At 50.1% G+C, this 143,539-nt stretch overlaps 1 protein-coding gene and 1 pseudogene across 2 annotated transcripts; one reads left to right on the top strand and one right to left on the bottom strand.

The window, feature by feature from the left end:
* Positions 1 to 52,797: 52,797 nt before the first annotated feature.
* LOC117200606 (translation initiation factor IF-2-like) lies at positions 52,798 to 58,757 on the bottom strand (annotated as a pseudogene).
* A 130-nt stretch (positions 58,758 to 58,887) lies between these two features.
* On the top strand, positions 58,888 to 108,990 carry TWIST2 (twist family bHLH transcription factor 2). 2 transcript variants are annotated; one of them, XM_033424040.2, is made up of 2 exons: positions 58,888 to 59,574; positions 67,934 to 69,220. In XM_033424040.2, exon 1 carries the CDS (start codon positions 59,057 to 59,059, stop codon positions 59,537 to 59,539), a length of 483 nt encoding a protein of 160 aa, XP_033279931.1. In that variant the 5' UTR covers positions 58,888 to 59,056; the 3' UTR covers positions 59,540 to 59,574; positions 67,934 to 69,220. The 2 variants fall into 2 exon arrangements, with proteins under 2 accessions (XP_033279931.1, XP_004262587.1); XM_004262539.3 differs by lacking the exon at positions 67,934 to 69,220 and adding an exon at positions 108,287 to 108,990 and having other exon boundaries at positions 58,890 to 59,574.
* Positions 108,991 to 143,539: the final 34,549 nt, after the last annotated feature.

The raw sequence follows: 143,539 nt of genomic DNA on the forward strand, positions 1-143,539 counted from the left end.
ACATTTAACAACATCAAACCTTTTTAAAGACGTTAAAATCACAAGAAAAAAGACTATTGTGTATTTACCCACATAGTGCTATTTTTGACACTCCCCATTTCTTTTTGAATATTTTGATCTCGACTTGTTATAATTTTCCTTTTGCCTGAACATCCAGGACACTTATTTTAAAAATTTAGATATAAAACTTGCAGGAACAATAAATTGTAAATCAATATGTATTCCATGTTTATAAACATGCCACTTCTGGGGCAGCTGTTCTCCACATGAGCCCACCTGAGCAGCCCTGGGACTGGACCATCCTCCTTGTCAGCTGGGGAGACCATGAGAGAGCAGTTTTCTCTCAGACAATGGCCTCTTAGGGGGTGGGTTGGTGTCCTGGGGCTGCAATAACAAGGCACCATGCCCTGGGCAGCTTAAACAGCAGAGATATATGGTCTCCCAGTCTGGAGGCCAGAGCCCAAGTTCAAGGTGTCAGCAGGGCTGGATCCTTCTGGGCCGTGAGGGAGACTGTGTCCCAGGATCTCTCCCGTACTTCTGGCAGCTGCTGTAACCTCTGGCGTCCCTTGGCTTGTGTGTGTGTGTGACCCCAGGCCCTGTCTCCATCTTCACATGGTGTTCTCCCTGTGGGCATGTCTGCGTCCAAATTTCCCTTTACACCCGTCACATTAGATGGGGGCCCACCTAACACCGGTGTGACTTCATATTAACTAATTACATCTGCAATGACCCTACTTCCAAATGAGGTCACATTCTGACGTCCTGGCAGTTTGGGCTTCAACATGTGAATTTTGAGGGGATACAGTTCAATCCAGAACAAGTGTTTTTTGTGGCCCAGGAACAAGCTGCCCTGGGGTTTCCTTCTTTCCCATCCCCCCACCAGCTCCCCACGAAGCAGGCTGGGACAAAGGCTGCAGGTACCAGGCCAGGGGGCAGGTGTCAGGGCACCGGGACACACCCACTGAACCTACCTCAGTACCAGCTCCCTCTGGAAGACAAGCTCTGTCACGGGATATTACTGCCTGGAGAGCTCCTTCCATCACTTAAGCTCTTTAAAGAAAGGATGAAGGGACTGGAAGATTTTCCCATGCTTTAAAAATAGACCCCATTCACTCCATGATTTCCACAGGTCACCTACCTCTTCTGAGCAAATGAAGACAGTATGACTCACAGCCTCACACCTTTCTCGGGCGCTGGACCCCAAGGAGTTGGGGGTCACCTGTGGGCACACAGTACTTCTCACTCAGCCTCTTTCCACACAGCCCAGCGACCTCCCCCCACCAAGCCCGCTGCTCCGTCCTGTAACACAGAGCTCCCCCAACCCATCACTTCATTAGTGCTCATTAAGGAACAAGTGGAATTTGACCTCTGGCCCTCAACCCCGCCCACCCGGCTAATAGGCCAAATTCTATTTTCAGCCACGGAAACTGCTAAACACTGCCAAAAGGGATCCCTCACCCTGCCCCCCACACAATTATAAATACTTCAAAGGACCGTAAATGTTTTCAGAAGAAATCACAGCCAATCAAGAAGCCAGATGGAGAGCCTTTGGGTTAAAAACATCACATGCAAATGATCCCAACAGCCGAGTTTACCAGCGAGCTCCGGTCCTGGGACATTGCAGCCCGGTGGGGTGTGGCATGCTGCCACTTCCCTGCTTCCCTAGCTCTTGCCTTTGTGTCCTGCATATCCAAACCCCCCACCCAGGCCTCAGTGGGCACATGTTTTCAAGACTTGGATGGTGTTGGCATGACTCTGCCACCGCTCAGGACAGCAAGGTCCAGTCTGCTTCCTCAGCACAGTTCCATGACCCAGTGACTGAGGCAGTCACAGCCTCCAGGGTCCGGGAAATCCAGAGAGAGTCTTTTCCATGCAACAGGTGTCAGCAAAGAGCCAGCTTCTCAGCTGAAGGCAGCCCAGGCCCCAGACAGACGTGTCGCTGGATTCACCAACTCAGGTGCTGCATGTCCAGTGAGAACTCAAAAGGACAAGGATTCCCGTGTCCTGTGCTCAACTGAAGATCAGGGGAAGTGGCGTGAGCGAGCAATCAGCGACCAGAGGACACCCTGGAAGACTTCTGGCTGGGGGGGGTGATCTTGAAGAATTCCAATGGGCAGAGAATCATGGGAAGAGATTTGCATAAACATGACTAATTCACTTGATCAATAAGTCTTTGTTGTGTTGACTGCATGAGGGCAGATTGCCACAGCTGGGGAAGAGGAAGTAGACCAGCCCTGATCTTGTGGGGCTCATGGTCTTGTAAGAAGAGACCAAGCCCAATTATTACGGAAGTAACTAGAAGAAACAAATGGCCTTGTGACAAGGAAAAATTGGGGAGAGCTCCTCGTGAGATGGGAGGAGCAGAGACCTGGAGTTTGGGAGGTGTGGGTGTCCCAGGGAGCTGGAGAGGGAAGGGATGGGGGTCAGCTCCTGCCAGTGAGGAGATTTCGGGCTTCATTCTAAGTGTGCAGGGTGTCGCCGGGCCGTCTGAAACACACGAGCGATGGATGCCGTCTGTGTGTTTAAGTTGCCCTGGCCACCGTGGATGTGGCCCGAGACCAGCGGAAGCACAGTCGGAAACTGCTGTTGTCTGAGGCTCAGAGGCAGGGTGTGGAGAGAAGCAAAGAGATCCGGGAGCTACTGTGGTGAGGAACTGACAGGGTTGGTACTGACTGGACGTGGTGGGAGGGAGAAGGAGAAATCGAGGTCCCTTTGGTTCTGTGACAAGCGGCTGGATGGACAGAGGACCATTTAAAGCGACGGAGTCACGGGCACTTGACTTGAGATGCATCTGGTCTATGTGAGTGGAGAAGCCGAACCGACAGAGGGACGCGTGAGACTGGAGCTGGGGGCTGGGACCACCCCGGGGCAGTGGGTGCTCAGAGGAAGAGCCACCAGAGGTGGAGGGAAGCTGGGGAGTGGCCGGCGTGACCGGAAGGATTGTTGATGTCACAGCACCCCAATCTGGCTGCAGACTGGCCTGTTGTCTGGTGTGGGGTGAGCCCAGGGTCCACCAAGAGTGACACCCCCAAAGCCGGCTTTTCCTCCCCAGGAGCCAGGACCCAAGTCCAGCTTTGCTTCTGATGCTCGGATCCCTGGGCGGGGGTGGGTTCAGCCCCTCAGACGACAGAGGAGGAGAGTCTGGCAGAGATGTCATTTGACCCTGAAGCTGCATGTGAGCTGTGAAATGCATATCCACGTGTGCAGTCACGGTCATGATTCTCCTGCTCTGCTGATGTCCGAGAGGGCCGACTTCCCTTGGTCTCTGCAGCCTCCAGAGACAGCCCCGGACACTTGGAGCCTCTGAGCCTTGACCCTGACGCCTGCCTCGAGCTTTCCAGCCCCTGGCCATGCTAGGATCCGGGATCAATCCAAGCCTGAGGTGGTGTAAACATTCCAGAGGGTCTGGCACACTTGTCACCCTTTCTCTGGCCTCTCAGCCAGGAGAAGAGCTTTTGCTTTTCGCAGTTACATGTCAGCAGGTTGCTTTGTTTTTAGGAAATGTGTCCCTTTCACCAGCCAGTTTCACAGAAGAGAGGAGGGAGAGGGCAGCCCCCATGTGGGAGAGGACAGGGCTCTGGTTCCAGAGCCCACCTTGGGCGTCCGGCCGGCACCACCTGGTTAATGAGAAACACACCCGGTGTTTCCGGCTAACTTGGTTTCCTGCCAAGACAAATCAGCCCAAGTGGTTCCCACCTCCCTGGGGCCCGGGGCCGCCCTGGGGTCTCCTGTGAGCCTGAGGAGGAAGGGGCGTCCTTTAATAATTAACAAAGGGTTTTGCTGCATGGAGGGGAGCGGGCCCAGGCCTGGCTGCCCCCAACACACCGGAAGCGCTGGCCGAGGAGGGTCCAAGAGAGAAGAGCGCCGTTCGTTAGCACAACCCACCCGAGGGAGCCCCACAGAAGACACAGCGTGACACGGAACGGCTGTCCCCAGCTTCCCGCTTCACCTGAGACCCAATGTCCCTTGACCCCTCTTGTTCTCCTGTGCCTTAGACGGGCCTGAGCTGCACCCCTGCCACACTCGCGGTGGAGAGCAGGACCGGGGGTCTGCTCAGCCCGGCAAGTCCCACGTGTCTCCATGGGGCCGGGCCTCAAGCAGCAGCCAGGCCGGCCCTTTAGGAGTAACCCGCATGGCCGCTCGGGGGATGCTGAGGCTTGGCTCAGTCATGCTTCTCAAACCCAACCCCTGAAAGAGCCCAGGTGTGACTTCACGTCCAGTCCAGCCCGGCTCAGAGCCAGGGCCTCATTCGCTTGTGATCCGTCACCTGCCCCGGAGCCCTGGGCGGGAGGGCAAGGGAGCGGGTCTCAGAGTTATGGGGGCTGAAGATGGGTTCTGACCCTCCCACAGACACCCTTTTGGTGAAAGGACCCCTGGAGCTGAGGGTGAAAGGTCAGGCTTCAGACTTGGGCCGGCAGATGCCCCTGAGCCTGGGTGCAGCCGGACGGCCTGATCTAGGCATGTGTCAGATGAAGACCTGACCATGGGCTGAGAGGAGGGGGGACATTGCTGTGACTCAAGGCAGGCTCGCTGGGCCTTTGAACTCCAGGGACGAGTCAGGAGGCCGCTGTAGGCAGAAGAAATGGCCTGAACAAGACCGAGGAAGGGGAAGTACACCCATCCGCTGTGAACAATGAACCCAGAGGCGGGTGGTCCAGCCACAGGTCTTTGGTGGCCATAGGTTGAGCCGGAAGCAGACAGCACCATGGTCTGGTTGGGCAGAACAGCAGTGCAACTGGAGAAGAGAAAGCCGAGGTCAGAGTTCAAGGTTGGATGGAACAGGCAATGGGGTGGGCGCTGGCTGGGTCTGGGGAGGAGCCACAGGCAGGGGTAGCACTTGTCTGGTACCGACTTCTTCGTCCCTTGTTAATGGAGACTGTATTTTCCTGGGTTATGTTGAGCCTGCAGAGGACACTTCCTGACGTTAACTGATGCTTCCTAGAGTAAATTGTTTCCAGAAGCACGTTTTTGCTTCACATCTTGCTTTTTCCTCCTTCTGTTCTGCCGGCCGGTCTTTTCTGAACCCCCATGATTACGAAGCCCTGGTCGTTTTCCGTCAGTTGGTCCTCTGGAATCTGAAGTTCAGGGCTGGTGGATGTGCTGCAGCCCTTTCCAGAAATCCTGGGTCCCAGGAGGCCTTGACCTCGCAGAGTTTCTGAGTTGAGTGGGGACTTCCTGTTTCTGCAGCCTGTTTCTCTGACTTTGGGCAAAGGGTTTCATCTGTCCTTAATCCAGATTCGAGCTCACAGTATCTGTGGTTCCTTTTCCAGAAGTAGCAAATGAAAACTTCAAACTCCAGCTGCAGGCAAGCAGGGTCCTTCTCTACGGGCACAGAATTCATTTCTTCAGATATAGGGGTCTTTTTCCTTCAACACCAGCTGTGTTTATTGTTGGAAAAGAATTGAGTGAGCTTTGATAGCCTGTATCTTTCAAGCAATGGTCCATTTCATCAAAGACCATGAATTTGTTGGCATAAAGTTTCATAAAATCCTTTATTCTTTTAATATCTTTAATATCTAGGATATTTAAGTCCTCTTGATGAATTGATGGCTTTATCATTAGGAAATAACTTTATCTCTGGTAATGTTCTTTGCTTTGAAATCTCCTTTGTCAGATAGCAATATCGCCATCCTAACTTTATGGGAATTAGCATTAGCATAGCATGGTATATCTTTTTCCTATCCTTTTACCTTTAACCTATTTGTGTCTTTATATTTAAAGTGGATTTAAAAAAAATTTTTATTTATTTATTTATTTTATTTTTGGCTGTGTTGGGTCTTCGTTTCTGTGTGAGGGCTTTCTCTAGTTGTGGCGAGTGGGGGCCACTCTTCATCGCGGTGTGCAGGCCTCTCACTGTTGCGGCCTCTTCTGTTGCGGAGCACAGGCTCCAGACGCACAGGCTCAGTAGTTGTGGCTCACAGGCCTAGTTGCTCCGCGGCATGTGGGATCCTCCCAGACTAGGGCCTGAACCCGTGTCCCTGCATCGGCAGGCAGATTCTCAACCACTGCGCCACCAGGGAAGCCCGAAAGTGGATTTTTTTGTAAGCAGCATAGAGTTTGGGCCTTGCTTATCCAATATGGCAACACCTGCCTTTTCATTGAGGCATTTAGGCAATTTACATTTAACACGATGACTGACATGGTTCAATTGAAGGCTATTTTCTTAATATTCATTTTCTATTTGTCCCATCTGTTCTTTATTCTCCCATTTTGCCCTCTTTGGGGTTAACTGAGTAGTTTCTATGATTCCATTTTATCCCCTTATAAGGCTTCTTAGCCATAGTTCCTTGTTTTGTTATTTGAGTGGTTGCCTCAGGGTTTATACTGTACAACTTTAAGTCCTCGCAGTCTGTTTTCCAGGGGTGCTAAGCCATACCAGGCAGAGTAGATGAACCCTACAGCAGTGCACCTTCAAGTCTCCACTTCTTTTACCTTTTTCTTTCTTTCTTTTTTTTGTTTTTAATAAAAGGCTTTGTTCTACTTTCATTTTGGGGGTATATTATAGTATGAAATTACAGGCCGACAGCTTTTTTGTTTTTGTAATTTAAATACGTTGCTTTACCATCTTCCCACTCACATTGTTTCTGATGAGAAATCTGTTCTTGTCTTATCTTTGTTTCTCTATATAAAATGCCATCTATCTTTGGCCATTTTTTAGATCTTCCTCTCCTTTACTGACATTGAGCAATTTGATTAACCTGGTGTAACTTTCTTCATGTATTCCTCATGACTGAGGTTCACTGAGTTTCTTGGGTCTTTGAGTTTATAGTTTTCACATCAAATTTGGAAATTTTTGGATTATTATTTCCATCTTTCTTCAAATATATTTATATCTTTCATGTCTTTTCTTAACTTTTGGAACATATGGAATGCAGTTATGATCAATGTTTTAATTTCTTTGTCTGCTAATTCTAATATTTGTGTCAGGCCTGGGCCTATGTCAGTTTATTAATTTTTCTCCTCATTGTAGATCCTAGTTGGTTTTGGCCTGCCTGCTAATCCTCGATTGGATGTCAGATATTGTGAATTTCATCTTGGGTGCTGGGTGTTTTGTATTCCTGTAAATATTCTTGAACTTTTTTCTGGGATGCAATTGAATCTCTTGAAAACAGTTTGATCCCCTTGAGTCTTGGTGTTGGTGGGACCAGAGCTTCATTTAATCCAGGGTTTCCAGTACTCTCCATTCTCCATTACTAAGGCAAGTGCTGGTATCCAGAGCCCCTAGAGGTTTTCCAGTCTGGCTGGCTGGAACAAGAACTATTCCCAGACATATGTGCATCCTGGGCACTGTCCCTCTAACCCATTTTCTTCTGGCCTTGGATAGATTTTCTCACACACATCTGCTGATCAGAGATCAGCTTAACACTTCCGGGTGAGCTTCTGCAGACCTCCAGTGTTCTCCTCTGTGGTACTACGCCCTGCAAAACGTAGTTACATGGGTTTCCCCAAACTCTCAACCCTGTCTTCTCAGCTCAGGGAGTCTGCTGGGCCCTGGCTGGTGCCCCCTTCCTGTGCTGTGGCCTAAAAGCCCAAGGTTGTTTCCTATATTTTGTCTAGTTTTTGTTTATTTTTGTTTCAGGTGGAAGGAAATGGCAAGGTCTTCTACTGTATTTAGGCTCTCTCTATCCCCATGATTTCATCTTTAGCACCCCGGGGTCTGCATCAGTGCCCAGCACTCGGTGGGGACTGAATGCATGTTGAGTACATGAATACGTGAATATGTGAACTTAACCAGAGAGGAACAAAGCAAGTAGAAGGCATTTTTCACAAGTGTAAGGCGGGCAAACGCTACCATGTACACTTTTGTGTGTATGAGTCTTGTTTCTTCTTGATGCAAATCTTGAAGCCAAGGGCCCTGTTGAATTTATTCTTATCCTTAGAGCTGAACAACTTTGTCTTGTGTACCTTAGGCTTTGAATAAATATGTGGTCAATGAAAAAACAAACAGGAGACATTTACACATGTGTGTAAACAAATTTAGGTTGAGGTACAGGTACCACAAATTTGTACTTAAGCCTGACAGCACTGTGTCTTTCTTGTTTAAGATTTGTTTTGATGTGGACCATTTTAAAAGTCTTTACTGAATTTGTTACAATATTGCTTCTGTTTTATGTTTTGTTTTTTGGCTGTGAGGCATGCAGGAACTTAACTCCCTGACCAGGGATCGAACCTGCACCCCCTACATTGGAAGGTGAACTCTTAACCACTGGACCGCTAGGGAAGACCCAGCACTGTGTCTGTATTCTCGGCCTGGCACTGTGCCATCACAATACCAGTCTGTATCCATCCGTGACAAAAGGGTCACTTGAAAGGTGCAGCGGTCCACAGCAGCAGTAACTTTCATATGTGATGTCTTAGGCTTTTCAAGGTTCTCAGATTCTTTGGGGATGGAAAGAGCCAGGACTAGAGAAAGTGAAAGCAGAAATGCTAGCTGCCATTGGAAATCAGTCACAAATAAAATTATAATGCAAGTATATTGGAAAACAGAGGTGAGTCTCCACAAATGGGAAACCTAGGACAGTGCCTGGCCAGGTAGTCGCTGCTCATGAAATCACCCTGAATTGGGAGACTGGCATTGACATATACCCACTACTATATATAAAATAGATAACTAATAAGGACCTACTGTGTAGCACAGGGAGCTCTACTCAGTGCTCTGTATGACCTATATGGGAAAAGAATCTAAAGAAGAGTGGTTATATGTGTATGTGTAACTGATTCACTTTGCTGTACACCTGAAACTAACACAACATTGTAAATCAGCTATACTCCAATAAAAAAGAAAACAATTAATCAGTTACTACAGGCGCAGCCTTTTAGAAGGAACTCACTCATCTCAGGGACATTCTTTCATGCAGGGTGCACGACCAGGCTGAAAGCAGGGGCTTCAGAGTAGCTTGGGTCCAGGAGGAGGTGTCAGTCTCGAAGGGCGTGGTCATAATTTACCAGCAGGACACGGTATACATTCCCAGCCAGAGGGGCGGCTGCACCTTTCAGTCAGTGGATGGTAGCCTGGGACACAGGATGCAAATAATTGCTCTGGCTGGACCAACAAGGAAACCACAAAGACAGGAGAGTGGCCTGCTTGGGGAGGGAACTTTTCAATGTATCTCCTCTTACGGACTAGTTTTGCCCGTTCCCAGTCTGGTACCAGAATCAGTTCACTAGCACTGTGTCTCAGATGGTCCTTAGGTCACACTGGGACAAAGCCAAGCTCATGGCAGCATGGTGAGCAGGAAGCACCTGGCCACCCAGCCTGACCGCCTCCGAGGTTTGGAAACATCACCCCGGAGCCTGCAAGCCGGTGGGGTGGGGCGGGTGGATGACATTTGAGTTTTAAGCTCTGGACGCTTCCTAGATTACTTTGCAATGAAACCAATACCTGACGCTAAAATATTTTTTAGCTAGTTTAATTGTTGAATGAATTCTATTTGGTGATTATGAGATATTCTATTTTTAAATGGTCTCAGCTCTTTCGCTGCCTCCATATCTGTTCTCACTCCCTTGAAGAAGCTGTGGCAGGCACTGAGCCCCAGAGAGACGCTGAAAGGATCCAGGAGAGAACAAACAGCAACCCTGGCTCCCACATGTGCTGACAGAATCCACTGCCCTCATCGCCCTCTTGTGGTCACGCAGCAGATGAAAAACTTCAAAGGCAAGTTAGTGTATATATGTCCTTGCCTCTCTCTCACTTTGTCACAGCTTACCCTTCCCCCTCCCCATACCCTCAAGTCCATTCTCTAGTAGGTCTGTGTCTTTATTCCCGTCTTGCCCCTAGACCTTTTTTTTTTTCCCTTAGATTCCATATATATGTGTTAGCATATGGTATTTCTTTTTCTCTTTCTGACTTACTTCACTCTGTATGACAGACTCTAGGTCCATCCACCTCACTACAAATAACTCAATTTCGTTTCTTTTTATGGCTGAGTAATATTCCATTGTATATATGTGCCACACCTTCTTTATCCATTCATCTGTTGATGGACACTTAGGTTGCTTCCATGTCTGGGCTATTGTAAATAGAGCTGCAATGAACATTTTGGTACATGACTCTTTTTGAATTATGGATTTCTCAGGGTATATGCCCAGTAGTGGGATTGCTGGGTCATATGGTAGTTCTATTTTTAGTTTTTTAAGGAACCTCCATACTGTTTTCCATAGTGGCTGTATCAATTTACATGCCCACCAACAGTGCAAGAGTGTTCCCTTTTCTCCACACCCTCTCCAGCATTTATTGTTTCTAGATTTTTTGATGATGGCCATTCTGACTGGTGAGGTGATACCTCATTGTAGTTTTGATTTGCATTTCTCTAATAAATAGTGATGTTGAGCATTCTTTCATGTGTTTGTTGGCAGTCTGTATATCTCCTGTGGAGAAATGTCTATTTAGGTCTTCTGCCCATTTTTGGATTGGGTTGTTTGTCTTTTTTATATTGAACTGCATGAGCTGCTTGTAAATTTGGGAGATTAATCCTTTGTCAGTTGCTTCATTTGCAAATATTTTCTTCCATTCTGAGGGTTGTCTTTTGGTCTTGTTTATGGTTTCCTTTGCTGTGCAAAAGCTTTTAAGTTTCACATATATACACTACCAAACGTAAAATAGATAGCTAGTGGGAAGCAGCCGCATAGCACAGGGAGATCAGCTCAGTGCTTTGTGACCACCTAGAGGGGTGGGATAGGGAGGGTGGGAGGGAGGGAGACGCAAGAGGGAAGAGATATGGGAACATATGTATATGTATAACTGATTCACTTTGTTTTAAAGCAGAAACTAACACAGCTTTGTAAAGCAATTATACTCCACTAAAGATGTTAAAAAAATAAAAATAAAAGGCAAGTTAGGAGGAGGCTATGGTTTTGCACAACGGAAATATGTCCTCTGTTAGGGAAAGCATCACCGGGCACCCTTTTTTTTCATGTTGTTTACACACACACAAGTGTAAGCGAGAGAGATGTTACATCAGTATTACCTTTCTCTGTCAAAAAGAAATAGCATGAACATAAGAATTTTTAATTTCAGAGCTGTTGATCATCACTCTGGCTGTCCAAAATCCAGGTTAGGAGGAATTTCTGAGAAGATCTTGTTCAAATCCTTCCTTTGTAAAAATTAGGGAGTTTAAAGTCCAGAGATGTGAGTGTCTTGCCTACGATCACACAGTGAATTGCTGACGTTTTGGGGATAGGAGCCCGAGAGTGGTTCCAGCAACCAGACAGCCTGGTGCTTTCATTTGCCGCGGCAGGAGATGCAAGGGCAGTGAGGTCCAGAGATGAGGGCCAGGCAGAGGGCACTGAGGGCGGGGCTCTGATGCCGCCTCAGCTCTGACTGGTCCCGTGGGCAGGTGGGTCAATTCTCTCATCTGTGTCCAGCCCTTTCCTGAGCTGGGACCATCTCTTCCCCCAGCCTAACTCAGAGCCTGTGTGCCGGGACCAGACAGGAGAGGCTTGTGGGAGGCGTGCCCTGACAAAGGACGCCAGGACCCAGGACCCTGGTCTTGCTTATGATGTTTTCTCTTAGCTTCTCTGACCAATTCTCCCCAATCAGACGGGGCCAGTGGTGGCTACTCTGTGGCCTCATGAAGCAGCGGTTCATGAGTTTTGGTGGCTTTTTTTAGCTTGGTGTTTAAAAATATATTTTTTTAAGTTGTAGTAAAATATAAGTGCCGTAAAATATATCCTCAACCATCTTTAAGCGCATGGTCCGACGGCATCAAGCATGTTCACCTGCTGTACAACCGTCACCACCATCCTTCTCTAGAGCACCTTTCATTTCCCAAACTGAGACTCTGTCCCCATTGAACACCAACCGCCTACTCTCCCTCCTAACCCTCATTTTACTTCCGTCTCTGTGAATTTGACTGCTAACTGTAGGGAACTGCTCAGAATCATGCGGTGTTTGTCCTTTTGCAACTGTTTTATTTCGCCGAGCATAATGTCCTCAAGGTTCAAGGTTCTGAGTCATAGCCTGTGTCCAAATGCCCTTCCTTTTTAAGGCTGCATAGTATTCCACTGTATGGATGGACCACATTTTGCTTTTCCATTCATTTGCTGATGGACATGTGGGCTGTTTCCACAGTTCATGCGGTTTTATTGACGCCTGGCAGGAGAGCCACCATCACATGGACTCACAGTGACAGGACACATCTTCCTCCATGAAGGGGTGTGCGTCCCCTCCCAGCCGGGTGTCCAGGAGGCCCTCCCCCAAGGTTACAGGTGTCCCAGGCAGCCTGGATTCCTTCCTTCCTGCCAGGGAGCTCTCCCGACCCCTGGCCCGGCTCCGGCTGCAGCCCGGGATCACATGCTGTTTGAAATTTGGGATTGGATTCAGAACCTGAAAAGAAACGTCCTTTCATTTGATCTGAAAACACGGAAAACATGTTGGTTTGCTGAAAAGGTAGTTCTCCAGTGAGCAATTAATTAACCAGATGCATCAGAGGCCAGCAAAGGGAGTAGGTGCAGGGAGGGGGGGGGGCGGTGGCTCTGTTCCTGTCCAGCCCAGAAGCTCGCCAAGGCGTGTGACACATTCCGGGTGCTCTCACCACGGCCTTGTACCTCTCCTTCCAACGAAAACCCTCCTGAACGTGTGCTTTCTCTTACCTCTCACTGCCCATTCTTCCTGAACGTAAACGCAAAGCAGGGAAGGGACGGTCACAAATCTCTCACGTTAATCGTTTGCTTTCTGTGTGCATCTGTGGCCACCCTGCTTCTGCACCTCCACTGACACCCAAGGGCTGCTCTCCGCGGCAGGCTTCATGCCAAAGCCAGGCCGCCTCCCCAGATCAGAATTACTGCACGAGGCCAAATTAAATACGGTGTCGCCCTTGCTGCAATTCTTCCACACTTCCTGGCTCTTAGCAAACTTCTCTTTTAAAATCCTGCAACAGGCTCACCCTTTTCTATGAAAACAGACCTACTATTCCTTCCAGATCGTGAAAAGCTCAGGAGAGATAGGTCAAGGTCGGCTTTCCTTTGTTTCTAATGAACATCCTTGGTCCAGAAAAGGGTAGAGGCCCCAGCAGACCCGCACTGGCCGAGTGCTTGTGTCCAAGCTTGGGGACAGCCCAGGCAACCCTGACAGCAGCCCCCAGGCTCCCTCGGCCCCCTCCCCTCGGGCTGCAGGCACTGGTGATTTCAGGTCCCCAGAAACTAACAGGCAAAGCATTAGGGGGTGACCTAAAGCTCAGATGAGCTGCTCAAATAGCAAAAATGTGCAATGAGGTAAAGTTATGTAAAGTGAAGTAAAGTCCTCACAGGGAACCATAAAGCTGTTCTTCTCTTTATGAACTCCAGCAAATCGCTTCAGAAAATGAAAGTACCGTAAGAGACATATTTCCACGGAAAGCTAAGGATGTTCTATGTGAAATGGTCACTTAGAAACCTTCCGGAGGAAGAAGCTGTTTCTGTGACTTCAAGTTTTGAAGACGTTTGAAGCTACAGCCTCAGTTAATGATGACAGGATATTTTTTTAAAAAACAAACTTCCAGTTTTACTACCTACATGATATTCTGCTTAAGTCTTTTAAAACTAATTTTTAAAACCGGAAACGTGTTCTCATAGCAATTCATTAATTTGTAATAAACTCAATATAGACCCCTTTTGTAGTTAGTGGATTCTTTTGAATATTACCCTTTAATTTTCACTTATTTGAGCTCTTGGAAAACTGCAGATTGCTAAATTGAAGCTTAAATGAATTTCTTTTTATAACAGTTCAGAAGGTACCAAGACCTTAGCAAACAATGTCACATCTAATTAAAAATAAAAAGTAATTTTAAATTATGCAGGAAAAGATAGCATTTAAATCATACAGCTTTCTTTAAAAAAAAAAACCTCTGGTTTAATTGAAGGCTTTCTTTACACTTTATATTTTGGTAGAAATGTTGGTAATTCTGAGTGTATCTCCCTGAAGGGGTTTCCTCAAAGGAAAAAGGCTTTAAATTCTCTCTTCCTATTTTCACAGGAGTGTTTCTGACACAGCACGGTGATATTTTTTTTTTGATGAAAATGTCATACCAAACCTCTGGGTTTTCCTGAATTTGTCTAGATAAAAGAGAAGGACAAAAATATATTCCATCTGTAATATTTTGATGTTATAAAAGGCATTTTTAAAAACCTGCATTAAATTAGCAATGGAAATCACATTTCTGTCTCCAAACATTTCTAAAATTGAGAATTATTTCATTTCTGTAATTCTGGAACATATAATTCGTTTACAACATGTGTGCCCACATTTACACAAACGCAATCATTGCAGCGGAGAACATTTTTCTAAAGTTTGTGCCCACAGTGTTTAAAAATGAATGCTTTGGGCTCATTGACTTGTTATATAGTAAAGACTTTATTAAAAAAAACTGGGCTTTGGATTACTGGTTCTTTACTGAACCTTGCCGTAGAAAGTATATCTTATAATGAGAAAACAATATAACAGGAGTGGCAAGTTTACTGAAGCTAATTTGATGCCATATTCCAATGGGTATTCTCTGTTTAGGGTAAAATGCAGATCCAACCCCATCCAGCCTAGACTCTGCATTTAAGTGGTCCTAGATGTTTGGAGAAGAATTGATTTGCCCCTTTGTCCAAGCACAAGGAAGCCAGCCTGCCGGCTCAGATTCACATGCATTATTCTGTCTTTGCAATTTCCTGAGCTGTCTTCTTGAAGCAGGCGATCCACTCTCTTATTTTATCATGCAAGCGCTCCTAACAGATTTATGGCAGTGGACACACCTGCAGAGACTGCTCCCCACCCCCCACCCCCCCCCACCCCCCGCCTTACCAAGCACATCTGAAAACGCTGCCACATCACCTCTATCTTTGAGGGAAAACAAGTTGTGTACTTTTTTTCTGGATTCATTACAATAGTTGACTGCCTGAGTTCAGTCCCAGCACTGCTCCTGCTTGTAAAACTCTGCAGGTGTGTTGACTGTCATCTAGTCCGGCTAGAGAAACTGATTCCCAGGTCTCCATATGATTGGCAGGGCTTTCTTTTGCTGCTTTAATCAGTTGCTAACACCTTGCTGTTTAATATCACCGCAAGCACAATTGCAAACAAGGAAGGACACACTCCTGAAATAATAATTTTTAAAAACCCCGCTGCTTAGTAACAAACATAAAATCCATCATTAGTCACTACAGAGGAATTCTGTCTTATTGTAACAAAATAGCAATTCTATTCCTGATGCTTTATTTTTGATGGTGGAAATTCTCCGTTTTGACAAAGCAATTTCTCTGTACAAAGAAACATTGTATCTTTTGTTTATTTTCGTCCCTCTGATCTAACACAAAATAGGGACAATCTTTTAATCAAGAGCAATTAGTCCTGTTCCTATTTCAGAAAATGGTTGAACACATAGGCTTAGAGAAGAGAATACTCCTTCAGAAATTACTAACCATTAAGTCGTAAAGACAACTTGGAGTCTATTTTCCTCTAGCAAATAACCATAATTTCCTTGAAATCTAGTTCTTTATGTAATTAAAGTTATTTATTTAAGGATTTAAATTTGCTTTAACATTTTAAATGGCCTCAGTGTCTGTGTAAAATTCAGTATTTTGAGCCTGGTCGCTGTTGGGTTCGACGACACATATAATTTTACCACTGCTCTGTAATGCAGGCTATCGTTCATGTAACAATGGTTTAAAACGCTAGCCTGCTGAGGGACAGAATCGGAGGTAATTCGTGCTATACCCAGGCTGGGGCGTCTATTATCCTGGACTCCTCCAGAGTCTCCTAAATGAGTCTCCAAGTTTGATTTCTTACAGCAAGGCAGAGAGAGGGTCTCGAGCGTGTTTATTGATACAGAATGTTCGAGATCGACAGCCAGGGCTTTGCGTATGATCAAGCGACTTTCTGTGCAAATCTTATGGAATGTGGCATTCCAGACTTTAAAGGGAAGGGGAGATCGCCATGGCAACGGCACAGGGGGCTGAGGCTGGGGGTCCCCTTGGGAGCTTAAGGGCCAGCAGAATTTTAAGCATTTGCAACTTAAAAAAAAAGAATAGGGAAGCTCCATCACTCTGCCAGCTCTGTCTACAGAAATGGATACGGTTAGAGGGTTCCTCGGAAAGATCCAAATAAACACAGCCTGAGCCTACACGATGCGAGCTGGAAAGGACAGTTGCTAAAAAAAAAAGTGCAGATCCTGGCCTTTTCCATCGAAGACGGAGCCGCCGTGACTGCCTAACCTCCAAGAAGGAGCAGAGCTTGGGAAAGAGGCCAGTGACTAGTCAGGAAGTGTCCTCGGCTGGGGGCTGCCCCGCCTGTCCCCTCCTGCCCACCCAGGCTCCCACGTCTCCCAGCTGGACTGCGCAGCATCTCCGAAGGCCGCCTGGAGACCGGGGCTGAGGTCCCTGGCGTCCTGGCCCGTGCACGTCTCAGAGTCACGCAGAGCCCGGCCAAGGGCAGCCAGCGGTCGGTTCGTGGCTCCTGCCGCTGAATATGTAGAAACAGCTTCTATTAGCACAGAAATCTCCTAGGATCCAAATAATAAACAAGTGAGCGCAGCATAAAAATGACTGTAAAGGGCTTCCCTGGTGGTGCAGTGGTTGGGAGTCCGCCTGCCGATGCAGGGGACGCGGGTTCGTGCCCCGGTCTGGGAAGATCCCACATGCCGCAGAGCGGCTGGGCCCGTGAGCCGTGGCCGCTGAGCCTGCGTGTCCGGAGCCTGTGCTCCGCAACGGAGAGGCCACAACAGTGAGAGGCCCGCGTACCACACACACACAAAAAAAAGACTTTAAGCCAATGCGATTTGTGGTTGTAGGATCTAAGGGAGAAAAAGAAAAGATAACAGATTTATAAATGGGGCTAATTCAAACACAGTAGAAATTGAACTTTATAATAGCCACCCCCTCCCGAAGACCATTCTGAAAGTGAAAAGTAAGAGTCCAGTGGTAGCCAGTAGTCTGAATCAGCGGGTGCTGGCATCAGAGGGCCATGAGGACAGCCCGGGCCCCGCCCCGAGGTGGGAGCCCGATGCCCGGCCTGGGGCCTCTGCAGGGTCACAGGGGAAGGATGAGGGGCGGCCACAGTGGGGGAAAAGGCACCGAGGCCTCTGGGGAAAACCACAGAGGCCGGTCCCCCACCTCTGGTCCCAGCCAAGTCAACCCACGTGGGAAGCGAGGTGTCGGCTTCCAGTTCCCTGGATAACAAAGTCAGAGAGTGTCGCTGTTCTCGAAGCTTTCCCCTGCGGCGCCGGGCACGCACCCGGCCACAGCCCAGACCCAACTGCCACCGCCTTTATTTCACCAGGCCTCTGACAGGCACAGGCTCCAGCCTCTGAAAACAAACATATTCCCCGTAGAGATGATGACCGGGGCTTCAGGGACCAGCCTCTTGCAGGAAGGCAGACGGGGGTGTTCTTGTGTCCCCCGCAAGGCTGACTGGATTCCAGACTTCCCCACCTACCTGGTGACCTTGGTGACTCATGTTGCCTCTCAGAGTCTTCACTTTGTTGTCTGCAAAATGGGTCTAATTGTATGTTGCCACCTCCAGGGACGAGCCTTCCAGGAGCAGCACAAAGGCAGGTTCGGGTGGGGGGAGGGAGGGGGGGAGGGAAGTAGGGGATTTCAGTAAACGCCTTATGGCTGTCCTCAAAGTACTGTCAAAAGTATGGAAAAGTGTAAAGGAGAAAAGAAAGGTAACTCCTAAACTGAGCGAACACCAGAGATAGCATTTGCTAATCCCTCTCCTTCCTTACCTCTCCCTATATTCAGTGGCATTGAGTACGTTCACATTGTTGTGCAGCCGTCACCACCATCTGTCTCCAGAACTTTCTCATCTTCCCAAGCTGAAACTCTGCTCGCATTAAACCCTAACTCCCCACCCCTCCCCGTTTCCCTGGCCGCTGCCCACCACCATTCTACTTTCTGTCTCCGTGAGTTTGACTATTTCATGTACTCCGTAGAAGCGGAAGCAGACAGTATTAGTCCTTCTGTGACTGGCTTCTTCCACTCAGCATAATGTCCTCAAGGTTTATCCATGTTGCAGCCCGCATCAAAAGTTCCTTCCTGTTTAATGCTGAATGATATTCTATTGTGTGGATAGACCACATTTTATTTATGCATCCATTCATCTGTTAGTGGAGTTTGGATTGCTTCCACCTCTTGGCTAGAGTGAATAATGCTTCTACGAACATGGGGGCACACATATCTCTTTAAATCCCTGTTTTAAATACTTTTGGTTTATAAGTGGAATTGCTGGATCTCATGGTAATTCTCTATTTAATTTTATGAGGAACTGCCATATTGTTTTCCACAGGGGCTGCACCATTCCACATTCTCACCAGGAATGCACAAGGGTTCCACTTCCTGGCCAACGCGTGTGTGTGTGTTGATAACAGCCGTCCTAATTGAAAGATATGAAGATTTGCATTGCCCGAATGATCAGTGATTTTGAGCTTCTTTTCATGTGTTTCTGGCCATTTGTATATCTTCTTTGGAGAAACATCTGTTTGAGTCTTTTGCCCATTTTAAATTGAATTCTTTGTTTTTCGATGTACCTAGATTTATAGAGGGCTCTTCTCACCTTATATATGGGGAACATCTTTCCTTGTAGATAAATGAGCATCTATGTTCATAGTGTCCAACCTGTTCTTCTGCTTCCCCACTGTGCCCTCGCTCTGGAAACAGTGGGTTGTGTAGTGGTTAAAAACACAGACCCCACCCCACGCCTTACCAGCTGTGAATGAATTCCTGAGCAAATGGCCTTCTCTCTACAGCAGTTTCCTCATGTGTAGACTGGAGATTCTGTATGCTCACCACATACGTTGTGTGGATTAAATAAGTCAGTGTATGCGAACTACTCAGAGCCCTACTTGGAGCACAGGAAATGCCGTGGGAGAGTTACCTGTGCTGCTTGTCGTTTGTCTGTTGCTGTTTTTCCTCATTCTGCACAGCGGGTCTCAGTTTTAGTTGAAAGACAAACCAGAATCTCAGGCAGAAGGCAGACTCCTGGGTGTGCTGACAGATGAGAACCTCTGACTCCCACCTCCATCGTTGACAGGTGCTCACAGCGGCACATGCCCAGAGCTGCCTACACATTTCCCAGCAACTCGTCCCATCCTTACATGGCCCCCTGTTAGGCGGGCAATGCTGTCCTCTCCATCTGTAGCTGGGAAACCTTAGGAAGGTATAGTTACTTATCCAAAGTCACTCGGCTTCAGGGGGCCTGACCAGGATGTGAAACTAAGAGCCGCAGGATATCAGAGCCATATCCTTAGGCAGCCCTGCGGGGCTAATAGCTTGTCCTGACCTTGAATTGCACTCTGTGACAAACCAGAATTTATATCTCGATTGTGGTGGTGGTTACATTACTATATATTTGTCAAAATTAAAAAGGATGACTTTTACTGAATGCAAACTGTGCTTTAATAAAAAAATAGGAAAAATAGGTTACACAATTTCCCTGAATTTGCAGGAACTTTTTTGGGTTTGTTTTAGTTTGAAGGCATTTAATGACATTTAGTGTGCTGTTTGCTTGGTAAGAGACCTTCACCTTGGAGATGTGGAAATATCAGCATTACCCAACCAGCATCGCCGTTCCTGGGAAGGCGTGAGCCTGTTGAGGACTCCACGTGCTGGTGGCAGAGGTTCCAGGCTGGGCTTTCCTGGGTCCGAGGAGCTAACTCTGCAAGTCTGACTTGGGGCAAACACCTGCCAGAGAGCTGGGAGGCTGCATCCTCCCGCCGGCCTTAATTCCGAGCGCTGTCACTGAACTCAGAGGCTCATCTCTTCTACCTCTAAATACTACCTTTCTTTGAGATTAAAAAAGTATCATCTGACTCTGGCTCAGTTCAAACTAACTTAACCTGAGGGGTCTCTGGTGCTGCAGTTATGTTCTGGAAGCCTTTGTAATCGCACCTTTGCTTTACGGGAAGGACCTTTGCAGAGAAGAGCCACCTGTGTGATCACGCATGTGTGTTGGAGAGAGACAGAAACAAGTTGGCAAAGAGCTCTCCTGGTGGCCCTGTCTTCATCTCTGGAACGCTTTACTCAGACCCCCACGCTGGCCGGCTCTGCCCCGGCAGTGGGCGGATAGCTGCTCACTGCTCCCACCACATCCCAGGATCTGCTGGTGCCCTCAGCCCAGTCCCATGCCTGCTCAGCTCCGTGGCATCTTCTGCCCTCTCTCTGTGTCCCTGAACCGCTTCTGGTCTGCCCCAGCCCTGCCCTGTGCCCGCTTCTCACCAAGCCGCTCCTGCTCTTCTCCCATCTCTCTGTAACCTTTCTCCGGATGCTTAAGGCATTGGTGGTTCAGCAGTAGAATTCTCGCCTCCCGTCCTCCGGACGCCTTGTCTGTTTCCCTCTGAGCATAACTCCCACTCTGCTCTAATTTCTGGAAAGGGACTTGCAACTCAACCTGGGTGGGCATTTCAAGGACGTGGGGCTGTGAAATGCACGTTGGCAGGAGAGGGAATACTTGGGTGGCTTTTGAAGGCAATTTTGTTGAATTAGTATTGCTGGCATTAAACATATGCGCACATGCACACAAACACACACACACATTCATTCTACCAGCCCCAGATTTAAACAAGTTCAATATAAATGTGATGGAGGGTAACTGTGAATATATCTTTACATATTAAATATTTTAAAATGAAATCTCATTTTCTGATGCACCACTGGTTATATCTTCTTGATTCAAAAATAGGTTAGGAATTTTGGAAGGTGATGGAATTGTTTTATATCTTGATTGTGCTGGTGGTTACATTTGTCAAAATCAAAAGCGATTAATTTTACTGAGTAAACTATGCCTTAATAAAAAAAACAGAAAAAACAATAGGCTACAAAATGAAGAATTCAATGGATTTGACAGATATTTCAGCCACAGGACATCAACAATCTACTGGCAACATTTTTTCATTTCGTTAACTGACTCAGTGGTTATTCTGAAACCTTGGAAAGGACCTATGTCCAATTCTAAATACAGACCAGGCTGGGGGCGCACACTCTTTTTGTCTTCTCAGTTCTCCTTCCTCTTCTGGGGTCCATACTCCCTCCTTCTGGGGAGCTTATCCTTCCCTATGTGAACCAGTGGTTCTAGAGGGGCTGACCATCAGAGCAGCCTGCCCTCAGGCCATGGGGTTGGGCATAAGACCCTGCAGAGCCAGTCAAAATGTTTCCCCTGGAGAAGGGTGGTGGGGAGTTAGTTAGGGAGTTAGGGATTGACAAGTACACACTGCTATATTTAATATAAATAACCAACAAGGAAAAAAAAAATGTTTCCCCTGGAGGTGCGGGGGGCTGGTCTTCTGGGAGGGTGCAGCCACGGCTGTGAACCAGCAAAGTCTTGGTGGCCAAAGCCCTTGCCAGGTGACAGGAGACAAGATACAGGTGAGGGAGATGGAACTCATGCACCAGGAGAAATAAGGACCAGAGAAAGAGTCCCAGCAGGGCCCTGCCCAGTCCTGCCTGGGTCCTCAGATCTGGTCCAAAGCAATGGTGGTACGGGTGTGATGGACAGGGTATGTCGGAATAAGGTGGAACCTCTAACAACTATGGTGACAGGGAAGGTGGACTGAGAAACAAAAAGGATGATCAAAGCATGCTTTCTCTCAGAAGAGAGTAGGCGTGATGGAGTAAGAGGGTGGAAAGTCATCCGTCCACACAGTTGGCCCACTTATGCGTAGCTCTGGGTCTGCACCAATCATGTGGAAGTGGAGCCTCAGGGAGGAGGTGCTGGGGTGACAAGACAAGGACCAGCTGCCAAGCGCAGGGGGAGGAGAGGAGGCTGCACGAAAGCTGCAGTGGAGGCAGCGGAGACCGAGCTCACCTGCAGAAAGGTGGATTTGTAGTGAAGAACATAAGCTTTTGAAATATCATCTCAAAATGCAGATAAAAATAAGAAAATTATGAGAGAGAAAATGATAGACGAAGAAGAGAGAGAATGAAGATCCATGAAACCCATGTTAAAAAAAAGAGAAAATACAAGGCAAATCAAAGTTATAAGAGAAGAAAACTTTCCTAGGCTATTTGAAAATACCTGAATACGCAAATCAAGAAGATTCATCAACTCATTACCAAGAATGTTGCTTATACTCGAATGAACATCTTGAAGAAAAAAGAAAGTGTAATAGTAAACAACAAAATAATGAACATGAAACTTAGAATTGATTATACCATGTTTCTAAATAAGAAGACTAAATATCAGATAAATAAAAATTCCTCCTAAATTCATTCAAATTCCTACAGGATTTCTCTAACTTCACAAAAATAGGTGCCTCTGGAAAAAGTCACGTGAAAATGGACAAAGAAGGAAAAAGAAAGTTAAGAATGGGAAGGGAAGGGAAGAAAGAGGATCTGATAGCAATTTTCAATCTACGATAATTAAGTCGATTTCTGGTCATTACAAAGGACCCAGCAGTCATGAGATATGTTCATGCCTGTTCCAGACACTTAGAACTGCTGATTCAAACTTAAAATATTGAGCCAAGATAAAAGCAAGAAAGGCAAATCTCCAGTTCCCAGAAATAAAGAGGACAATCTCAGCTAGAGCAGGAGTTTTGGCTCCAAAGCGGTGTGGGCTGGAGTTTCTACAGCAACAGAGGCTACATGTGACCCTGAGACCCAAGAATCTGGAATTGCTCTTCTTATCTGAATCTAAGAGATGAGAAATTGGCAAGTTCTTCACCATGCATGAACAGAGAGCAGAAAAATCTCTGTGTTCTGGCCCCAGGTCATGGCCTGGAAGAAAACTTCCTTTAACAAGCTGTGAATTGAGAAGAAACTCAGCCTGTGCCGTGCACAGGTGTGAAACCCAAATTCACATGTCTTCTCTTGGGGTATGAAACGCCATGCTGAAAACCGAGTCACAGGTGAGAACTGACTACAGGTAAGTCCAGTGTCAACTGAGATGGATCACAGAATCCACTCCCCCAAATGGAAGAATTCACACCCAAAGATTAGACTTAACAGAATAATCTGAATGAAACTCTAAACTAAAAATATTTTAAATATTCAAAGAATCAAAGGAAGCTAAGAATGTTTAAAACAAGAGTAGGCATTATGAAACAAAAATAAGCAAATTTGAAATACAATTAAGTAGAAACCTTAGGTTAGTGCATATCTTTAAAAAGCTCCAGTAGCAGACATGATGTAGTTGAAGAGAGAAATAATGAACTGGAAAAATGTATGAAAACTCATGGGTACACAGCACAGAAAGATAAGTCGACATATAAATGAGAAATTGACAGATGTAGAGAATAAAATAAGATGCTTAAATGCATCCAATAAGACTTCTAGAAAGAGAGAATGTTGAAACGTGGGCACAGGTGATATCTGTAGAGATCATGCCTGAATTTTTCCAGAATAGAAGGAAGACAGGAGTGCTGCAATTTAAGAATATCCTCAAGTCCTAGACAGGATAAATAAAAGCAAATTCACATGAGGACAGAACATAGTAAACTCAAATATCAAGGAGAAGGAAAAAATCTGAAAAGCTACCAGGGATAAAAAGACAGACACTCAATGAAGGAATAACAGTGAGACAGTTGTACCTATCTCATTAGTAGACCAGATGTCAGAACACAGTGAAATAATACCCCTGATCGCTACATTGGTCAACTGATCCAGGACAGACAGACGAAGGAACAGAATAGATAACCCAGAAAGCGAGAAGAGACGTGAGTATTTGACAAAGAAGGCATCACAAAGCACTGAAGACTGGGAGGATTAGTGAATAATTGTTGTTCATATAACTAGTGAGCTATGTAGAAAAACACGCTGTATGTCTGCCTTACACGGTCACCATCATTAAGATTAAGGAGTTAATTTTAAAAATAGCAACAGTACAAAATGTGGTATGAATCAGTTAAAAATGTGTTTAACTTTGCTGATGGTCAAAGAAATGCAGATCAAAGCAATAAGTTATCATACTCAAAGATTTAAAAAAAATGTTAATGTCCAGTGCTGCGGGCAGGGTGGATGGAATGCCTAGGTATTTTCCTAGGTTTTGGCAGGGGTGGGGTTTCAAACTGATAGAACACTTTTGGAAAGGGATTTGGAAGTACCTCTTAACAATGATCAAATGTCCATTGTCTTTGACCCCATAATGCCATGCTGAGTCATTTACTTTAAAAAAATAATCAAAAATGGAGACAATGATTTATGCACGAAGATGTTCGTCACCACCTCATTTATAATAATGAAGTCTGAAAATAACCACAGTGTCCATCATCAGAGATATGCCTTCAAATAAATCATGGAAAATTAAGTGATGAAACATGACACAGTATAAACTGTTTCCTAAGAGTTTTTAATAACAGAAAATGTACATGGGGTAATACTAAGTGAAAAAAAGCAGGTTATGTTACTGCACATAAAAAACGATCACAGCATCTTTTAAAGAGCGTGCGGCTACACGATGTTTAGTTTTGGTGGTTATCTCTGAGCGGTAAATTGTTGAAGAATTCTTTTCTCCTTATTACACTTTTCTGCATTTTCCACATTTTCTACCATATGGCTGCTTTATAAGCACAGCAAAATAATGAATGTTTAAGAAAATTAAAGCCTCTGATAGAAAGAAAATCCCTTTGACCTGAAGAATGGCTAGGAATGTGGCCTAGGACCCCGGGTCGCTGGTGTCAGAAACCTTTCTCTGGGGAGAAAGGATGCCGTGTGACTTTGAGGACAATCCTCATTCTGGAACCCACCTTTTGGTGAGAAGGTTCTAGAATAGTTAAGCGCCGTTATCCGTTAGGTCTCTGCCCTTGACCTTTGCCTCCTGTCACCTTCCCTCTTTTCCCCACAAGACTCACGCTCCGCTCAAAGAATCGTGGCTATTGCGGGAGGCTGCCAGGCGGGAGACCAATTAGTGCAAAGTAAACATTCCTCCACTAGGAAAATGGATGGAGGCCACCAGAGCTCTCCTCCGAAGGCAGAAAACACACGGTTTTGTACGCCCTGGGCAGCCACAACCAGAGATGAAAGAGACAAGAGAACGTCCCACAGCCTCCTGGGCTGGGGCCGACTGGGCAATTAGACCTCAGCATTTATTTATGGAGCTAATTTTGCATGTATTGCTCCCATTTCCGTCTGCAGATAAAAAGCAGAGATAATCGGCTTGGCACTGGCTGCGGATGCTTCAGGAGCCCCGTGCCGGGACCGCTTTAAAGCAGAAGGATCCCAAAGAGTCTCGTTCTGAATTAGGTCAGAGAATTCACCCCACCACAGACTACACTGACTCCTCACCGCTGCGTCTCCTGCGACGGATCTGGGAAGGGGATGTTTACAGGATTTCCATCATTTATGGGAAGCACTTCTGAAAGGAAAAATAAGGCCGGAGTGATGTATTTTCCCTTAAAAGCTTACGGCCGCCATCATTTGCCCTAGCTATCCTCGTCCCCTCTGCTGCAGCACCAAAGCTCTCCTGAATCTCTACCCCACCACATCTGAGTCACCACCCACTTTCCCGAATGTGGCTGTCTCAGAGATCATGAAGAGTTCATAGTGAGAAACCCACCTCCCCGACGGTACTCGCACGCAACCTCGCCAACAAATGTGTGTCCCTTTAAGAGTGTTCTTAGAACTTTCCAACACACCCCTGCACGGAACAGATGGGCCACCCCATCACTTTGGGGGACAACTGGGAGTTTGAAAATGTACAATGATTTGGTCTCACAATATTTCCTCACCTGTCACTGGATCTGCCATTTTTAGCATTAAGGTAAATATTAAAAAAAAAAAACAAAAACAAACCCAAACTCATACCTTAAAAACCAGTGGGGTAGCAGCTGATGAAACAAGTAATTATAAAATAAAGTATTTCTGAGCTAATTGAAAAGAGAATGGTCTATTTTCCGCCCTCAGAAATAACGACTGCCTCCTCAATCCTGAAATTAAAGTACCAGAGAGAGAAATAGAGTACCTAACATGTTTTGAGATTTAAAGTTAACTTTGTTATTTTAAGAATTTATTTTTCCTGCTCAATCACATATCAGCTTCCCCTAGAAGTTTTCAGAAGTCCCCTCATACCAATGGTATTGCCTCTTCAATTAAAACGTATTTAGAGGAAGCATGAAATGATTAGTTAATTCAAACATACTCTATTAATCAGCTCCACAGCGAGGACTTTTTAATACTGATGCAAACATGCCTCATGGAACAGACTCGTTCTCCACTGTATCTCTCAGGGAATGGGATCAGAACCAATAACTTGAGAAAATAAATATGGCGAGTCCCCTACAAACCTTAAAAGCTGGTTTGTGTGACCTTTGTTGCATTAAAAAATAAAATAAAAGGGGCTTCAAACATAGAGTAGCCTTGTGATTTGAAACAGACTAGAAAAATCTAAAAGCCTGAAAGAATGAACAAGGATGGTAAGCCAGTAAATATTTAACCTCAGTTTTTAGGGAAACAAGTCCGTTAGCTTAGGTGATTGAAAAAGGATAATCTGCTCTTGTATTGGTGCATTTCACCCCCAAGCCAAATAAAGCCCATACGCAGGAGAGACCCTTCGTCTTTTACTTTTGCTCACCTGCCTTCCAAAATGCACATGCATGTCTAATTCATTTTCTGTATTAGCTATGTCTCTGAGCAGTTGCTAATCATTTTGTGGTGGTTATTATTATAAGCAGAATCTTATCTAAAAAATGAGGAAGGAATTAAAAGAAACAGCTGCTTGAAAACTTGGTTGTGAATATTTTGTAATGAAGAGTCACCTTGGCTGAAAGCAATCCCCCTTGGGTTCTCTATTCATTTAGGGGGGGAAGAATGACCTTTGAGCTACCTGTCCTGGGAGTGGCAGGTGCTCTGGGGGCGTGGCCCGTTGAAGCCCCGCCCACCCCGTGGCTGTGATTCTGCAGACCCGCGGAGCGTGGCGTGGACTCTTTGAACAGACCGTCGAGGTCCCTGAAGGTGGGCTTTCCTGGAGTGCGCAGGCAGGGTCAGGCGAGCTGTTCAGCGGCGGAGAGGGCCGTTGGCATCTGTGGGGCCTGACGTCTTAACCTGCCCGGGGCTGGAGCGTTCTGGAGCCCTGAGCTCTCTTCTGAGCCCTGGACAGAAAGGCAACCTGGGAGACTCCAACTTAAACAGATTTGTACATGACACACGTTCTGAGTTAATACTTTAGTAGCATATAAGACACCTCCATCCCACACCCCAGTAAACATTTTCCAAAAACCCAAGTCTGATGCACTTACACGGATGAAGGAGCAAGGGTCCACATTAGGGATGACACCAGCCTTTGCGGGTGGGACAGCCTCGTAAATCTCAAGGCCATGGCACAAAGTTGACCCCCGGTCAGGTCCAGGGAATAAGCGGAAGGGCAGCAGTGTTGCAGCTAAGCAGCCCGAGTTTGAGCCATTCCCCCAAGCTTTTAGATTCAAGTAATGCTCCAGAGTTCACTGATGCCGAGAGATCTCTGGGGGCCGACACAGCTGCTGCTGTGGGACGGCTCTGGCTCCTCCCTCCCTCCCACTCCCCCAGCCTCCAGCCAGTGACCCGGAGCAGGCAGGGCGGTGAAGCTCCCGGGGTGCTGCTCAGAGCCGGGCGGAGGCATGGCGGGACCCCACTCAGAGCAAAGGAAAGGCACTGGCACCCCCGGCCCTTCTTTGCTTCTTCCCTGGAGTGACTCAGCTGACGCTTCCACAGTCGCCTTTCCACACCGTGCCGGGGCTGGGGGTCGTACCTGACACCCAAAGGGCCACATAGGGCATTTGCTGAGTTAAAGCCAGCTACTCTGGGGAGTTATTGAGCAATTCATCTGGAGGTAGAAGTAGGCATTCACTGGTGGTTTTAAAGCAAGAAGATGATTTATCTGCACGTTTAAACCCCAGCTGTTGCCATAGTGCACCCCATAGAGTGACGATGTGACCTCTCATGTACCATTGACGTTACAGCCCCATTCACACTCTACGGATCGGGTGGCATTCCGTCTTAAAGAAGGCGAATCACTTCTTAGAAGGCAAATCTTCAGTCTGAGCAGAGCAACGAGATTCCCCAGAAAAACAGAATTCACTTATTTTTTTTATTATTGAAAGACCTTTCTTTGTCATTTAAAACTTTAATGAAACACAGTGTACATAGAGAAGAGTACACAGGTAAATATTTACAAGCTAAACACACCTAGGAAACCAGCCACCAGGATTACCAGCACCCAGAAGCCCCCCATGGTGCCCCGTTCCAGGCGTTACCCCCCGCCCCCAAAGTCCACGATCATAACGGTTAATCACATAGGTTAGTGTGGCCACAGTTTTGTTTTTGTTCTTTGTGTGAGTGAAATCACGGAGCATGTATGCTTTAGTGTCTGGCTTTATTCACCTAACATTGTGTTTGTGGGATTTGTCAACGTGTAGGGGTAGACTATCCTTTCTCATGGCTGTGTAGTACTCTCTTGTGTGACTATATCACAGTATAGACATTAATTTCATCATGGCTGTGTAGTGTTCTCAATATAGACATTAATGGGCATTTGAGTAGGTACCAGACTGGAGCAATGACAAGGGCGTTGATATAACTAAACTGTTTTGCTGTTAATATACATGTCATTGCAAATTCTAATTCCTTGTGGAAGAGCTGATAAATATAAGATTTCCACTGAGCTTATATCACTGAATATGTTGGCTTTTATAAAACTTTTGATATTCAAGTAAACCTTTTGTTTTTATTGATGAAAAATGATTACAGATACCTAATACCATTGACTTGAATCATCTCTCTCTTTTCAATAGCCTAGATATGCCTTTTGTGGTTTAAACCAGCACCCATTGGTTACCTCCCAGTTCCCGTGGGTCAGGAACCCAGGCACAGCTTAGCTGGGTTCTCAGTGGGGGTGCAGAGTCCTCTTCCCAGCTCCTCCAAGTTGCTGGTGGAATTCAGTTCCTTGCAGTGGTGGGACTGAGCGCTCAGCACCCAGCAGTTCACAAGGGCTTCTCCAAGGTCAGCAGGAACGTCCCTGACCTCTGGAACATCGTTTACAGGGACCACCTGATTAGGTCAGGCCATCCAGGAGAATGGCCTCGCCCGTTTGCAGGAGACGGGGACAACACAAGCACGGAGGCCATACCAGAGTTTCCCTACTTCAGCGTTCCATCTCCACGTGTCTCTCTGCACGGCAGTTTCAGAGTAGTCAGATTCTTACTTGCTGGCTCAGGGCTCCAAAACACCATGATCCGTATTTTTGCTTCTTCAGTTGTTCTCTCTCCCTTCCTGATGCTGCGGGAGTCCTTCAACTCTTTCTGTTTAGAGGACTTCCTTTAGCCTTTCTTTCAGAGCAGGGCTGCTGGCAGTAAATCCCTTTAGTGCTCCTTTGTCTGAGCATGTCTTTTTCCCCTTCATTCCTCAAGGGTAATTTTGCCAGATATGGAATTCGGGGTTGACAGTTCTTTTATTTCAGCACTTGAAAAACATTGTGCCATGTCACTCTGGCTTCCGTGAATTCTGTCCAGATACCCAATGGCATTCAAACTCTTTTTCCCTGGGTAAAGCATCATTTCTCTCTCACTGATTTCAAGATTTTTGCTTTGTCTTTAGTTTTCTAAAGTTTGGTTGTAATGAGTGTTGGCATGGGGTTCTTTGAATTTTCTCGTTTGGGGTTTTCTCAACTTCTTGAATCTGAAGGTTTATGTCTTTTGCCAAATTTCGGGAATTATTCAGCCATTATTTCTTTGAATACTTTTAGGGCTCTCCTCTCTCTTCTCTCTTCCTGGGAGTTCAGGGACATAAATTTTGATCTTTTGTTGTAATCTTGCAGGTCCTGAGGCACTTTTTTTTTTTGGTCTATTTTTTTCTCTGTTGTTCAGACTGGGGTAATTTCTATTGTTCTCTCTTCAAGTTCACTGACGCTTTCTTCTTCATCTCCATTCTGCTCTTGAGTCCATCCACAGAGTTTCTAATTTTACTCTTTCAGTTGCTGTATTTTTCAAGCATCCATTGTCTTGGATCATATCTTTATTTTAAATAGGTTACATATGACTTTTAAACCAGTGTATTTCTCTCCATGTCCTTCTAGCCCATATTGCAAACCTTACCTAAGGGAGAAATGCCTTTCAGTGAACACTGTGCACTTTTAAAGCTACAAAACCAGACCTCCAGAAATACCATAAATTCCAATGGGGTGGTCCACCCTGTAGAGGGGCCCCACCTCCAGAGCTCACTGCATCCGTGACTTCCATGCAGTGAGGCTTCGGGGGCTTCTGCTCAGGCACGAATCCTCCTGCTGCAGGGCTTGAGGTCTGCCTGGCGATCAGATCAGCCCTGAAGTCTTCCTCCCTATCACTAGGGTTGAGTCTAATTTAAGGATCCTAAAGGTAGAGCCTGGGGTCCTGGGAAAACCCATTTTAGGGTCTGGGTGCCTCCCTCCGGCAACAGACAAGACAAACTTCCTTCAGTTGCCAGTCTCCCTACTTCGGTTGAAGCCTGTGGGTCTTAACGTAAAAGTGGCTGATGCATCTTGACTTAAATGCAGGAGTTGAATTCAAGCTCAAATACCTAAATTTGAACTAGAGTGTGATTGATGTCGAGCTGGGAATCTTTAAAGGGTCTGTAGGTCATGTGTGCCTGGGGACAACCCAGGAGGCTCAGCCACACTGGCCAGGGGTCCAGACCCCGACTTCTGACATGCCTGGGGTCTGCTCTCTGGGGAGGCTGAGGCCCCTGGCCCGCCTGGTCTGGGCTGTGAACTAGGCCTCTGCGGAGCCCCACGGATGAACTTGCTGGTCCTCTCCGTCTGGACCAGCAGGCAGGCGGTCAGAAGAGTCCTCTCCACCTCTCTGCTGTATCAAAGCTCTGGCCACCTCCACCCACTCTATGCCCCAGCCCCTCCCCCTTCCCCTCCAGTGGGTCTAAGGGACTGGAAGGTGACCCCCATGGTTTCTTTGCCCAGCTCATCTGTGCTCTCTGTGTCAGGGCCTGTAATAAGTTTCCTAGGGCTGCCATAACTAAGTATCACAAACTTGGTAGTTTCAAATGCCAACTAAAAATTGGCACATGCCATCTGCCTCTACAAGAATGAAGCCACTCATTCTTGGCCACTGCAGTCGCGGACCTTCGACACACCCCAAAAGGACTTCAGGGTAGAGGTCAGGAATGGGTCGGTCCAAAAGAACTGTATTCACTCACGGTTCTAGAGGCCAATACCCCGAAGCCAATGTGTCAGCGGGGCCACGCTCCCTGTGAAGGCTCCAGGGGAGGCTCCTTCCCGCCTCTTCCAGCTTCCAGTGGCTCCAAGTCTTCCTGAGACTTTGGCTGAATCGCTCCAGCCTCTACCTCTGTCTTCACACGGCCTCTCCTCTCTCCGTGTCTCTCTTCTTCTGTTTCTTATAAGGACACTTGTCATTGGAGTTAGGGTCCACCTGAATAATCCAGGGTGGCCTCATCTCGAAATCTTTATCTTAATCTGCAAAGTAAGGTCACATTCACAGGTTCCAGGGGTTAGGACATGGGGACCACCATCCCCCCTACTCCAAGGCCCAATCATGCAGAAGAGCGGAATCTGCCTCAGCTCGACCTCTGGAACCGGAACGTCAGCTCTGAAGCAGCTCCTCCAGGACGGTCCTCTCTTCTCTGGAATTACATGTTCACGGTTTAGTTTGTTCCAGGCCCCCTCCAAGAACAACGGCAAGAGACCCACAGGCAGGCACGATGGCCTGTTTCATCCTGACAGTCCCCCTGTGTAGCAGGAAGTTTCCAGCATCTCCTAAGGCTGATATGATACACCCCAATGATAAAAACGTTGTGTTTTTTTTTTTTTAAAGTCATCTGGAAATCAGAACAAGAAAGTTCTCAACTTAACTCTGCCACATCTGGGTGCGAGTGATTCATGAAGAAGCAGCCTAGTTCTGGTTTTCATTTCAAGTGATGTTTACAAGCAGTTTAAACCGGCTGCCTCTCAAAGGGTTCTCTTTAATATACGGCCACTTGCTTCTCACAGAGCCCAGCTTCTCTGTGTAAAAGCAGAACAACATTTTCCACAACCATATCTTGGGAAACATTGAAAGGATTAACAGAACTCCTATTTGCAAATCAACTTCAGATACACTGGTCCGCCCTGGTGGAAGACGTTTGTTATTTCATTTGCTAATTAAAACCGGTTCCCTAAAATTTTGCTTTCCTCCCTAATTTGAATAACAAAGAACCATAGAGATAGAACCACATCTGTTGACTCTTCTCAAGTATTTCTGAACATGGGGTAGAAGGAAAACATGAGACAGCAGGAGTGTGACGCACAGACACAGAGGAAACCTAGACAAGCTGATGGCAGGCGGTCAAAGCCCAGGCAACGGACGTGTCCATTTCAGCTCTGCAGCCTCCAGTGCAGACCCGGGCCTTGTGCTCACTCTTCCTCCTTTTGTCAGGACTAAATCAGCGTTATCCTGGCCCACGTTCACTTTTAAATATACTTTTTCCTCCCCTCCATCCTCAACTTCAAAATTAACTCCAAAACAATGTTGATTACATTAGAATGTCTAAGGATCAAACAGAAAAGGAAACAGATGGACATGCAACAATTCAGATTAAGTTAATCCCAGGTTAAACCTAAATATGTAAATGGTCTTGCTGAATACAATTTTTGTGAGGTTTTTAATGGAAACAATGCAAGTGGTGATTCCATATGGCCAAAGAAGCCAACGAAGGTATTGTTTTCACTTCCCATTTCAGCTCTTTGGCGTCCTAGACGGCATTGCCCTTTCTGATGCCTTTCTTGTGTCTTGATCTCAGCCACGCCTGTCTGAGTACAGGTAGAAAGTACCGCAGACCTGAGAGTGCTTGCAGTTTCTCCGTTCCTCATTCTTGTACCAGGAACCACCTTTCCGGAGGCCAGGGGCTGCGAGTAAACAGCCCCAGACAGAGGGTTCTTGCTTGTAACGTGTTTCTTCATGTTTGAAAGGCTGAATAAGAAACCTCCAAAAGGAGACAGCTCTCAGGAGGGGCAGCCGTGGGTGTGTGGCGTGTGGACCAGCTCTCCAAGTTCTTTCCTTTAGAGGGATGTCAGAGCAGTTGGGGAGAACTGGACATCTGGGAGATGAAACGGGTGGGAGGGAGCTTACACCGGCGCTCAGCAGACTCTCTCCCCCTTCAGGCGGTGGCAGGAAGTCACACCTCCGGGGACTTACCTGGGTGAGTACAAACCACCCCTAGGTTTGTCCTTGGTCCCATCCTTGGCTCCTGTAAACATGGCATATATGCATCCATCGTGACCGCTTCTTTCAGCCTCACAGCCAACGAGTCACTGGTCACACCGCGGCCTCCTGGATACAGACACCAGTGGCCATCTCTGCCGTTTCATTCAGTGCCGTGTGCCAGCTATTGTGCTGGGCCCTTTACCTACAGCTTCTCATAAAGCCCTTGACACACACACTTCCGCAGGACAGAATGATGATGGGGAGAAGGGATGAGGGAGAGGATGAGAGGGAGGGCGAGGAGGAGGACGAGAGCCACATCTGAAAGATGAGGAGGCTCACAGCAGCTAGGCAGTTTGTGTTGGAAAGTTGATAATAACCAGGGTTGGGACCAAGCCTTCCTCTCTTTCCTCTCCCACTCATTCCTCCCTTTCTTTCCTCTGCCCCTGCATCCTGGTCTCATTCAGGCTCACACAACCTCCCTCTCCCCCAGGCTATCCTTGTACCTTTATGGCCAATACCCCAGTTTCCAGTTTTCCTAGTCTAAACCCTCCATCCATCGTCACCAGAAGCGATCCCTTCTCGAGATCTTTAAGCAATCAATCTCAAAGCCTTGACCCAGCCCCCCATCCCTCCTCAGTCTGACCCCTTCCCACATCCTGGCTTCTTCCCTTCAGCTCCCAGAACCAACCTTCTTTCCTAAAGAGACCAGTCTACTCTTTATCCCTCGGAGAACTCTCCTGCCCCTTCCATCACGCGTCCGGTCCGAAATGAGAAACCACTACCTGCCCCACTCCTGGAGGACTTTCCCGTGTGTCCTCCTCCCACTCCCATCCTGCCCGTCCCCGGAGAATCAGTGCGTGCCCACCTCTGGAGGTGTCTCCCCCAGCGCTCCGGGACACGAGGGGCTCCCGGCACCCACCGCCACGTCACTCCTGTGCCACGTCAGGGGTCCTGTGTGACGCTCTGTCTTTATCTCCACTTAGTCTGAGCCTTGCTGAGGTCAGGGTGTGTGCCCGCCTTCTCTGTCTCCCCACAGCCATTTCTCAGCGTGTTCTTTGAATACTTAGACCCTTCTCTTACCATTCTGCCCTCGGGGTCCTTAGCAACAGAGCTCAGCCTTGCTGCCCTCCGTTGGTGTCCTTCCTGATGTATGGGGACCACTTTCTAGGATGCTCACCCTTCCTTCTGCCTATCCTGGAGACTCTAAACTGTGCTTCCAGAACCTTCTATGTTCTCTGGGTTTCCCTGAGCTGGAGGGATAGGGCTCATATGAGGGGGTCTGCACCTCCACCCCCAGCACCCTATGTCCAACAGAGCAGGAAGTCTTTTCCACTCTATTTACTGAGCATTTACTAACCTCTCTGGGAAGATGCCTGGTTCAAACGCTGGCCCTGCCTCTTACTCTCTGCGTGGTCCTTGGGTAACCAATGCAGCTACACCATTGCTTCCCTTTCCTCGCCTGCAAACAGAGGGAATATCAGCCCTACCTTGAAGGCTGCAGTGAGAGTGGAACGAAGCAGAGCACAGCGAGCTGGAGCTTCATGGGAAGGACAAGCCCGTGGGGGCTGGCCTTGGTTCTTGCCTCCCTCCTATTCTCAGAGTTCACAGTCGCTTGGAGGTTACGGCACATCCTGGGCAAGAGTCCTGAGCGAGCTGCAGGCCAGGTCAGCATCCTTCCTTCCTCTGGGGGAAATAGAACCAGCCACTCTCGCTGGGGACACTTCACGGTGGTGCGACCTTGTGAGAGTAGAGCGAGTGACTGTTGGGTTCTTGCTCTGTGCCTCGTGCTGTCCAGCTGGCGCGGGCACCGCACATGAGCTCAGGCAGCCCCGGAGGCCACACGCTCATCTTTGATCATGCAGATCTGCTGACGCAGTGCTGGAATCGGAGTGCTTCCTCCTGACCCATCTCTCCAGCTCCTGCTAGGCCATCGTCTGGACCACCATTGTCCCCAGGTAGATGTAGATTTCTCTTCCAAAGAGGTGAACCAGAGAGATCCTGCATGCTCTTGGCACCAGGGTCAGCTGGGAATCTGATGACATGAAGTGAGATACAGTTAGAGATGGAAGTAAGGGGTGGGCTGAACGAGATTATGTGTGTAAACAGTGGATCGTTCTTGGCGTTTAAGGAAAAAGACTCAGACTTCAGATAAAACTCACTGGCAAAGTGAGCCAACCACCATGAAAAAAGATGACTGCCTCAGGTTGGGGTTTAACTGATACTTGTGGTGTTGAGCACTTATCCATCAGAGAAGTGTTCCCGAGAATGGGGCTGAGGTCGGCAAGGTCGGCTGAGGCTGGCGGAGCCCTCACTCAGGTGGAACTAGTCCAGGACAACCTGGAAGAATCTGGGCTCTCATCTACTTGTTTCTTTGTCATATTGTTCTATTTTTCTTTGAGATTTTCTTGACTTTTATCTTCCAAATATTCTGTTGAAATGTTTATTTCAGTAATCACGTGTTGTTACTAGTTTTTTAATTTAATCATTCATACATTTATTTTTTGCAGTATTCTTTAATTTTTATTTTCCATTATTTTATTTTTTAAAATCTAAAAAATAATTTTATTTTTATACAATTCCTAAAGCTTACTTTCCATTTACAGTTATTACAAAATACTGGCTATATTCCCCATGTTGTACAATACATTTTTAAAAAGAGTTTAAGGGCTCACTTTCACTCTCTGTTCCTTTTTCAAATCATCTTGTCTTGTTTCAAAGATAAAAACATCTCCTCATTCTGAAGACACAAGTTATTTTTTTAGGTTATGGCTGTGCCCTAGATTGTTTCCATTTCTTCTGGTTGTCTTGCGCTAGAGTTCATACTTGACTTGGCATTTTACACGCTTTCTCCTCTCTACCCCATCTCTTGATCTTCCATGTAAAAAGGCTACATTTAAAATCTGGGTCTTAGTTAGTTTTGTATTCTACACATAACGGTATCTGCTAAACAAATTTTACTGGTTTATACTGGAGATAATGGACTTATTTCCAGTCTATATGTAGCTGATCTAGGCTTAAGTGATAAACTGAATGGAGTTACAGTGGCTGGGAATTAATATGGCTAAGTTGGGATTAATTATACTGAGTACAATTAGTGCTGTGATGTGGTTCTATTCCTATTAACTAGAGTTTCATGCAAGAGCCACCACCAAAGTGTACCCGTGTCCCGACTTTCCCCAATTCACAGCAAACACATCTTCCTCACTCAGGTCAGACCAGCTGGGAGGCTTGGTGTTTCCCACGAGCTCCAGGCACCCTGTCCTGATGCCACGGTGAGGCCACCAGGTTCAAGGCATGAGAACTGTTCTAACCATGTGACATACCCTCCAAGGAGAAATGGTGACACAGGGAGAGAAGCTGAGGGCAGATGCTCTACTGAGGGGACAAGGGACAGGGTGATTTGTAACTCTCGGGTCCAAAGTTTTCTTATTCACAAGCTCCAGAGATTGATCCGGGCATATATATTTTTTAATTCAGAATTGCAGGAGAAGCTTGGTAGTTGGGAGCCCTCGGGACAAACTGATTCCAGCTCTTACTGGCTTTGTGAGCTTGGGAAAATAGCTGGATCTCTCGAGACCTTTCAATGAAAGCATCTAGACCAGCCCATCTGCTCTTAAATGTTATGATGCTGAGTGGTGACTTGGGGAAGGGATAGAGTGAGAGGGAATGCGGGCAGCGTGCCCACCCTGGCCTCTGACACTCTTTCATCTCCAGGGATCTAGTGTTTCTATCTACAAGGTGTCGTATTAATAACCAAGACTCCCACAAAAGAAGGCTCATGAGAACTTTGAAAAGGAAAACAGGAAGTCACAACTTACTTCTGATTCCCTCCTGCCCGGCTATCAAACTCTCTCACTGGCTCTTCAAAGCAGACTTTGAAGAGAACATTTTTTTGAACATCTTTATTTGCCCAAAATAGAAAAAAATGATCTCATTTAGGCCAGAGCTGTGATTTCACTTTAGGTTCAGGGGAGGATAAACTAGCTCCTTGGTAACAAAGCCCGTGAAACACACACATGTTCTCTAATAGCCAGTGGACGTTGGCAGAACCTCTGTCATTTAATTCTACAAAAACACTTTCGGTTCCGTATTGTTAGACTTTAGAAAAGAATGTACATCGGGGGTCATTTCAAGTCAAGGACAGTTTAGTGAGCATCTATGGAGGGCGAGCATTTGGTGCATTTTGTCGGGGGTGTGGAGCATGTGTGGTACCTGTGTAAAACGCTTTCCCTCTTTAGGGAGTGTCCACCTCGTTTCAGAGACAAGACTACCTCACATCTGAGTATCAGCAGTAATCGTGATGATCTTAATCATAACAGTAGCCTACACTGATTGGACACGAACTGCATCCCAGTTTCTGTCCGAGGCATTTTTCCAGGCTCACGCAATGCCTGGCACTCAGGACTCGATCAACAAATGTGAGTTACCATCCGAGAGACTTCACTTGCATGCAGGGCCCTTGGAAGGGGCCGATCCTGACCTGACAGTGACTGAAAAGACCTCGAACGTCATCCGGAGCCTGGAAGCAGCTCCAGCACTGGGCCTGAGGTTGCCTGACTCAGCGCTCTTGTCTCAGACTCTGCCTCGCGTGGCCCGCATCTGCCTTTGCAGCTTAAAGAGGGCTGACCGCCTGCTGGGAGGTCATACGGTGCTGCACGGTGACAGGAGTGCACCTGAGCCTCCTAGTGGCCCATGCAGCTTGAGAATCACTGGCCAGCAGCCACCGAGTCATGTCAGGTTTTGGCAAGACCCATCTCTCTTGCACCAATACCCCAAGTGAGACAGGTTTTCATACCCAGTTCACCTCTGTTATTATTCTAAATGAACTGTCAGCTCCTCCTAAAGTTAGCAAGGTTTATTTCGTCATATTCCTCCATTTTACACAGCAGACAGCAGCTCTGAATGACAAAGCTAGAGCAAGACAGAGTAATTTTTAAATGAACAATAAACCAGTTAGAGTTCTCTGTGGCAAGAAACGTCACAGCTTCCTTTACCCCAGGTCCTACAATGTCCTAGTAACTACTTCCTAAATTATTTCTTTAATGTGCCTGGAGGTTGGTATATTGAAGAAATGGCTCTAGGGCAAATACGTAAACAGCATCGGAAGGACGTGGAAAGGAGTTTCTCTGCACCCCTCGTGCCTTGTGGAACCACTGCTGATATAGATCCAGGGCATCAAGGACAAGCCCAACCAGATCTTTTTGGAGTAGATTTTGATAGTGAAAGAATAAGTATTGATCTTAATGAGGCTTTACGACCGTCCATCAAAACCATTGTCATATTTGGTCAGAGGCCTTCCATGGGGGCCTGGCTAGGGTGACTCTTAGAAGGAAAATGAAGCAAATACAGCGATTAAGAAAATCCAGTTGCCTGGTGGGACAGGGGCTCTCCAGGCCAGACTTCAACCAGAAAAGCAAACACCATTAATGAAGGTGCAAACACCAAGCCATTCAGCCCCAGAACTTTAGACTTATCCTAGGTGATTAATCCAGAAGGGAGCCGGAGTAGTTTCCCATGGCTGCTGTAACCGGTGACCACAAGTGTACAGGCTTTAAATAGCACCATTTTATTACCTTATAGCTCTAGAGGCAGGAAGTCTGAAATGGGTCTCATGTGGCTAAAGTCAAGGTGTCAGCAGGGCGCTCTTCCTTCTGGAGACTCCAGGGGAGAATCCATTTCTTTGTCTTTTCCAGCTTCTAGAGGCTGCCTGTGTTCCTTGGCTCATGGCCACATTGCATCACCCAGCCTCGGCTTCTGTTCTCCCATTTCCGTCTCTCTGACTCAGACCATCCTGCCTCGCTGTTATAAGGAGCTCTGTGATTATACTGGACCCATCAAAATAATCCAGGTTAACTTCCCCATCACAAGACCCTTGGCTTCATCACATCTGCAAAGTCCCTTTTGCCACGGAAGGTCAAGTGTTCACTGGTTCTGGGGATTACAACATGGATGTGTTAGGGGGCCATTGTTCTGCTTCCGTAGGAACCGTGTTCTAAGCCAGAGGATGGGGTGACATTCCTTCCGGGAGTGGAATCATGGGAAGTGAAGTTCTGTGTTAGTCACGGGGCCCATCTGGGATCACTTGTGGAGAGGGAACAAGGTCATTAATGGAACAGCCTGGAAATCTCAAGGTAGCACATGTGAGAATGAAAATGGAACAATATCTAACACCTACATCATGCTTCACTCTTTTGCATTATTCTTCTTAATCATTACAACAGCTTATTGGAGTATATACCATTATCATCCCAATTTACAGAAAAGGAAATTGAGGCTAAAAAATGTTAAGTTACTTGCCCAAGATCACAACTCTGTGTACATCTGTCATAACTGGTGGAGTCTGAATACAAATTGAGGCCTGAATGCTCATTTTCCTCTTTTATGGTGACTTTAAATATTTTGGAATCATGAAAGCAGAAGTCCTATCTAATGCAATAAGACAAGAAAATGAAATTAAATGTATATAGTATGGGAGGCAAGAGAGAAGTCTGTCTTTGTTTGCAAAAGACATGAATGTCAATGTAGAAAATCCAAAAGAATCTACAAAAAAAAAAAAAAAAGACCCTCTTGGAACCAGTCATTGATTAATTAAAATGAGGTTGTAGGATACAAGGAAGTCAATCACTTTCCTATACACCCACCATTGAACAAGTGGAATTTTAAAATGAAAACACAATACCATTTACATTAGCACCCCCCAAATATGAAATACTTAGGTATAAATCTAAAAAAATATGTACAAGATCTATATGAAGAAAACTTTGATAACAGAAATCTAAGAACTAAATAAATGGAGAGATAGTCCATGTTTATAAATAGGAAGACTCAATATGGTGATGATGTCAATTCTTCCCAAGTTGATCTATGGATTCAAAGCAATCCTAATGAAAATCTCAGCAATTTATTTGGTGGTTATTAATGACTGATTTTAAAGTTTATATGCAGAGACAAAAAACCCAGAATAGCCAGTACAATACTGAAGAAGGACAAAGTTGGAGGGCTGACATTACTCAGTTTCAAGACTTACTATAAGGCTATAGGAATCAAGACAGTGTCTTACTGGCAAAAGAATAGACAGATAGATCAATGGAATAGAAGGGGGAGCACAGAGAGGCTCCATAAATACAGTGAACTGACCTTTGATAAAGGGGTAAAGGCAATACCAATACGATGGAGCAAAGATAGTCCTTTCAGTAAACGGTGCTAGAACAATTGAACATCCACGTGCAAAAAAAGCTGGACCTATAGGCACAGGGCTTATACCCTTCACAAAAATTAACTCGAAGTAGACCATAGACCTAAATGTAAACTATAAAACTTTGAAACTCCTAGGAGGTAAAATAGGATAAAACCTAGATGACCTTATGTATGGTGATGACTTTTTAGGTACAACACCAAAAGCACCATCCATGAAAAAAAGAATTGACATGCTGGACTTAATTGAAATTAAAAACTTCTGTCCTGCAAAAGACAATGCTAAAAGAATGAGAAGACAAACCACAGACTTGGAGAAAATATTTGCAAAAGAAACATCTGATAAAGGACTATTATCCAAAATGTCCAAAGAACTCTTAAAATTCAACACTAAGAAAACAGTCAACTTGATTAAAAAATGGACCAAGATCTTAACAGACACCTCACTAAACATGTACTGGTGACAAATAAGTAGAGATGCTCCCTACATAGGTCACCTGGGAAATGCAAATTTAAACAACAATGAAGTACCACTACACACCTATGGCCAAAATCCGGAACTCTGACAACACCAAATGCTGGCGAGGATGTGGAGCAACAGGAACGCTCATTCGTTGCTGGTGGGAATGCAACACGGTACAGCCACTTGTGAAGACAGTTTAACAGTTTCTTTAAAAACTAAGCACACTCTCACCATAGGATCCAGCAAGCACACTCCTTGGCATTTACTCAAAGGGGCTGAAAACATGTTCACGCAAAAACCTGCACACAGATGTTTATAGCAGCTTTATTCATAATTGCCAAAAAGTCCTTCAGTACGTGAGTGGACAAATAAACTGTGGTGCATCCAGACAGGGAAATATTATTCAGTGCTAAACAGAAATGAGCTTTCAAGCAATGAAATGACATGGAGGAAACTTAAATGTTTATTACTAAACAAAAGAAGCAAATCTGAGAAGACTACATACTGTATGATTCCAGCTTACGTTATTCTGGAAAAAAAGCAAAACTATGGAGACAATGAAAGGATGAGTGGCTGCTGGGGGTGGGGGAGGGGTGAGTAGAAGGAACACAGATGATCGTTAGGGCAGTGAAAATACTCTGTATGATACTATAATGATGGATACATGTCATTAAACTCTTGTCCAAACCCGTGGAATGCACAGCACCGAAAGTGAACCTTATGTAGAGTGTGGACCTTTGGGAAATTATGATGTGCCCCTGTAGGTCCATCAGTTGTAGCACGTGTACCACTCTGGTGGGGAATGTGGATAATGGGGGAGGCTGTGCATGTGGTGGGCAGAAGGTATATGGTAATTCTCTTCCTCTCAATTTTGTTGTGAACCTAAAACTGCTCTAAAAAATAAACTTAAAAAATAAAAGAATTGTGGGGGCTTCCCTGGTGGCGCAGTGGTTGAGAGTCCACCTGCCGGTGCAGGGGACGCGGGCTCATGCCCTGGTCCGGGAGGATCCCACGTGCCGCGGAGTGGCTAGGCACGTGAGCCATGGCTGCTGGGCCTGCGCGTCTGGAGCCTGTGCTCCGCAACGGGAGAGGCCACAGCAGTGAGAGGCCCGCGTACCGCAAAAAAAAATAAAATAAAAAAACAAAAATAAAAGAATTGTGAAAGCATCCTTTCATTTTTCAGTATTGCTTTCCAATGGAAAGTCCTTACTGGAAGGAGTCTTCAGGTTCAGACCCTCAGATGCTGGAATGAAGCACTTCGCCTGTGATGCAAAGATCTTTCGCCCATGATTCATGATGCCAACAATTTCCTGCTGATTCCTCTAAGTTTAAATCAGTTTGACAACACGCATTTTCTGTTTCATGTGTTCTTCAGATCCAGTCTCTTCACAGGACCATGCTTCATGATGTAAGCCCCAGACAATGCAAGTCTGTAAAGTATGATTAATGTGCCATGTGTCAGAGAAAGGATCAAAGGTTGTGTGTGTGCGTGCTCTAATATGGTAGGATGTCCTTCCAAAAGTTCAGGGCTCTGGGGCTCCCTTCCCTACAGAGAAGAGGAGGGGGGAACACAACTCCACTGAACAAAAGAGTCGAAGGAAAATGTACATCGTATGAAACATTTTTACGATCCAAAAAGATAAGGAATGCCGGAACGAAGAGAAGGAACGAGCCAAAGGATAAGCGTGAGTTGTCACGTGACCAGCACTAAGCACCCCTCTCTGTTCATCTGGAAAGAAGTAAAGATGCTCCATGGCTCCTGGGTCTGTACAGAGCCCCAGCTCAGAGCCACCCTCGACATCCAACAAGTATGGATTTCAGGGTAAATCCTCAAATGTGTGGGCCAGCTGTCCCATTCAGTGCAGACTCTACATGTGAAAGCTCTGCTTCTCGGGGCTCTGGCTTCATCGTGGCAGTGCTGAGCTAGCCCATGCTCAGGTCCAGGAGAAGCCGGGCCACTTGAGCCAGCCCCCAGGAAGGTACCTTGAGACAGGGTGGACCAAGTAGGACCCCTCCTCAAGACTGCTTCCAAGAAAAGCGTCACAGCCAAAGAGGGTGAGGGTCAGTGCTGAGCAGTCATTGCTCAGGGTGAGGATGGGACCAAGCAAGCAGTGGGGGGTTTGGAGAACACAGGAGCAGTGCAGGGGGCAAGATGCATGGTACACCAAGAAGTTTTGGCTGAGCTGGGTCACCTGATCCCCTAGGAGAAAGGTGCCTGTTTAATTGACTGTCCAAAAAGTGACACTACTGAGAGTGAAAGGGAGTGCTCTAATAGGCACACTGGGATGTGCGATTCGTACCCCATGTGATGCGTGCTGTGGGTGGAAGGGGAGGTCAAGGTCAGCACTGGGGACCTCTCTGGATGTGCCTGTCTCACCTACCACACAGGCAGAGAGAGACACGACTTGTCCGTATGGGTCCTGGATAGGACGAAGGGCGCACAAATATGATGATGTTAGATTCCACATGGGAAAGAATTTTCACTTGGAAAACCCCAGGAGTCCTACCTTTGAGAATTTACAAATTAGTTTCCCCTAAGCCTTGGAAGACTATCAAAATTATTCTGACAAAGAGATTCATGAGATGCAAGTTGAGTAAAAGCTCTGGTCATAAGTGACGTAAAGGCCAAGCTAGACACTTCTCCTGACCACAGACAGCCATGAACCGGCAAGGCCACCACGCTGCCTGTCTTTATACGAGTAGAACAGTGACCAGCAGGGGAACAGCAGCAATGAGACATCACGGGGAAAGGCTTTGAGGGGAGTTCTGCTTCTGCTTAGGTTGCAAAACGCTGCCGGAGACCATTGCTCCTCTTCTGACCATGAGAAGGAGCTGGAAAATCTACAAGATCATAATGTTCCTTTAGTTCCTGAAGAACTGAAGTCACAAGGCCACAGAGAAACTAGATTCCAAGTGTGACAAGCCCTCTGAGGAGAGGGGGACCACATGAATTACTCCATGTTTGGTGGAGCATAAAAAGGGGTAGTTACCACACAAGCAGGCAAAAAGAAACAGCTGAAAGTTAATGATTTCTCAAATGCTGAATATGGGTGTATTCGATTGAATGGTGACCCTCAAAAGCTATGTCCAGGTCCCAATCCCAGGAACCTGTTACCTTACTCGGAAAAGGGGTTTCTGCAGAGGTAAGTTAAGTATCTGGACATGAAATCATCCCAGGTTATTCAAGTGAGTCCTAAATCTAATGACAGGTTTTCCTATAAGAGATACACAGAGAAGACAGACACGGAGGCAGAAGTGATGTGAGGCAGCCACAAGCCAAGGATGCCAGCAACTGCAGAAGCTGGAAGAGGCAAAGAAACAAAATCTCCCCTAGGGCCTCTCTACGGAGGACTTCTGTCCTCCAGAACTGTGAAAGAATACATTTCTGTTGTTCTAAACCACCAAGTGTGTGGTAGTTTGTTATGGCAGCCCTAATCAACTAATACCATGGGCTCACATGACAGCTCAGCATCCCTGGCAATTCTAGACACAAGGGGAGTCTGCACTCAATGTTTTCCCATGGGCCTTTACCAAGTACTTTCAAGAAAGACGGAGGGCAGGGAAGGAGACCTCAAGGGTCTGTCTCAGTGGCGCACAGGCATGAGACTCTGCCTGCTTCCTGCTTTATTATGGAACCAAAGCCAAGCTGGGGGAGGGCCAGCCCCCGGGGCCCAGAAAAGATGCTCTACCTCTGAGGAAAGAAAGAAGAAAAGGCTATCTCCCTTGTAGGAGGAGCTGATGCTGCACATCAGGCAGAAGTCTGCTTCTCAGTGCAGGAGGAGGATCAGGAAACTCTCTCCCACCTGAGACCCTCCCACACACTAAGAAAGCAGGGTTTGGTTGTCATGAGGGAAGGGCAGGAACGTTGAGAAAGCCTCATTGCTGAGACCTAGATGCACACCCAAGGCTGAGACTAGAGCAAGAGAACTGAGAAAATTCTCTGGACCCTGCCACGGTGTGTGCATCACAGACAACCACTGGCAGAGGGTCAAGAATGTGGGGAAATCTCCTCTTTATGGTGTAGAAGTACAGGGAAAACAGAGCTGAGGGTGAAGCGGGAACATGGAGGAAAAGCCTACAGCACTCCAGGCCCAAAGTAAAGACAGGGAAGAAGCACCCCTCCAAGGAAGAAATTCAAAGTCCATAGTCACTAATGGGAACCCTAGCAACAAAAACTCCACACCCAACTCAACTACAGAATGACTCAAATCCCACAAGAGCAGTCTGTCAGAAGATGCATATATGCCCATTTCCAGGCATAAATGCTATTTGCCTCAGTCTCTGCTGTTCTTTCACATACAGTGTCCCAAATTTTTAAAAAAAATTTTTGTTTTTGGAGATACACAGAAAGACTATAAGAGATGACTCATTGTCAAGAGATAAATAATCAGAAAAACCAGACCCAGAGATGATCTAGATGATCAGACAGGGATTTAAAATAACTGTAGTTAATATAATAAGTAACTTATTTAATATAATAAATAAGATAGAGGAGAAGGTAAACAATGTGTCAGAACACGAGAAATTTCAGCAGAGAAACAAAACCATAAAAAGGAGTCAAATGGAAATGCAAGAAAAAAATTTTTTTAACCTACCATATCAGAGATGAAGAATTCCTTCAACAAGCTTATCAGAAATGTGGATACAGCAGATTAAAAAAAACTGTCACTGAACTTGAAGTTAGGTCAATAGAAATCATCCAAGCTGAGACACAAAGAAAAAAAGAAAAAGCAGGAAAAAAAAACCCTCAAAAAACAGAACTGAACATCCATGAACTGTGGGGAAATAGGAAGCAAATAACATATGTAATTTTAGTCCCAAAATGAGAAGGGAGGGAGCGAGAGAATTGGGTAGGAGAAAGATTTGTATGTCAGTAGTTGATAATAGACAAAATTAAAGAAAAACAACAAACTAAAAATCAAAGACGCTCAAAGTATCTCAAGCAGAATAAAAACAAGTAATGACACATCAAGATACATCACAGTCAAATATTTAAAAACCAGAGATAAAGATAAGATCTTGAAAGAAACTGGAGAAAAAAATATACATTGTATACAGAGGAACAAAGGTAAGATTACAGAAGACTCCTTGTCAGAGACCTTGTAAGCCAAATGAAAACAGAGAGACATTTTTTTGAAAGATTGAAGGCAAAAGTTGCTGTCCAACCAGAATTCTATAAACAGTGGAAATGTCTTTCGAAAGAGAAAGCAAAACAGAGACTTTTTAAGACCAATAACAACTGAGTTAATTCATTCCTCATCTGCTTTCACTACAAAAAATATTAAAGAAAGTTCTTCAGGCAGAAAAACTATGATACAATGATGCCAGATGTATATCTGAGTCTACACAAATGAATGAAGAATACCAGAACAGGTAAAAATGAGTAAATGTAAAATTATATTTGAATCTCTTTCAAACATAATCAACAGCCTAAAACAAAAAAAAGTAATGATATGGTAGGACTTAAAACATATGTGGAATCAAAAGGTATGATAACCAAAGTACAATGAATAAGAGGAAAAAATGAAAATATACTATTGTAAGTTTCATGCAGTAGTATGTGAAGTGAAAAATAGTATTTGAAGATAGACTGTGATAAGTTAAAGATGCATATTGTAAAGCCTAGGACAACAACAGAGAGAAAGGGGTGGGAGAAGAAGAAATAAGCCAATTTAAGGTAGAACTGAATACACAAGATCATTTAATTAATCGGAAAGAAGACAAAAATAGGAACAAAGTACAGACAGAATAAATTGAAAACAACAAGCAAGACACAGATTTAAATTCAGCTATGTAAATGGTTATTTTCAATGTAAATTCTCCTTTTAAAAGACAGAGATTGATTGTAAAATTAGAAAGAAAGCAAGACTCAACTATATACTTAAAAAAAAAAACCTTTAAGTATACTGACATAGAAAGATTAAAAATAAAGAGATAGGGCTTCCCTGGTGGCGCAGTGGTTGAGAGTCCGCCTGCTGATGCAGGGGACACAGGTTCGTGCCCCGGTCCGGGAAGATCCCACATGCTGTAGAGCGGCTGGGGCCGTGAGCCATGGCCGCTGAGCCTGTGCGTCCGGAGCCTGTGCCCCGCAATGGGAGAGGCCACAGCAGTGAGAGGCCCGCGTACTGCAAAAAAACAAACAAAAAACAAAAAAAGTAAAGAGATAGAAAAAAAATATATCATGCAAACACTAGTCAAAAGAAAGCTGAAGTGGCTATATTAATATCAGAAAGACTAAAATTTAGAACAAGGAATATTACAAAGAAAAAGAGGGACCTCATAAATTGATACATTAGCCAATTCATCAAGAAGGCATAACAATCTTACTTGTGTTTGTCCCCACTAACAACGCCTCAACATACATCAAGCAAAACCTGAGAGAACTAAAATGAGAAATGGACAAATCCACAACGATAGCAGGAGATTTCAACACACCTCTCTCCGTAGTTGATACCAAAAAAATATACAAAAAATTAATAAGGCTGTAGAGGATTTTAAAAGATCAACCAATCTGACCTAATTGACATGCTTTAGAACACTACACCCAATGTTATTTTCAAGTGTATACTGAATATTCACCAAGATAGAACATATTCTGAGCCATAAAACCAGCCACAACAAAATTTAAAAGATCGAAGGAGTACAAAGTATATATTTTAAGTGCAATGTAACTAACCCAGAAATCAACAACAGAACAATGTCTGGAACCTCCCAATATTGGTTATTAAACAACAAGTAATCCAGTCAAAGAAGATGTACAAGACAAATTAGAAAAAAATTGGACTTAAAAAGGGGAAAATACAATATATCAAAATTTGTAGGATGCAAGTACATCAGTGCTTCAAGGGAAATTTATATTATTAACTTCTTATATGAGAAAAGAGGAAAGTTCCCAAATCAACTACTTAAGCTTCCAACTTAATAAACTACAAAAAGAAGCAAATTAAACCCACAGCAAGTAGAAGGAAGAATACAAAGATAAGACCAGAAGTAAACAACATAGAAACAGAAAAACAATAGAAAAAAATCAATGAAAGCATTAAATTGATTATCACTTATACAGACTGAATAAGAAAAAAAAGAGAGAATACATAAAGTACATATATTAAGAATAAAGCAGGGACTTCCCTGGTGGCGCAGTGATTAAGAATCCGCCTGCCAATGCAGGGTACATGGGTTTGAGCCCTGGTCTGGGAAGATCACACATACCGCGGAGCAGCTAAGCCCGTGAGCCACAACTACTGAAGCCTGAGCGCCTAGAGCCCGTGCTCCACAACAAGAAGCCACTGCAATGAGAAGCCCACGCACCACAATGAAGAGTAGCCCCTGCTCGCTGCAACTGGAGGAAGCCCGTGCACAGCAACTAAGACCCAACGCAGACAAAAATAGATAAATTAATTAGTTAAAAAAAAGAATAAAGCAGATACTACAGAAATTAAAGGGACAGTTAGAGAATGTTATTAACAATTTCACAGCAATCAAGTTTACAAGGTAGATGAAATGGAACAATTCCTTTAAAGACACAGGCTGTCAAAATTCTCCCAAGAAGAAACAGACCACCTGAATAACCCTACCTCTATTAGAGAAATTGAACTTACAGTGAATTGAATTTCTTTGGATTCTACACAGAAAAGGACAGACACAGATGGCTTCATAGGCTTCTATTATCAAACATTTAAGAAAGAAATAATATCAATTCTATACAATGTCTTCTAGAAAATACAAGTGGAGGGAACACTTGCCAACTTATTTTATGAGGCCAATTTTATCTTGATACCCAAACCAAGGAAAGATGTTACAAAGAAAAAAAAAAACACATTAGACATTAAAAACTCTTAAAATATTAGCAAATTAAATCCAGCAATACATATAAAGGATGTGTTTAAGTAGGATTCACTCCAGAGTTGCAAAGTTGGTTCAACATCTAAAAATTAGTGAATGTAATTTGCCATGTTAACAGACTAAAAAAGAGAAAACAATATGATCAACTCAGTGATGTAGGAAAAGGATTTGGCAAAATTCAACACCTATTCATTATAAAAACTCTAAACTGAAAATAGAAGGACATTTCCTCAACTTGATAAAGAGAATCTATGAAAAACTTACATCTAACATCATACTTAATTGCAAGAATCTGAATGCTTTCCTCCGATTGGGAAAAAGGCAAGGAGTTCTGCTCTCAGCATTTTGTTTTCTTTTTGGCATTGTATAGAGGTCCTACCCAGCCCAATAAGGCAAGAAAAAGCAATAAAATGCACATAATAGAAAAGAATGAATGAAAACTTTTTATTCATAGACGTGACTGTCTATGTAGAAATGCAAAATACAGAAATACAGAATAAAATTTACCATTAGAGACAATCGGTACATTCACAATGTTGTGTAGCCATTACCACAACCTAATTCCAGAATATTTTTATCACCCCAAAGGGCAACTGTATACACATTAAACACTTCCTGTTCTCCTCTGTTTTAAAATGTACCTGGGATTTGTTTTAATTAGGTATGGGAAGACACACAGAAATAGATACGACGGTCATGAAGGATGACGTTTTTCTACCCACAGATCCACAGAAACAGGAGGCAGGGCCACACGGGGAAGTACCAGGGGTGGTTAAGAGGCAGAAGAGAGGGGGACATGTGGACGGGAGCCTTTATTGTGGTTTGTGTGTGGCAGGCTAGGCAGGGCAGGGTAAGTAAGCTGAGCCGACTTCAGGTTAGATAGTGAAACCCTTTCAGCAGCCGGGGCTGCAGAGGTGGTCACTAGTTGTTGGCAACTGGTTCTGGGGTGCTTTAGGGCAGGGACTATGTTCCAGACTGATAAAATGAGTAGGGTTGGGGTTTGCACTCAGGACTGGTTGGTTTGCATATCAAAGGGATGTCCTCAGGCAAGCTGTTTGCTATCTCCAAGAATCCACTGACTCTAGGAGGTGCAATCCCTCTCTGGGTCCACAAGGCCCCAAGACGTCAAAGCATCATAAGGTACAGAAAATAGAACACATGACACATGGTTAGTACACGCCCTCCTCCTAACCCTTGGCAGCTACCAATCTGATTTCTGTCTCTATGGATTTGCGTCTTCTGGATATTTCATATAAATGGAACCATACAATATGTGACCCTTTTTCTGGCTTCTTTTGTTCTGCATAATGTTGTCAAGGTCCATCCATGTTGTAGCACACATCAGTATTTCATTCCTTATTTTATTTTATTTATTTTTTTATTTTTTTGCGGTACGCGGGCCCCTCACTGCTGTGGCCTCTCCCGTTGCGGAGCACAGGCTCCGGACGCGCAGGCTCAGCGGCCATGGCTCACGGGCCCAGCCGCTCCGCGGCATGTGGGATCCTCCCGGACCGGGGCACGAACCCGTGTCCCCTGCATCGGCAGGCGGACTCTCAACCACTGCGCCACCAGGGAAGCCCTCATTCCTTATTTAAAAAAAATTTTTATACAATTTTCAAAGGTTACTTTCTGTTTACCGTTATTACCAAATGTTAGCTACATTCCTCAGGTTGTACGATGCATCCTTGAGCCTCTCTTACACCCAGCAGTTTGTACCTCCCACTCTCCCACGCCTATATTCCTGTAGTCTGCTTCTTTTTTGTTATATTCACTAGTTTGTTGTATTTTTTAGATTCCGTATATAAGTGATATCAAATAAGTACTTCATTCTTCTTTAAGACTAAATAATATTCCATTGTCTGGCTATACCATGTTTTGTTTATCCATTCATCCATCGATGGACATTTGTGTTGTTTCCATATTTTGGCAATTGTGGATAACTCTGTTATGAACATGTGTGTACAAGTTTTGTCTGAACACCTGTTTTCAATTCTTTGGAGTATATACCCAAAGGTGGCATTGCTGGGTCACGTGATCATTCTATAATTAACTTATTAAGACTTCACCAAATTTCTCCACATCCTTACCAATACTTGCTAGTTTTTTGTTTTTTGTTTGTTTGTTTGTTTTGTTTTTTATTATTATAGCCATCTGCAGCTGGTCTTTTATACATTGTCGGTGGGAATGCAAAATGGTCCAGCCATTGTAAAACAGTTGGGCAGTTTCTTCTTAAGTTAAGCATACACTTACATAGGACTCAACAACCCCACTCCTAGGTATTTACCTGAGAGAGATGAAAGCATGTCTAAACAATGATTTGAATGCAGCTTTATTCATAATCACTGAAAGCTGGAAACAACCCCAATGTCCGTCAACTGATAGATGGATAAACAAATTGTAGTTTGTTTCTTTCAATTGAATACTCAGCAATAGAAAGAAACAAACTATAGATGCATGCAACAGTGTGGACGAATCTAAAAAGCATTATTCTAAGTGTAAAAAGCCAGACACAAAGGGCTATGTCCTGTACAACTTCGTTTTTATGACTTTCTGGAAAAGGCAAAGCAGGAACATAAATTAGATCTGTGGGTGCCAGTGGCTGGGGAGGGGGAGGTGACTGCAAAAGGCACAGGGGAACTTTATGGAGCGATGGAAATGTTTTGCACAGTTGTCAAAAGGTATCACATTTTAAACTTAAAATGGGTGGAGTTTATTTGCAGGTATGTTATACCTTCAAAAAAGGAGATAGGGACCCAGTTCTCCATCCCATACTTAGATCCGCTTTCCTACCTTTGTGTATGGAATATACTTGCTTGCTGGCTGGGGATCTCAGTGTCTCAAGACATACAACAAGGGAGTCAAGAGGGTGGCGTGGTGGTGAGGGAAGCTGGGCCACTTCTCCACTCACCCCAGAAGCAAGCACAAGACTGTTTTCTGTTTCTTGGGTTTGTTACTTGGTGTAATCAGCTCCTCCAGCACCTTCTCTCCTCCTCCTTCACCTTCCCCTCCATTGCATTGACCATTTTCCTTCACTTTGAGCATAAAGAAAACATCCAGTTATGTGAAGGTTCCCATCATGTGCATTGTTATTGATTATATACCAGAATTTTACTCGCAGAATTTAAAAAATAACAATATTCCAGATTTTTTATACGACTTTAAAAATGGAAAATGAGTAAAAACATTTTCTTCCTCTTAAATTGCAAACCTCTGTACAGCCAAAATATGAGGGAGTGTGACCCCAGCTGCTCAGCCACGAGTTAGCAGGTCACGGGTGTCAGAATGGATCCAGGGTATAGGAGTCCCACCCAAAAGATGTACCACATACCAACAAAATATTTCCTGTGTGACCCAGGGAAATAAAGGTGACACTTTCATCCTTTGATACTAGTGTTCATTAACTTTTCCTCCGGGGGGGAAAAAGTATCCATCAAAAAACTAAAATAAAGCTAGTTTCCCTTTATATTCAGAGTTCAGACAGCGTCTCCTCGGAGTTGGGTGTGAGGCCCTTTTTGAAGAGGGGTAAGGAAAAGTCAGCAGGGCTGAAGAGGCAAAAAGCAGAATCGGAGGGAGAAGCCTGGAGCCAGCAGGCCTCACGCCCGCCACCGGCTTCCAGCTCGAGGGAGCCCAGCGTCCTCCCCGGCACTTTCACCCGTGAGGAGGGGAAACTGAGGTGCACCTGGGTTGTTACTTATCCATCTTCCCTAAAGTAGGAGATGAAGAAATGAAGTAGGAAAATGGAGTCAAGCCAAATAATTAAAAACCTGCTAAGAAATGTGTAGCCTGGAGAAGTTACATCTCACCCCTTACCCCTACGTAAACACCCACACACATGACACACAGACACACACACACACACACACACTCACTCACACATACACACTCACACACACACTCTCACTCACACACTCACTCACACACACACAACACACACACTCACACATACACACTCACACACACTCACTCACACACACATTCTCACTCACATACACACTCACACATACACACACTCACACATACACACTCACACACACACTCACACACATTTTCTCTTTAAACAAGGACAGCCAATTGTTCTGTGTCCCGGTCACCTGGGAGAGCTCTGCGCCCACTTCCCCACCGCTCTGGTGACGTCTATAAAAGACGTCTGGTGACGTCTATAAAAGAGAAACTTGCCACACACCCTGAAGTGTTTCCCCCAGGAGACTTCTCTGATGAGCTTTTATACTTAAGACATAACCAGAGTTTTAACACACGCACGTTTAATTCCAAATTTATTCTTTGAAACATTTGAGGTCAGATCTGTATGTTTATTTAGATAAGCGTTCAGGACTTTTTCAGTCGAATTTTCAACTTGTGCAATTAAAGTTTTCTGAAGAACATTTTAAAACATGTATACAGTTTTAATTTAAGATCTGCTAAAGCTCAAAAGTGTCACGTGGAAGAGAGACCATAATTTCTAATTATAAAGTATTGGGGAACGATACAGTCACATGACCTTTCCAGGAAAATTTATGACCAGGCCACAACAGGACAGGGGCTTTATGAGGGGTCAGGGCACGTGTGGTCACCGAGGCTCCCCTGCACATTACTTAGACAGATTAAAGAAAAACCCACTCCCCAGGTTCTGGAAGTACCCAGCCCGGCCCTGGTCTTTCCAAAACGCCACAACGTGTCTAAGTGTGACACGAAGCTTAAGTTCCCCAACCCGGATATCAGTTTCTGAAAACAGAACCTAGACCTTGTCGTGTTAGGGGAACCTCACGAAACTTTCACTCCAAGCCATTCTTTCACAGAGGGGAAACTGAGTCCCGCTGAGACGAAGGGACTAACCCAAGCTCATCCTCTGGTCGGCGACGGAGCACTGAATCCTGATTCCTCCTCATTTCCTGTTTTTTCTCTGCTCCTGCACAGACTGGATGTGGTTGGGTTTTACCTTTTTTTCTTACGAGATGGAGCAGTGTTTAAATTGCATGTCTTCCTGTTCCCAACCGGTAAACCTAAAAGTGAAAATATAACTAGATACAGCAAGAGGAAAAATGGATGAATGCAACCTCCCCAGCTGGCTGTCACTTTCCAACTTCTCTCAAAGTAAAAGTGGGTCATCACATCTTTCCTTAGAACTCTCCTTCGGTTCCCATTGCCTTCAGAAGGAAATCCAAACCCTGTAATTGGTCCTGTGAGAGCCTGGCTCCAACATCCCTCCCAGGTGCCACCACAACGTACACGCCTTGCTCGTGGGCCCAGCCTCTCTTCCAGGCGGGACCTCCCCAATCTCAGGGCCCCCCAGGCCTCCAGCTACATGGTGGAAGTCCAGCCAGTCAGGGTTCCATGCTTACCTTCTCTGCTGGAGCAACGGGAGAAAACTTGTTTAATTAGTGCTGCCATCCCAGGATAATATGACACTGAAGTGTCACGCCGGTCATCCTCAGGCACAAGGGGGGGGGGGGCGCTTGTACTAAGACAGAGTGAGGCTCACACACAGAGGGAAGCAGAGCTGCAGGGTGGACGGGAAAAGAGAGACACAGCGTCACCGAAACTCCTGGATCCAGCTAAGCCTGAAGCCAGCCAGAGCCTGAGCTTCCAAAGTAGTGAAGAAATTCCTTTTCTGTTAAACATGTACAGATTGTGTTTGTATCATCAGTAACCAAGAGAGTGCTGGCCACGGATCCCCTGAGCTCCCAGGTGCAGGGACCACCCATTGTGGGGACACCCATGACTCTTTCACCCCGTGGAGCTTGACACATTCTCATCTCTCCTGGTAGACTTGCTCCCCCTTTGCTGGTGTCTTCCCCAGCACCCCAGACCTCAGCCCGGGTCCAGCACACTCCACTACACCCCTCAACGTGCTGCATTGCGAAGTCTCTGCTGCCTGGCTCCTACCCCACTTCTTAGCGTGGCATGAACCGCACAGTCAGTGATCATGAACCGGCCTGCACTAATACTCTTCTGTCTTCCATCAATTCCTCCCTCCAGTGTACAATAAAATGCGTGTTTTTATCAGAGTGTAACCATAAGTCCTCTTATCTCTCCACCCATCAGAGTCAACAGGATCTGCTGGGCTCCACTGGAAAGTGCAAAGTTTGAAGAGCCGTGGGGGAGGGAAGGAGAGGGCAGAAGATGTGACAGATTTTAAGATTAAAAACAAACACGACAGGACGGTGAGAACTTAAAGGAACTATCTGAAAGGGGTGGGGGGCCGGGGAGAGAAAACAAGCCTTCCTGAGTCATGAATTCAAGTCAGGCTAAGTTAAATCCAGCTACTCCTAGAACCACAGTGGATGGCAGCCTCTCCCAGTCCACCGTGGTGGGAAGCTCCCGGGCAGTAATACGATCCCAGCAGGACCAGGAGTCCCTGAAAGCTTCCTTGCTCTCTGGTGTAAAACGATGCACCGCGTTTATCTTGTACACGTCTTGCCCCAGACCTTAAGTCAGCCATTTCTTCAAGGAGAGGCCACCATATGGACACCAGGGGTGCTCACTGACCCTGGGTCACTCAAGGCGTCTGTGCTTTTCCGACGGTCAGGGTCAAGAAATACATTGTTTAAGAGGAAATACATTATGAGCTCATACTGATATTTCCAACAAATTTAGAAAGCCATGCTCTTACCTAACTTCTTTCATTTTATATTTGTATCTCTTTTCTTTTAGGGTGGAAATCTCGATTCCCAAAGATGTAAACATAATAACTTGCTTTAGCTCACAGTTTCAGAATGACAGCAGCAATACTGTTACTAGAAATATGAATACTGAAAACAGATTAAGCCTTTATGCGGTTTTTTTCTCTCTCCTTTACAGTCTATCCCTCTAGGGATGGATAGAGTCAAATCACAGCGTTTAAAGTGATCTTAAATTATTTCTGTCTGCATGGTTAAGCCACAAAGATGATACAAAATTAGGTACATCTGCCTGATTTTGCTTTTGACTTTTTAGGGTTTTCTACTTTTTTCTCATTTTGGTTTAATTTTTAAATAATTATGTGAAACATTTATATGGTTTCAAAGTCAAATCTACATAACAAGTTTTATGCAGAGGAGCCTGGCTTCTGTCCCAGACCCCTACACCTTGTTCTCTCTCTCCCATTCTTTTTAGGCCAGGGTTGATCTTTCTGGTGTTGTTTCTATTTATTTTTCATTCTTATTTTTTAAAATTTATTTATTTATTTTTGGCTGTGCTGGGTCTTCATTGCTGCGCGCAGGCTTTCTCTCGTTGCGGCGAGCAGGGGCTACTCTTTGTTGTGGTGCGTGGGCTTCTTGTTGCGGTGGCTTCTCTTGCTGCGGAGCACGGGCTCTAGAGGTGCGCAGGCTTCAGTAGTTGTGGCTCACAGGCTCTAGAGCACAGACTCAGTAGTTGTGGCGCATGGGCTTAGTTGCTCCACGGCATGTGGGATCTTCCCAGCCCAGGGCTCGAACCTGTGTCCCCTGCATTGGCAGGAGGATTCTTAACCACTGTGCCACCAGGGAAGCCCTCTGGTGTTGTTTTTAAACTGAAATTAGGTATACATTCCATGTGAAAAAAAATCATAGCCTGAGTTTGTTGCTGATTTGATCTTAAAGGCATTAATAAATGTGCGGCCAAGGCCCACGTTATTCCCACATTACAAGTGAGAGATGTCAAGAAAACAAGGCACCCTGGGAAGAGCCCTAGTGTTCATCTTCTACACTACGGTCCACAGTCGGGGTGTCTCAGAGTTCTTTTGCAGAGAACAGGGCCCACACTGGCTAGTTTATGCAGGAAACAACTTATTAGGGAATATGACAGAATTGCAGTGGAGCTGATAAACAGACTCTAGACAGGGCTTTGGGGACCGGCTTGCAAACCATACTGCAGACCTGGAGCCACTGCCTCACTGTACCAGGAAAACAGTGATTCCAGAACCAGCCTGGAGTCAAGGAGCTACCGCTACTGCCACACTCCCAGCTTGCTGAATTCCACTCCAGAAAAGGGTTGCTTTTCCCCCTGCCTCTAGATGTGAGCAGACACTGCACTTCCAGGAGCAGCCGAACATCTCCACCCCAGGACTGCATCTTGCAGACCAGGGCTGCCAGAGTTGGAGGGAGGTCCTCTGTAGCTTTTCAACTCCTGCAATGCGGGAAGGATCTGTAGGAGAAGGACGGAAAGGACCGTGGAGCACCCGTCCACCACGTACAACTGCACACACTGCAGGAACCATCCTTTCAAGCCTTGTCGTGGTAACATTAGACGCGCGAGGCAAGGGTCTGACTGTTATAACGAGGGCTTGTCCTATGCCCTCTTGAGCGATTTTTCAAAGGGAAATTTCTAAAAGGGATTTTCCTACAGGAGAATCATACCTGTAGGTGATCTGTGCCTTGGATATCAGGTGTTCGCCCCTTGTAAACCCAGCTCCTCCCTATTGCTGTGGCTTAGGGAGGTGATCGGCTCTTAGACGGGACTTCCAGAAATCGTTCTCATGCCCGTGGGCAGCAGGGCAGACAGAGTGGGGTGGTGCACCCTACAAGGCAGGCTCCTCTCCTCCTTACACGCTCGCTCTCTGGGCTCATGGGCAGGGGGAGGGGGGAGGGACGTCTCTGGGCTTATGTAAGCTGGGCGGGAAACGGGGGTCTGGGCCCTCGGTCTCCGCGAACTGAGCGACGCACGGAGTTGAAGGGCAGCAAGTCGCTGCGGTTCCCATACGGCGCAGGCCCTTTAGACGCGCAAAGCCTCGGGAAGGCTGGGCCCCAGCGAGGCCAGGACGCTCCCCACGCCCCTCTCACTCTCTCTTTTGTTCCTTAAGTTTTAATTTTAGATTTTTAAAGAGACATGGAAAGCTATTTTGCTGCGCTGGATAGTCTGAGCGCCATACCAGAGCTGGAGAAGGAGGTGGTCAGGCGCGGCGGGTTGGGCGCGGCGACTCCTAGGACCCCGTAGTCTCAGAATCCTGTAGTTTTCAGATCGTGAAGCCCGCGGGTGGGGAAGAAACTGCAAACCAGCAGCGCTCTGACGCAGCCACATTGTGCGCGGGCCTCTCCCCCCCAGCTCTGTCTCCCATCGCTAACTGCGGGGGTGGGAAACGTCCCCCTGGGCCGCCCGGGCCGCACACGCAGCCGCTCGCCCTCGGGTTTCCTAACGCGGTGGGCGCGGCCCGGCCCCGCGGAGCAGCCGAGGCCCAGCCACGCCGGCCCCGAGTTCAACTGCAGTAAAAGGGCCCAGCCCGCCCTTGATCACGCGGCTCGCCTGACAGCCCCGCTCAGGCCCGGGTCTAATTGAGCCCGGGTCACCTGGGAATAGGTTCAAAGGCATCCAGGCCGTAAACCACCTCCAGGCCCCGAGCCAGAACGGCCTGGCGAACAAAGAGCCCCCGAACCAGTTCAAACGCGCCCGCGCTCGGCGTCCAGATGGCGCGGGGCCGACGTCCCCGGTGTCGCCCGCCGAGGCCGAGCCCCCGCTCTGCGGCCGCCCGGGCTGCCCCGCGGGCGCCCAGCGCAGGGGAGGCCGCGCGGCTCCCCAGACCGCCCTCTGTCAACAGCCGATTTGCGAAGGAGAGAGTGGGCCCCGAGGCTGGGGCCCTGCACCGCGGCCTAGCGGGCGCCCCCGCCCCGCTCCCGCACCCCCGGCGGGGGCCAGGCAGGTGGGTGCGGTGGGCGCCGGGCGCTCCCGCGGAGGCTCGCGGTGGCGCTGAGGTTTTAACGCACTTAGAAGGACGGCCTGCTGAGGCCGTCGGGGCCGGGGCTCCCCAGCAAGTTGGGGTGAGAAACTCCCCCATACAACTGCTGGGCAGAGCAGGCCGCGTCTCCACGGATCCCCGCGTCGCGTGCGTGGAGAGCGGCGTCTCCAAGGGCACCCGCGTGTCCGCACGCCCGCTGTCTGGGCGCCGGGGCTACTGGCCCCCGCACGTCCCCCACCCCTGGCCGAACGTGCGGGCCACGGCGCGAACTCGCTGTGCGCCCCGGAGCAAGCAAGGCGCACACTGGCCCGGTCGCCCCCGGGGTCTCCCCGCCGCGTCCTCACCTCCTGGGAGCGCATCCAGGGTAGGACTCGCCACCCGCACCCCTCGCGGCGCGGGAGAGACCCCGCAGCCCTGCGGGTCTCGATCTCCAGTTAAGGAGCAGACAAAGCCGGGTCGGCTGAGCCCAGGGCGCGGCGCGGCCGGAGAGCGGTCAGAGCCCGGGATGGAGGCGCGGGCGGCGCGCGAGGGCCCGGCACTCGCGGGTGCCCGCCGCGGCCGGGGCCTAAGGGGGAGGCAAAACTGAAAGTGCCGCGCCGGGGGGCGGGGGCGGCCAGCAAAGGCCCCAGAACTTGCCCTGCCCCCGGGCGCGGCGGCCAATCAGCGCGCCGCCCTCGCTCCTGACAACTATTTAGCAACCCAGCCCGGCTAGGGTTTCCAAAAAAGTTAGAATAACTTCCTCTCCCGGAGACCTCGGTTTTGCACAAGCCGGCCTTGAAATCAGAGCCTTTCGAGCAGCTCGGAGAGCGTGTGCTCGGCGACCGCGGGCTTGGCCAGCGGCGCGCGCTCGGCGCCCGGCGCCCCCAGCCCCACGCGCGCCGGGCGGGCGCCATGGAGGAGGGCTCCAGCTCGCCCGTGTCCCCCGTGGACAGCCTGGGCACCAGCGAGGAGGAGCTCGAGCGGCAGCCCAAGCGTTTCGGCCGGAAACGGCGCTACAGCAAGAAGTCGAGCGAAGATGGCAGCCCGACCCCCGGCAAGCGCGGCAAGAAGGGCAGCCCGAGCGCGCAGTCCTTCGAGGAGCTGCAGAGCCAGCGCATCCTGGCCAACGTGCGCGAGCGCCAACGCACCCAGTCGCTCAACGAGGCCTTCGCTGCGCTGCGCAAGATCATCCCCACGCTGCCCTCGGACAAGCTCAGCAAGATCCAGACGCTCAAGCTGGCCGCCAGGTACATAGACTTCCTCTACCAGGTCCTGCAGAGCGACGAGATGGACAATAAGATGACCAGCTGCAGCTACGTGGCCCACGAGCGCCTCAGCTACGCTTTCTCCGTGTGGCGCATGGAGGGCGCGTGGTCCATGTCCGCCTCCCACTAGCGCCGCGCCACCCACGTCCGGACCGGCGCGCCAGGGTAGGTGCTGCGCGCGCGACGGGCGCCCTCCTCAGCGGGCGGGCCGCGGCGGCGAGGATGGGGTGCGCTTTTCCTTCTAGCGACAGACGGGGGTCCATCGGGAAGCTTCCAGGTGCCGGGGCACCCTTGTGGTTTTGTGCAAGCTCCCAGGCAGGGTGTCAGTCGGGAACGTGCCGACTGGTGACAGTGGTATTTTCCGTCCTTGCTTCTGTGGAGGTGGGGGCCTGTGGGTGAGTGTCGGGGGAGTGGGCATCAGAAGAACTACCCGGAGCCGGCCGGGGCAGAGATCTGGGGACCAGCTTACCCACTGCGTCCCTCGGAGCGGAGGCCGCCCGGGAAGCTGCCTGGGCCGGGCCGGGCCGTGCCAGGCTGTGGCTTCGCCCCGTTCCCGGGGAGTGGCAGAGCGCGCTCGTCGTGCGGACACCCAGTTCTCCTCGACTGCTCTTGCAGGGTGTCCCGGCCCGCGCCTAGGGGACCCGGCCGTCGGCGACGTGGCCCGCCCGGTGGGCGCAGAGGTGTGGACCGGCGGCGCCTGGGTTCGCCTGGGGAAGGCGGGAGGACGCTGCCCTTTGCTGGCGGCTCCGGGGGCCAGTGCAGCCCGAAAGCCGGGGACCATCCGCGCCCCGAGCGCGGAGGACAGGGCCGAGGCTGAGGCGCGGAGACCGGAGCGCGGACACCGCCGCTGGGAACCCCGGCTGCCCGCAGGCAGGTGGAGTGGACCTCGGAGCTGGGAGCCTCTGGCCCCAGCCTTGAACCTCGAGAGTCTGGGAGGGGGCTCTAGCCGCGCTGCGACCGAGCGTTCGGCCCTGCAGGAGAGCGCGAGGGGTCCAGGCTGGGAAACAGGTTTGCAGGGAAAGGGAGGCGGTGCGACAGGGCCCGGCGCCGGAGAAGGCAAAGGGACACGGCTGCCGAGAGCACTGGAAGTTCTGGATTCCTCTAGTAGAGCGCTCAGGGCGTCCTGCACCGGCCCCTTTTCACCAGACACCTTAGAAGCCCCTTAGACAATGTCTAACTGCGGAGATGCTGTCCTGTCCTTTCCAGAAGGCTCTGTGACCATGCCTCTCTCAGACGATGGAGTGAAGGGTGCAGGATTTTTGGTGGAGAGAGAGCCGGGTTAAAAATCCTTCGTACTTGGTATGTTTTAGTTTCTCGCTCATCGTGCAGTGTTTTTATTCACGTCTCCACTTCACACAGAAGGAATTTAGATTAATCAAGAGCGTGCAGCCGCCCATTCTCCCAAGCATATCCATTTCTTTCCTGTGTGTTTTATAATATCTGCAAATGCTTTTGCTGTGGCTCCAAAAGGCTGACCTAGCACAGGTGGATTTTATTTTATTTTTTTAGTTTTTATTTCTGTGCCACTGAAAATTCTTTTGGTGAAATAGGCCCCTAAGACAATAATCATTTTATAGGCTTTTTAAAAAGAATTTTTAGCAGAGAATAACTTACGGGGATCTTCTCCTATCTTTGTCAAAAGCAGATGGAAAGTGTCTCAATCACATATTTCCCTAGGAAAGAAAGCTTGGATTGGCCGAGTACTACAATGCTACAGTGGGATAATACATTAATTCTGGTTTTTGCTGCCTAAATTATGAGCTTCCATTAGTTAATTCCATTTACCCTTTCTACCACCATAGTTTATAGCACATCTGAAATAAGAACAAACAGATGAGGAACGTCGTCTTTTTAAAACGTACACATATATAGCTTTGTTCAAGGAAAAAGTCAACAGAATTATCATTAAGACTTCCCTCCAGAAAATTATTGAAAACAAAAGCAAGAGGTATTACCTTAATGCAGGAATTTCGTAGGATCTTTTGAAATTTATTTGAAAAGAATCGCATTCCTAAAACAGAGAATCAGACATAGAGCACAGTTCACATTATATAAAAATAAAAGGTATTACTTATAATGAATAAATGAAAAGCATTAAGAGTTTTCTTGGGAAAAAAAGTCCCTGACATGTAAGAGATAAACACATTCAGCTGGAGAGCAAATGATCTCCACGGGGCCCATTTATTTATATTTTTCTGTACTTGAATATAACTGACTAGGTCTGATAAACCAGTTTCCTTAGGTGGGTAGATACCCACTCTGTACAGAGAAGGAGGGAAATGTGAAAATCTTTGACCCCCTGATGATCCTGGACGCACCTTGTTTTTACTTATCAGGCATGTTCGACAAGCTTTTGCATTCTTTCTGTTTTGAAGCTGCTAGTCTGTATGAGTATAAATACAGTCATAATTGGTTTGATTTCCTGAAAATGTTGCTCCATGGCATTTGTTATTTATTTGTAACATTTTTAAGACGCATTGGGTCTATGTATTAGTAAGGAATTTCTAGATCTTTCCATAAATTGCATGTGATTTTAGTGTCTATTGAGCGATATGAGAAAAGCTGTGTCTAGTTGAGCAGCAGCCACATGAGATGCCGAAATCGCCCCTTTATATAAAGAGAAACACAGGAAGGATCAGAATACTGCTGGCGCTAATGTGGATCCTGACTCTTTCCTTTGGCCTGGTATTTAAAAATACAAATACACAATGAATCAGGTGTCTTTGGACAGTCAGCGGGGTTCATCTAATCTGAACATCTCCAAAGGAGTTTTCAGTTTTCTCGTTAAATGCCTGAGTCTCCGGTGCAGGGTTGGCGGGGCACCTGGCTGGGAGGGTGTGGGGAGGTGATGATTACTTATCAGATATTTTTCGTGTTCTCTGCTTTGTGGTTAAAGAAGATATCTAACTTCTGCAATCTGCAAAGATTTTCAGTAGGTTCCCACCCTCAAAATACTACTTATTTTTCCCTAAGCACTTTTAGTTACTTTGGAGAACAGAGTAGGACCCTGTAACCATCTGATGTGTATAAGCCTTTTCCTCTCTCCTGAAAATCGACTTTTTGGAGGTGTTCGTTAATGGCTAAATTCAGAATGCTTGCTGGTCGTGAAAGAAAATGAATCCCTATGGTGAATGGAAATGCAGAATCCTAGGAGAGCTTTTGGTTGGTCAGGGGAAGAAGTAGAATGAATGGCCCAGCTACTTGAAATATAAATAATGTTTTGTTATAAAATGCCCACTGAAAAGATCTGATGTAGATAGAGGCTGACCTCTGTTACGTGGGTATTGTTTCCTTAAACATTTGTAGTTACTCTAAATCTTGCAGGAAGCAGGTCTTGCTACCCATCTGGCCAGAGTGGGAGCCGGAGGCTTGGGACTTGGAGAGTGGCTGTTTGAGGTCATTTGAAATGTAGTACTTTACTGAGGTTTTCTGAAAGCTGTACTATTTTCGGACAAGTCTTGAACCTGAAAGAGTTGAGTTTTCATCCTCCTTGCTTCACTGTATTTTGGATAGACGGCACAGAGGCCAGATTCCTTTCGCCTGGTGAAAAGATCATAAAGTAAACTCCTTCTGAGCAGATCACTATAACTCATAACTGTAGTTTAAATCTGGGCTTTTAAAAAAAACAAATATTTTAATAAGCCAGTTTTAAAGGCTGAACTTTTATGACAGTTTTTAAGCTTAGTATTTATATTAATCTATTCTCATTGGTGTCTTTAAAAACCCTGTGAATGTATGCTGGAAAGTCTGTTTATGTTTGTGTCTTGTCCTGGGAAAGGATAAATGTGCTGCAAGAAGCAAACCAAATACAAAGCTTTCTGCTAGCAAAGAATTCACGGACGAGGCAATAAAATTCAAAGAAGAGATGAATGCGTTAGTGTAGCCAAGAAGCAAAGCCATAAAGAAGACACAGAATCTAAGAGCTACAGACATGGATGCATTGAAAGGTAAAGCCAAGATGAAACACTAAAAGCAGAAAATGCTTAAAAACAGATTTCACATGGTCACCTGCGTCTACACATGTGATAAAACTGTATAGAATGAAACACTCACACACACACACACACACACACGGGTGCGTGTAAAACTGGCGACATCTGAATAAGGTCTGGAGAGTGTATCAATGTGAGTTTCCTGGTTGTGATATTGTATTATAGTTTCTTGAGGTGTTACCACTGGGGGAACCCGAGTGAAGAGTGTAAGGGAATCTCTGTGTACTGTTCCTTACAACTTCCTGTGACTCTGCCATTATCTCAAAATAAAAAGTTTGAAAGAAAAGATATTCCACAGGAATTTTAAGAGTTTCTGTATTCAAATGAGCAAATTATATAAGGAATGACTATGCCTATCTCAGAGTAATAAACCCAAAAAAAGGTGCTTTGAGCAAAAATCCATGTTTTTCCCAGATATCATTTGCATTACTGCACTTTTCAGAATATTAGGAATTTCTCATTTTTGCAAAATATATAATGAATTAGAAGTGGTCCCTTTTAATTCTAAAACAAAGAGTAGAATCCCAGAAATCTAGAGGAGAAATACCAATCAATACATTTATCCCTTTGCTAATAACGAGTATATTTTTCAAAGGAATTTCAGGAAATATTCACCTGAAACTGATACAACATTTGCTTTTAAGATACTAAGTCTATATTGACTTACATATCCCCCCCACACACACTATTCTGAAGCCGATGATTTATCAAAATTATTCATCCAAGAAGTGTAGAGATTGAAGTCTTAGTACACAGTTGGGGGATGGGGAGAGAGAGAGACAGAGAGACACAGAGAGAGAGAGAGAGACTGACAGAGAGATATCAAATCGTAAACTGAGGCATGGTTATTTTAAATTAATATTTGTTTGTCTTTAATAGGAACGTATTTTGTGTTTGGGTAAGTCTTTGACCGCAATTTAGTTATATTAAATGTGCCTTAATTTAATGTTTATTTTGGAGTGAGATACAGTGACATTAACGCTGCGACTTCCATGCTGATGTCAGCTAAGGCATGGTGGGATTTTTCTTCAGTGATTGCTAACAGTTGTCATGCTAAAAGGAGACTCAATCAGAAACTGGAAAAGCCAGCACGTAACTTTATTCCGACCTGAGAAATGTTTCGTGGTTACTTGAAAATAGAGTCATTTTGAGTCAAAACAATGTCTTCTGTGCTTTGAAATCTGTATTATTTTATCTGCAACTCTCTTGTTTAGAATAACATGATCCTGTGATTATGTGTAAGAGGCAACATGATTGAGAGAGCGAGGCATGGTGTCTGTGGAGGCTGTTATTGTTCAATTTCTTCCCATAATATCGTTTGCCTCTGTTATTTGATCAGGGGAAGATTTAGATGACCCAGCTTCTCGTGATGTCTCCTGTAGAATGGCAATTTGACTTCTCACATCCTAAGAGCAATGCCTCTAAAATTGGCCACATCCCTCCTTTCTTTAGACCAGAATTTCCCCATCAATTGAATGAAGGACAGGGTTGAGCCCAACGAGCTTTAAGTTATCAAAATCAGTTATTCTGAAAAATACTCCTCCTTTCTTTTTCGCTCATATTCGACCTTAAAAAGAGCCACCTGCATCTTTGGGGAGAAATGGTAAATTATGTTGTCTGCCATTAGATTCCTTTTCCTTGCTGTTTGTGACAGAGGGTTCACATTTGTTCTTCCGGACGTGCAGATCTGGTGTGTGACTGATGGGAAAGATGTGGGCAAAAACCCTAATTTTATTAACACTGCGACAGAGACCAAACAACCAACCCCAAGCCCAGGGCTGAGGTCTGTGCTGGGGTCACAGCCAGGGCCTCTCCGGAGCGTCAGGGAGAGCAGCTGAGAAGGGAAACCGGTGGTGGGTGTTCAGCCTTGTGCCTGGGAGGGGAGGTGTGGGGATCCTTTGTCCGACTCCCCATGGAGAACAAATGCCCCAAGTTTCGTTGTTCGTGCTGTTTTTCTATTGCTGCACAAATGAAACACCACACTGGCCTTTCTGTTCGGTTCTCTCTGAGTGTGTCCCTCTTCTTAGCGATTCAAGAGATTTTTGCTCCAGAGACAAGTGAGGGCTCCTTGAGGAACAGCTTGTAAAATAAACAAACTCCCTGAAAGAAAACACAGGCCAGTAGTTTCTAGTCTCTGCCTCTGCGGCCGCGGTGGATTTCTGTGTGTGTTCGACTTTGATTTAACATTCTGGAAGTCAGAATGCAAGCAGGCAGCACGTTCTTTCAATCACGAGACCTAGAAATGAACATTGAGCTGCTATTTCCTCTCATTAATCTCAGCTCTTTAAGTAGATTTGTTTGCAGGGAGTGTAGTGGGATCAGAAGTCAAAAGCCATTTGCCTTGTTTGACTTTCTGGCCCTGTGGGCGCGAAAGTGCCTGCTACCTAGTCGTCTGCTTCCGTAACTCAGACTTTTAACTCGGGAAGAGTAACAGGGAAAGCTAGCCTGCAGGGATGGGAAGACCTGTACTTACTGGGTCACTTCCGGAAGGCTGTGTACATTGAAAATCCCATTCCTAATGAGACTGCCTTGATCAGTACACAGGAGCTTATCATTTCTTTGGGAAATGCCTAAAATTACTGCAAATTGGAGAGGAAAGGAGCGGGGAAAGGGCTTTATTTTCTTTCTCGAGTTGAGAGCATCGCCACGTCTCTATTCATATAATTGGGTTTGACTGATGAACAACATCGTCACTGAAGATTAATTTTCCTGAGTTTAAATCATCCCAAATTGCCTACTACGTATATATCGGGTCGTAACTAATGAAAGTCTTAAGAATACACGTGGCCACCTTGTTGTCCTTTTTCATGATATCTGTATGCGTCGGTGGGAACCTAAGAAAGAAGATTTGATCCTTCGTGCATTTTTTCTGTCTGGTGAGCCTTTCTTCCTCAGCTCCTTCCCCGCCCGGACCCTACAACCCCGCATCCTCTCTGGCGCTCATCCTTTAGCTGAGATGTAGCATGATTAATAACGGAAGTCCACGAAAGCTTTCATATCGTAGTAAGTGATAAAGGATGAACAAAAAGCCCGTCCTCAGGCCGCGACAGCAGCACAAACAGGCGTGGGGAATAAACACCCCGTCTCAGGTTCCCTGAGTAGAGCAGGCCTGGGTGTTCTGGAAATTCAGTGCAGCTCAGTAATAGATGTGCAGCCAGACCCCCCGCCCCCCAAACTGTGCGCTGGGTGACGCCCTCTCCTTAGCTGGCGATCGTGACTCTTCTCTAAAAAAACTGTTCCACTGATACTAGAACAAAAGTGCCCCTAATGGATATCTGTACCCTAGAAAGCCTGGTGTGTCCTGTTTTGTTGAGTTTTCTTGTGCAAAATGACCTGCTTCAACCACCTAGAACTGCATGAAACCATGGGGTGACTCCGCCGGCGGGCGCTTCCGGGCTGATCGTTCGCGGTGTCCGTGCTGGGGCTGCACGGGATCTCCACGCACACCCCTCTTGTGGAAAGAGTCCGCACAGTCAAGTATTTTAAGGGCAGAATTAACTCAAGGCTATTTTGCCGGATGTTAAATTATTGCCGCTTCCGGAACTCTCTTTTAGACGATTTTTTGAGGATAGAGATTTTCTTTTAATTAAACAATAAGCAAAAAGCGTGGACTGTGATATATTCATCTGCTCGTTTCAAAGATCACTATTATGCGACATCCACTTTTGTTTTATTACATTTCAAAAATGAACGATTTCACATAATTTCATTGTTGAGTAAATTTAATCTTCTTACGCGTCTCCAGCGATTCTGGAAACATGAATCGATCATTTATGATTTATATATGACAAAGGTAACTTTTTCAGGAATGGCAAAGTAAAAGAGAAAGTGAAGGTCTGAACAGGAAAAGTGATGTGTGGAGAATTGCACACGGAATAGGGCGATTGAGGGGATCAGGGCCCCTGAATAAGGAAATGGAAGGATCAGGAGTGTGTGCGGGCGCGGACCTCCCTCTGCTGGTCCCTGGAGACCCATCGTGTCTCCCCAGGGATCCCTGAGAAACCTAGAAGACAGGGGTTTATCAGAACAAACACCCTCCCGGCCTTCCCAGAAAAGGGACACTTCGTAAAATCCAGTAGGGCTGCCTCACCGCTGCTGTGATGATGCCCCAGGCGGGAGGCCACGGGGCCGCATGACCTAACAAGGACCTGCAGAGCCTTCACCTGCCACCTGCCCCGGGGCATCAGCGTCACCCCGAGAGGGCCATCCCAGACGTCCCAGAGGTGGCGCCCGACTTGCAGGACCCCACCAGAGGCAGCGGGTGCCCCAGGTACCAGAGAAAGCAGAGGTCCCTGAGAGCGCGGTGGCTGAGCGAACACCCTGCATAGGCGAGGGGAGCCCAGGAGGCGGGTGCTCAGCTGGGCCTGACTGGCCTCGGAGCTGCTGCTGATCTGCCCTCAGGTCACGCGGACGAACGGCTGAGTGTCAGCCAGCGTGGCTCAGCCTTTGCCAGGGTTAACGAGAAGACGTGGGAACTCAGCACTGGTTTCCTCCTCCTGTAGATAACCCCACTGTCAAATTTCACTTTGAAGCTTTCGCTCGTCCAAAGACAGCAGACTTCCAGGAGATGACACCCGCCCACCACTGAGGTTCACAGGGGAAACAGAACGCGCCTGGCTTTGCTGAGAGAAGCCAACTCACCACGCTGGCCATCTTGGGAAGCATCCTTCTGCTGGAGCCGCCGAGTTCTCTGAATGGTGATAAAGCGTTATTTGCACGGACGACAGAGTTCATCCTCCTGGCTCGTTCCTCAGAAGCGTGTCAATGTGCAGATTTTATGAAGCAAGGTCTTGGACAGTCAGCTTGTGTTGTGTATTTTTTGAAAGTTACAGCGAGTATCATTCAATGTTAATTACATAATTTCACTTTTGCTAACCAGAAAGAGGCAAAGGGGAAGTGAGGACACAAAGAGCAAAGCTGGTGTGTTTCTGGCTCCTGGCACCCACCGTGCTCCCTCCTGCGTGACTCTTCACAATGTGAATTCTGGAGGTTTTAAATGTTCACGACTACATGTGGTCAACGAGCCTCTCCCCAATGGATTTTGCTCTTCAGTGAAATCACCGTTTCCAGAACAAATCATATGCAGTTCTTTCCCTTAGTGAATTTCCCTGACATGGTATTTTTCTATTTGGAGAAATTTTAATCAGACAGAAAGCAAAGGAAGTTGCTCTTGTAGGGGCGGGCTAGGTCCCCAAGTGAATCTGTTGGGAAAAACCCATTGTCTTGGGTCCAGGGGATTGAGAATCCAAACAGGACTTTTCCTGAATTTGAACATGCAGTGGACATCAATTTCCTGCTCTCAGCCCTGCATTTTTGGGCTGAGGTGTGTCATAGCTTCGCTGGGACTCAGTTTTCCTGCCTTGCAAAATGATGGGGTAAGTTTCTCACAGTCCTGCGGTTATCAAAATTCCAAGAGCCAGTAGCACCCAGCCATTCCCTCCTGGGTATGTACACCAAAGAATTGAAAGCAGGTGTTCATACGGAAGTGCACACTCATGTTCATAACAGTGCTGTGTACAATAGCTAAAGGTGAAAACAGTACAGGTGTCCATCAGCTGAGGAAGGGGTCAGTACCGTGCGGTCTCTCCGTACAGTGGAGAACTACTCAGCCAGAGGGCGTGATGTACTGGCTCATGCTACAGCGTGGGTGAATCTTGAAAACATTACGCTGAGTTAAAGAAGTCAGACACAAAACACCAAATAGCGTCGATTCCATTGACATGAACTATCCGGAACAGGCAAAAGTAGATTCGTGGTTGCCAGGGACTGGCGGGGAGGGAGGACGGGACACAATTGCTTAATGGGTGTGGGATTTCTGTGTGGGGTGATGAAAAAGGTCTGGAACTAGATAGCGATGATGTTTGCACAACAGTGTAAAGTTCTCCTGAATTGTATACTTTAAAATGGTTAAAATGATGAATTGTGTATTCTGCCAGCAAAAAAAAAAGAAAAAAGAAAAAAAGTCCTGAGTCAGACTGTGGCCCTCTCTGGTGACTTGCTGGGATTTGGGGGTGGAGGTGTGCTGGACCTTTACCTTTTCTCCACTTTCCGGAGACGTAATCCAGCGTATCCACCTGATTCAGCGCTTATCAGATGCTTCTCGTCTAGTCAAGTTGTGTTGCCGAAAAGCATTTTCCTTTTGAAATCTCTTTCCTAATGTGTTCATAAAAAAAGTCCCTCAGACAATTCTGCTAACACACTTAGCGGCCTGTTGATTGTGTCTCTGGAAGCCTCTCCACGGTGGACTGGGGTTCCGGGGGGGAGGGGCGGGAGTGGCCCCAAGGTTCTGCACCGCCAGCCATCGACCCAACAGACAAGAACGGGGAGCATCTTCACACCTGCTGCAGGGGTGGCCCAGGAGCGTTTGGACCCATCGCGTCCAGCAATGGGCTCCCTAAAGCCCAGGGCCTGCCCACGAGTGTGCCTATCTCAGTCTGGTTCGCAGGCTCAGAGACCCTCAAAGGAGGTGCTGTGGCCACCCCGAGCTGGTGATTCCTGAGAACGGGGGCCTCTGGCCCTGCGCTGCTCTTTTGGGAAAATCCCTCTCTTTCTCCAGTGCCACCTTCTAAGGGCTGGGACCCTAGCCCAGTGCAGAGTGGGCATGTGACCAGCATGGTGGGGCCTGACCCCAGAGAGAGGGACATGGGGAAAGGGGTGGCACGCCATCATTCGGGGCCAGTTGGGTGGTTTTTTCTCCTTTGATCTTTTTTCTCTCCTTCCCCCACTGCTGAGTTAACTCCTCACCTGCTTCCTGAGCCACTGTGCCCCAGAGACCCACCAAGGGAGACGGGTGGGAGAGTGCTTCCTCCGCCGTGATTCAGTTCCACTTCTAAAAACACCATCACCTTCATGGTGTCATGCAGTCAGCACTTTGAGACACTTGCAGAAACCCCAGAGATAGTGTTGGGCTCATGGACTGTGTTTTGAGAATCAGACTGGAGGGCTCAGAAGAACACGAAGCAGGTCCGAAAGAATCTCACCAGGAGGGGTGAGTGGCTGAAAGCAAATTTGCTGCTGCAGTTCCCCCCTTCCTGGTCCTCTGTGCACCCCTCCCCCCAAAAGAAAACCACCAGGGAGGGAAGAAGAGAGGCAGACAGTTTCCCTCAAGCTGCTGAGAGAGAGAACTCAGATTGAGGCAGGAGGACAGGACCCAGGTTGCCTGCCGGCCCCCTAGTTAAGTTGTGTCGCCGCCTGACAAGAACCCGGGTCACCCCGCAAGCCAGACGCATCTTGTCCTGGGGCCCCGAGGCATCAACGCCACGTGCTTCCTCCTGCAGCTGTGAGGACGGAGCCCAGGTGCAGAGGGAACGCTCTTTGATTCACGAGTGCAGCCCAGCGCTCCTGTACCTGGGGACACTGCTCCACTCTCCGGCCACCTCTGCTCTGAGTAACTGAACCGGGGGCTCACCATATCCCCCTGGGTGCCACACACTGTGGACACTGGGCCAGCACCCGGGGTAGGGCAGTGTCATGTTGGGCGGGTGGGCTCCATCCTTCCTGCAGCTGGTTTTCATATAACCGTCCGGGTAACGGGAACTAAGTCGGCACCCTTGGGCGCACACACACAGGGTGCCCCCTCCCACCTACCCCGTCCTTCTCACTGTCCCTGCAGCCAGTCGGGTGTCACAATGTCCACCCACCCAACCTCTCCATGAAAACATCGGCCGTCAAAGCTAATAGAAAATCAGGCCTCCTGGTGAATCCTGGCGGACAAAATGAATGTCGTTTTGTCCCGTCAACGTCCACGGCTCTGTCCGGCGGGGATCACTGACACGTGTGTCCACCCCCAGCCCACTGGCTGGGGCGCAGCAGGAGCGCCGCAGAGCCTGACAGTGGACACAGAGGGGACGGAAATGACGGTGCTGATGTGAAGCCTTCGCTGCCCTGGCCCCTGCGGCTGGTCATCTGAGGAACAGCAGACACAAGTCACGAAGAAAAGGAATAACTGCAACTCAATTAAAAAATGAAACTTCCAAATACCAGAAAACTAGGATATCCAGAATTTTCAAATGAACTGCGAAGGAAATATTTACACTGTGTTTTATAATGGATCAATATTCTTATGAGACAAAGAGCCCTTAAAAATCCATAAGAGAAAAGACGATCACCCAGTAGAAAATAAGGGCAAAATATATGCACTTACAAAAGAAGAAATTCAGTTGGTTGATACACATATAAAAGTGTTGAACTTCAACAGTAGCCAAGAAATTCAAAATAAAACAGGACGATACTATTTTTTTACTAAAGTGGAAAATACATAGAGATAATGATAATTCCCATTATTGAGGAAACGGTGAGGAAGCAGGTCCTCTTGTCCCTGCCAGGGAGAAGATACATTGTAAAATCTTTCTAAAGAGGTTTTGACAGTAGGTAAAAAAAAGATTGAAGAATTGGAAATAGGCTTGGATGGAGCCAATGCACTTCTAGGAGTTATCTTTGAGTGAATCACGGTGGCCCTGCCTAGCAGCAGACACGTTCATATCAGCTTTGTTAACATGAGGGAAATGTTTAAAATGTCCTGAATGAATCGCTTGAATAAGCTGTGTGGTTTAGCCATGTTCTGGAACACTATACCGTCAGCAGATTTGGTATCGTAAGCAAATATTTAATAACGTGAGGGAAACGGTTATACAGTGGAACAGAACATATGATCCCAGGTTGAAAATTCAGAGTGTGCTTGCGTGGGTATGTTCGTCCAGAGAGAGAGAGAAAGGTAAGGACACGTGTCTCTAGACCAGAATGTTAGTGGAAAATCTTCCTTTCCTTCTTATTTTTATTGCTTTTCTTTATTTTCCAAATTTTCCGCAAATGCCATGTATCACTTAGGCAATTTGAGAAAACCAACCAGGACGCTTGAGAGGGAGGGTGGAAGGCTCCTACCAAGCATCCCTTCCTCTGGACTCTGGTTAACCCTCCTACCCCCAGGCCCACGCTGGTAAAGCAGGGCTCCTGCAAGACAGCCTTCTGCCCTCCTGCAGATCCGTCCTCGCTGGAACTTTCACTCCATGTCACAACTTTGGTTCCTACTGAAGTAACATGTGAAATATATATTTTTTGTTATCTTCTGTAATCCACCGTCACTACCCTGTCCCCTGTCCACCGTTTTCTCAGAGGGCCTTTAATCCTGGGACCATTTGATGTCTTCTTCCAGAACCCATCAACTTGGCCCAGCTGGGCTCCCTACCGGGACCCCAGGCCGGCTTCTTCTAGTGGGGGCAGGGCAGGGGGACCATGTACCTTTCTGCTTTCTGCCCTTATCTCCCGGGCAGATCGGCGTAAGCGTTAATTACAGGAATTAGCTCATCCTCTTCCCCTGTGGTCACCCCGCCCTCGGTTTGGTTTCAGCATCCTCGTTTGTCTTTCTTTTCTTCTCTGTATTTGGGGATATATGCTCTTAATCACAAACCACTTCAGATTTGTGGAAGCAAGTGGAGAAAATACAGTGAACTGACTGTCCCCGAATCCAGACTGAGAGGAACCCCAAGAGAGAAGCCTCCTTACCTTCTGGAGGCGCTTGTGCTCACCAGTCACTGGAATCCAATGTTCAGATCAGTCACCCCCCTGCTCCTGGCCTTCGGGGATGAACGGCACACGTTCAGGACTGAAGCAGAAGCTGGCGGTGCCGGTGGGTTGACGCCCCCTCCCATCCTGACCAGTCAGGTTCTCTAGAAGCCTGGACCCCGGTGGTCTGCAGCCTCACCTACTATCTGAATCACACCTGCACCTCCCAACCCAGTGTCCCTGGGCTGAGCCCCCAGCTCTGAGTCTCACGTTTCCTTTCCAGCTCTGAACCGTAATCTGATTTGCTCTGAGGCTGTCTCCTTTCACACCCTGGGCTGCGCGGATGCAGGCTTCTGGCATATTCTGGGACCACCCTTGCCAGATGGCCAAATCCTTTTCAGAAGGATGGCTGAAATGCTTGTAGGTTTCCAGCAGTGCCGGGTGGAGTGGCGCTGAGTCTCCAGGAGGGAAAGCCCCGGGCAGACACTTTCCTCCAGGCTGTCTGTCCTCTGCAGTACGCCCGTGAGCACACGGATGCAGCGAGCTGTGCTTGAATTCTCAATCCGAAACCACAGTTGCCTTTGCTGTAGAGACATAAAGAAACCAGGAGGTTAACGGCCGGGTTAGTCCCCGCCGTGGGCCTCCTGCATGAATCAGAGCCGACGGGGGAGCATGAGTGAGTCAGAGCGATGGCTTTTTGTCTTCTAGCTACGCAAATAAACAGAGCAGGAAGGCCGAGTGGGGCGCCAGGAGCACAGGGCAGGAGGCGGCGCCCCGCCCCCGACGGTCAGCCTCAGCTGGGGGAACAGGGGCGCAGGAGGTCGGAACCCGGGCCGGGGCCTAGACCAGGGGGGACCGGGGCAGGGAAGCTGGTGCCGTGGGGCACAGCCGGGCCGAGACGGGTCTGGGGGAGGCGGGTGCAGGCCTTGGCTGCTTTGCAGAGACACGGAGCCAGGGTCCCCCCTGCCTGGGGTCCACCCGCCCCTTGGTGCACCCTGCCCAGCCTGCACGGGCATAGGAGGGATCCTGTCCCACGCCCTGCGCTCGGCCCCTTCTGAAGTGCCCGTTGGGCACCTCCCCTCAAGCAGCCCCCTTCTCTGAGCTCCTGTGTGCCAAGGAAGGGGGTTTGTGAAGCCCGCCAGGTGCAGCTGGGTGGCACCAAGGTTTGGGGGTGGCTCGGAGGGGTGCCTCCCACCGCGGGCCTGGCCACGTGGTGATGTGAGGGGCCTCCTGTCTCCCCGCAGACTGGTACAGAGGGAGGAGCCACGCTGCCCCAGAGAAGCTCAGGGAGCAAAGGAAGACCAGTGAGGGTGCTCGCTGAGGCTGTGATGCGGAGTATTTAGGGGTCCCAGCACTTGGCACGTAGAGTTACTTTAATCCTGAAAATGGCCCAGCGAGGTGTGTGCCCAATGCCCAGATGGGGAAACTGAGGGGCCTTAGCTGAGGCCATCTAGCTGCAGTGGGTGGAGCCAGGAAGTGCCCGCAGGTGGCCTGTGCCTTCAGCAGGTGGTCTGAAACGTGAGACGCCCCCTCCTGTTCCTGGGATGGGTGGTCACACTGGGGATCTCTATTTCAGACGAGATGGGGACCCCCACGTGCCGTTCCCTGGGGAGAGAGCAAGGGTTGGGCCTGGATGCTGGCTGCGCACCGGTGGCATTTCCTGCGCCCCTGCCCACTGCCTGCGGGAGCCCATGCAGCTCTCTGCCAGGAGGGTGGGGGTGGGGGTGGGGGGAGGCTGATTCTGCTTCCAGCCACCCCCCACAGGTCGCCACGCCCGTGCGTTTCTGTTTCCGTGCTGTCAGGATTCAGCAAGGCAGGCTGGTCGTGATTCAGCCTGAACACAGGAGCCCCAGGTCCAGAAATGGATTCAACCCTCCCCAACCCAGGTTACCCTCCTGGGCATCAACCCACTAGGCAGGGGTGAAGCCTCTGAACTTACAGAGCCCGGGGACGAGGTGAACCTATAGACTTGTCACCGGAGCTTGTTTCGTTTGCTGTGGTATTAGAAACATGTTCCTTCTAACCCAGAGAATCCCTGCTACCTGTTTAAATGTGTGGCGTAAATAAACAAGCAGATGTCATGCTCCCTGTCAGTAGGGAAGACTCCCCACTGTCTACACAGTGCCAGCATGGATCAGATGTGCTTCCCAATAAGGGACCATTTCCTGTCACTCAGTGCCCTGCCCGGCAGGGGACGGTTGGGGCCCTTCTTCTGGGCCCATCTTAGGACAATAAACAATAAACAAAAAAAAATTTTTTGTTTATTTAATTTATCCTTTTTATTCAACTGCTTTTTAAGAGCAGTTTAATTTTCACAGCAAAATTGAGGGGGAAGTACAGAGATTTCCCACATACCGTCCGCCACCCCCACACACAGCCTCTCCCACCAGGGTGGAGCATTCGTCACAATTGATGAAACTGCACGGACACGTCATCATCCCCCAGAGTCTGTATCAGGGCTCACTGGTGTGGTACATCCTGTGGGTTTGGACAAATGTATAATGATGTGTCTCCCCCATTGTAGGGTCATACAGAATAGTTTCACTGCCCTAAAAGTCCTCTGTGCTCTGCCTTTTCATCCCTCCATCCCCCCAACCCCAGGCAACCCCTGATCTTTTTACCATTTCCATAGCTTTATCTCTTCCAGAATGTCACACAGTTGGAATCATACAGTACGGAGCTTTCTCAGATGGGCTTCTGTGTCTTGCTGATGTGTATTTAAGGTTCCCCCATGTCTTTTCAGGCCTTGATAGCTCATTTCTTTTTAGTGTTGAATAACATTCCATTGTCTGATGTGCCACGGTTTACTTATCCATTCACCTCCTGAAGGACATCTTGGTTACTTCCAAGTTTTTGGCAATTGTGAATAAAACTTGTAAAAACCTCCACGTGTGGGTTTTTGTGTGGACGTAAGTTTTCAGCTCCTTTGGGTAAATACCAAGGAGTGCGTTTGCTGGATCACAGGGTGAAAGAATAGGTTTAGTTTTGTAAGAAAGCATAAAACTCTCTTCCCAAGTGGCTGCACCGTCCTGCAGCCCCCACCGCCACCCCACCCCCACGCTGACCAGGAGTTCCTGTTGCTCCACAACCTCACCAGCCTTTGCTGATGTCAGCATGCTGGGTTGTGGCCCTCCTGGTAGGTGTGTAGTGTTATCCTGTCATTCAGGACATCCGTCACCTAGTCAGCCAGGGCATGTCTGCAAGTCACTGATCTCATCTAATCACCTCCATGGTTGATGGAGAAATATCCGTAACATGGCGTACGAAGTACTGCCTCCCCTGGGCCCCGTCGAACGTCGATTCTTTGGCCATCCCGCTACCCCACCCCTGCCCTCAGCACTGCTCCAGTTCCCTCGCGGCTGCGGCTTCTGCGCACTTTTAACCCCAGGCATCCTCCCCATCAGCTCCACCAGGGGGGCAGGTCTGTCCCTTTCACACGGTGCTCTGCACCTGCAGGGGAGCTACCTGGAACAGGTGTTCCATTGGAACAGGTGGAGTGAATGAGCAAATCCTAGTGTTGTGTCCTGAAAACACCCATCTCCTCATGCTCTGTGCTAGCGTGCCCCCGCCTCCGCCCCTCTGGTACCCCCGTCCCATGTCCCCTTCTCTGGGGGGACTGTGGCATTTGTTGTGACCCCCGCCATGCTCCCCTCACAGTGGCCCTGTTGCTGTAACTCTCTCCAGGCACGTCTGACTGCCCAGTATCTCTCGAGTGCCTCCAAGACCACGTCTCGCTTATACTTCCACCCGCCTGGCCCAGCCCGAGGCCGGGCATGTGGTTTGTACACAGCGTGTGTTTGTATGATGCAAAAATGCAGGGGAGGGGATTGCAGGAGGACCCTCTGTTTCCCTACCAAGTACACAAAGAAATTATGCTGTGTCTGTGATACAAAAGCACATTTTCTCTTGTGACAGGAAAAAGTATTTGTGATTTATAGTTCCCTCGCTGCCTTCTGAGGGGAACGCTCCTGGAAGCTGGGGGGCCTTGAGTTTGCTGAGAACAGAGTCGGCCTCTCCCTGTAAGCGTTCTCCATCCTAGAAGCCTGTGGCAGTTTGCCGGAAGGGGGGGCTGTGACATTGGAAGGAACACAGCTCCTGAACTGCTGTCTGCAAAAGGAGGGGGTGAAGAGGGAAGTGGGGGGAGAGAGAGAGAGAGGGAGAGAAACTTCTTCAGTGCATCCTAGCAGAGGGGAGAATAGCGGGAAGAGATACATCTGGATCGGGGGGGCGGGACTGTGATTTGTGATTTGAGGATTGAAGTGCTGTACACTAAGTGCTATCTCCTTTGCCCTCAGCACACACAAACACACACACACTCAGTAAAATACTCATTTCTCACCAGGCTTTATGCAGTGGCTTTGAGGGTGGAGGTGCAATAAGGAGCATCCCAGCCCGGCGTCTGGCGTGGGGTGGGCTGTGACGGGAGAGCGTCGAGGCTGGGTTCCCTTCGAGAAAGCAGAAGAAAGCAGTTACTGCAGGGCTGCGGAAGGCCCGGCCTGCCTGCCCTGGGCTAGTTGCCAGCAGACGGCATCTAGAGACCGAGGGCTGGGTGGACAGGCTGGCCGCCAGCTGTGGGCTTCACATCACCCCTGGGAGATGCCTCGAACCCAGGGCGGAAATGGAATAGCGTCCTCACCAGAAAGCAGCTGATGGGCGGGCTGGGAGGCCGGGGGCAGAGCATCCCTCCCAGAGGTCTCTGGGTGCATCCCCAGAGGCCTAGATGATGCGGGCAGGAGGACGCCTGGAACCAAAGGGTAGGGATGTGCCAGGTGGAGGCCGGAGAGAGGAAGAGCCAGACATGGCGCCCGGCAGGGCCGAGGCACCAGGCAGGCTCCCCGCAGCCAGGTGAGGCTCTTCACAGGGAGTGAAAGGACGGTTGAAAGAGGAATGGAGTTAACGGAAGCCCAGGGAGGCGGCTGGCACTCCTGGACCACCTCTCCTGGCAGACACAGACCAACATAGCCCAGACATGAGTCCCTCAGATGTCAGCCCGAGTCACTGGGACTCCTCTGGCTGCACCCGCCCGAGGCTCCCGAGGACTCCAGGGCCCTTGGGCATCGTCCGCCGAGGCCCCAGGGGCCTTCTCTGGGGGGGGGAGGTCTAGAGCTGGTGGGCTCCAGGCCCCCAAACTGCCACCTGCCCGGAGCTGGTACACGCTGGGCAAAACCCGAGCCCAGGGGTGTTGGTTCCGAGGTGAGGCAGTGGGTCTCAGCGAGGGGAGGGTGCTCCGTCACACAGAACTTGTGCGCAGGATCAGCCCGGACTGGGGTCTCCTCTCCTCAGCATCACTCCATCACGCCATCAGTGGCTGGACCACAGCTGCTGGTCCTCACAAGACAGAAGATGCTGGGGAGTGGGGTGGGCAGCAACGCGGCTCTGGCCGTGGCTCTGTCTGTGACATACGCTGTGTTCTGAGCTGGGTGATTCTTTGGGATCAGAGCCCCCATGCTCTCCTCTGTCCACCCCCCCACCCCCGCAGACGTGGCTAGCCGGGCTCAGCAGGGACAGGACGTAGTCTGATGGCTTGGAGAGTACTGGGGGAGCCCTGAGTGCCGGGGCTTGTACCCACCAAGTCCCCAAGACAGTCCGGCGATGGGGTGGGGGTGTGGAGAGGCAGGGGATGAAGAAGGAGCAAACGCAATGGCTCAGCACGGCTGCAGCCATACGCCCTGCACTGTGGGCCCTGCCCGCGCTGACACCGGTGACGGGGGGACACTGTGTGGTCGGCACGGGTGGACCGTGGTGTCCGTGGGCAATCAGATCATGTCGAGTGGGCATGGGGGATGCAGGTGCCTGAAAGTGAAGGTGTTTTGTGCAGAGGCAGAGCCCAGGGAGGACTCCACGGAGAGGAAGCACCGCGTGTGTGGCTCACTGGAGTAGGGGGCACCGTGGACGCAAGGGCACAGAAGGGAAATCAGTCAAGAGAGTGAGGGACTTCACAAGAAGCGCTGGCACCGGCTGCCGCTGCTGCAGCTTCTTCACCCCATGGAGATGGAGTTTTATCCGTCCAAAAAGAACAATCTGGGCTCTCTCAGTAAAACTTTCAGGAGACAGGCAAACGCAAGCAAAAATAGACAAACGGGACTCCGTCCACTTAAAACTCTTCTGTGCGTGAAAGGACACAATGAACACAGTGAAAAGGCAGCTACGGATGGGAGAAAATATGTGCAAATTGTGTATCTGAGAGGGTTAACGTCCAGAGTATGTGAAGCCCTTCTGAACTTGACAACAATGACGATAAAGATCGATTTAAAAATGGGCAAAATACCTGAGTAGACGTTTCTCCAAAGATGATATACAAATGGCCGGCAAGTACAGGAGAAGATGCTCAACGTCACTCATCATGAGATAAATGCAAATCAAATCCACAGTAAGGTCCCACCTCACACCCGCTAGGATGGCAGCGAGCGTTGGCAAAGGAGGTGGAGAAACTGGAGCCCTTGTGCACCATGGGTGGGAACGTAAAAGGGTGCAGCTGCCGTGGAAAACAGTACAGAGGTTCTTCAACAACTTAGAGATAGGATTACCAGGTGATCCAGCCACTCCTCTTCTGGGTAAACACCCAAAAGAGTTGAAAGGGGGGGTCTTTCAAGAGATATTTGTACACCACGTTCACAGCAGCATCAAAGCAGCCAAAAGGTGGGAGCAGTATTCACTAAACGTTCACTGAGGGTTGAACAGACCAGCAAAATGGAGTTTATCCATATGGTGGAATATTATTCAGCCTTAAAAAGGAAGGAAGTTCTCACCAGGCTCCAACACGGATGAACCCGGAGGACATTAGGCTGAGTGAAATATGCCAGGTGCAGAAAGACAAATACCGTCTGATTCCACTTATATGAAGTCCCTAGAGTGTCAGACTCCTAAGACAGAGGCTGGGCAGAGAGGAAAACAGGAGATGTTGTTTAATGGGTATAGAGTTTCAGTTTTTCAAGATGAAAATGTTCTAGAGGTTGGTTTCACAGCTGTGTAGATATTCTAAACGCTACTGAACTATACACTTAAAATGGTAAAGATGGCGCATTTTAGGCCATGTATTTTTTTTTCACATTTAAAAATAACTGAAATATAGTTGATTTACAGTATCTTGTTAGTTTCAGGCGTACAGCACAGTGACTCACTGATTCTATACGTATGTAGCATATATTCCATATTCGTATGTACAACTGAATCACTCTGCCGTACACCTGAACTAACAAGATGTTGTAAATATATATATATATTCTTCAGATTCTCTTCCCTTATAGGTTATTACAAAATATTGAGTATAATTCCCTGTGCTGTACAGTAGGCCCTTTTAGTTATCTATAGTAGTGTGTTATGCTATGTTTTTTACTACAATTAAAAAAAAAAACTTTCAGGAGGTGTTCCTGTCATATTGATGCAAAGAGGAACAGGTGTTGGGCAGTGGGTCCCCACCGAGGGTCCTGCCTTCCCCACTCCCTCCACGATCTGCTGGTGTCAGATCCCCCTGAGGGCCCCTAGCTGGGAGTCTTGGGTTAGTTCTGTTTGGGGCCAACTTTTGGGCCCTTTGACTTGGAGGCTGGGCCAGGCAAAAGCCATTTGGTTTGCTCATTTTACCTTCCTTCCAGGGGCAGGAATTCTGGGCTGACAGTGGCCTGAGCTGTAAGGCCAGGACTCAGGCATCTTTTTTATTCATCTGCATTTAGATCTGGTAACTTTTTGGCCAACCCTATGGAGGGAAGTGGGATCCTGTTTCTTTTGGTGCGTTCAGTGTCTGTTACTTTGATACAGATATGTATCTTTAAGGTCATTCAAACAGCAGGCCTTGGATGTTCTTGGAACAGAGAATTATGAAATAGGACATGCCTTGGGGGTGGGGGAGGTGGGCACGTCGGGCCTGGCAGACGCCAGTTCACCTTCTGGACCGTGTCTCCCCCTCCTGCCGGTGGCAAATCTGAGGTCGCAGACATACAGCCCAGAGCACACACTGCGTGGGGTAGTTCAGAATAGCTGGTACTATGCGATGGAGTTATTTCTTCAGAGCCCTGTCTTCACATTGCACACGCATTTGTTGGGCGCTGACTGTTTGTAGCCCTTATATTTGGGTCTGGAGACTAAAGGTGATCATGACTTGGTCTCTCCCGTGGAGGAGTTGCCCCCCGCCGCCCCCCACCCCGCAGTCAGGGAGACAGATATGTAAGCCACCAGTTATGATGCCGGATGTCAGCGTGCTGTGACAGTGGTTTGCAAACAAAGAAGCGGTGGATTTATCTCCTGGACGCCATGGGAAGGCCAGACAAAGGTGCGGCACTTTGGTGGACTTGGTCCTTCATTCGGCAGAAATTTATTGAGCTCTGTCTGTGTGCTGGCCTCCCAGTTAGAGACTGGGATTCCGGGAAGAGAAAGATGGTCCTCGCCACCACGGAGCTTGGCCTGGGACAGCAGGCAGGAACACACACTAAGAAGCAGATGTCAGGTCAGTAGTCACAGGTGCTGTCCAGGAAAATAAAGCCGGGGACAGGGAGGGGGGTGGCAGGAGGCTGGTGTCACGGCGGTCACTTAAAGCTTCTCTGAAGAGGCGACTTGGGCAGATGACTGAATGGAGTGAGGGATCCCGCCAAGATCAAGGGTTAGCAGGCCTGGGCAGGGAGTGGCCAGAGGAACCCCACGTGGAGAGGACGGAGCTTGAGAGCACCCAGAGGGTGGGGTATGCGTGGGGGACGGGTGGGGCTGGCTGTAGACGGCAGGCTGGGAAGACAGCAGAAATCCACACCTGCGTGTCCCCCTACACAACTATGTGTTACCAAGTCACCCCGCCAGGGAGACAGAAGCCAAACCCGACCAAAAGTCACATTTATCTTTGAAAGGTTTGATAAGTGAGCCTGTAAGGAATGTTCTGGAACAGCTCAACGCCAGAAACAAAATAACGAAGTGTGTTTTGTCGGATCTCACTTGGGAGAGGCTGGAAGCCTGGGCTTCTCTGGCCTACCGTCCCCGTCCCCAAACCCGGGGACTCTGTATCGCCTCAGAGCTGTTTTGTAACTCGCTCTAACCTTGCTGATCATATTTCTTCAGGGAAAAAAATCATAATTCACTTGCAGTTCTACACCAGGCTGGGACTCGGTCTGTGTCTTGGAGAAGTTAGGAGCCCTTCTGGAAGACGCGGGGCCCCTGGCAAGATGACGATGGGTGGGGACATCTTCCCAAATGACGGGTTTCTTGAGGAATGGCGGACCAAGGCTGGCACTCCGTGTGGATGGGGGGTGGTTAGCCGCCACCACTGTTCAAGGGAAGCCACGGTGCGAGGACACGGCTGTGTCTCTAGGCGCTTTCGTTAACGCCTCCTGCGTTACGGAGTCCAGTACAATGGAAACCTCATTTGCTTAAAGCCCTCGCCTTTCCTCCTGTGGTATCTTAATTGCAAGTGCAGTGTTCCGCTTCAGTCCCACATTACTGGGGCTTAAAAAGTCCAGTTTAGTTATTTAATGTTCTTCTTTTGCAAAAGAATGGAAAAAATGTTAGGATGCAGCCCGATGAGACATTGCAGCGTCCTTATGCTTCTAAACAAAAGGCTGAACTTTTGCAATGATTTGTGTTATGGTTGGACATTGGCCCACTGACTCTCTCCCTGCTGGGTCCAGTCTGCACCAACCCCGACTCCGGTCCATTTCCAAGTGCCGGCAGGTATTTTTATGAAGACATACATTCTGGCCCTTTTCTCCTCTCCTGGAGAACCTACAGAGGCTTCCTCCCTGACAAGACCAAGGTGAGCACTGTCTGGATGTCTGCTGTACTTCAGGTAGAGAGGTACCTGCCCTGCGCTCCCATACTCCTGAGCCCTCCAGGTGCAGGTGAACCTGTGTTACTGCGATATATTTCCTCTCTCTCTGCCACACTGGGCCCCTCCCTGTGGAGTGCCAGTACTCATGTACGCTCTTTCCATGGCTTGGTGTAGAATGCATGAAGGCGCAAAAATGAATGAAGGACGGCGGGGCATCCACAGCTTGAAATGATTTATTTTCTTACTACCAGAAGACTCAGGGAACAATGCGGAAAATAGGAAATACTTTCATTGGCTTTCCCAGCTCTTAAATGGCTTGAATCAAGTGGGCAAACCCTGGCTGGGGAGATGGGACGTCTGCAGACCATCGTGGTCTCAGGCCACAGTGGAGCCAGCTCTGTCTCTTCATTCTGGGGTGAGACACGGTGGACACTTGACCCTTCAAGGAGCCTTGATGACAGAGGAGAGGGGAGCCCCAGTTGCAGGGCTTAGCCAAGGATAAAAGGCCACTTCCAAGACTCCTCCAACAGTGTGACCCGCTGGGACAGACTCCCGCTCCTCCAGTAGCCTCCTCCGTGGGGTAAAAATGAATCGGCTCCGCAGATCAAAGAAGAGAAAAGTAAAAGTCTATGTGGTGCCTGTCCTCCAGCAGGGGACCTGGTCCAGGCCCAAGCGGTCATTCCCCAACCTTTGCGTAAATCGTAATCTAATTCTGTAAGCAGGTATATACTGGGGAGCTGGTTAACTTCGGTAGAATTAAGCTTTGAAACACAAGATAGTAAACAGGAGTTAAAAAAAAAAAAGGTCTGTGTGATGGTGGGCAGGCATTCTAACAGGTGCCTCCCGGTTGCTTTATTTTCACATGGCTGGCGTTTGTTGCTTGTAAGGAAACTGCAGAATTGCACATCACCTTGAAAGAGGGACTGGCTTGCAGTGAGCTGGACGTTTAGGAGTACGTGGGTTCCAAGAAAATGCCGTGAACTTCAGCTCCCTGACCTGGGTCACGGGAACGCCGTAAATCAGGCCAGACCAATTCCCAAGATGCCTGTTTTCCCTCGGCCTGGTTTCTGGGAATCATGGGTGTCTGCGCATTTCTACCCAGTCCCCAAGTACCAAAAAAATAAATAAATAGATGGAAGGGTTACCTCACCGATCCTTGGCAAAGACCCCTGGACTCTCACTTCTCAGTCCCAAGTGGAAGTTTACTCAGGAGATTCTGATGCAATAGAGAAAAAAGTCAATAAAAAACAAGGGAACCAGTTTCTTGGGGGGTTTCCCCATCTGGCAGGGCTGGAGGAAGGCACCAGGATGCCTAGGGGGGTGGGGGGGCCCTGAGGCCCACAGGCCAGGGTTCAAGGCCCCATCCACTCACTGCCCGTGGGCGAGGGGGCTGGTAGAACTACATCCCTGTCGCCCGCCCCTGCCTCGGCCCCCTGGGTGCCTGTGGAGGTGACCAGGGCCTCTTGGGAGACGCAGCAGCGGCCGAGCCCTCACTAGAGGGAGGGAAGCCAAGATGGCCCCAGGCAGGATCTGCAGGGGGACCGCGGGCTCTCCAGATGGCTTGTAACTTTCCTCCCTCCGAAGAATTTTGAAATCGGGAGGAGCAAAGCCTGGGAAAAAATGGTTGTCAGATGCTTCATGAAGCGCCTCCAGGAACGCCAGGCTTCAGGTGGGCTCTGTCCCGGGGACTCTCTCCTACTTTCAAGGGTCCTTCAGACAGGAAGTAGCACCCCTGCCCTACTTCCTGGACAGGAAGTAGTCCCCGCTCCCCTGGGGACTGAGGAAAAGCCTCCCCCGCCGGACACCGTCTTGAACATCACGCAGAAACTAGTTCAGAAAAAGAGAAAACACCTCAGTGTTTGTCATAATGATACACCAAAACCTGTCGAAGATAAAAGAAACAAACAAACACACAGACCTGTCTCATGAGGAACTTAGAAGAAATTCTACGTAAAGTATAAGAAAAATAAATTCAGCAAGGTTTCCAAAGAATAGAGCACATGACAAGGAGGTTTTATTTCTGGACCAGAAGACCAGTTGACACACAGTCAGTACGTGTCAGAAGCATTAAACTTGTTCCTAATCTTCCCGAGCCATGCCGTTCAGCCCATCCACAGTCAAAAAAGAAAATAAATAGAATCATCTGAATAGATGCTGAAAACGCATCTGAGAAAATTCAATGCATTTCTGATATTAAAATCTCTTCTTCTGGTATTTAAAGTCTCCAGTAGCTACGATAATGATTTGTCCTCACCCTCACGGAGAGTACCTATCCTGAAAGCTGACGTGGCAGTCACTGCCTTGGCATGAAAGTCAAGAGCATCCTCACCAAGATTCTGTGTCGTAACACTGCCTGGAACACTTCAATGATTCTGTAAAACAAGAAAAAGAAATAGAGACAGAACGGCTCGAAAGCAGAGCCGCAACGATGTTATTATTCCGAGGTAAAGCAGTTATCTACCTGGAAGCTTTTCCCCCTCTCCATCACCAAAAAAAGAAATCCGTTCAGAACCATTAGAACCAAGGAAACCATTTAGGATAGAGGCCATTTACTAAGTGAAGGTAAATTTTAAGAACGTCCTCATATACGCTAGCAATAACCAATTCGATTATATGATGAAACAAAAAGATGCCATTCATAAAAACAAAAAGTAAACAACACCTCCTATATCCTTAACAAGAAAAGCGAAGGCCGTTTTTGAAGGAACGTCTCTTAGCTGGGGAATCCAGCACAGTGTGCTTTTGAATGAGAAGCTCTGCTTACTGTGAGGTTGTTTGCAAATACATACGACTGTGAAGGTGTCATTTCTTTCTCAAATGAATTCCTATGTTTAGTGTAATTTTTAATTCAAGAAAGTTATTGTCAGGGACACAGGGAAGACGAGGACGGCAGAAAGAAGAAATTTATGTCAAGGAAACGTGAGGAGGAAAGCTGGGGTGGCCGGATGTGAGATTTCAGAGCTCCGGTACTGAAGTCACAGGGGCAGCCGGGGCACCAGAAGAAAGCATGAAGTCGGGCTGCAGAGAGCTCGGAAACACCCCAAGTATCTGTCATCCCCAGGTACAGGTGGGGGGGGCTATTCAGAGTGTAATTCCAAAAAGAGGGGTTGCCAGGTCTCGCAGGAATAGCCACAGGGGTTGTGAAGACCCAGGCTCTCTGCAAATGGCCGTGGCCCCCAGCCCTTGAGGGGGCCCTCCTCCCGGCTGCACCCCACCTTGTTCATGAGCCAGCGGTTCAACAGTGAGCCCTGGACCCCACAGCTGGCCTTTTGTCGCAGCCCGTCTGGAACCCCTGCAGGCAGCCCACTCTTGCCTTTGGAGTTACAGTTACACTTGACTGTCTCCTTCAGTGTTCTGATCTAGAGTCAGATGGCAGCCAAAGACTGCGAACTCCAGGGTACCGTGAAGAAAGAGGGGCCAGCCCTGCTGGCATCCGAGCCCCTCCCGTCCGGGCCCTCCCGGGTCCTGGCCATCGTCAGGGTCCGGCCAGAGGGACGCGGGCGCTGCTCTCCACGCCTCTCGTGAAAGTGCAGGTGGCAGCGCCAGGTTGATCTGTCTTCCAGGTGAAGTCGAGGTCCCCAGTTTCACGTGGAGTCTGTTCCTTCCGGAGATAACACAGAATGGAAACGTTTCCCCAGGACTGTGTGGGTTTCATCTTAATCGTGGCCTGAAAGCTGTGTGTGGCCGCGGGGACAGATCTCATGCAGGGGACAGGACGCCGGTTGGGCAGGGTGGGGTCGGTGCTTTCAGCTGGAAACCCCATGTGCCCACCACCTTTAGGAACCCACTTTTATGTTTCACTCAATGTTACCTCTGGAGGCTGCGGTGAGAATTTGTCTGTGAAACATACCAAGTGAGGGCACGTGATCGCACAGAAGTGCTGGGACACCCAGTAATGAAAGGGAGACGATAATTCTGAAAAGAATTCTAAGTGGATAATATCAAATGGCACAGTGTGCTCTGTGCAGAGAAAGAACCCAGCAGGCACCAAAGAGCAGGAAGGGGTCGCTGCTGTGGGTGGACACGGCTCTCTCCCCTTTGAGCCTGTGGTCTTGCGGGGACCCGAGCACCGGGAGAGGTGTGGGGTTAGTGCCGTCCTGGTGAGATCAGTGACCAGGGCTCCACTGGACTGAGTGGAGGTGGAGGGGTCAGAAGTGGATGCCCTGTTGCTAGGGTGACCGTCCCTGCCCATATCCCCAGGACCGTCTTGGTTCACTCCTGTTCTCCAAGCCTGATCAGTGACAGTGCCCCTGTCATTCTCGAAAGTGTCTCACTTTAGCCGATGCGCCTTGTGGTCATCCTCTCCAGCACGCACACGCGTGCATGCGCGCGCACACACACACACACACACACACGCATGCACACAGCCTCCTGCCGGGGATGCCAAGCCCTTCTCCAATGCTGGGAAGGGGATGTACATTAGAATTGTTTGTAGATTTTTCTACAATACTCCGTCCTCTCTCTGCCCTGCTGCCCCCTCCCCATTCCAGTGTGCCCAGCTAGGGAGGCGTGTGCTGAAAATCACTCCCCCGCCATCCTGATGTGCTGCCTGCAACCCCCGAAACCAGGGACATGGCGTCAAGCGGGGGGTTAGCAGGACCTCATCCTGAGTTAAGCCCCGGTCCCTGGGCTGTGGACATCACAGCTGTGCAGACCGGGGCCCCCGGTCAGGCCGCACTGGTGGGAAGCATGCTGGACATGTGGAGGGGAGGCGGGGGGGGTGGTCAGGAAGGGCTTCCTAGGGCTGGCAGCCCTGAACCAGGCACCCCAAGACCAGAGGACACGCCACTCCCCACAAGGGAGGAGCAGCGATCTTTCTCGGGGCTCTCGTTTGCGGTTCACCTGCTCATGGCCGTGCAGGTCTCCATGTTGGAGATCCAGACGGGGTGAAGGGAGGCCACCAGGTGGGGAGTGACTCAAGGAGGGGAGGGAGGGAAGCCCCCGTATGCCCGGTGGGCAGAGAAGGACCTCGGACAGAACCCTGGGGCTGCTGACACATTCAGGCAGGGAAAGCAAAGGGGCGTAACTGTTACTGTCGTTATTACTGTTGAGCGAGTGGTGGGCGCTCACCCGTCCAGCCAGCAAGCCCTGTGCACTCACATGGTCTAATGGGGGTCATAGAGAGCAGTCAGCGCCCCTTCACCCCTGTGCCCCTCACTCATCCATTGATCCACTCACTCTCGTGCCCGTAGCCTGCCTCTACCGCAGGGAGGAGTGCGGTGGCTCGTACCTGGGCTGGGTTTGGAGGATGTGCCCAGCTGGTGTGGGGTCTCTGCCCCCGAGCTGGGACGGGCTCACCTCCCTGGCTGCGAGCTCTCTGCCCCGCCTCCGCTCAGTTCCATTCAGCAAGTCCGTTCTGAGCACCACCTGTGCCTGCAGTTCTGTGCAAGTCCCAGCGGGAGTTATGTGTCTGCACTTGTTTGTGTGAAGGGTGCTTTCTGGGGAGCTGCTCAGCCTTCAGATGGGGACACTGGGCATCACAGGGCTGGAGGGAGGAGACGGTGCCCACCTGAGTGCACTTGGGCTTCCCGTCCACACGCACCACAGGCCTCACACCACCCCCACGAGTCAGGTAATGCCCTTCTCTGTCTCTCTTGTCTCTCTGTCTCGTCTCTCTCTCTCTCTCACTGTCTTGTTCAGAGAGGCACACAGAGGCAGGATTTAAGTTCAGGCGCCTCTGGCTCTGAGCCCCTGTCCACACCCCGGGCCCTGCTTTCCTCCTCCTCCCGAGGGCTCTCGCCTTCCTCTCCCAGCGGCCCAGTTGCTCTGAGCCCAGGGCACCACGTGGGACAAACTGGCCAGCTCTGTGTTCTCCTGAAAGTACTGGAGCCCCGGCCCTTCTGCATCAGCACTGCTGCCCACCTGCACTGACTGGCTTTCTCCAAACTGCCGGGACCTGAAATTAGGCGGCGGCTGGAAAACAGATTAGGGCTTTGTTCCACTTTTGTGCTGTGGCCCAAACAGAAATGCAGAAGCCGTGTGTCCCTCCCTGTGCCAGGGTGCCCGGCCTCACAAGACAGACAGCGCTCAGAAGCATGTGTAAATTTAATTTGGGTGAGCGATGACTCCTGTTATTATCGTTTCGGAGCCCCTTGGCCCAGCTCTGATTGGCCTCGGGGCAGCGGCCACCAACACCCAGCTCAGCTTCCTCCCTGCTCTGGCCTCTTGGCCCAGGAGTTAATGATCTGTAAAAGCACTTGAATTCATGAGGAGAACTCCTCGGGAGGAGCGGATTTGTCTGTAACTCACGGATTCATTTTGTTCCATGTGAGGGACCTTTCAGGGAACAAATCTGCTTGGATCACTGAGAAGTGATAACTCAATCTTAAGCGCTCTCCAAGGACAGAGCTGCTTTTAACAAAGTGGAAGGATGCTTCCTGAGGGGCTCTGCAGAAACCCAGGGCAGTCCCAGCTGCTGAGAGCCGGGGCCGCGGGGGGACAGGTAGACGGGTCCAGGTGTGCTCCCAGGGGACACCCATCCTAGGGCATCTGGGTTTGACCGTGGAAGCTCCTGTGCGATGGGCCCAGGGCATTGTCCTGTGAGGCCCAAGGATCAGGACCTGAGACGTTCGTCGGTCGCAGCTGCCCGGCGTGCACAGGGCTGCCCCATCCTCAGAGCTTGAGTCCGAGAGTGTGCAGACAGGGCTGGACGCCCTCTGCTCAGCATGGCCCCAGGGGACTCAGGGAAGGGGCGGTTTGGGGCGAGATGGACATGAACATTTCTTTGATGATTCTTTCCCTCCAGCATCCATGTTTTCTGCTAATTCTAGAGACCTCAGCAAGGCTGTTGCGTTTCTGGGGCTCCATTTTCTGCCTGTGGTGCCTGATGTCCCTTGGAGGAGAGTGTGGCGTTTGTGCAAATCCTGTCTTACTGGGAAGACGGGGCTGGGGACTGTCCCCCCCAACCACTGAAGTCACCCTGTGGCCTGTCCTCACCCAGAAGTGGGGACCTGTGAGCACAGGTGGGGCAGCAGGCTCATGGGAGTGCAGACGGTGGGGTTGCCACGTCACTCACCTTAACTTCTCTGCGGATGTAAAATCCACCTCGCGCTCCCGTCTCCAGCTGCTCTCGGAGGAGCTGGGCTGGCTTTTCTCGCATTAAATAGGAGAAATAGAGAGAGAAAAGCGGAAGTGCAGGGACAGGAGACACAGGAGGAGTGATTGCCAGCCCATCCTTCACCGCTCACCAGCTTTTAATTCCAGCAGAAAGAAAAAGATTGGGATTTTGAAGACAGATCAGGGAAAACATTCAGCACTTGAGCAGAAGAGTTTTCTAGAAGCCTGGCCACAGAGGAACTCTGACGCCCGCGGGGAGGTGGGTCAGATGCACCCCAGCTCCTGGGGTGTCCAGAGGGGACCGGATGGGTTTTTTTGGGGGGGTGCGGTCTCTGCCTTGTGGAGAGGGAGGTGGCTCTCAGGAATGGAAAGCTGAAGGGCTGTGTTTTTACTGGTTTCCCAGCTGTAAGATGTACGGAACTGGCTTTTCTCTCCTTTTGCATCTGCAAGACGTCAGTAATCGATGGCCGATCAGAGTTGCTCTGTGAAGCCAAGCGTCCGTGGGCGGCATGTCTGGCTCCAGTCCACCTGGACCCACAACTTTAAGTGCGATTCGCCTCCCCTCCGGTCCCCCGGTGTTTATCTGGGTTCCTTCTAGCCTCCTTCCCTTCAGAAATATTCCGGTTAAACCAGCCTCCTCCCCAAGAAGGCAGTGCGTGTACTCACAGCATTGAGCATCTTCTGGGGAGAGCGAGCGTTCCACAGCTTTAACCAGGTCTTAAAACAGATTTGTCAGATGCCAGCTGTGCCCCCGCGGGGACATGCGAGTGAGCTCTCAGCTGTCCCCAAGATTCTCAAAAATCACCAGACCCCCAGGGCCGTGGAGACCTCCAGCCACTTCCACCTGGGAGAAGTGAGGTCCAGCTTGGGGACAAGACGTGACCAAGGTCACTCAGATAGCAGGTGGCAAAGGGGAGATAGGAGGGGTTAGCGGGGCCTGATGGGACCTTCCTTTGCGAAGCAGCCTGAGCCCTGAGGCAAGTCCCAACACTTCGGCTCTGCAACTCCTCTTGGGGTAGGCTGCCCTGCCTGTTTACAGATGATGGCTGAGATGAAGGGTCCCAGGGTCAGACCGACTCAACCCTGTGTTGGCAGAGCTGGACCGAGATGGGCCTCCCCGCAGGGCCTGGGGGTTGCGGGAGCTGCTGGAGGGTGGATGGGAAACGCCCTCCCCGCAGGCAGCTCCCACTCCAGGAGGAGGGGTCCAGGACCTGCGCTGAGCACACTCAGTTCCCCTTCCACCATCCACCAGTCGCGCCACTTCACCTCCCCTGGGCGGGGTGGGGAAGGAGGCAGAGGGGCCACGGGGTCACCACTGAGTGTCATCTGTGGAAGAAGACATGGCAGAGTGTAGACTACACACGCAGACGCGTCCCTGGCATGCTCAGGGTTTGGGGTCAGCTTCTCGTGCCTTCAGTGCTCAGACCCTCCCAAACGGGGGAGATGGGGCGGAGCTGTGCCGCCTCCTGCTCGGGGTCCCTGCTGCCTGGTCCTGAGGGTCCCCACCTTACTCTCAGGCTCTCTTTGGCGCTGGAGGGGCCCCTCCTCCGGGCGTGGTCCACTCTTCCCGACCTCCCTCCCAGTGCCCACGGGGTGACCCGCCAAGGCCCTGATACGTGCTGCCTGGTTCAGCCAGTTTTATTTAATCCAGGCAAAGTGGCAGAGGATGAAAAGCTGGCCTCTCATGCGTTTATTGTGCACGTTTGACCAAGGAAAGAATACAGCCCAGGAATTTTATTTATGACTCTGCCCCTATGGCTACGCAGTGTCCTCAGTGTCTGCTGTGTCAGCCCACAGCCCAGCAGAGGACGTCTGGGTCTGGGGACTGTACCTTCCCGATGTCCTGTGGGTTGGCGCCAGTCAGCAGGTGAGATTGCGTTTGATGATCTTGAGGGTGATGATGAGAATTCGCCCTTGAGATCTCCGAGAATCCTACAAACCAGATCGTAAATGCCGCGTAGCCCTGGGGAGGTGGGGTGGGGGGATATTACTGAACACAGTAGGGTCATTTCCTAAAGGGATCCAAGGTAGTTTTTACATTTTAAAAGTATGTTTGTAATTTTAATTTGCAGTATTAACTTATAAAAGCTAATGGTTTTCCTGCTAAGATGTAAAACGTGCTGTGAACTTTATTCTAAAGACCGACAGCACGGCTCCCATGCTTTCCTGCCTGCCTAGACCCTCTCCCGGGATCTGAGTCCCCAGCTTCTAGTGAAATGACATTAAGCCCTGAACCCCTGTGAATATCCAAGGACACAGCTTTACTTAGTGTTAATCATGCCTTCAACTCAACAATTAAACTTCCTGAAACTCAAGCTAAACTATATTGGTGGGGAGAGTGGTTTCCTTCCACATCTTTCTGGTTCACTAAATAGCTTCGCTTTTGCTTTTCTAGTCCACAGTACAAGGTATGAGGGAGAATCCAAGCTCCTTCCCAGAGATGCCATAGTGCTGCTGGTGCTCTGAAGATGAGCACAGTGTACACGGTAATCCCTCACCCAGCCCTGAGTTCACCTCGCTCAGAATGTGAGAGAGCCAACTTTTAGGCTGTTTTCTGGAGCCAGGGGGATGTTGGGTGTGTGTACGGCACCCAGGCTGCCATTTTGTGTGCAGTTCTGGGTGACGCCCATGAGCTGAACAGGGTGAGCGGGCTGGGAGGCGAGGTGGGGGCAGTGGAAGAGTCATGCATCTGGTCAGTGGGAACCCTCTTTTCAGCACAGAGCCCCACCAGCAGGAGAAGCTTCCCCGTGAGGGATGTCCCGAGCCAGTCTCCCAGCCACACCTTCTGGTCCTGGAAGTGAAGTGACCAAGGTGACTTCCGGGAAAGAGAAGGAGAGGCATTTGTCCAGGCAGCCCTGAAAGACCAAATTTGGAGTAAATGCATTCGCAATGTCCAAGAACATGCTTGGACGAGGACGACACCCCAGGGCAGCGGTGCCAAGAGGACTTCAGTGAAAGGCCAGCTCACGCGAGCCCTGGGGAGCCTTCTTCTGAGCTCAGCGAGGACCCTTCACAAAACCCTGGGGCATCGTGCTGCGGGTCCCTCCAGCACGACGAGCCTCCTGAAGTCACTGTCCCAGCGGAAAATTCACGCCAAGGACACCTGCCGCTGTCCTGAGAACCAGGTGGCCCGTCGCTTGGAGAGAGGAGAGGAGAGCAGGGGTGGCACCTCGAAGCCGAGTAATAACTCACCTCACCACCCTTGCAGCCGCCACATCACCTGAATAAAACAGGGTGTGAGCTAGTGAGCGAGACCCCGTTGCTACCACGTTAACGTGGATTCACGTCATTGTGCTCACCTTGGTGTCTTGCCCTTATGGCTGACCTTAATGGCCGTTTTTTTTAAAGTTAAGTTCTTTCACACATTCATTCAGTATCTGGCTGTCTGCACCTTTCCCCCAAAATACCGAGCTTCCCCAGCCGTGGTTCTGCTGCCTGTCAACCTTCAGGACTCTGATGCCCACATTTGGAGAAGGTAGTGTCATCAGATGATCAGATGGCTTCCCGAGTGATCATCTCAACCTACTTTTTGTGTTTTGGACAAACCTTTGCTCAAAAACCTTGCCTTGGCCCTTGGGCCCGACTCAGCGGCACCACCAACGCTTGGCCCTCCCCCTCCCCCTCCCCAGACCCTGTGGTTGGGCAGGGTGACTGGTGCCAGCCAGCGAGCTTCAGGAGGAAGTGGCAGCAGCATCTCCAGGAGGAAGTGGGGGACACTTCAGTCTGTCTTCCACTGCCCGAGTGGCTGGAAGGCCACATGCCCGCAAAGGCGCAGCTACAAGACGGTGGAGACCCTGCCAGCCCGAGTCCTGAGTGCCCTGTGGAGCCGGGCCCCAGCCGGCCTGGATGAGCGAGGCCACACGTCGCCCCGGGAGAGGCGGGACCTTGTCTGCAGTTGCAGCCTCGCCACCGTCGCTCCCACTGGACCGGCCCTGTGATGAGAGGGAAGACAGTCTGACACCGCAGAGGTCTCTCTCGTGTCCTGGAGCCTCAGACACGGTTACTCTGCTTTGCGAAATGGGTGTGTGCGTTGGGAAAACTGTCTAAACTAAGTTGTTTCAGATTCATTTGGGAAGAAGCTCAATTTCTAAAGGCACTTTTCACTGAAGTCTTTAACATATAAAACGATTTCAGAGCGTAACCCTGGCTTCATGTATTTGTTTACCGAACGTGAGCCTCTATACCCCAGATTTCCTTGAAGTAACTCCTGTTAGATGTGGAAAGCGTTTGGGTTGTTCTGTGCCTCCCCTAAGCGTTATTCGAATTCTTATCTTTGGTTCAAGGTGTGTTTGCTGATTTTCAGAGTCGTGCCTCCGCTTGGGGTTTTGTTAAAGCTTCCTTCTGTCTGTTAACTTTCCTCCTCTGTGTGTGCCTCCAGAGTTGTGTCTTATTTTAAAGTGGATTCCACCTGAATTCCTTAAAACTACACAGAACATCTGTGTCTCGTCTATTTATTGACGAAGCTTGATTAAAGAGTGTCTAGAGGGGAAGGTGGATGCTGGATCTAAGATTTAGAGTAGCTGCCGATCCCTCTGTAAACATCGACATCAACACGGCTTTCCACATTCATGGGTCTGTCTCGGCAAAAGAAATTACTACAGGATGCTAAGCTGGAGAGTCCAAATGGTAAATAAATGCATTAAAAATGGGCAGATTATGCAAAAGGGTGATTCCCGCTCAAGGAGTGTAGCCTTTGATTTGGTCAGAAATGTGATAGCAAATATTCAGACTTCAGCTACCCTGCTTTGGTCATAACTCCAAGGTCTCATCCCCTGTCTCTGGGTCTTAGCGCTGTTATCTTTCTAATTAAAGTAGTCGTTTCCGGCTTTCAAACTCAGGAGTTGCAGTCAATGCAGAAATACAGGGGGATACTTGGGAGATACACAGCTCTGCTTGTCACATGGGCATCTGTGATTTGCACGACTGACTGTCAGGCTGATTCTTCCAGAAAGGAAGAGATGGGAAGTCTTGGCACTTGAGTGATTGAGAACGTTCTTTTAAGAAGAGGGAGTCCTGTCCGCCTTGGGCAGGTTCCAGGGTGCAAAGAGGCTCTTCTGCATCTGCTCTCCAGTGCCCAGCCATCCCCAGAACTCCTGGGGCCGTGGAGCTGCACTGAGCGGTCACGCCCAGGAGAGCAGCAGGGTCTGATTTAACTCTGCCCCGAATTCACGCCGACTTCTGTGCGACGGGCCCGTTTGGACCAATGTGACTGCATGACCTCTACCCCCAAACTGTGAATTCAGTAGTTAACGACTGCAGCAAACTCAGGACAGAGGTGACCCTCCTTAGAGAAGAGGCTGCGGCGTCGTGCGTATGAGTGTTTGTACGTTATATTCGTACGTGTGTATGTGGTACGTATATACACACGCATATGGGATATGATGGCATGTGTGTATACACACAAATACACATACTATCCAAGTAGCAAAGGGCCTGAAGCCCGTCGGCCCTGCTCCACCCCGTCCACCACGCCTGCCCGGGTCTACAGCAGAGCTCCACGCACGCTGTGCGCGATAGATACTAGTTGTTGAGCGGCCGCATTTCAAAGAAAACTCTGTTTGTATTTGGACCGTAAAGTCAGGCTGCTTGAGTCGCTCAGCCTGCAGTGCACAGTCATCCCAAACCCCAGGGAAGCCAGAACGTGTGACATGGAACAGGATTCCGTCCCTGGAGCGCCAGTGGCCTCATTTGTAACGCCCCCCCGTGGATTTCTCAGCGCAAGGTGAGCATCCGTTACGTGCCAGGTGCTCACTCACCTGGGGCAGGTAGAACCAGCCCACTTTATAGACAGGGGAGACAGGACCAGTCTGCAGGCTCAGCGATGCTGGGCAGCACCGCCTTTACAGGACGTCCCGGTGTCAGGCCTGGTCACAGCCCTGGGGCAGAGGTCAGCGCCTCCCTGTCCGGGCATCCAGGGAGGGGCTTTGTTGGCTCTCAGATGCTTTGCTCCGGCAGCCCCCAGCTTAGGAGGGGTCTCCGAAGAGCCAGTGGTTCCACGAAGCCTGTAGAAAAGAGGGGGCACATGGTGTTACCGCACAATCTAGGACGTGGGGTCCCACTGAGGTTTGCTTCCAGAAATGCACGTACACACACGGGCGGTCACTTCTCATTCATGCCATCTTCTGTGGCTGTGTGGGAAAATACAGAATAATCCAGGGTGTTCTTTTTTCTACTCAAAAATATTTTGAAAACACAATACATTCCGTAAGATTTACTTGAGTCTGCTATAATTTATTTGAGTCTGCTGTAATTTATAAATGTGGGATTTCAATCCAGGAAATTTGAACTTTTAAAAATTGAGCAATAATGAAAGTATTTCTGTATCTCTGTACTTGGCCCTGGGGGCCGAGAGCCATCTGGGATGAGGGCGTGACTCAAAACTCTCGCGTGGAAGCCAAGGCCAAGAAGGCCCCTGAGAGTACCTGTCCCCCAAGACCTGCCCTTCCCAGACTGGACTGCTCAGTCCCCAGGGTCAGTCGGCACGGGGGGCGTTACCAGTGGGCTGATAAGAGTCTCGTACTAAGTGAAGTAAGACAGAGAAAGGCGAATATTATGTGATATCACTTATATGTGGAATCTAAAACAAATGAGACAAACGAACTTATTTACAAAACAGAAACAGACTCACAGACACAGAAAACAAAATTACGGTTACCAAAGGGGGAAGCAGAGTCGGGGAGGAGGGGTAAATTAGGAGTTTGGGATTAACAGATACGCACTACTATGTATAAAATAGATCAACAAGGACCTACTGCACAGCACAAGGAACGATATTCAGTATCTTGTAATAACCTATAATGGAAAAGAATCTGAAAAAGAGTAGATATAATATAAAGAATATACATATATATGTGTATTACTGGATCACCAGTTTGCTGTATACCAGAAACTAACAGAACATTGTAAATCAACTGTATGTCAGTTAAAAAGAACAGAGTCTATCACCCACATGCACAGGTCCTTTTAGGTTCAGTGCAGACAAAGGAGCCCCTAGGTTTGTGTATTGCGAAATTAGAAGTTTGAATCTCAAAAGCAAATGGTTGGGAATTACAGCTCTTTGTTGGAAGGAGAGTGATGGATGCCTTCTTTAGGAGGAAATATCTAACGCTTTTTCCAGAGGCGACACCAACTCCAGGTGCTTTGAAGATCAACAGGGTAACACTGACCTTATCCGGTGGATGGGGACCCCTGGTTGACCCTCTCCGGCTGACAGCAGACCCCCCTGTTAATGCCCCCAGGACCCCACTCCCTCTACCAGCAGCTGGAGCATCTGTACGAGATTCATCACAGACTTACCTCGGGGCTGGCTGGCGTGAACTTGACTTCTGTTTCTGTGTCTGCTGCCCCTGGGGCTTGAGGGCTCCCAGGTGTCATCTGGGGGTAAGAGGAGAGTCCATCAGGTGTCCTTCCCCTGGCAGGCCTATGGGGTGAGCGAGCAAGGGTGTCGGCTTCACCCGCCAGCAGGAGGCCATGTTTGTGAGCAGTGCGTGGAAGCCCAGCGAGAAGACACACGGGAGCCACAGGCCGGGGGGTCGCCCTCTCGCTGGGGCCGGGAGCTGGCAGACAGGGCCTGCGGGCTGCCTGGGAGGGGTGGCCGGCCTAGGAACCCCGAGTTCTCTCTGCGTTCGCCCTGAGACACCTGCGCGCCTGTCCTGGGGCCCATCAGGTGTCTTTCGGTTGGAGTTAGTGGCCACTGGGGGCAGGGAGCAGGGCTGTGCAGGAGGGGCTGGATTCTTGCAAGCGCGAGAGGTGCCGTGTAGCAGCCGGGCTTGTTCGTGGACCGCTTGCCGTCTCTCTGCCATTTACCTGCTAAGTGGACCGTCCGTTCACTCCCCTTCCCCTTCAGCTCTCATCGGCCGTTAAACACGCACGTTCAGTTTTACTTCACCACGTGCCGGGGTGTTGACTGGTCCCCATGGAACCCACCCCAAGGCCACAGCGCACACCTTTCCTCGGGACCCCGGGGCTGGCCTCCGCCGGGAGGGTCAGTGCTTTCCCGCCTCAGCCCTGGCCGCTCACAGCCGCGTGGCCGGTCCGGCGGGGGGTCGCTCCCTCACCCCGTCCTGCTTCTATGAGCTAGTTTTACCCGAACCCCTGAGGCCCTTCCATGCTTGCGTGTGGGCTGGTCGATTTCTAAGTACGATGTTTCCCAACAGAGATCAGTTTTACTCAGGTGGTGCTGAGGTTTGAGAATAGGAAATGGGCTAAAAGTAACTGAATCCAGAGCTTGGGAAGCAAAAGGTCTTGCCGAAGGGGTGGGTTAGCCCAGCCCGTGGCTGGTCTGTGGAAAGCTGGGGTATCCCTGTGCCTAGAAGGACATCCTCCCGCCAGGGCCCCCTGAGTGCTGTTGCTTTGTCAAAATCAATCCCATATCTCAAGAGGCTGCCAAAATCAGGGTTCCCAGAGATGGGCAGGACCGGGGATTGGGTCATAGTAGGATTCTTAGTAAGGTTTTTGCATTCTTCTGGATGTGCACACCTATATGCATAATATTTCAAAAGTAGCGTATTTTTTTTCTGGGTGGTCGGAAAAAGGAGGGCCCAATAAAATAGATTCTGTAAACCATTTTGCATTTTAAAAATTGCCTACTTTTCTGAGATTAATCGGGGAACTAAAAGCTGGCAGTAGTCAGGCAGAGGTCATCGTCACCACCGATGCATTCCTAGAAACAGTGTTTCTATCCCCCATTTTTCGTCGTTCGTGGGAGATGTTCTTTTGCATTTTCCAGGCTGTGCCCCCCCGTAAGAGATGGGGTGGCACGCTCTGAAGACAGCGGGAGTCTGGGTTTCATTCCCAGCTCTCGCTCCTCTGCTCTGTGACCCCACTGCTTTGCAGCCTCTCCAGGCCTGGGTGTGTTTATGTTGAAGATGTGGAAATGAGGGCAGAATCCACATAGGAAGCCAGTTCCTGGCATGCTCACTGCCCTCCAGACGTGCAGAAGACTGCTCCCAGCCAGCCCCGCCCCCACTGTACTGGGCCTGCCCTCCCCAAGGTCACCTGCTGACCGCCCCCACGGCCATGTGCAGGTCCGAGCTCTCCCCGGCGATGCAGTCCTCCCGCCAGCATGGGGCGCTAGTGGCCAGCGCCACCAGCCTCTTTCAGATGGTCCACTCAGCCTCCCCACCTTCCCTGAAAGTGTGGCCCTAAAGGCCTGCAACCCCCAGTTCTGCCCCCGACGGGAGGCACAGAGATGGAGAATGAGGCCCGGGCTTGGGATCCAGAGGCCTGGGTCCAAATCCTAGCAAAGCCAGGTACCCTCATTCCTTCCAAGGGGAGGGTCATGCTCATAAGTCTGAAGCCCCCAACCCTCTTCTGGGGTTCCAAGCCGCACATCCTGCTGAGTGAACTTAACCTTCATGGTGTCGTGAAAGCACTGACAACTCAGCCCGACCAGCACTAGTCTTATTTCCCCACAAAAGCGCCTTCTCTCGTGACCCCCATTTAGTCCCTGGGGTCACGACCCCTCCTGTTGCCCGAGCTGGACCCTCGGTCACCGCTCACCTCTTGCTGATTCTCCAGCGCTGCTGCATCTCCCCAGGGTCCTCAGCCCTTTCCTCCTGGACCACAAGGGGGGCCTCCCCATCCTGGCATCCTTGGGGCCACCCCACCATTATCTCGGGAAAGCCCAGCTCACCATGCCGTGCACTGCTTAGTACCCATTTCATTGCCTCCCCACTGCTCTGTGGGTCCTGCCCATCTCTGCCCCCCCAAAAGTTGCCTTCACCATTACCCCAAATCCTCACCTTCCTCCAGCCCACCTTGCGTGTGCCCGTGCACCCTCGCCTCTGCCCACGAGGCCCTTCCCCCTTCCCACCCAGGACCAGACTCCTTGAAGACTCAGCGCCAGCCCCTGATCCTGTGAAGAGCTCCCCAAAGCCCTGGAAACTTAATCGTCGTGTTCTCTGTACTTTTATTATGTGCCTTTTAATACTTCTATGATAACATTTCTTATATTTTGCTATAATCATTGTGTTTATATTTGTTTGTATTTTAAAGTAAAATAATTGTAGACCTTTACGTACCTGTATTATACCTTCATTAGAACACATTACATTTTTGTTGTGATAATGTATTTTATTGTCTGTCCCCAAGGGAACTATGAACTGGTTGAGGACAGGGGAGCCTGTCCTCCTCATACTTACAGGCCAACATCCAGCAGGACACCTGATGTCAGAAAACCTTCAGTGAATGTCCTCTCGAGCTGGTGCTGCCGTCCCTGGGACCCTTGTATCTTCAGATACTCATTTGTCAAATGTGCAGAGACATTTATTAACTCGGTGCCCCCAGGTTTGGACCCGAGTGAAGGGTGTTGTGGGCATGAAGTCGGTCGTGGGAGACGAGGGATTTCCAGCCCAGGGCTTAGCTGACCTGAGTTCTGCTGGTGACTCTGCACCTGCCTGGTGACTTGGGATACGTCACCCCCAACCCCAGGCCCCCACCTCCGAAATGATGCCATCGGATGGACCATCCTGAGAGGCACTGACTTCGTGCACCTCCAGCCTGAAATGGGGCGCCTGCAGTGTGACTGTTTCCTCCACCCTCTAACACTCATGAGTTTTATTTGGAAGCTGAATGTAGTGACATCTGGAGAAATCATAATTCACGGTTAAACTGGTTGCTGGGTTTGGAGGCCTGTGGGCCAGGAAGAGGCGGCATCCTCCTCGTCTCTGGTTACTCGGGACTGCTTGCCCTCACTGTCTCTGAAACGTGGGAGGACCCTTTGCAGCGTCGCGTGACTCATGGAGAAGAAATGGGACGGTCTCCCTCCGAGGCAGCGCTGAGGATGGGTCCGCGGGGACCCCTGGCCTTCCTGTCATAGCTCCCCTGGGAACTGAGCAGGGCTGGCCCTGGGGAGTCTCGGGCTGCCGGGGGTGGGCTCTGCAGGGCGGTCTCTCCAGGCAGTGACACTGGGAGGCACCGAGTAGGAGGGACCTGCCTGGACACCCAGAGGCAAGCATGCCCCCTCCCCAGCCTGTTCTCAGGGCTACTTCCCCATGGCAGACAGGCCACTGTAGACATAGCCTGAGTCACTGAAGCCAAGCCCAAGCTGGGGCCGGGGAAGAGACAGAGAGAGAGAGAGGGAGAGGGAGCGGGGGAGAGAGCGCTGAGTGGATGTGAGGTTCTTGGTCCCCTGGAGAAGCAAGGCCACCAGCTCCCCTGCAAGCCACCAGGGAGCCATAGGAAAGTCCTGGCATCGTAAACGCGGTCATTCCAAAGAGGACTCCTCTTTCTCACGCACGGCGGGCTGGCTGGGGTCAGACGTCTGAGTCGCGGAGCTTGGAGAGAGGGGCCACCTGTCCTCATCCTCCTTACCCTTCCACTGACCCCAGACCCTGAACAGGGCAGGGGCCCCTGGCAGGTGGCGTCTGCAAGCAGGGGGCTTGTCTGGGACACAGAGAGGGGGCAGAGAGCACAGGGGGCGTCAGTGGCTCCAGCACAGACGGGCACGGTCCCTCTGGAACCCACAGCCTGCGCCCGTGTCCGGGCAGCAGTCCTGAATGTCACACTCGAGCCGAACGCGCAGGTCCTGGAATCTTTTGACGTCCCCACAGAGCCGGGAGGAGCAGGCGGTGCCTCAGGCATCCCCGCAGGGCAGCAGAAGCCCCTCCACCCGCTGGGGGTCCTGGGAGCTTTGTGGTATGGTGGGATACCTCCCACCCAGCCGTTCCCGGGAAAGCAGGACTGTCCAGAGGGATGGGCCAGCCCCCGGCAGAGCAGCTCCGGGTCTCAACTCTGGCCCCATTTGCCACCTCCTTGCCGCTCACTGGCCTAATGAGACGCACATGGCTGCAGCCTCTGTCCCACTCTTTAACAAAGGGCCCAGGGGCCTGTGAAGAGAGGCCAGAGTGTCCTGCCTTCCCAGCCGCTGCTTGGTTCAGGGACCGCTTACAGCCCCTTGAAGGGCAGGGACTCGCAGGGGGAGGGAAGGACCGGGCGAGGGAGGGAGGTGGGACAGCTGTCCAGAGGAACCTTGTAAAAACGTCACAACCTCACAAGCCCAGTGCTTTCTGCTTTACATTTGCTGGGAGAGGAAGCAGTTTGCCTTTTGTCTGTCCCTCCTTCACCCCACAGGGATATGTCCTTAAACCGCTCCTTTGAAAATCAAGTCGCAGTTAATAGAGTCCAGCCTACGGGAGGATGGCTCCGGGCTCCCTCCTGCTGTTCTAGGGTTTAGAGGTGGATTCCCAAATAGTCATTGGGACGGGGTCCGTTTTGTCGTTTGGCATTGCCAGTTCTCTACCCTTCTGACCCTTGGGGCTTCCAGGCCCGGCTCACAGCCAGGAGAGGTGCCCAGAGGCCACAGGCAGGGAGGGGGCCTGAACTGGGAGGACAGAGGGCCCCCATCTGCAGGGGCAGCTGGACCCCCGCCTCTCCGATGGCCCAGGTGAGGCTCGGCCGCTGGTCCCTAAGGGAGGGGGTCCTGTGTACATGCTTTCCCGTCATCCAGGCCTGATTGGAGCTCACTGCTCAGAGCTTCGCATTCTCTCCAACGAAAGCAAAACCGCTCTTCCCCACGTCCCTGGACAAACATTAGTCACAGAAACTGCCTTGGGGCAAGCGGCTCTGGGGAACGAGCTTTGTTCGGGCCACCCGCTGGCACTGCCCATCCCGGCCAGGCCAGCAGACGGCAGGCAGGGAGGCATCCAGCACCTGCCTGCACCCAGTGCCCCATGGTCTCTTCAAATCCCCTACCCAGAGGGAAGAAAAAAACCCGTCCAGCTGAGTGGGTGATCCTTCCAAGACTCCCTGCAGGGGCTGCCACTGGCACCCCTGCTGCCCACGCCTTCAGGTGGGTGACCATCGAGGTGCAGCCAGACGAGCTGGACACGGGTCGGCTGCTCAGCTGTGTCCACTGCGTGTCCCGGGTGCGCCCCGGCGGGTCTCCGTGTCTGGGGCTCTCAGGCAGGATTGTAGCGGCTGGCACAGCCTCAGGGCCTGGCAGCCTGCGGGGGCCCCGCCCCCGGCAGGGAGCATGATAAAGCTGGAACTCTTGCTTCTCCACCCAGCCACGTGCCCCGGCAGTCACAGCCCATCGCAGCCGCAGTTCACGTCTCTGAACAGGGCTGTGGATGATGTAGGCTGTGCACGATCCCCCACTTCTTCCTGCTCGGGGAGCATCTCCGGAGAACTGGGATTTTGCCAGCGTGCAGGTGCTGATTCCTCAGTTCCGGGCCAGACCTGCCGTCTGCATTTCTCACTGGCTTCCGTGTGTTGCTGACCCTGCCGGTCTCGAGGAGCAGAAGCTTAGAATGCACGGGAGTCCGAGTGCGTTACAGAGTGCGGGTGTTACAGGGAGCCTGGGGCTCCTGGTCACCTGCATGACCTTCACCTCTGCTGTGTGTCTGACCGCCTCATTGTAGCCCCTCTTGCAGCAGGTATTTATTGAGCACCTACTGTGTGCCAGGCGCTGCTCCAGACCCTGGGGACCCAGCTGGGGAAGAATAGCACCCTCTGCCCTCTTGGGACAGAAAGAGCGTTGACCACAGCGTCTTACCTCTTTGTCTGGTTTGCGGTGGGGGCGATTGTTAGATCATTTGTTGCCATGCCTGCAGAGACAGAGCCCGAGCTACTTTTCATCTGATGGAAGACATTTCCTAGTAGTGTTTCCCAGAAGCGGGACCTGATAGGTGTACTTCCTGAGGTCTTAAATACCTCATGTTTCTTTCCCTCCCCACAAGGTCCATGGATTCTTGGGGAACAGAGCTCCAGGGACGCCGTTCTTCTCCACAGAAACTCTGGGCGTCCTGGGATTGCCAGTTAGCGGGTGGTATGAGCACAGGGGAAGGCACCCCAGTCTGGTTCTTTTTTGTTTCTTTTTATGTCTGGAAGCCTGTAGGAGGTTTTCTCTAGTCTTAGAATCCAGAACTTTGTGATGTGGCTCTGTTGCTTGTCTTGTTGGGTTTCCTTTCCAGAACTCGGTGTTCCTTTTAATCTGAAACCCTCGATCTTTCTTGAGCGTGGGGACTCTTCTGTCGGTATCTCTCCTGTGACCGCGTCCGCTTCCTCCTTTCCACATACCTTGTCTTTTTGCTCAGATGCCGGGAGATTCCATGAGTCAGTCTCCAATTCATTAATGGTTTTTCATCAGTGTCTATTTTGCTATTTTGTTTCTATTATTTAAAAAAATGTCTACTAATATTCTTTGTGTGATTTCCAAGAGCCCTTTTCCTGTCTCCTGGTTGTTCATGCTCTTTCAAAGCAGCACATTCTCATTTTATCCACACACACTCCTCCGGCTTCTCCCAAGATGATAATTTCCGCTGTTTTGAAAGCTGGATCCCCATTCACTGGGCTGTCTGTGTGGGGCTCAGCTTGGCAGTTTCCCCACTGTGGTCCTCAGTTGTCTGATGCGAATCATCGTTTGTTTTCTACTCGTATTTACAGCACATTTTGTTGGTGATACGAAGTTGGCTCTGTCCCTCCAAACCACACTCTTGGGAGCTGTGTTCAAACGGTCAGGAGGCTGTGGGCAGGCTCGGCCAGGGGACAGAGGGCCCCCGCTGAAAAACAGTGCAGGACAAACGCCCAAGAGGGAGGGGGGCTGGCCTGTGCAGAATGGGCGAGACCCACCAGGGAAGGTGGCAGCTGTCAGCTCTCCACGCCCAGGTCCATCACTGCTCATTTACCCCTGGCACGTTCTACCCCAGCCCCTGCACAGTGTACCTGGGAGCCCAGGTGTCCAGGGTCTTTGTTTTAGGTGTAGTGAACGGGAGGAGGGGGCAGCAAGGGCAGCCTGACGGGGGGAGCCCCTTCAAGTGAGCTGGGCAGTGCCAGGGGCCTGTGGAGGCAGAGATGCTTCCACTTTTCATGCTGAAGGGGCAGTGAGAGCTGGCACGACGCCCTGGATGTCTGCTCTGTGCTGGGGACCGTGGCCACGCCCCCGGGCTGCTGTGAACATTTCCTGGTCTCCTGACCCTTGCCTTCTGACCCCCAGTCTCCACTGGCAAAGCCTCAGGTGTGCACATGTGTGTGTGCGTGTGCTGTATCTGACCAGGAGACGTTTCACATCTGTGATCCTCTCTCTCTACCCTTATTCCTCACCCTTCCGTTCTGGTTGCAGAGTCTTAGCTGCACTTCCTCTAAAAAAGCTGTCACTGTCTACCCTGAGCTCTAGTTGTTTATAAACATGTTACTCCTCCCCCGCTAGATTGCTCTGATTCACCTCTGGGCTTTTTAAACAGCTAACAGCATTCCTGGCACATGAAAGGTGCTCAGTACATGTTGGAAAGATAGATGGGTAGATGGCATGGTGGATGGGGGGGATAGATGGCAGGGTGGATGGGGGGATAGGTGGAAGGATGGTGGGTGGATGGATGGTGGGTGAATAGAAAGAAGGAAGGGAGGCAGGGAGGAAGGATGGTGGGTGGATGGAGGGATAGATGGAAGGATGGTGGGTGGATGGATGGATGGGGGGTGAATCAGTGAATGGATGGAAGGCCTTGAAATGAATGCTTCCCTCTTAAGCCCACCCCTGCCTCACTTTCTGGAGAACTTTGTTGATGTGCCCCTCCCTGTGTCAGGCCCTAGGGATACAGGTTCGAATAAGACCCTCGTTGCTTCTCAGTGCCCAGTGGTCGGTGTGGGTGAGAGAGGGGGACGGCCAGCCTCTCAGTCCTGCTGCTGCCCGGCCTCTCTGCCTGCCCCGCTTCCTGGCCGGGCAGACAGATGCAGCGTGAACTGTGTACAGGACACACGCACACGGTTTCAGGTGGCTCTCACACGCGGGAGGCTGTCGGGGCCCCAGATGTTTTTCATTTGTGGCTGAGAACGCCGCCCATGTCAGCAGACACAGCTGGGGTCAGGGTGACATCAAGGCGGTCGGCCCCGAAGGCTCTCGGTCAGAAAGACTAATGAACCTGCCGCTCACTCCTGCCCAAGCCCTGGGCCCGCAGGCATGTGGAGTGAACCCTGAAACCTGCGCTCCTGGGGGCGGCCCTGTCGTTTCTGGCTTTCCACGGATGATGCTGTATTTCCCCTCGGAGGGCTGGCGCGGCTCATATATCAAATCCTGCTGTAATTGTTTCCTCCCACTGAGGAAGGCTTCCATTTAGCTTTCTCTAGCTGCCCCCCTTATTAATTATCTAATTACAACCACATTCTCCAAGAGAGAGCAGCCTTTGACTTTCTGCCCAGGACCACTTAAAAAGGCTTACATATTTGGAGTGCTCTGAACTCGAAATAAAAGAAGCGCATGTGTGTTTCCACGCACTGGAGTTTGAGGGAAAATGTGTCTTTGCTTTTTTGCAGAGCTTTGTCTTGCGGCAGTAAAGGCTTCTAGAGTTCCCTGATCAGCTGGGCCTTAGTGTGGAGCTCAGGGTTCCACGGGGAGGGAGCTGGGGGCGCAGGAGGTCAAGGCACATACCTCGTGCTGCCCCTGCCCAGTGGCATCAGGCCACACACACCCCCGCCCCCACACACACACACACGCTGTAAATTTGGGATTGGCCGCAAGCTGGCTGGGTGTGCTGGAGAGCTGGGTCCTGCAGGACTGGGCAGTCAGCAGTCCACGGCCCCAGAACAGCAGGCGACAGGCCAGCAGCTGCCCCAGCCACGTGCTGCCTCCTTGGGGTGAGGTGAGGGGCCCACTGTGCTCATCCCCAGCGACCTTGCCAGCGCGTGCTGAGGTCCTTGGCCAGGTGCTTGTGCCCCGTGATATCCCCGGGGCCCTCCCGCCGTCCCCACTGCGGAGACATACGACCTTGGCTTACGGGGCTGCGTCACTCACTCTGCAGTCTGGTGCTCGGACACCCTGGCCCGGATCTTCTCTCCGGCACATTTTCTCTAGGACGCCTGTGGGCGCAGCTGGCAGCCCGTGAGGTCCTGAGCTCCCTGCCCGCGGGGCCCGCCCGGCACACGCCCCTTCCCTCTGCGACATCACTTGGTCTTCCACCTCCCCGTCAGCAACAAGCTTCACTCCCCAGTGGGAAGGCAGGAGTGTTTCTGGTAGAGCGTGGCCTTTGTCACTTGAATTGGTTCCTGGGAGCCTCACTGGCCAGGTCCCGCGGGAGGTGGTGGACATGGGGGTGAGGGGCTCCGGAGACGGCGGCTGGACGCTGGCCCCAGAGCGGCATTTTGATCGACCCACCTGCACTTTATGGACCAATTGCATGAGCTCCGGGGCTTCGTGGGGCTGGGATTCAACAGTTGTGTATGTTGATCGCACTGGAGGGTGCCAGAATCCACAGGTGATGAAATAGCCTGGCGCACGCGCACAGACACACACACACACACACGCACACGCACCTGGGTACAACCTCCTCCCACCCCAACACACAGACACACACACACATACACACACATCCCTGGTACAACCTCCTTCCACCCCCAACACACGCACACACACACACACCCCTGGTACAACCTCCTTCCACCCCCAACACACACACACACACACCTGGTACAACCTCCTTCCACCCCTAACACACACACACACACACACACACACACACACACACACATCTGGTACAACCTCCTTCCACCCCCAGCACACACACACATGCACACACACACACACACACAAACCTGGTACAACCTTCCACTCCCAACACACACGCATACACACACTCACAAACCTGGTACAACCTCCTTGCACCAGCAACACACATGCACACACAGACACACACACACACGCACCTGGGTACAACCTCCTCCCACCTCAACACACACACACACACACACACACCTGGTACAACCTCCTTCCACCACCAAACACACACACACACACACACATCTGGTACAACCTCCTTCCACCCCAACATACACACACACACATACACACACACACACACACACCCCTGGTACGACCTCCTTCCACCCCCAGCACACACACACATGCACACACACACACACGCACACACGCGAGCGAGGTGTGACTAAGCCCTCGTGCTGTGCCAAGGTCCCTCTTCTGTTTGTGAGGCTTCCCGAGACTAGTGCCAGGTGATACCAGTGGGGGAGGCCAGGTGAGAGGTGCATGCGACCTCCCTGTACACTTTTGTTTTGCGTTGTCTGCGAATCTGTAGTTTTTTCAAAAGCACAACTGTAGAAATTCATCCCCCTCTGACAGCTCCTGCCCAGCAGCCGTCCCATTTCTCTGCGTCCTCGCCCCCACCCCTCTGCAGCTGGCTCGGCTCACACCGCTGTCCTGAAGCCCCTGCAGCCGCCTCTCCCCAGCACCCCTTCCCCTTCCATGGTGGGCTGCTCTTCCCCATGGGAGCTCCACTAGGGAGCGGCTCACCCACGGGGTCAGCACCGCCCTGCCGGGCACCTTGGGGGGCAAGGCTTTGGTGGGCACAGCAGACAGGAGATCCGGCCCTCTGGGTCTGGGTGCAGCCGGAGAGGGTGGAGGTGGGGAGGGAAGGGGGGCTCCAGGCCTGGCCTGGGTCCCTGGGGCAACGGCCTGCAGGTGCCCAGCGGCCCTGACTACTGGTCACCTGTGCAGCTTCTGCCAGGGCAGACAGGGAGCAGACGGGTGTCAGAGCGGCTCGCACGTGTCCTGTCCCGTCCGGGGGCTCCTGGATGAGGGCGGTCCCTGGACACCGAGAGATGCGGCGGCTTCTCAACCTCCCTCTACCTTGTTTTCCAGACTGTCCCGCGGGGCTGAGCGCACGTGGAACTGGGGTGCATCCGAGTCTGTAACTTCTGAAACCCGAATGACCTACGGGAAAGCCCCTCTCAGTGCTCCAGCACGGTGCCTAGACAAGGGCACAGCGACAGAGCCCGGACCACACGGCCCCCTCCCTGAGACGGGCCCCGCAGAGGAAGTGGCGCGCATGGTCCTTCTTGCCGATGACATGTTCATTGCCGTCCTCGCCACTGTTTGAGGGTGGGAACAGACCCAGGCCTGGGTTTTATTTTTTTATTTTTGTTTTGAGGGGGCAGGGATTTATTATTTCTGAAAATCGCTGAATTCAGGAACACATTTACCAGGATTTTGGATTTGTATTTCCCTCTAAGTGCCTTTTTTTAGTGTATATTTTAAAAAATAAGCCAGAAATGCCTTCCTGTACAATTCTGTTTAAACTGGACCAAGGCTCTCAGAAAAAGAACCTCGTGCTCCCTTCCCACCCCCAAGCCCCTGCATGATTGTTTCAAGGAAGCCTGGAATTCTTCTCACTTCTCCCCTTTCTCTTTCTCCATGATTTGCTCAGCTAGCCTTTTTTTTTTTTTCTGTTTCAGTGTATATGTTGCTTATTTGTTTTATTTATTGAGATATTTGTAACAAGCTCAGTGACTGCAATGTGGCTGTGTATTCTGCTCCCTCCCAGGAACAATAAAGATGTCTTTGCAGTCCTGGTCCTCCGTCTCTTCTTTACTTTGCAACACGAGAAAGGGCCTGAGAAAGTTGGAATGGGTTGCAAAAATAACCATCATTTCACTTTAAAGGGGACCGGAAAGGATGTGAGACATCTTATAGCATACATGATTGTAGAACTTTCTAGAAACTACCAACACTAATGCAGTTGAGTGTGTTAACAGACCCAGGCCTGGCAAAGCAGATGAGGTTGGCCTCAGCCCCTCTAGGTGCCCATCTTCTCACCTACCCACGCCCCAGACTCAGTTGCTAGAGGTACGCTCTGCAGACCATTTCTTGTTCTTTAGATCAAGAGTCACCCATCCTGTGTCCCAGGCCTGCTCTTCAAGGTCAGTGCTAGCCAGTGCCAGCACTGCGGAGCCTTCCCAGGTGGAATTCCTTACTCTCCCCAGACATGACATCCATGTCCTCCTTCACACTTCTCCCAGTGGGTTACAGTCTGCTCTGCATATGTCCAGTCCCCCTGATAACATGAGCTCCACAGGCAACTGTCCCACTTTCCATAGCCCTGTATACGCCACTGGGCCAGGTTAAGGCTGCAGCACTTGTATGTGCAGGTAAGGATGGAGCTCAAGAGCAGAAGTCCCAGAAAGGCCACATCCAAGAAGGAGAAGCCGGCTGGGGTCTGGTCTAGGCGGGCAGGGAGGTGGTGCAGACACACTCCATGTGGGGCAGGAAGTCCCGCACCCCACCTGCTGGCCTCCCTACTGTGTCTGTGGGCTTCACTGGGGGCTGGGGAGTGGCTCCCAGGTTAAGGGCTTCTGGTGGGGGGAACTACAAGTCCATGGGTCACCACCTTGAGCCACCAGAGACATGTCTCCTGGGGGACAGCCGATACCTGGGGCTGCTGGGTGGAGCTGTCCACAGATGAGAGGCCACACAGACCCCACCCAGCTCCCAGACGGGGTTCTGGAGAGTGGGGGTCTCTGACAGGGCTGTGGTGGCCCATGAGCCCTTGTACCCCTCTCCTACTTCTGCTCCCAGGCCCACCAGAAAGGCAGGAGCTCCAGAAATACCAGCCTGTCCTCAACTTCCATCACCTGGCTGGCCCCTAGGAGTGACCGTGGTGCACCACCTGGAGGGGTCCCTGCAGCACAAGCTTTAGCACCCACTGCACACAACAAAAGCAGGCGCGCGTGCGCGCGCACACACACACACACACACACACACACACACGCACCCCTGGACTCCTTGCTGAGACCTTGGGAAGACAGAGCTGGGCAAGCTGCCGTCCTGGCAATGAGACTCCTGCCCTGTCCTGTGCTATCCCACAGGGTCCTACAGAGGCCTTTGGAGGCCTTGAAGACTGCAAAGGTCATGGTCTCTCGCCATGGAGAGATTAAAAGAACACCAAATCATATCACTTAAAACTTACAGGTGGGGTGGCCAGAATTTCTTTCTCGATTTCCAAATTGTGAAATCCATGCTCCCTCCTCCCAGAGCTGGAACCAATGTCACCCTGCAGAGTGACCAGCCCCTGGGTCTCTACTGTGGGTGACCAGGCCCTATGAACCTCCCCCACCCAAGCCCAAGGCAGAGGGCTTGGCTAGGGGTGAGGCACAAGAGGTACCCATGCAGGTGACGCACGGCCCCCCTTGGGAGAGTCAGGGGACCCCCAGGCCAAAGTCCAAGGAAAGAACACAGGGCATATCTTGGGCCCCGGGAAAACTCTACTCTTTGCCCCTGGATCCCCTTCCCCATCCAGACACAAACACGCTCAGAGGAAGCCCCACTTCCTCCAGGGCCCAGACCTTATAATGAGAATAGCCCTACCCCCCATTCCGCGGTTTTATATTTGCTCTCTACGTATCATGTTGTCTTTGAGCGCTCACCTAAATATGTTTCCCTCCCTCTACCTAATCAGGTGAATTTTCTTCATAGACATTAAAATTGTCACCCAAAAAGTTTCCGTGGAAATATGGAAAGGGGTAGCAATACGTACGTCACAGGAAGCATTTTCCAGAAGGAACAAGCAGTGTCCACCTGGGTCTCGGGGACTGACAAAGCCAAGAGTACAATTCTAGGCAGGACCTGAACACACGTCGCAGAAGAGACATCGAATAAAACGCTTGCATTTCTGGGTTCCACCTCAAAACAGCTGGATGAGGGCATCGAGGCTGCCCGTTCTCCCACAGCTGCTTCAGGTCTGGTAAGGAACAGAGCCCACTGCACCAACGCCCCCATGGCTGAAGGTAAACGCCATCATTAGTATTTGAGGATTCTCCTCCGGAAGTGACACGGCCAAGCGTTTGTATCTCAGATAACACACTCACCTGGATGTTGTCTGCCTTTTCCTTAGAGGGAGCACACACATTCCATTCACAGTTTACCTACTCACCAGCGGCTCTGGGTCCGTCTGCTTAAATACCCCTTTTGTTGCCATGCTCTCCACCTTGGACTGCGGCCCCAGAGTATCAGAACGTTACCTGCTCCTCTCCTTCCCCACCTGAAGGGGAGGTGGGAGGGCCCGACTGGGAGTCTTGAGAATTTCAGGTTGTCTTGATGCCGTGACCCACTGCGGCCCAGGCTTAGGGAGCAGTCGAGCTCTCTCTGCCTTATCTGGGGCATAGAAACGCGTGGAGCCCGAGCCCTGGGGGTTCTCAGCTTCCCTTCCCAGCCTGGAGACGGCTGCTCTGCCTTGGTTACCTCAGTGGTTACTTCATGCTGGGAGCTCAGGGGCAGGGAGGCTGGAGAGACACAGGTGGGGATACGGGAGGATGGGGGACCGCAGAGGCCAGAGGTGCCTGTGGGGAGGGAAGCGTGGGCGGGCCCCAGGTTGAGAGTAGGGGAGCAGAGTTTCGGGGGGACGATGATGGTATTGAAAGTGGCTGGGGAGACAGAGGTGTTGAGACATGTGACCCCCATGAAGAACACACCTTCCCCCCATAGTTCCTCGGGACGCAGTGAAGATTCGGAGAATCTCAGCATTAGGTGGTTTCTTCATTAAGAGGTGACTCCCGTATTACAGGGACATCTGGAGGCAGGGGCAGGTGCTAAGCTGGGCGCCCGCATGGGGAACGTGGTGGACGTCTACCTGAGGCTGTGGGGACACTGAGGGAAGGACAGGCCAGGCAGGCTGGGCCTCAGGAAGGCATCTTGGAGAAGCAACCAAACGAGAAGACAAAGAAGCGATAACTGATGCTCGAGCACGGAGACAAAGATCCTCAAAGTAGTAGAGCTGCGAGCATTCGCGATAGTAGAAGCATCCACGTCCTGTCACCACGGAGCATCACGTTCTCCCCACCTGCCTTGGTCTCCCCAGCGACAACCCGGGGAACAGCAGTGCCTCCCTCGGGTGGTTGTCAGGACCGGGGAGGGGGACACTCAGCACGTTTCCTGGCACCCAGTGAGCGTCCAGAGTGGGAGCCATGGTTTCTTTTCTTTTTTTTTTTCCGTATGCGGGCCTCTCACTGTTGTGGCCTCTCCCGTTGCGGAGCACAGGCTCCGGACGCGCAGGCTTAGCGGCCATGGCTCACGGGCCCAGCCGCTCCGCGGCATGTGGGATCTTCCCGGACCGGGGCACGAACCCGTGTCCCCTGCATCGGCAGGCGGACTCTCAACCACTGTGCCACCAGGGAAGCCCGGGAGCCATGGTTTCTGATCCCAGCGGGGAGGGGCTGCCCACTTCCCCTCTCTCCAGCTCGGTTTCTCCTTCTGTAAACTGTGCCGTGGACCAGTGACCTGTGACAGCCGTTCAGGTTTGTTATAGGTTCAGTTGTGTCCCCCAGTTCATATGTTGGAGTCCTAACCTCCTTTGAATGTGACCTTATTTGAAGTTAAGGTCTTTACAGAGGTCATCGAGTTACATTAAGGTCATTAGGGTGGGCTGCATCCCACATAACTGGTGTCCTTATCAGAAGAGAAGATTAGGGCATGGGCAGAGGGGCAACCATGAGGACACAGGGAGGAGACGGCCGTCTATGAGCGAAGGAGGGAGGCGGAGACAGATTCTCCCTCGTGGCCTCAGAAGGAACAGCCCTGCCAGTACCTTGATCTCAGCTTCCAGCCTCAGGCCCTGAGAGACACGACGTGTTTATTGTGTAGGCTTTGTCATCGCAGTCCTGGACAAGGCTGTAAGTTTCCTGCCCGTGTGTCTACTTTGAGAATAAAACAGAGAGAAATGAAGGCAGAAATGGAAGGAACTCATGGGGTTGGCATTCCTTCCCAAACTGCAAACGCATGGACGGCACAGTGGCAGGTTCCAACCAATCGCAGCCCTGGTCCCGGCTTCTCGGGTTGCAAGGAGGGAAGTAGGGGTGCAGCAGGAAGACAAAGGGGTCTGATGATGTCAGGGATGATGACTAGCTACTTGGACAGAAGTGTTGCTACCTGGTCTGCTTGGTGGCACTGACCGGAGAGGGAAATTACGTGTGGACACGGAGGAGAGGTGTCCCTCAGCCCCTCCCCGCCTGTGGGAGAGGGGGAGAACGCCTTGTGCCCTCACTTTGAGCACGTCCGCCTGCAGACAGCCATCCTCCACAGAGACTAGGTGATGCTGAGAAACCAGGGCGCTTGGCCGCTCGCAGATTTAGGGCCCGAAAGAGATACCCTCCCTCTCTCGGTGAGTTTCCACTCCACTTCAGAGGTGTCCAGCCTGAGAGCTCTGTGGTCACCTCTCCCTTTGAAGTAAAATGTCCAGCTTGGAGCAAAACCCATCCAAATACAGGCACACATGCTTCACAGGCTGAGCTCCTACTTAAAGTGCACTTCTGGGGGGCAGACCCCGTCACCCGACCCCCCCCCCACTCAAGCTGCGGTGAAGTAGGACCTGACCGCAGTTTGGGGGCTCCTTCCTTGGGGCGGCCAGTGGAATTAGCAATCCGATCCTCCCCTCCTGAGCTCAGAGCTGCTGGGAAGACTTCTGGCCTTTCTAAGTGATTTCCTGGTTCCTCTGGTCAATTTAAATTTATGAAACTCAGGGCTTCAGAATCAAGGTTTGATTTAAGGGCGGAGAAGGCGCGATTGCAGGGCCATAGAGACTCAGTGTTCCCCAAAGCCCCGCACGCCCACGGGATGGAAGGGAAGCGGCCAGCTTGAACCGTGGGCCCGCTACCGTCAGACAGGAAACCATCTTCAGGTATTTTTACACATGAAAATGTTTCCCGTTGGAATGTGGCAAACTGGGTCTATCTCCTTGGGCAATAATAAAATCAAAGGGCATGTAGAGATTAACCTGCCGAAATCCCAAGAGACCGTATCAGGAAGAAGGTGGAGGTGGAGAGTTGAAGGACTGAAATCTCCACTGTTACAGGTTTTGCCGTAAAACGTGGGCCCTTGGATGGTAACTCTCGCTTTTCCGTGAGTGTGAACTGTGCTCGTGGGTGATGATTCTTCTTCTCCAGCAGCAGCTCCAGAAACTCTTGACACCTAAGTTTTGCTGGAAGGGGGCTGAGCTGTTAGCATCACAGCCTTCTGTCTAGGCTGGAGGTTGGATGCGTCTGGCTTCCCGTGCTGTGGCCCAGCTCTTCTAACTAAAATGTTCTAGGCCGAGGGGTCTCCAGACAACAGACCTGGAAAGAGAGGCTCAGAATGGGGTACCAGGTGGGTTTGGGCTGCAGCACCCGTAAACGTGTAAGGAGAAAATGTCAGCAGGTGCTCCTGACGAATGGGGTGGCCCGGCACCTGGCCCCTCCCTCACAGGTCACTCCAAACACACCTTCCGGACCCTCCACTGCCCACGGCCCGGCCTTCGCGCACAAGGGGCAGGCTCCACCCAGAGCGACACTTGGCATGCGTGGCCTGGGCGACAGGCCAGGTGGACAGGGACCAGTCCGGAGCTCCCTGCTGGGCTCCAAGGACCTGGAGCTTTGCCTGGCTGCACTCTGCACTCACTTTCTGCCATTCTGCTGTTGGCATCAGTCCGCACGCTTCACCCAGGTGTTTGGGTCTTTTCCCAGCATCGCCGTGCAGCCCACGTAACCTGCTAGAAAGGCTGCAGGTTGAGTGAGAGGTGAACAGGTGCGCCTCCACTCCTGGGAGGCGGCTGCTGTCGGGCAGGTGGATGTGCTGACCCAGGAATGGGGGAGACCTCTGTGCTCCCATCAGGGTGCAGCCGGCCAAGGCCAGGGCATGGCTGTCCAGGGGCCAGAGAGCATCAGGATGCCTTAGCCGTCATGCTCCAGGGTTGAGACCCAAGTTCACCCGGTGCTGGTCAGAGAGGACCAAGGAGGGCAAGCGAGACAAACCTCCCCCGGGAGGGCCCGACCCTCTCCGCCCTGAATAAGGTCCCCCTTTGAGCCTCGGAGAGCCTGGCTCTGCACACCAAGCAGTGAACAGTCCACCCAAAGAAACAGGGGTGGTTTCGGTTCTGTTGTTCCTGGTGATTTCTGTCTCTTCTTGGTTGTTCCGAAGCTGCTGTTTGCGGCATGTATCATACCGTGTTCCCAGACACGCAGGGCAGAGTCACTGTTAGAAACTTACTTAGGGGTCCCAGTTTCCTCAGCTGTAAAATGGGGATCAAACCCCAATGCTACCTCTCTCGTGGGGTTTTGTGACAATAAGTAAGGTAGCCTGTGTGAAAGCATCTCGTGACTCGACTCATAATCAGTGGATTACAAGCAGGGCCCTGGAATGAAGAGACACATGACACCACTCTCTGGTAACATAGGCTGAGAGTTTTGTTTGTTTCTTGGGTTTGTTTTTTAACCAGGTGATTGATTTTAGGGGGCGGGGACGAAGCAGGAGGGAGCCTGGGTCTCCCTTCACACATGCCATTCAGTAGAGAAAGTCAAGGAGAGTGTTTTCTCTGCACAGACCCCAACTCCCAAACATTCTTCAGTTTCTGTTTCAAAACAGTGATCGCGCTGTTAGCAGAAGCTTAAGCTAAGACAGTGGGCCAGGTCCTCGGAAAACCAGCTGAGAGTAAAGTTTCAGCCGGGGAGAGGAAGGGCCAGCAGAGACACCCCTGCCCCAACATTCCCTTCTTCCTCGCCCAGCAGATGGAGAAAAGTCACTCGTGGGTAGCGGGGGCGGGCAGAGGCCGAGAGACGCTCAGCTTAGTCAGACGTCTACATGAGTGAAGAAGAGGAAAGGCGTTGGAAGAAGGCGCTTTGTAAGAGGCACGTCTGATGCTCCTGGGCTTTCCTGGAGGAGTCTCGGCTAAGTGCAAGGTCAAAGAACCACAGAAGGATGACTCCAGAAACTGTGCTGTGCCTGGGGAGGGTCAGCTCCTCAGGATGGCGGGGCCAGTGCCTCATCTCGGGCCCCAGGAATGAACGTAGGGAAGGTAGCGACGTGGCTGCCCATCTCACCTGGCTGGTGATCAGAGCACGTGCTCACGGCAGCTCTCAGAGCAGTGCTGGATGGGCTTCTCCCCGGAGCCACCCCACTCCACGGGGCTCTGTGCCTTGGGGTCCTAAGGGGAGCCCTTCAGCAAGTGGTCCCCACACAGGTGCCTTCCGGGGCATGGTCCCTGCAGGGCCCCATCACCTGGGGAACCTGGGGGCTTGAGGAAGATACCTCCGGATCCAGGAAAAGACTGGATGGGGGCTCAGTGAACCTCAGGACTCTTGCTGGGGACAACTCATCTTCTTCAGGGCAGAGTCGGGCTGCAGGGACAGGTCCCTCTGCAGAGCCACTAGCTATGAAGGGGGAGCAGTGTGCCTGAGTGCTGGATCAAACCTCTCCTGAAGGTCCCTGAACCCATGTCCTCTCCCCTGAGGTGACCAGTACACGGTCCTTGTTGTTGACATCCATTTGAGCTGAGCTCCCTGTCGGTTTACGATGCAAAAAGTCCTAACAGAGAGTGCGCTCCAAGCTTCCACCAAAATAGGAATTAGATCATCATTTGCTAACAATTGTCACACTTGCAGAATTTTATGAGGGAGGAAAGAAACCTTTTTGACATATTGACATCATAATAACCCACATCCAAATAGTAACCTTTATAGCGACACTGGGGAAAATAGAACTGCTGCCAGGTGTGACGATCTGGGAATCCAGGTGAGTGTGAGGGTCACCTTCACACCTGTCCAGGCCAGGAAAGGCCTATGTGCTTTCCCGTTCCTACCGTTAGAAGAAGAAAGACCCAAGAGACAGTTCTCTGATTTGACAAAACACAACACAACAAACAACCACAGCAAATAACCCATTTTCCCTGTTTCCCCATCTGTGAGGCAAGGGTCCTGGAAACCAGATGTAACCTGCAGGGCTCTTGGGGACATAAATGTGACAACACATGAGCAAGTCCCCTGGGAAGGGCAACGCAGACATGTGTTCTCATTTTGGGGGGCTGTGTTGATGCCGCACCTTCTCAATGCCCAGAGATTGGAAGAAACTTGGGAAGATGGAAGATGAGTGTCGAGAGCAGAGTCCAGCCTCCGGGCTCCTGATCTAAAATGTCCAGGATCAGGGTCATGCAACCAGGGCTCGCGGACTGACAGGTGGGCAACTCTCATCTCAGCCAGACACGCTAAAGATAAACATCCTCTTGGGGTCCAGGTCCCCGAAACCTGTGCTCGAGCTCTTCTTGATCTGTGGTGACATTCCCGCTGCTTCCAGACCAGGTGAGCCCTGTGAGCAGTGCTGAGGCCTCGGGGAGGTGACGCGTCCGTCCTGAGACGCACATCCTCTCACACGCACGTCAGATGAAAACACTCCACCTCCCAGCAACAGGGGGTTAAATATTGACTCTGCACACAGAATGTTTTTTCTCATTATTTTTATTTTAACAGACTCTCCATAAAACAGGATGTTACTTCTTGCGTGTTGTTACTGCTTTATTTTAGTTCCGATTTTGAAAACGCATCATTTAGATGCCAAGATTAACAAAATCTGGCTCTTTATGATGTTGGGAATTGACCCAACAATTCACAGATTAAAAAAAAAAAAAAAGCAAAGCTAGTCAAGCTGGAAAAAGTTGCACATTCTGTTCGTCGGATGATCTGCTGACCCCGCAGACCCAGTTCCTCCCATTGTCCTTTTGGGGAGTTGTAAGAAGTAATAAAAAACAAAATGAAAGCTCCCTGCTTCACTTGTAGGTCCTTTGTGCTGCTGGTGTCTTCCCGCCCACAGCTCTTCTGGGTGAACAGCCATCTCCCTGCACAGCCACCCACGGTCCCCACTCCTGTCCCCCTGCCTCCGCCGTCGGGAACAGGATGGATGCTGGGCCCAGCAGCAGCTGACTGCCAGGCGGCCAAGGGCACGTGGCATGAGTGGCCTGGGTCAAAAAGATGACTGGGCCAGCAGAGTCCTCCTGGGAATTGGGAAACAGAGAGACTGGTCTCACTGATGGTGGGAGCCGAGACCACAAGCCTGTGCGTCTGGAGTCACAGCAGGGATGGAAGTGCGGTGCCATTGGCCCCCAAACAAGCTGGAGAGAGAAAGGGGGAGAATCTACGAGGGAGGAGAGAGAGCCGGCAGGCGGAGGGGCCGTGGAGAGAAGCGCAGATGACCACGCTGTCCCAGGTGCAGGAGGAGAGAGGGCCACCCTATCCTCGACGTCCTCAACTTCCAGACCACATGTTCCGTGGTCCACGGCGTTGTGCAGACACCTCTTAGGGCCTCTGTCACGTCCTCCTGACCTGCCTCTTTCCCAGTCCCTACGGAGGAATGAGCTGTGTGGGGCTGTGTCCTGACCGCTTCACCAAGGGCATCAAGTACTACTCAGCCGCTGCCCTGGGGCTCCCGGCCACTAGTCATGGATCTCTGGTCTGTTCTGGTGCATTCTCTCAAGTGCTAGTGCACGGGAGCTCACACACCCTGGGGTGACTCTTTACCCGTAGGGCAGGAGCTGGAAGAGAGATATTCCCCTCCCACGTCTCAAGAGGACAGTTATGCTCAGAGAGTCCGCAGCAGGGTGGAGCCCTGTTGTCTGCAGTGCAGACAGCTCAGCGAGGCACCCCTGGATCAGCGTTCCCTCCTCCCCTGTTTCATTGTCGCAGTACCCCCGTCCCTCGTTCCCTGGAAACTTTACAGAATAAGCCACCTGTGCAGAAGCCTTGTCTCAGACTCTGCTCTGAAGGGGAAGCCAAGCAAAGACACCCCTTTTCTTGAGGCGACATAAATGAATCCCTTTTACTGGCAACCAAAACCACTCCATCCAGAAGGTCCTTTAAAAAGTAGTTAGAATCTTCTACTTCCAGGAACGTGACAAACTAGGTTACTCAAACCAAATTCCTGCTGAAAACAAATAGGTTGGAAAAAAAATCTTTTAAAATTGTCTTAAAAGCAATGAAGAGCCAACAAGACGGTGAGAAATCAACAGGCTAAAATGTAGAGAAAAATGGGTTCCAGAGAGACACACAGGACAGGGCCACTGCAGGTGGCCCGAGGGCGTCTGAAGACTCGGACAGACCTGGGCTGCAGCTTTGACAGTTTACGTGACGCAGAGACTCTCAACATGGCAAGCTGAATAAAAGACCCTCCTCACATCAATCTGAGACTCCCAAACGGACCACTGCTTTCCCCAGACCACATTCAGGGTACTTTAAGGAAAGGTGCCTTGGGGATGAGTAGAGAGGAAAACACACCTGTGAGAAGTTGTAAACACAAGCCAATCCTGACATGCATTTGCACCTTAAATTTACATTACTTTGTGGCCAGAACATAATGAAAATGGAATTTTGAAAAAATGTTCAAGTAATCCACAGGAAGACAGGAAAAAGATAACAGAGAAATGAAAAACAGAGAGAACAAACAGACTCCCCCACCATGCAGACTTAAGGCTAAAGCAGTGCTCAGAGGAATATTTATAGCACTAAGTGCTTTACATTAAGAAAGAGGAAAAGCCTCAAGTCAGCATGTGAGCTCCCACCTGAAAAACCCATAAAAACAATAAAAGAGGGCTTCCCTGGTGGCGCAGTGGTTGAGAGTCCGCCTGCCGATAGAGGGGACATGGGTTCGTGCCCCGGTCCGGGAAGATCCCACATGCCGCGGAGCGGCTGGGCCCGTGAGCCATGGCCGCTGAGCCTGCACGTCCGGAGCCTGTGCTCCGCAACAGGAGAGGCCAAAACAGTGAGAGGCCGGCGTACCACAAAAAATAAAAAAATAAAAATAAAAATAAAAGAATTCAGAACAAACAGAAAGAAGAAATTAATGAAGATAAGAACAGAAATCAATGGCACTGAAAACATAGCAATAGAGAAACTCATAAACAAAGGTGTGGTATTCTGAAATAATCAATAAAATTGGCAAACCTCTAGAAATACTGACAAAGAAAAAAAGAGAAAAGACAAAAAAGACCAATAGTGAAACAAAGGATGTCATTACAGACGCTTTAGGCATTGAAAGGATAGTAAGCAAATACTGCAAACATTTGTCAGGTTAGATGAAATGGACCAATTCCTCAGAAAAAAAATACCACAACTCACCTATTATGACATAGATTATTTGAATAACTTATAAGTATTAAGGAAATTGAATTCACAATTTTAAAACTAAAAAAAAAAAAAAAAAAAAAAAAGAAAAGAAAAAGTACTCTCCGGCCTAGATGGTTTCACCAAAAACTTTTACTAAATGTTTAAAGAGAATTAACACCAATTTTACACAATCTCTTCCAGAAAACAGAAGAGGAGGAAGACTTCCCAATCTACTTTATGAAGTTAGTATTTTACCCTGATACCAAAACTGGACAAAGATATTACAAAAAATAGAAAGCTCTAGACCAATAGCTCTGTTAAATATAGATGCAGAAATCCTTAACCAAATATTGGCAAATAAAGTTCACCAATACATAAAAATAAATATACACTATGACCAAGTAGGATCTATTCTGGGCATGCAAGGCTGGATATAAAATTAAAAATACAATACCTGAGCTTCCCTGGTGGCGCAGTGGTTGAGAGTCCACCTGCCAATGCAGGGGACACGGGTTCGTGCCCCGGTCCGGGAAGATCCCATGTGGCGCGGAGTGGCTGGGCCCGTGAGCCATGGCCGCTGAGCCTGCGTGTCTGGAGCCTGTGCTCCGCCACGGGAGGGGCCACAGCAGTGAGAGGCCTGCGTAATGCAAAAAAAAAAAAAAAAAAAAATACCATTTACAATTGCTCCAAAAAAATGAAAATTCTTAAGTATAAATCTAACAAAACATGTACAGGACTTATGTGCTGAAAACGACACAATGTTGGTGAAAGAAATCACAGATGATCTGTGATTGAAGACATTACAGGTTCATGCGTTGTAAGACTCAACATAGTAGAGATCCCCATTCTCCCCAAGTTGATATACAGGTTGAAAGCAACTCCCATAAAAAACCCCAGCAAGAGTTTTAGCTAGAGACAAAATTATTCTAAAAATCTTTATGGAAAGCAAAGTAACCAATAGCTAAAATAATTTGTAGAATAATAAAGTAGAAGGAATCAGTCAACTGAATTTCAAGACTTACTGTAGAGCTACAGTAATCAAGACTGTGTGGTATTGGCAAAGGGACAGACATATAGGTCAATGGAACAGAACAGAGAACACAGAAATAGACCCATGCAAATATGCCCATCTGATTTCTGATAAAGGAGCAAAAGCAATTCAATGGAGGAAAGATAGGGTTTTTAACAAATGCAGCAGTTGGACATTAAAAGGCAAAAAATGAACCTCAACTTAAGTATTCTTCTTTATAAAATATTAACTCAAAACGGATCGTGGACTTAAATATAAAACCTAAAACTGTAAACTTTTCAGAAAAAAAAGAAGAGAAAATCGTCATATCTTAGGCTTGGCTAAAAAGTTTTTAGAACTGATACCCAGAGCACAACGTATAAAAGGAAAAATCAATAAGCTGGACTTCTTCAAAATTTAATAACTTTTGCTGGGAAAGACTGTGCTAAGAGAATGAGAAACACAAATAACAGACTAGGAGGAAATATTTACAAACCAGATACCTGACAAAGGACTAATATCTAGAATGTGTAAAGAACTTTCAAATCTCAGCAGTAAGAAAGAAAATCAGACAGTTCAATTAGAAAATGAGCGTAAGATGTGGACAGACATCTCACCAAGGAGAACACACAGAACACAAATAAGCGCATGAAAAACGTTCAACCGCATTAGCTACCAGAGAAATGCGTATTAACACCAAAACAAGGTATAACTATACACCTATCAGGTTATCTAAAATAAGAATTAGTGACAACACCAAATGCTGATGAGGATGTGGGGAAATTGACTTATTTATTCATGGCTGGTGAAAATGTAAAATGACGCAGCTGCTCTGGAAAAGTACTTTGGAAGTTTCTCTAAACATTAAACATGCAACTACTATACGACCCAGCAATTTTATTCCCGGGCATTTATCCCAGAAAATGAAAACTTACACTCACACAAAAACCGTACATGAATGTTTGTAGCAGATTAATTTGCAATAGCCTCAAACTGGCAACAAACTGAATTTTCTTCAACAGGTGAGTAGTGACGCTGTGGTCCACCCATACCATGGAACCCCACTCAGCAAGAAATAGGAATGAACTACTGATACACACAACAGCCTGGATGGATCGCCAGAAAATTATGGTGAGTGAAAATTGCCAATTCCAGAAGATGACTTGCTGTATAATTCTATTTATATGACATTCCTGAAATGACAAAATTATGGAAATGGAAAACAGAATAGTAGCTGCAAAGGATTAAGAAGGGGAGGCAGAAGGGAAGTGGGCGTAACCATAAAGGAACAACATGATGGTCCTCCTGGTGATGGCATGTGGAATGACGGAATGATGAAATGGTCTGTATTGCGACTGTATCTACGTCAGTTTCCTGGCTTTGTGATATTGTACTAAAGTTTTGCAACACGTTACCGTTACATAGGGTCTCTATCATTTCTTACAACTGCATGGGAATCAACAATTGTCTCAAAATAAAGATTTTAATTAGAAATAAACAAAAATACATTCAAAATGCAACTTAATGAAGCGGGTACTCTCCACTGTGAAGAAGGCACCTCCGCACGTTGTGACATTGGAAGAAGCAGTGACTGACATGGGGGAGCTTGGGGGACGTGTGTGTGATCACAGCTGCACCTTTGGGAACGGTGTGACCTTCAGCTCGTCACTGCCCTGCTTTGGGTGTCGCCCCTTTTCATGTGAGAGATGAAAGAACTCATGATTTTAAAAGGCTCCAAAATCTTCCAAACTTTTTTCCTTCCACGTTGGAAGCACCATCTAGGCACCTGTGCTTGTTGATGTCATAAGCAACGCTCCTTCATGAGGCACAAGAGGACAAGGGGCAGAGCCTGCCTCTGCTCTTCTGCCTTATTGGTCTGTGTTCATTAATTGCAGCTTAAGCCGCATGAGGGTCTGGTCATTGTCTGATTTGTTCCCTGCTGGCTCTCCAGGCCCTAGCACGGGGCGCAGCCTACAGGACTTGCTCAATGACATCCAATGGTCCAGCGTGCCAGCCAGACGGCCAATCCAAGGCGGAGGGCTCAACCACTCTCGGGAGAGCCTCCCTGCGCCTGTGTGTTGCCCATCGGTTCCTGTCTAATTTCTCCCAGCACCAGACAACGAGTGCACCAACCAGTCACGGCTGAATGAAAAGGGCACACACACAGGTGAACACGGCGAGTCCTGGAGTAGCACAGCCATGCTGGTCACACCCTTTCACCCCCAGGTCCCCCCCAAGGCTCAATGCCCACTTAGAGGTTCATTCTCCACCTGTGTACTCGTCCCCGTGGTTCCCAGGTGTCAGCCCTTCTCACTTCCCATCGAGCTGCCCTCCCCTTTTTAAGGCAAAGTCCAATATTTACCATAGTATTTCTGGATTAGTCAGAATTCTCCAGAAAAAACAGTACCAACAGCACATAGTTGTAGATATAGGTATATAGATACGGATACAGATACAGATATATAAGAGGGGATCTGTTATAGGAATTAGCTCACATGATCATGGAGAGTGAGAAATCCCACAGTCTGCTGTCTGCAGGCTGGGGAACCAGGAAAGCCGGTGGTATAATTCAGTCCAAGTGGAAGGCCGGGCAGCTGGGGCAGCTGATGCCCGAGGGCAAGAGAAGACGGGTGTCTCAGCTCAAGCAAAGAGCAGCTTCACTCTTCCTCCGCCTGTTTGTTCTCCTCAAGTCTCAAGGGATTGGATGACGCCCACCTGCATTGGGAGGATGATCGGTCCTCAGTCCTTCAGATGCTCACATCTGTTTGGGAAACACCCTCCCAGACACACCCGGAAATAATGTCTTACCAGCTATCTGCGCACCCCCTAGCCCAGTGGAGCTGACGTGTAAGGTTACCCATCACAATTTCTTGAGGTATGAAGAATTTAAGATGCCTTTGTGACTGTTAGTATTTTTTTTTAGGTTTTGATATAGATGAGTATTATTTTTTATTTTTTAAATTGAAATGTAGTTGCTGTACAATATTATATGTTACAGGTGTACAATATAGTGATTAATAATTTCTAAAGGTTATGCTCCATTTATAGTTACTATAAAATATTGGCTATATTCCCCATGCTGTACAATATATCCTTGTACCTTATTTTATACCTAATAGTTTGTAGCTTTTACTCTCCTGCCCCTACATTGCCCTCTCCTCCTTTTTAATTATGATTTTAAAAATTATCGTTCCTGTGTTGGCTGTTTGGTTACAAACTTGTGAAGTTTTTTGCGTTTGGATCACGCGCCCCTGTGGATTCTCACGCCCACTGCGGCGTGAAGCTTGCGGCCCTCCGCAGTCCACAGCACAGACCGGCGCATCTGACTCCAGCCAGCCTGAGATGCTCCCCAGCGTGACGGCTGAGTGCTTGCCGTGGGCTGCGCCTTCTTCCCATCCGTCTGCTGTACAGGCTCCTGTGGGCCCGTACACACTGTCCTTGCCCACGGGTTGAAGAGCTGAACCCACACGGGTTAATTACTAGCCAGGGTTCTAGGATGGGCAGAAGCGAGAGTCAGAGCCCTTGCTCTTGACTCCCATGTTTTCCCGTCTCGGTTTTTAACACACACACACGCACATGCACACACACACACACCCGAAGCTGTGAAAGCTTCAACCACATGCAGCCCTTCACGGGTTTGCACGTGGATGTTACCTGTGCCCGAAGAGCACGCTGGTTCTTATCTGTACTCACACCGTGACCCAGGGATCAAGGGTGAAGACACAGGACCTCGTTTGAGTGTAATACATCTCTGTCACCCACAGGAGGACCCTGAGGGCCCGTGCACCAGGATGTCTGCAGGCAGGCGAGCTTGCTCCCAGCCTGGAACTGAGAGCCACGGAGGGGGCCGTCCTCCAGCCCTGACCGGCAGAGGAGGCCCAAGCCGTCGTTCCTCAGAGGCACAACCGGGTGGCCGCCAGCTCTGCGGCCACAGCGTCCCATCAGGGCAGGGCCTGAGGCGCCTCGTCGCTTGGAGAGGAAACGTACGTTTGGGTGTCCTCCTCAGCTGTCACACGCTCCAGGTCTGAGGCAGGAGGCGGACGGTTCTGCCTGGTCCCATCCCCACAGCATCTGGAGGATGAATGGCTCTCTTCTCCACCATTCAAGCTTCCAAGGCAAAGCTCGGTCAGCCAACACGGCCTTGCGTGGTTGGGTCCAGCTGGGAGAGGCGACGTCCAGCCCGTGGTGGTGGTGGGTTGGGTCCCCCAGTGGTGTCCTCAGGACCAGCTTCTGCTGTTTTCCTGGGAATCGAAACCCCAGAGCGCCCGTCTGGTTCATCAGTCTCCCGCAGGGTGACCCCCTCCAGGAAGAGTGCCTGCCAGATGTCCCTGCCAGCTCTTCTTGAGAACACACACCCAGAGCCTGTGCACGTGTGCACTCACATGTGCACACACACACGCATTAATCAGAGCTCTGTCTCCATTATCTTCTTGACCTCACGCCAAAGCCGCCTGATCAAGGCGGTTCCCATCGCATGAGGACCGCGGATGCTTTCCGAGGGCTGGGAAGGTTTCGTCAGTTGGGTTCCTTCCAGCATGAGTCACTGCCCGCCTCTTCTCTGTAATTAGTGTTCTGGGAGTTGCTGGTGTAACTCTGGTGAAGTCTAGAGAAATTAATCAAAGTGTATCTTACACTTGAAATGCAGTCAGAGCCACCATCCGGCCAAATCCCCCGGCACTGGCACACAGACAGCTCGAGCTTCCCTCCTCTCCGCTTTTTGAAAATTAGTTTGTAATTTCCCACGTGCTCAGCTTGCCTCCTCTGTTGGCCTAGCACTTTCCTCTTCAGTATTTTGTTCTGGGAGGTTTTTTTTCATTGTTTTCCCAACCACAGCAATTTCTCAACCCACTGCATACCATGCATCTCAATAAAACGGTTCTCACGGAACCCGGGCCTGGGAGGACCTGGGCACAGGCCTCTCCTTGGACTCGGCTCCAGTGTGTCCATCCGTGCATGTGGGTGCGGCCCACGTTTGTGGCCACATCGGATCCGGGACAGAGGAGGTCCCCGTCAACTGCCAGCGAGACTTGCGCCCCCTGCTGACCCCGAGCCATGCTCTAGCCTCCAGGTGCCAGAACATGGGGGGTTTCTAGCGTGATGACTACGCTGTCGGAAAAAAATAGCCTGTTTCACTGGAGAGACTGAAACACAAGCAGACAATGGCCAGGCCATCCACGTATGCAAACAGAACCCTGACCCACAACCTGCTGTGACCAGCCCAGGAAACCAGCCCCTTCTCTGCAGTAACCAGCCCAGGAAGGCAGCTGCTGTAAGTCGGACTGTACTATATAGGAAATCAGACAACTGTCTCTAGGAACCAGGAAGTGAAACAATAACCCCTGTAACAATTGGCCCCAAACAACCAGGACATGATTAATAACTGGCAGCATCTCCCCTGTACTGTGGGGTCTCTCGAACTCAGTCTCTAATGTTTTGGGAGGCAAGCTGTGGCTTTGTAGGAGACCTTACTTGGTGGCACGGGGCCAGAAAGAGAGGACTCGGGCTCCCCAAGCCCCCCGCACGGCACATAGGACCACTGTGTCCCAAGCCCCAGCCCTGGCCCCAGCCCTTCCTGCATTTCACAGGCTCAGCACACTGCCTGTCACCTGCCTGTGCTCAGTCTACTCCCCCTTCAGGGATGGCCTCCTGCTTTCCCACCTGGCCACTCCTTATACCTTACAAGACAGGCTTAGTACCCCCTCCTCCAGGAAGCCTGCCTGTGCTCGGCGGGGCTCCACACCTCTCATGTGTCCACAGCCCCTGCGCACTCCTGCACCTGGGCAAGGACTCTGTACCTGAAGCCCTTCTCCCCCTCCAGGTAAGGATTGCATCCGCCCACTCGGCGCCTGCACCCTCAGCCCCATCAGGTCGGGGCCCAGCAGGCATCCATCCACGGAGGTCGAATTACACGAAATGACTCACCCGCCAGGGGAGACGGTACAGCTTTCACACAGGGGACGGGCCACGGTTCAACCTGCAGATACAACTCGGTGTGGTGGACAGAGAGATACAGCGGGAAGAAAAGAGAGATATTCTTACTGGGACCCAGGTGAGCCCCAGGGGCTGGCACAGGGCAGGGCAGGGCGCAGAATCCGGAGTCATCAAGGACCTGGTCCTTGTTCCGAACCAGACTCCATGTGACCTTCGGATTTCTACACAAAATGGCCCGAAACTGTCTTCATGCTTTGGTGCTTAAAGGGTGAACTTTGCCAGGTGTCTTGAGAAGGATTTCTGGGACCCAGGGCATGACTGGGAGGGTGTGAGCAGAGGGGTTGACACACCAGGTCACTCCTGAGAGTGAAAGGGTAAAATAACGATTACACGGGGCCAACGGACGAAGACTGGAGTCCTGGCCACTCACCTATTGGACCACCTCAGTGGACAGGTGAGCTGCTCTCTGTGGAGTTGTTTTTATTCCCTTTTTATTATTCTGCAGTTTGGAGAGCCTGGTGTTGTTTTTTATTATTATTTTATTTCATTTATTTACTCAGGCTGCGCCGGGTCTTAGTTGCGGCATGCAGGACCTAGTTCTCTGACCAGGGATCGAAGCCCAGGCCCCCTGCATTGGGAGCAAGGATTCTTACTCAATGGACCACCAGGGAAGTACCCCCTGTGGAGTTAAATTAACTATGGGAACGGTTAAAAAATAAACTCTAGGGCTTCCCTGGTGGCGCAGTGATTGAGGGTCCGCCTGCCGATGCAGGGGACGCAGGTTCGTGCCCCGGTCCGGGAGGATCCCACATGCCGCGGAGCGGCTGGGCCCGGGAGCCATGGCCGCTGAGCCTGCACGTCCGGAGCCTGTGCTCCGCAACGGGAGAGGCCACAGCCGTGAGAGGCCCGCGTACCGCAAAAAAATAAAAATAAATAAATAAACTCTACTTTGAAAAGTGAGACCAAATCCTCGACCTTGGCTGCAGCCGTTGCGCAGAAGCAGGGAGACGCCTGCTTGTGTCCCGGAGGTTTGTGTCCTGATTGTGCTGTGGTTACAGGTGCAACACAGACCCAGCAAGACCAGAAGGGGAAGCTGGTCTCCCTGCCTGTCCCCTGGCTGAGCCCGTTTCCCCCGCTGGACTTCCACGGACTGGGAAGCCCAGGTCCGCAGGGCTGCAGCCACTCAAACTGTGTGGGGAGGAGCTCCTTTGCTCACCTCTGCTAGGCACAGCCAGGCTCTGACAGCTGGAGGCCTGGGGACTTGGAGCCCCTGGGACACAGGCACTGAGGCCAACGGGGAGACCACTCCCAGCCCCATGGAAGGAGGTGAGAACCAGCCAGGGGCCGGAGTAGGAGGCAGCAACCATGGGGACAGACCCCAAGTGCACTGGTACCAGACAGGGGTCTTCGTGACTAGGGACCCTGCCCAGACCATGCCTGGAAGGAGTAGTGGGTCCCTGCAGAGTGAGGCACCTGCCGGGCACTTGGCACTCTTAATGCTAACGTGACTTTGCTGGCGTCTGTGAGCTCTCGCTCCTGGCCACATCTGGTGACAAGTTCTCAGCCTTGTCTTCCGAAATGTGATCCACCTCGAAGATGTTGTCTTATCAGAGAGTCTCTTGTCATCGCTCATCGACAAGAAACATTCCTTCGTCACCTTGTTTCAAAACCTTGGGTCTTTTCCCAATTTTGCTTGAAAAAGGAAGCAAGATGTACCCGCTGGTCTCTCATGCTCTCTCTAAATAATAATCTTGCACCTTAGATCTTCTTCTGGTTTTCTTACCCCATGATATGTACCTGAAAGAATGTCCAGAAACTAATGACATTCCATGAAAATGACTGGTCCTTGAAAGGGTGAGATCAACGAGGTAACCCATCAGATAAAGGCTCCGTGGGCTTGTGACCTTTTCTTATTCTAGAGCTGTGCGTGGTTCTCTGCCACGGGGCATTTTTTCCCCTGGGGACATTTGGCAGTATCGGGACGTGTATTAGGTCGTCCCATCTCGGGGGTGTTGCCAGTAGTAGATGCTACTCAACACCCTACGGGGCACAGGGCGGCCCTCACAGCAAAACATGATGTCAGTAGTGCAGAGGCGGAGGAACCCTGTTCTAGGTTAATTCCAAATATCCTCTCATTTGTTTTGCTTGGATGAGCTCTTGGCTTCAGTGACTGATTTCAGCTTTTTCCATATTCAGATACGTTTATTTCCACTCTTCATACAATGTATGTTTGTTTCTACTCATGTGATCTGTTGCAATTTTTATTACTTTCCCTACAATTTCCTCAAACCCTTTTGAGATCACAGATCGTAGACCCGGCGTGATCATTTTCTTTGGTTGATAGAGAAGACATCGCAAGCCCTCCAACTGCTGCTACGGCCATAACCTTCTATTTTACATGCAATTTTTTTCAGTATCTTCCAACTTAAGAAGTCGGACTGTATTTTTCTATATCTATAGTTTTATTAATTCTTCATTTCCTCGTGGATCCACTTGCTCCCGAGGAAAGTGTCTTTCATCCCCACGTGGCCGGGTGCCATGTTTGCATTTTTGTGCTAATGTGTGTTTCAGCGTCTGTGGCCGGCGAAGGGAGCGTGTGCTCCGGCCTCTGTGCTTGCCGATGTGCTGTGTGTCCTCGCGTCCATCAGCTGGGGGGTGGTCTTGCCCTATCTCACTTTTCCTGAACATCTATTCGTTCTCCCCCAGCAGTTACCTTCACGTAGATGTTATGAGACCACGTGTAATGGGCAGAGACAGTGTTTCCAATCTCCATCCGCTCTGACCAGGTCCCACCCAGCTCATGCGCACCCCTCCTGGGCCACGCCGCGGGCCCCGTCTACCTGGGCCTACACCTAGGCCAGCCCTCCATTCTCAACCCAGGTCAGGGTCCTGTCGGGAGCAAAGACAGGGGCCCTGATACAGGATGGGGACAGCCATGTCGATGCCCTGGAAAGCAGGCAGGCTCCGGATTCCCGAAGAAGCAGCCCACTCCTCCCTGTTAACCACGAGTGCTTGTCTGTGGCTGAAGAGGACACAGCGGCTTCTGCCTGCAGAGACAGCACGGCCCCCCGGGCCCTTCCCCCCAGCGTCGCCAGAGCAGTAAGTAGATTCAAGTCGCAATGTCACCTGACCAGGGCCATGGAACTTGGCCAACAAGACCCACAGGTGCCGGGAGGGCACCGTGGGAGCTAGACCACAGGGTGGATGGTGGAGAGCAAGCGTGGTGACAGGAGGGGACTGGGAGAAGCCCCTGGCAGCCGTGCTCTTGCAGAGGCTTGGAGAAACCCTGGTCCTCACGATGTTGGAGACGGGCCAGGGGCATCAAAGGAGCCTGAGGCCCGCAAAGCCACCCGGGGGCCGCGCTGCACCAAAGACAGAAGGCACGTGCACCTGCTGGTGGGGCCCCAGCGTCACTGAGCTGGGGGGACTGTCCTCTGGGGGCCTGGGTGATGGGGGCAGAAGTTCAGAGCTGGGGCCCCAGATCGCTGTGGGGATGGCAGAATCCTGGGAGGTCAGAAGCTGGGGACACAAATACGTGGTGAGTGGGAAGTCAGAGCTGCACTGAGAGCTGCAGGCACAGGATGGCTGGGAGAACGTGACACCTCCAGGCAAGACAGATGGGCAGCCATTGCGTGTTTCCTACAAGTCACCACCCCTTGCCCGGCTTATGGGGTGTAGGCGGGGAGCCCCGCACGTTCGAACAGTAAAGCTTAAAGCTGAGAATCGGAGGAGAGCGAGAGACGGCAGATCCCACCCGACCCGGCTGTGCAGCCTGGCGCCTCCACTGTCCTGGCTGGGCTGCCCTGGTGTCCACTCTGAGCCTCAGTTTCCTCATCAGAACACGGAGATAATAATAACGGCAACCCAACCTTCCTACATACTTGTTGCGAGAGGCATTCTCAGTGCTCCTGGGGACCGTATGATGTGGCCCCAGGGCAAGGACAGACCCCAGGGCAGCATTAGGCCAGCTGCTTCAGGTCCACGCCCTCCAGAATCCTGACTATAAATGTCCCTGGGCATTGTCTTCCCAGAGAACAAAAGCCCCTTCCACGTGTTTATTCTAATGTGAGGCCCTTCTAATGTGAGGTCTACTGTCTGGCAGGAATTGACCTCCTACCACCCAGCCGGGGTGCAGGCTGCAAGCTCCCAGCTCCACAGCTGGGAAAGAGGAGAAATGTCCCAGACGGTGGCTTTCCCTCTATGAAAATTTTGTTCTTGTCCTGGACCTTCCTTGTAATAAGCCTCGGGAAATTCCCAGAGATAGCGCTCTCCCACTAGGCATTAGTGCAAAACCTGGATGTCACTGAAGGTTTTGCAGGGAAAGGCAGAGGGAGGGATTCCTCCAGTCTTCCCAGTGGCGAGTTCCTGATCCCCTGCCTGCCTCGCTCTCCGGAGCCACCATCAGGAGGGCCCCTTCCTTCCCTCCCTCCTTGAGTCTGAGATTTGCTGCTTACGGGCCCTGTAATATGGCTCTGCCTCAACCCTGCAAAACCCTGGAGGAACCTCACCAGCCCCCTTAAAACAGCGGCTTATTGTTACCGGTAAGTGGTGCTGAGGTTGCCCCGGTTTCTCACCGCCCACCCAAGCTGGTTATCGGTGTGTTCCCACCAGCTGCATTAACTATGTCCCCTGAGAAAAGGTTGGGTAGATACCACTTTCTCCATCTTGACACAGAAATGGGTAAAACAGACACGCGACAAACTTAGGTGTCTCGCTGAGGGTTGAACAGTAGTGTCTCCCCAGATTCATGTCAACACAGAACCAGACCGCGACAGGGTCTTTGCAGATGCAGTTAAGGTAAGAATGTTGAAATAAGGTTATCCTGGATGTAGGTTGGGTCCTACATCCAGTAAACCGTGTCCTTACAAGAAGAGGCTAGGACACAGACACGGAGGGAAGGCCACGTGAAGAAAAGGCAGAAACTGGAAAGATGCAACCACAAGGCAAGGAACGAACGGCCAGAAGTTGGAGGAGGCAGGGAAGGACCCTCCCCTGGAGCCACGGGAGGGAGCGTGGCCCTGCCCACACCTGGACTGGGGGCTCTGGCCTCCCGGCTGGGAGACGATACATTTCTGCTGTTTTAAGACCCCTGGTTTGTGGTCACTGGTTACAGCAGCCCCAGGAAACGAATATCCGTGCACACGAGCGAACAAAGAGAACAGACAGTGCTGCTGAGGTCGGGACCCTCTTGCCCGTGAGGGTCACCTTGGTGATGTCCCAGGTTCACCCCTGCACTCCTGACACTTGTGGACCCAAACTGTCTCCCAGTGGATGACACAAGAAACAGCTCACTCTCCTTCCGTGACCTGACAGTTCTGAGCGTGCCCTTCGTTGTCACCTAAATGTCTGCAGGTTTAACTCTGGGTGCCTTGCAAGCCCGCCCACGCCATGCCCAGCAGGTGCTCTCGGCCGAGCCCAGGAAGGGTTGGTGCCTGGAGGCTCCACCCCTTGGCAAGGCGGGAGGAGCTGGACAGACCTTCCCGGCTTGGGGCAGGGACAGAAAATCTTGCGGGCCAGCACTGCCCCAGAGAACCTTCCGGATCACCCACCATCACCCACTCAGTGGTAACTTCCTGGGTCCTTTGACCCTGCGTTCCACAGCTTCCCCACCCCGGCAGGCAGCCTTCAGGGAGGTTTGCAGTGACTGTTTCTTTCTATCTCTCTGTGGCTACTAAAAGGACTTTGGCAATGGGAGACCCCTCAGAAACACTAGCTGTCGCTGGGACAGGGTGATTTTCCCTAGCGATCTGGGTGCAGTATCCCCTTGGGGGCTGAGCACCTGGGGGGCGTCTGGCCAGCTCCCACAGATGCTGCCGCCGATTGGAACCTCGTGGGTTTTGCCCAGGATGCAGGCTTCCATCAGAGCCGCCATCTGCGGGACGAGGGTTCCCGCCTCCCAGGTGGCTGCAAGGGCAGACCTCCACCGCACCTCTCCGGCCCCTCTGCAGCCTGACTCACTTCGTTTCTCTTTCCTCTCAGATCAGCCCTATGGCCAAAATCCTGGCAGCCACTTCTTTCGGGTCCTTTTCCTGTCGTAAAAGGCATCCCTGTTTCGTACAAACTTTGTTTCCAGCGATGTTAAAGAACACAATAAAAAAGTACCTTCCTTTAAAAAAAAGTCAAAAGTAAGAATCGGCCCTGATTTCCTACCAGGGAGAAGGCCCCGAGCCCTTCCTGGAACATCACCTGCTCTCATCTTTCCTCTAGGGTTTGGTCAGCGTCTTCTCCCAGAGGCATGGCGTACGCATCCTGGGCTCACGCTTTGCCATGATCTGGTCCCTGGAGCCCCGAGGACCCTGAGATCGGCTTCCCTCCCAGCCTGTCCAGGCCTCGCTTGGGTCTGCAGGTTGGTTGGGCCCCTCGAGGGCTCCATGGGTGGGCACTTGGAAGGTCTCTTTACTGCAGTTATGGGGGTGCACTGTCTGAAGGTGCTGCATGGGGGATCCCAGTAAATGGTCCCAGGCTGCAGGCATATCCACGCTCCTCCCAGCCAGGGCCCAAGTTTCAGAACCTGCCCCTCACCCTGTCCTTGGTCCCTGCGCCCACCTGCCCAGGATAGCAGAGGGCACTCCCCACTCTGGCATTTGAGGCTTTGTGCCCTTCTGGTCCCAAAGGCGCTGATTTAAGCAGATGACTTCACTGACACCCCTTGGACTTTGGAACACCTCTGTCCTCTCTGATTAATCCTGCAGGGGTCCCGGGAAGCAAAACGACCCCGTGGAAAGCCTGCTGACCTTGGAGGCAAGGAGCTGAATGGCTACCCCACAGATTATTTCCCTGCTTAGGACAAGTTCATTAACCTATCGGACTCTCAGGTTTTTCATCTGGGATGCGGGGTGAAGCCTAAGGTTAACCTGGTGGAGGGCCTTCCCTGCCTCCCACTGAAATAGTGATGAAAGTTCACAAAAACACTAAAACCGTCTGGCTGCACTAGAAACTTTGTGTATGTTTTGAGGTGAGGATAGAGCTCATTTTTTTGTATGTAGACACCCAATGGTTCCAGCACCCTTGCTTAAAGGCTGTCTTTTCTTCCAATGAATTATCTTGGCTTCTCTTGAAAATTAAATGACCATATCTGCTCGAGCCTTTTTCTAGATTCTCTTCTGTTCTATGTATCTGTATGGTCATCTGTATGCCGATGTCACAGTCTCGATTTCTGTGGTTTTATAGAAAGCCTTGAAATGAGGTGGTGTGAATCCTCCAACTCTGTCCTTTTTACCTTTTTTCAAAATTATTTGGGCTATTGTAGGTCCTTTGTACTTTTTATATAAATAGAAAATCAGCTTTGTGATTTCTACCCCCAAAACATCTGCTTGAATTTTTATTGGGGTTGCATTAGATCATTGATCAGTTTGAGGAGAACTGACATCTCAACAGTACTGCATCTTCTGATTCAGGAACAGGATATAACATTCCACTAAGATAGATCTCCTTGGGCTTCCCTGGAGGTGCAGTGGTTAAGAGTCTGCCTGCCGATGCAGGGGATGCGGGTTCGTGCCCCGGTCCGGGAAGATCCCACATGCCGCGGAGCGGCTGGGCCCGTGAGCCATGGCCGCTGGGTCTGCGCGTCTGGAGCCTGTTGCTCCGCAACAGGAGAGGCCACAGCAGTGAGAGGCCCGCGTACCACAAAAAAAAGATAGATCTCCTTTAACTCGTGAATATTTTCTGCTTTTTATCACACCAGTCTTGCACATTTTTTTGTTAAATGTATTCATAGTATTTCATATTTTATGCTCTTGTAAGTGGCACTGTTTTTTTAAATTTTCAATTCCCATTTGATTCTCAATAGTGTACAGAAATGCAATTGCTTTTTGAACACTGATCTGCTATTTTGCCACCTGCCAAACTTACTTCTTACTTCTGGTAGCTCTGTTATAGATCTTTTAGGATTTTCTGTATAGACAACCGTATCACCTGTGCATATAGACGGTTCTTCTTCTTTCTTTCCCATCAGTATGAGTTTCATTTCTTTCGATTGCCTCGTTGCCATGGTGGAGCCCCCAGAGCATGTTAAACAGCAGTGTGAGAGCAGACTTTCTTGCCTGGTTCCTGATCACAGAAAGAAAGCATTCTATTTTCTTACCATAAATGATGTTAGCCATGGATTTTTAGTAAATCTCATTTGTTGAGTTGAAAAGTTCTTTGCTATTCCTAGTTTTCTGGTTTTAAAAAAATCATAAATACACGCTAAGTTTTGTCAGATGCTTTCTCTGCATCTATTGAGATGTGACTTTGGTGGGTCCTTCCTGGCACCCTCCTCTGGTGACCTGCTCTCCTCCACTAACTAACCAGCCCCTCCCCTGCCCAGATTTGGTCAGAGGGGTCTGTGTGATGTGGGGCAATTGCCTGACCTATTGAATCTGAACCCGGACAAGGGCCCACATTTCCCAGTGGGTGACTCTTCAGAACAGACCTGTCCCAATCAAGGCCCCAGGCTGTGGGCAGGTGCAGCCCCTGATAGATACCTCTGGGGCTGGAGGGCAATGGGCGAAAAGCCTGACCCAAACCAAAGGCTGATTCCCTGCGCCCCCAACGAGGACAGAGCCACTCAAAGTGGAAGTCCTTGGGCTGAAGGGGATTTGCCTGGACCCTGCCTGAGCCCCCAGGAGCTGTTTTCCCCTTTTGCAAATAAAACCAGGGCACTCACCCATCTAGGGTGGGAAAACATCCCGGACCCCTCCTGCAAGGAAGCCTGCTTTTAATAATGAATCCAGGAACCATCAGCCCCTCGGGCAGCAAGCGTTTCCCAGCCAGACACCTGTAAAGGGAGAGGCGTGGCTAGTGATGTGCTCACTGGTGGCGTTGCGAAGGGGTGGCAGAAACAATGATGACTTCTGTTTCCTACCTTCCTTCTTTCATCCCTCAGGCGCTATCAAATAATACATTCTTGCTGAGAAAGAATCTGGGAAAAGCAGAGAAAACATCACTAGGGTTATCGGGTACTGAAAATAGGTCTTATCTCATCTAATTAAGCAAAAACAATTGGCTAGGATGTGTCCTTAGCTGGGGAGAAGGCAGCTTTAAGCAGCTCTGGAGTGTGGATGAAACGGGCTGATTCTGCTAAATGTAGCTGAAGTCTGGTCCAGGAAGCCCCACTTGTTTAAGTTATGTTTGTGGTAGATGACTTCATCAGGTGTGATCACTCGCCCCTCCTTCCTGGCAGACACACTGCTGACTTCAGGTGTGAGTGTGTGTCCTGTGCCCCACCCAACCTGCTCACACCAGCCCTCTTTCTCCTGGTCCACAGCCAGGACGATGGGGGTCCTGGAAAGGGGCCGACCCACTCAGCCTGGGTCCTGGGCTGTGAAGACACACAGAGGAGCCTGAGCAAGAAATGAGAGCTGTGAGCATTTTGGGCTCATTTGTTATGCGGCTTAACCCAGCAGAAGCTGACGAATACCACTCTGGAAACACCGTGGATAAATGTTTCACATGATTTTTTTCAGATGGGGTATTTTTTCCTTAATGAGATAGTTAAAACATATTTTCCATACATTGGATTAAATATGTATCATGACTTCAGTTAATTGTTACCTTACCCGCTTTAGAAAATTGTTCAATTTTTCTATCTTATATTAGCAAAAGGCTGAAAGAATAGTCCAGGTGTCAGGCCAATTCTTTTTGGCAATACATATCTTTCCTTTATTAAATACGTAGAAAAAGTTTGAGCACAATTTGTGAGAAAATGTTCCTTTTTTTTTACTTAATAATTATCAATATTTAAATCATATTTATATAATTTTGATCATTAGTAATTAATATTAACTGCAATGATATTTTAATCTACAAGAAAAAAGTTTTAATACTTAGAGCTTCGTGGTCATAGGAAAAAACGTATTTTTAATTTGCAATATATGTAAGTATCTTCATTTGTGATAGGATTAATAGGAAACAAAATAATAACAGGGTGATCTGTAAGAGGCTTTCAAGCATGAGAATATGCTATATTAAGATAGACATTGGTGGAGGAAATGGAAAAGAATTACGGGTTAAAGAAGAAAAAGGAAACATGCACATTTTCTGATAGGTAGAGCTTATTATGTATTTTCTAAGTTGATATTAGTAAGGGATTCGTTATGTCATTTACATTCTAATGAGTACGTTTGAAAGAGAAAAGCAGCAGTTTTTGCTTAAATCTATTATTTATAATATCCTGGAAATTATAGGCTTTGAAACTTTTTAATACCTCACTAAAGTTTTTAGATGTCAACTTAAAACGTATGAGGGGTACCCAGTTTCTCCAAAATCTTTCAGAGGAAAGTTTGAGGACCACGGATCCACAGCTTGCCTGTCCGTTCCAGAAGGAAAGACCCCAGTGAGCCAGCCTTTAACCCTTTGAAAACTTGACCCCCTGAGTCACAGTCTGGAATCTGGCCCTGAACCCTCGGAGACAGTGAAATGCGCTGAGAGGTGGAAGGAGGGCGCCCAGAGGAGGTTTCAGCATCCTTGGGGACCGTCCTTTCTCCTGGAAGCCACGGCGGGCTCCTTCCCTTCTTCCCCATCCTCTGCCCGCATCACCTTACTGACATTTCCTTGTTTGAAACCCTTCCGCAGTTTTCCCCTTGCCCTCCTGATGGAGATGCATTCCTTAGTTTGGACCGCAGCCCCTTCCAACTGTGCTTTGCATATCCCTAAAGGCTTGTCTTCCACCACCCCACGTAGGTGACATTCAGAGTGGACAGTAGGAGGAGTCAGCCGAGGCCACGAGGGAAGGAAAGGTGCACAGCCTAGAGGGTGAGGTATAGGCTGATGGGGACACGAGGGGCAGATGCAGACAGGGAGGCGGGCTGGGTCCCCGAGGGCAGAGGACCAGAGAGTCGGCACCACCGCTGCCGCCTCCAGGGCTTCATGGTGCCTCCTGGCCCCATCACTTTTCAACTTCCTGTCTGCCCATCCAGTGTCCCACAAGGGCTGACGTTCTTACTGCCACACATGCCTTAAACAAAACCCCTCTGTGCTTGATGTGAAATGAAACTTTCTTGCCAAAAAATATATATATATATATTTTTGACTAATGAACTTTAGAATCATAGGAATTCTCCTTGTGTCTTTCTCCCTGAACCCACTGGGACCTAAATTCAAATAGTAGAAAATCTACTGGTTAATTTGGGGGAAGCTTTGTATTTTCAATATGGAGTCTTCCACTTATGGACAGGGCGTGCCTCTCCTTTCCTTCGAGTGTCCTGCTGGCTCCCAACAAAGTACTGTGATTCTATTCACAAAGGTCTTGCACGTTTCTTATTACTATCTTCTTGCCTTTTTCTGTCCACGGCGGACAGATTTTTAGCTCCTACCTGTTCAGATGTTTACTGAGTCAGCAAGTGAGTTTGCACATCCTTGGCACTGGGTGTTCTCATGAGAAGATGCTATTTTTTAGCATCTTCCAATCATTTAACTGATTCTTTCACCTCTTAATACGGAAAGGACGTAATTTGCCCACATTCTGTAAAGGGCTGATGGAAAGGACACAATTATAGGTCTCTCTTTTCCTCTGTCCTGGCTTCAAATAAGACAATTAGAAGTTTTCTTTCTCAGCTCTGTTTTGCAACCTGTAACCTTTTCTTCTCTGTTTCTTTTCATGCTTCATTTTCTTGCCATTAGGAAGTAAATCTGTGGCTTATCCCGCACAGAATACATGCCAGACATTCCTTCCAGGCCCTGGGCCCTGCTGGCAGTCTCCTGACCTCCGCTTCTTGGCCGGAACCAGGGATGGGACTTCAAACCTTTCACAGTTCCAGCTACGATCGGAACACCCAGGTGTCCGAGAAACAAAATGAAAAAATATTTTGGCGACCTGTCCCCTCCTTCCTTCACTTCCCACGAAAGGCAGGGAGGCCTCCCCATCTCCCAGCGAGCATGGCTTGGGAGGTTAAGCCAGACCATGGTGGGAAAGTGCTTTGGACATCAGCTGTGATGCATCTGTGTCCTGATTCTAATATACGGATGGGACCACCGGCCTCTGGTGCCCTTAACCCCAAATGCATCCTTCATGATCCTCCCAGGTGACCCATCTATCACACAGTGGACCCGAGCCTGGATCCCACCTAAGACTCCAGGGTAGGGCCCATCCCAGCCCTGCCGATCAGGATCCCCGAGATCAGCCCCTGCCCGCCTCTCCAGCCTCATGTCTCACCACCACCAGCCTGCCGTCACCTCCACGCTCCACGCTGTGTCCCCACTGCCTGCAACACCCTCCCACACGCTGGTCCTTGTGGAGCTGACTTCGACCCCCAGACCCCTGTGGGGGCCAGGCCGAGCCCCTCACCCAGGCTTCTGCAGGCTCAGCACACCCCCCTCTTTGCCCCGAGCCTTCTCCATTGCCGTCACCAGTGGGCGGTAGGCAGCGTCGCTCCCGTTGGACAGGGCTTGTCCACCTCTTGTTGTAACCACAGTGCCCACACGCGGTGGAGGTTGCTGACGCCTACTGAGCATGTGCACAAGTGCTCTCACTGCGTAGAATCCTCTGGGGTCATCTGAGCATAAATGAGGACCAGCAGAGCACCCCCTAACCGCCCTGTACCCTGACTGCACCTGCCCAGCAGATGGGGACAGCCCACGGCGGGACTCAACGCCCAGGACCACCTAACTCCCAGCTCACACTAGGGTGTGGGGACAGCCCACGGCGGGACTCAACGCCCAGGACCACCTAACTCCCAGCTCACACTAGGGTGTGGGGACAGCCCACGGCGGGACTCAACGCCCAGGACCACCTAACTCCCAGCTCACACTAGGGTGGGGCCTTGGACCAATTTGGTCTAGAGCCTTCTCCACCCTCCCCCGCTGAGAATCCAGGGTTCCCACACTTACCATGGTACCTCCAACCAGGACTCACAGATTTCTAATCCCATTCATCCGACAAACCTGCAGTGCATTGAACGGTGGCCCCCCAAAAAGAGGTGTCCAAGTCTTAACCTCCGGTATGTGGCCATGTTTGGAGAAAGGGTCTTTGTAAACAGGATTCGTTAAGCCCCTCGAGATGAGATCATCTTGGTTTAACTGGATGGGCCCTAAATCCAATGACAAGTAACCGTATCAGAAGAGAAGAAGGAGGAGAGACCCAGCGAGGGTGGCCTGGTGAAGTGCGAGGCAGAGACGGAGCGACGCGTCTAAGGACTGCCCGCCAGAAGCTGGAGAGAGGCGAGGAAGCGTCCTTCCCGGGGCCTCTGGAGGGGTCACGGCCCTGCTGACACTTTGATTTCGAACTTCTGGCCTCCAGAACTGTGAGAAAATAAACTTCTGTTGTTTTAAGCCACCCAGTTTGTGGTCATTTGTTACAGCAGCCCCAGGAAACTAATACGTGGACCCTCTGTGGTCTTGGCCTGCCACCTCTCCTCCCCGTCCTGCTGGTCGCCTTCCTCCACGGTGAGGGGCCCACATCCAAACCCCCACGTCCCTCCCCAGATTTCCATATGGTGGCTTCCTTCCCACCGAGGCCCACCGGCCCGCCCCGGCCAAGATGCAGCCCACCTGCTCTGCTTTGCCTCTGTCCCCAGCACTCACCACCCTCTAGGTCACTGGTGCCCTTTGCTGGCGAGCCGACCCCCTTCACCCACCAGAACACAGTTCCACCGGGACACGGACCTTGATCTGTGTTGGTTTCTTCACTGATGCGTCCCGAGCACCTGGAACAAAGCCTAGCTCATAGTAGGTGCACAGTAAACACTGGTGAATGAATGAATGAGAAGTCCAAGGGCAAAGAAGCAGGCTCTCGCGGGAGAAGCCAGAGGGAGAGGAAGGGCAGTCTAGTGGTTGGGGGCTGAAGCCCCCGACGTGCTGGGTCGCCGGCAATGCTCTCCGACGGCACTGAGGGCTATCACCCCTCCTCGGCCCGCGTGAGGCTCCTGGAACCTCCGGCTCACTCAGATCAGACGTTCTTCATGTGCAGAGGAAAGCCTGCCCCCTTTACTAAATATCCCCTTGTTTTCGTGTGGATCCGTTTCAAATATTAAGTGTAATAGCAGATGGGGAGGCATGTGATATTTTCTCAGTAAATACCGATCGGGGCTGGGATCAGCTTCCATGCCAGCTGACCTGCAAGTGGAAGGGCCCCAAGGGCTCTTTATGGCTAAAATAATGTGTTGTAAATTTTTGGTGCTCACTGCAGTCGGAGCTCTGTCTTCCCCCTGCTCTGCTCTCCGTCCCATTAATTACTTCAGTGGAGGAAGCCAGTTCAGGACTCCCACCAAGGTGATTTAACTTACAGGGTTGCTCCTCAGTATTTGGTATTCGGGAAGGTGTTTTTCTTATCCACAGCACCTCCCCTCTGAAGCCAAGAAATTCCTTAGAAGGGGAAGGCAGGGGAGTGAGGGAGAAGCCACATCTGGGGAAGCGCCTTGGAGTCACAGAGGCAGGCAAAGCGCCCGGGTGTCCAAGAGCACTACCTGCCCACTCCGAGCCCCGCAGGGCCAGGCTCCGTGCTAAATGCGGGAAGGGTCAGGCTCCATGCTACATGCAGGAAGGGGCAGGGGGCACGGTGCCTTAATCCTCCTGGAGGGGCCGTGGGAGGGCACCATGACAGCCCCAGCATAAAATTAGGAGACAAGCTTGAAGAGGCTGAGACCCGCACCACTGAGTGGCCAGCCACGATGCGGCCCCAACTTCCCGTGGTGCCGAGGGGACAGCTGCGGGCCCTGTGCAGCCCCGGTGAGCCCCGCACGACTCCCGCTTGTCGCCACCCTCCAGGGTCTTTTGGGCTCCTGCAGGCAAGACCACCTTTGCAAGGACCATAAGCTTGCCCCCTCAGCTGGGTCCTGAGCCCCGGGACAGGCAGGGGGCTGTCATCAGCCCTCGGTGGCTGGCTCTTTGTTTAATTAAGTGTTCCCGAGGCCACCCAGGGTGCTTCGAGCCCCCAGCTCTGGGCTGTGCTTTCTAGAGCTACAACTGCTGCTGGGAAATGATTAGAAAATCCACCCGGATTGAAATAATGTCCCGTATTTCATCATGGAGATCGTGATTGCAGTCACTGTTCAAACATCTTGTCTTCGCCTAAAGCTGGGGGTGTCGGCTCCTTGGATGCGGGCCCACGGGGCTCTGCTGTGTTGTTTCCAAGTTCTCTCTCTAACCCGCTCCGGTCTGTGGCCTCTGGCCCCAGGGTTCCCCCTCCGAGTCCCCGTCACCTCCCCCCACCGATGGGCCCCGTTCTCGGCACTTTCTCACCAGTTGGCGTTTTCTTTCCTCTGCGGCTTCCTGAGCTGAGATTTGTGTTACGTACACGTGGACTTGCTCACGGTTGGTGCTCGGAGCCCGTGACGGGCTTACGGAGACATGTGATTGTATGTCTACCTCTCTCGTCTACCTCCCATCCCCCGCCAGCACCACTAAAATAACTAGATGTTTCCACTCTTCCCAACCACAGAAGGCTTTATACTCACCGACTCTCAGGCAAGCCTCTCAGCCTCTCTGCACACACTCGCATACACTCAAAGTCCGGGCAAGTGTTTTTTTAAACCCACTGACCTACATTCTCCTATCACGCAGCCATCCAATGAAGAATGGATCCAGCAGCTATGCTGCCAACAGAAACACGCTTCTCAGGGCGCCCGCTCTGCCCTTGCTCAGCGCGGCTCTGCCCAGCCTTCCTCACCGTCTCTGCCTGCACAGCCAGGCACCTTCGAGGCTGGGCTCCTGGGACACCTCCTCCATGAGGTCCTCCTGGATTCCCGGGGGCAGACCACCTCCCTTTTCCCACTGCAGGGCCTTTAGACCCAGCTCGGCCCCAAGCCTGTGGTACGTGTTCATCTCCATAAATATTTGGTGAATTTAATCGCTTACGTTGAAGAGGCCAGGCTGGCAGGGGAAATCCTTATGCCTCTCTCCTCCTGGGTTGAAGGTTCTAGGGCAGATTCAGCATTCAAGGTGAGGGACAGACCCTTTGGCGTTGTAGGGTGTGGTAGGGAAGGCCAACACCCCAGCGCTCTTGTCCATTGTGGGTGTGGGTCCTGGGTGGGGGACGCCAGACCCACGAGCTCCCGCTGCCTCATTTCTAGTGGGGAAAAGAAGTCTTTAGTTTATGCACATATTGTAAGGTTTTATGTGCACGTAAAATAAGGACTTGGGGTGAGCATTACCTGAGGAAATGCTTATCAGATCGGCAGGGGGCAGCTAGCCACTCCGGGCCCCTCTCCGTACGTGACCTCGGGGCCTCCCCCACCTCCACGGAGCCTCGGTCTCCTCACCTGCACAAGGGGATACTCGCTCCCGTCTTGTTTTCCTCTCAGGGTGGTTGTGAGGACTGGATAAGATGGTGTGTGAGAAAGCACCTTGGCCACGGGAAGTCCCTACAAATAG

The sequence above is a fragment of the Orcinus orca genome, chromosome 7, assembly GCF_937001465.1.
Source record: "Orcinus orca chromosome 7, mOrcOrc1.1, whole genome shotgun sequence".
In the NCBI taxonomy this organism is placed as follows: domain Eukaryota; kingdom Metazoa; phylum Chordata; class Mammalia; order Artiodactyla; family Delphinidae; genus Orcinus; species Orcinus orca.

Bases quoted from the DNA above. Each gene is read 5' to 3' on its own strand.
- TWIST2 (XM_033424040.2), top strand. From the start codon at position 59,057: ATGGAGGAGGGCTCCAGCTCGCCCGTGTCCCCCGTGGACAGCCTGGGC.